The sequence below is a fragment of the Lissotriton vulgaris genome, chromosome 7 (genome assembly GCF_964263255.1).
Source record: "Lissotriton vulgaris chromosome 7, aLisVul1.2, whole genome shotgun sequence".
Lineage (NCBI taxonomy): Eukaryota > Metazoa > Chordata > Amphibia > Caudata > Salamandridae > Lissotriton > Lissotriton vulgaris.
In genome coordinates, this window is record NC_141695.1 from 1,691,277,417 (window position 1) to 1,691,421,595 (window position 144,179).

Genomic DNA, 144,179 nt, shown 5'->3' on the forward strand with positions numbered 1-144,179 from the left:
AAGTTTATAAAAATGTTGCCGGCGCAAGTAGGAGTGAATAGAGTTTCTGTCACGAGATCCCCAAATAAGGATGAAAGCCAGGGTGGGGCCTCGCAGGTAGTGTTCGACATTTGCAGCACTAAACGTTATGAAGTGCCTACACTTGCCTGTGTTGGCTAGAGTAGTAACCGGGGCAGAGGTATCCTTGCATTTGTTGCACTGTCGAATTGATATAGTGCTTCATATTTATGTGAATCCACAAAGCGTTGTTATTTGCATTTTATTCCAGGTGCTCTCTCATAGTGCATGATTGTAGGAGTGTGGGTTGAAGTTACACATATGTAAGTTTTACGTGAGGTGTACGCAGTGGCGGCAGTTCCTGATATATATATATATATATATATATATATATATATATATATATATATATATATATATATATACACACACACATACATACTAGCAGCCCGTCCCGACGTTGTCCAGGTATGAATTGCTGCCGGCCAGTAGTATATTGTTTTGTAGGATTTCGTTTTGATGGCATTTCTTATCTGTGACAGGCCTGTGAAACTCTCCGATTCACAGTGCACTGCTGATGCACTTAAGAGTGCGCGTTCAGTAGTGTGTGAACTCGAGTTTCCCTACTTTATTTTTCCCTGCAATATTATATAGCGCGAACTCGACAACATGGCATGAGCACAATTTACATTACAGAAGAAAACATTCATTTGTGATAGGCATGGGGAGACAAAGCGATTTGCCTGGAATCACAGGATGTTGAGCTGATGCCGAGATTCGAACGTAGCTCCCCAGCTCTAAAGTTCGCAATTCTAGAACTTGTGGCGGGAGGTGTGTCTAAAAGTGTATGTCGGTGCTGGCCATCAATGAGAGAGACCTGTGCATTTTTCAAATGGGTGGTGAAAAAATAAGAGTATGTTGCAGGAGATGTGGGCCGCCGTGCCACCAATGTACTTACCGGGGGATGGTAAACACCCATTATTCCGCAACTTTCTTTCCGCATACCATCACTCCGCATACTTTCATCACGAAAGTACCATGACTCCGCAATGCCATTATAAAGCATGGCATTACATTTTATATGCTTTTACCACGCATACATTTACAACGAAATTAGTTGTAAATGCATGAATGGTAAAAACATGTTTTTTAAAAATGTTTGGGTAAGGTAAGTATGGGTATAGGGGTATATGTTTTGGGGTACTGAGGTATATGTTTTGGGGTGTTTGGGTATTTTAAGGGTTCAGATAGAGTTTTGGGTTATGGGGTACAGGGGTAGTTTTAGAGTTTAGGGATAGGTATGGGTTTTGGGGTACAGGGGTATTTTTAGGGTTCAGTGCTAGGTTTGGGTTTTGGGGTATAGGGGTATTTTTAGGGTTCAGGGGTAGGTTTGGGTTTTGGGGTATTTTTAGGGTTCAGGGCTAGGTTTGGGTTTTGGGGTACAGGGGTATTTTTAGGGTTCAGGGCTAGGTTTGGGTTTTAGGGTACAGGGGTATTTTAGGGTTCAGGGGTAGGTTTGGGTTTTGGGGTACAGGGGTATTTTTAGGGTTCAGGGCTAGGTTTGGGTTTTGGGGTACAGGGGTATTTTTAGGGTTCAGGGGTAGATTTGGGTTTTGAGGTACAGGGGTATTTATAGGGTTCAGGGTGGGATTAGTTTTTTATGGTGTAAAGGGTAATACAATTAAATAATAAATAAAAATAATATAAATAATGCAATTTAAAAGAATAAATGTTTTAATTAAATTAAAAAAATGTGTGTATATATATATATATATGTCCATCCACTTTCCTCCAAAAAGAAAAGAAAGACCACAGCAGGGGAGACGTTGGAGACACCTTTATTCAGGAACAGATGGCCGAATGGAGTTCAAAACACCCGCTGTGGCAAATGCATTTCGGTGTTATGTGCCTTCTTCAGCTCCGTGGGTGTAGCGTTCAAGGAGCAGGTGAGTATTCCAGAGTTTATATGTCCTGCCCCATCCTGCTTTTGAAAAGACTGCTCCGCCCCCTAAGGTGAATACCACACGCCTTGACCTCCATGCAGACACCAGATGCACAGCGCCTACAGGTCCCAGCATGCACTTCATAATGCTGGTAGGAAATGCGTGGGGTGGAGCAGCGCCGCATGGAGCCCCAATGTCCAGCTGTCCCAAAGTCAGGTGCCCCCTCGAGTCCTCAACCGCATCACCCACCTTGCCGCAGGATTTCTTACAGCGGGGGCAAGACTACGATGTCACATGTATACAAACAGATATTTGATGCTTTAATAATGTACTTTTACAATGTATATGACTTTACCACACATGCATTTGCATTATAATGGCATGCGTGATAAAGTCATATGCGTTGTAAAAGTTTTAGAAATGATGTCTTTGCGGAGTAATAGTCCTGCGTTATAAAAATTGTGGAGTGATGGTATGCGGGATGTTGGTTTGCGGAATATCATAACATATTCCCGGGGGAGGGATAGTCCCTTTCTTGCTATTTCCGTGGAGGCGGGCCTTGTGTCCGGGTGTGCGTGGCCTTTGCGCAACAGAAGTGGAAAATCTCCAGTGTGCGCTTCAGGCATCACCGGAAGTTAAGGCGAGATTACATTTCCTGCACAATGGCCCCTGTTTGCGCTCCTTCCGGCCCTTGGGAATAGCGCCATGCCTGACCTCCATACAGTAAAGCAGGTGCACGTCGCTAGGAGCACGGGGCAAGCACACCCGGAGCTGGAATGTACATAACCTGGGAAGAAAAAACAATAAAATATTGGGCACAACGCTCGCTTTTGTTTTCCGTAATCCCACGCCCCACACACGCCCACGCGCCCAGCACACGCCCACAGCATATGATAGGAGACATGGCATGAAGGGCAGAACGTACCACACACCCCTAGCGTTTTTCACGCCCCCAGCACACGCCCACAGCACAACGCAGACACGCCCACAAGGGACTACTTTGCTGGCACGGTTCTTTTACCTTTTAAATGTATATGGTGGGCGTCTGCATAGCCTATGTCCTTCTGCTGCAACTGCCCTTTCCAACGCTGTATTGGGTGTTGTGATAGGTGCTGTGGTTCTTGAGATTACCCGCCTCAAAGGTTTGGGCTCTCTCTTTATTATATTAGTATATATATATATATATATATATATATATATATATTCTTCCACTCTCTTTTCCAAGAAGAAATACTTAGAAAGTGCCTGTGAGTGCGACTTCGTTTCTTCTTAGAAAAGAAGGTGGAAGAATATAGTACGGCTTGGCTCCGCCGTGGAGTTTGCACCGCAGGAAGAGGCGCCAAAGCTCCAACACCATTCTATTGAGGCTCGACTTGCCAGCAAAGTACAACGTGAACAAAAAGCTTCCAAGTGTCTCTTGCCACTCTTGCCAGACGCGTTTCGGGAACTTCGGTTCCCTTTCTCAATGGCTTTGAAACTGCATCAAGTTCGTAATGCTGCCTCGCACTGTTTTATCTTCACTGACCCTGCTCCAGTGGGCGTAGCCATGACAGCCTTCTGGGACCTGTAGTGCGAAGAAATTAAACTCCAGTGAGTGCTTCGAACTTTGCAGAAAAAATTAACACAGTCTTAAAACCCCAGTGGGTTGAAGTCAATGACACGTTAAATTACTCTGCCCTGCTTTGTAGTGGAGTCTCAGGACACTGTCTCCCATATGCGCCATCATCCTCTCGGCGATAGCACAGGTCCGCTTTTCAAGCAGCGGGCTTCCCTTCGCGGCCCGACAAAGCCGCTAAATTTCAACAACACAAAGGGTAGCCCCGATGAAAGGAAGCCTCAGGCAGTTGCATAAATCCATTTTATTGAGGCTCGACTTGCCAGCAAAGTACAACGTGAACAAAAAGCTTCCAAGTGCCTCTTGCCACTCTTGCCAGGCGCGTTTCGGGAACTTCGGTTCCCTTTCTCAATGGCTTTGAAACTGCATCAAGTTCGTAATGCTGCCTCGCACTGTTTTATCTTCACGGGCCCTGCTCCAGTGGGCGTAGCCATAACAGCCTTCTGGGACCTGTAGTGCGAAGAAATTAAACTCCAGTGAGTGCTTCGAACTTTGCAGAAAAAATTAACACAGTCTTAAAACCCCAGTGGGTTGAAGTCAATGACACGTTAAATTACTCTGCACTGCTTTGTAGTGGAGTCTCAGGACACTGTCTCCCATATGCGCCATCATCCTCTCGGCGATAGCACAGGTCCGCTTTTCAAGCAGCGGGCTTCCCTTTGCGGCCGGACAAAGCCGCTAAATTTCAACAACACAAAGGGTAGCCCCGATGAAAGGAAGCCTCAGGCAGTTGCATAAATCCATTTTATTGAGGCTCGACTTGCCAGCAAAGTACAACGTGAACAAAAAGCTTCCAAGTGTCTCTTGCCACTCTGGCCAGACGCGTTTCGGGAACTTCGGTTCCCTTTCTCAATGGCTTTGAAACTGCATCAAGTTCATAATGCTGCCTCGCGCTGTTTTATCTTCACGGGCCCTGCTCCAGTGGGCGTAGCCATAACAGCCTTCTGGGACCTGTAGTGCGAAGAAATTAAACTCCAGTGAGTGCTTCGAACTTTGCAGAAAAAATTAACACAGTCTTAAAACTCCAGTGGGTTGAAGTCAATGACACGTTAAATTACTCTGCCCTGCTTTGTAGTGGAGTCTCAGGACACTGTCTCCCATATGCGCCATCATCCTCTCGGCGATAGCACAGGTCCGCTTTTCAAGCAGCGGGCTTCCCTTCGCGGCCGGACAAAGCCGCTAAATTTCAACAACTCAAAGGGTAGCCCCGATGAAAGGAAGTCTCAGGCAGTTGCATAAATCCATTTTATTGAGGCTCGACTTGCCAGCAAAGTACAACGTGAACAAAAAGCTTCCAAGTGTCTCTTGCCACTCTTGCCAGACGCGTTTCGGGAGCTTCGGTTCCCTTTCTCAATGGCTTTGAAACTGCATCAAGTTTGTAATGCTGCCTCGCACTGTTTTATCTTCACGGGCCCTGCTCCAGTGGGCGTAGCCATAACAGCCTTCTGGGACCTGTAGTGCGAAGAAATTAAACTCCAGTGAGTGCTTCGAACTTTGCAGAAAAAATTAACACAGTCTTAAAACCCCAGTGGGTTGAAGTCAATGACACGTTAAATTACTCTGCCCTGCTTTGTAGTGGAGTCTCAGGACACTGTCTCCCATATGCGCCATCATCCTCTCGGCGATAGAACAGGTCCGCTTTTCAAGCAGCGGGCTTCCCTTCGCGGCCGGACAAAGCCGCTAAATTTCAACAACACAAAGGGTAGCCCCGATGAAAGGAAGCCTCAGGCAGTTGCATAAATCCATTTTATTGAGGCTCGACTTGCCAGCAAAGTACAACGTGAACAAAAATCTTCCAGGGTCCAAGGCGGGCTTCACTCAAGTAGTTCGCTACGGAACGGAGTAAAGACCAGCGCCATTGCAGGTGGTGCTGCCTTTGGCACGAATTTGCAGCTACAAAGCGCTCCCGAAAGGCTCCAAGCGCTGCCCTTCACCCCACTGGGGGAACAATTGTGGTTTTTTGAGGTCAAAGAAGCAGCCCCACTGTGGGAAGAGGGTTAGTACACTACAAGGCACAGAATGCAGTGCAAGATTGGCCACGCCCACTTGGCAGATGATTTGTATTTGAAGAGGTGTACGACCAGAGACTGTTTCTCAGAACCTTCGAACCTTGCCTCTGATGAAAGGACAATTCCTGAAACGCGTCAGGCTCATATGTAAGAAGGTGGTTCTCGGAGCAGCTTGGGATGCGAGCTGTGAAACGGATGCAAAATAAAGAAATGTGCCTATTTAACTCCTAGTGGATCTGCTTCAAATGGGCTACCTGTGATGACTTTGATATATGTATATATATATATATATATATATATATATATATATATATATATATATATATATATATATATATATATATATATATATATATATATATATATATATATATATATATATATATATATAGTTACAATCCCAAATGCAACTCCTCAAACAGTAGTGGGCACGGAGGACTCGAAAATATAGTCCTTTTTCAATCATTTAATATTCCAAACATGTTGTATGAAGCGTTTCGGCCACCTTAGGTGGCCTTGATCACATACGTAACGCCCTGCGATGTGAACAACCGTAAATAAACAAAGTAATACACCATGTGTTTGACATTGTAAACGGCCATGAAGACAGACTGCACAAATGGGTTCTATTGTGACCTGTCCCTGGTCTATACCCAGGCCGCACGGCTCCTCCTTGGTGTCCGTGTCTGTGACCTCTCCCTACTGCTGCCACTGCCGAGTGCTTGCCGCCAGTGTGCCCCGGGTATCTGTTTTTTTTCTTTTTGTCTCCTCTGTTCTAATTTCTGTTACTTCACAACTGTGCTTGCATCTTGTTTTGTTTAGGCAATCCCTTTCTGCGCCCCTGTTCTCTGTGCCCCCCTGCTCCCCACTTCCTGCCGCTGCTCCCCTGCGGCACGTCCCCTTTTGCCTCTGTGTCCCGTGCCCTCACCCATTGGCCGCCCTGCTCCCGCCTCCCAGCTGCTCCTCCCTCCCACTTCGCCTCTTATGGAGGACGTCGCGCGCAAAAGGCAAGCCCATCTGCACTCGTTCGCGCCCGCTCCTCCCGCAAGCACACCATCGAACTCTGGGACCTCCTTGATTCCACCGCACCCAACGTCGCCTTCCTGACAGAGACCTGGCTGAACGCCACCTCAGCACTGGACATCGCCATGGCCATCCCACAGGGCTACAAGATCTCCAGCAGAGACCATGCCAACGGAATTGGAGGGGGAATCGCCATTATTTACAAAGACACCCTCAGAGTCTCGACCAACACCGACGACACCCTCACCACCGCCAAACACATGCACTTCCAGATCCACACTGACCCCAACACGACCCTCAGAGGAACACTCGTCTACGGACCCCCCGGACCACGACCACAGTTCAACAGCACCATCGCCGACCTCATCAGCACCCTCACCTCCACAGACTACTTCCTCCTCAGAGACCTTAACTTCCACCTTGAAAACAACAACAACGCCAACTCCACCGCCCTCATCGACAACCTCGCCAACCTCGGACTCAATCAGCTCGTAACGACCCCCACCCACGCCGCCAGACACACGCTGGACTCCATCTTCTCCGCAAGCCCCCACGTCTCCTTCAACCACACCACCGAACCCCACTGGACCGACCACAGATGCATCCACTTCAGCTTCAGGAAACCCCCACACACCACCGCACCCAACAGCTGCCACGCCGCTGCTGGGGCAAGGTCATCAAGGACCAACTGACAACCACCCTCGCCCTGAGACCACCCGCTGACCCCATAGACCCCGACACCGCCACGGCCAACCACAAACAGTGGATCAGTGACTGCGCCAACACCCTCGCCCCTCTCAAGATCCCCACAACCAACCACACCAACAAAAAAGCCGCCTGGTTAACCGAAGACCTCCGGACATCCAAGCGCACCTACCGGAAGCTGGAGAAGAAATGGCTCCACGACTGAAGACCAGACAACCACACAGCCCACAAGAAAGCCATCCGCAGACACCACCAACTCATCAGGACCACCAGGAGGACCGCCTTCAAGGACCGCCTAGACAACAACGCACACAACACCAAAGAGCTCTTCAGCATCGTGAAAGAACTCTCCAACCCCAGCTCCAACACCAACAACATCCCACCATCGCAGGACCTGTGCGACTCCCTGGACACCTTCTTTCATCGCAAGATCACTGACATCCACAACAGCTTCAACTCCAACACCCCCGCACCCACCACCAAGACTACCCCCGCGACCTCCCCCCGCACCAGCTACCTGACCGCCCGGTCCGCCGTCAGTGACGAAGACACCTTCAAAACCATGAACTCCATCCACTCCGGATCCCCTTCTGACCCCTGCCCTCACCATGTCTTCAACATAGCCAGCACCACCATCGCGCCCCACCTCCGGAAAGCAATCAACATCTCCTTCGAAACAGCAACCTTCCCGGAAAGCTGGAAGCACGCAGAGATCAATGCCCTACTGAAGACACCCAAGGCGGACCCCAAGGACCTCAAGAACATCTGGCCCATCTCCCTGCTTCCGTTCCCGGCAAAAGTGACAGAGAAGATTGTCAACAAACAGCTAACCCGCTACCTCGAAGACAACAACATCATGGATCCTTACCAATCCGGTTTTTGCAGTAACCCCAGCACCGAGACCGCCCTCATCGCCGCCACCGACGACATCAGGAGCCTGATGGACAAGGGAGAAACAGCTGCCCTCATCCTCCTGGACCTATCAGCAGCCTTCGACACGGTCTGCCACCGCACCCTAACAGCACGCCTCCACGACGCCGGAATCCAAGAGAAGGCCTTGGCCTGGACCACATCCTTCCTCTTCAGCAGAACCCAGAGCGTCCGCCTCCCACCCTTCCGGTCGAAAACCACCAAGATCATCTGCGGCGTCCCTCAGGGATCCTCCTTCAGCCCGACGCTGTTCAATATCTACATGGCACCACTCGCCCACGTCGCACAACAACATAGCCTCAACATCATCTCTTACGCCGACGACGCCCAGCTGATTATCTCCCTCACCGAAGACCCCCACACCGCCAAAGCCAATCTCCACAGAGGAATGAAGGCTATCGCCGACTGGATGAGATACAGCAGACTGAAGCTGAATTCAGACAAAACGGGGGTCCTCATCCTCGGACCCACCCCATCAGCCTGGGACGACTCCTGGTGGCCTACATCGCTAGGCACTGCCCCGGAACCCACCGACCACGCATGCAATCTGGGGGTCATCCTCGACTCCGCCCTCCCCATGACCAAGCAAGTCAACGTCGTCTCAACGTCCTGCATCAACACCCTCCGAATGCTCCGCAGGATCTTCAAATGGATCCCCCCGACATGAGAAAAACCATCACCCAGGCCCTCGTCACCAGCAGACTCGACTACGGGAATGCCCTCTACTCAGGAACAACAACCAAGCTCCTGAGACAACTACAACAAATCCAGAACGCCTCGGCACGACTGATCCTAAACATCCCCCGACACAGTCACATACCACCCCATCTGAGAAGCCTACACTGGCTCCCCGTCAACAAGAGGATCACCTTCAAACTCCTTATCCATGCACACAAAGCACTATACAACACCGGACCTACATACCTCAACGACCGACTTAGCTTCCACACCCCCACCCGCAGCCTCCGCTCTGCCAGTCTTGCCCTCGCCTCTGTTCCTCGCATCCGTAAGACCACCGCCGGCGGCAGATCCTTCTCCCACCTCGCCGTCCAAAACCTGGAACTCTCTCCCTACCAACCTACGACAGACCCAGGACCTGCTGGCCTTCAGAAGACTTCTCAAGACCTGGCTCTTCGATCAGTAGCAGCCCCTCCCCCCCCCCCCCCCCCCCGCCCCCCAGCGCCTTGAGACCCTCACGGTTAAGTAGCGCACTTTAGAAATGCAGTGATTGATTGATTGTGTATTGGAAGACAGACTGTTCACATTCCCGTGTTCTGACTTAAGTTACAAATATATTGTTGTTATAATGCTACTTTCTTTCAGATTAGTTTTAAAGCTTAGTTTTAAAGCCAAATGGCAGACATTACAGGCATAAATTCTTTAGCTTCAGCTTCAAATATGTACTCCTTAAAAACTTTTTTAACTGAGATTAAGATTTCACTAATATTGTGGTTATGCTTGTAAATAACAAATATCAAAGCTGTCACAAAGTAATGTCCAATTGTTGGAAAGAGTGTTTTCAATTTTTAGTTCACGGACAACAGTCTGTAAATAGAACATAAATATTAAACAACTCTAGTACCCTTTAAAAAATTGCAGTATTTACCTAAAAATCAATGTATAGATATATCATTATAGCCTTTAAATGCCAAATATCCATTATTAAAGTGCTAGCCGTGAAAAATGCAAAGTGCTAAACAAAGTGCTAAGTGTAATACAGTACTAAACCATGGTAAATCTTTAAAGGAAGACTATTGGTAATTCTATATATTCCATAGAGTATATAAAAAAACATGTATTTATTGATATAGCCTTAGTCCTAAGAACATTTTTCATATTGGAGTCTAAAACATATTATTCCTTCATTGGTTTCAAAAAACGATTTTGTACTTACACCTGTTTATTCCTATCTGGTTAACATTCATTTATATATATATATATATATATATATATAATTACAAATTACCTAACGCTGCGTCCGCTCTGTCTTCCTCCTCTTTTTATCCTTGACTGGCACATTCTGTGCAGGCTCCCAGATGCCATTCCCATAGCTGCTCGCATGTTGGGAATGCTATTCCCAGCATGTGAGCAGTGCTATGATTTGTCCGAGCAGCCTGGTTTGCTGCTCAGACAGCACCTGGGAGCCTGTGGTGTTTCTCCACCCATCTGTACAACACAGCCGGGTGGAGAAATGCTAAGTGCGCATGTCGGTTATGACCTGCCTAAAATGGCTGCCCAAACCATCATGCGCCCTTAACAGTGTTCACAACTCCTCCTCTGGAAGATCAGGAGGTAGGCCCGACCCGCCCCCCGACTGGACTACCCAGCAGAGCCAACGGTGAAAAAGAAAATGATAATAACATTATTTTATTATAATTTTCTTTTTGACTGTTGCCAATGCTGGGTTGCAGCAGTGGGGCTACGCTCCTCCATCATAGGGGAGTAGCCGCCTCTGGGTGTGTGTTGTTCAGGAAGGTGTTTGGAACATTATGCCAGTAATCTTGTCGCTGTGCCCAGCATGATGCATTGCAGAGAATGCTGATAAAAGACGAAGTGCCTGATTTAGAGTTTGATGGATGTAATACTCCGTCATGTAATGTATATACAGTCCGTCGTTTTACAAATGCCATTGAATATAATACTTTTGTAATTAGGTGGATAGGATATTTGCCACTTTTGTGATGGAGTATCCCTTCCACTAAACTCTAATTTAAGCCCATAGTGCAGCAAGCGTAGTCACAGTGGGGGCATTGAGGTGCCAGCGGTATGCCACTTCCAACAGTTGCCTATTAGACAACCAAGGGCCATATTATAAAAGTGCCCTGGGCGAGCAACGGGTGTTTACGCCCATTTTGCATACCCCGGGGCATTTTGATATTACAGAAGGGGCCGCAGAGGCTTGTGCGACCCCTCCTATAATACCGATAGTGCTGGCGCACATAAAGGGCAGGGCTATCTTCAGAGGACGTTCCCTCATTTGCATGAATGCATGCCCCATGCAAATGAGGGAATCCCTTTGCCTCTACACCTGCGCCATATTACAGACGTGGGCGCAGAGACAAAGAAGCTCTCAGGAGGCGCACGTCCAGTGCGCCAAATAAAAGTTGATTCAGAAAAGGGGGTGATGGTGATGGACAGAGTATCTAAATTAAGCAGAACACTTATACCCAGTCAACAGTAGTTTGGTCTGCCCTGTTCCCATGATGCACTGGGCCAGGGACAGACTAATTTGCATGTAGCCAGGTTCTGAGCTGGGATGGTGCAGTGAGCTAAAAAACGGTGATGGATCAAGCCCTGATCTGTTGACGGGGTACGAGTAGTCTGCTTAATTCAGATGCTCTGTCCATCACCACCCCCTTTTCTGAATCGTTTTGTCCACCATAAGCGTGGAAGGGTATACTCAGATGTGAGTCCCTTGCTCACTGCACCATCAGGATTCAAGCAAGCCGGGCCGAAGACGGCTGTAATGCCAGAAACCGGTCCCCGGAAGCTTGTTTCCTTTCCAGTTAAAGAATTGGCTTGGTAGTTTGGTCTGCCCTGTTCCCATGATGCACTGGGCCAGGGACAGACTAATTTGCATGTAGCCAGGTTCTGAGCTGGGATGGTGCAGTGAGCTAAAAAACGGTGATGGATCAAGCCCTGATCTGTTGACGGGGTACAAGTAGACTGCTTAATTCAGATGCTCTGTCCATCACCACCCCCTTTTCTGAATCGTTTTGTCCACCATAAGCGTGGAAGGGTATACTCAGATGTGAGTCCCTTGCTCACTGCACCATCAGGATTCAAGCAAGCCGGGCCGAAGACGGCTGTAATGCCAGAAACCGGTCCCCGGAAGCTTGTTTCCTTTCCAGTTAAAGAATTGGCTTGGTAGTTTGGTCTGCCCTGTTCCCATGATGCACTGGGCCAGGGACAGACTAATTTGCATGTAGCCAGGTTCTGAGCTGGGATGGTGCAGTGAGCTAAAAAACGGTGATGGATCAAGCCCTGATCTGTTGACGGGGAACGAGTAGTCTGCTTAATTCAGATGCTCTGTCCATCACCACCCCCTTTTCTGAAACATAAAAGGTGATGGCAGATCTCTGGATGGGGGAAAGAAAGTAATGCCCTCCACAAAAGGCAAAACAAGCAGAGTTTGGCGTGTTCAATACTAATTTTAATAGAATCCAATACTAGCACACATGGTAAGTACTTCACCCAGGGGATAATTGCACATACCACTCATGATAAATATTATACTCTAAGTCTATTCTGTCGAAAGTTTATCAGAGGCAATGGTTGTTTGCTCTTGGCATAGAAACTCCCACAGAAATACAATTTCTCAAAGCCCACCTGGGAAATTTCCTTGAACATTTGATCTCATACACTCAGGGCCTGATTACGAGAGGCCCAGGACATTGGGATACGTGTGGTAACCTTTGTTACCACACATATGACACTTAGGAATTTGTTGGAAATCACTGACTCCAGCCATTTTCCCCAAGTTAAACAATAGCAGGTCAAACCTACCGATATTAAACGGGGGGGGGGGGGGGAGGGAGGGCTGGGAACTACCAGGACTTGTTAATTTTTCATGTGGTAAGCAGATGCTCCGCATATTATGCCACATGGGTGCAGCCTGTAATTCCAGTTCTTTTTCGCATCTGATAAATAACAAATCCCTCGGGTGATTCCATAAGTAGTGACTCAGGTCAGTGACACTCATAATCAGACACTTTGACTGTTCTTCCAGGCCCAGTAAGAAGTCAGTGACATTCACATTTTATGATGACACACACATTTCTCCAAGGCTAACGTGCTTTGCATTACATTATAAACTGCATCATGCCTCCTACCGGCAGACTCCTGTCACAACAGTTGCTTCAGGACCATGGAATGATTGACAAACATGAAGAATACATGCACTGTACATGTCACATATATATCCTTACACACACAATACCTTGGCTACCAAGATTAACTAAGAGGTTACATGCAAATCCACCTATGAACCTGCAATGTCATAACTCACAACTATTCAAAGCAATTTATTTAAAAATAGCCGAGGCTTTCAACATTTTTTGATAGCACTACCAGGAATCATCCATCACTCTGAGTTTTATTAGAAGCCGACCCATCTGCAGCAGATCACTGACAACCAATTAACACCGTTATGTTTCATGTTCATGAAGATGGATCCCTGCACTTTCCCTAAGCAAAGTATTATTTGAGGCAGAGAGCTTGCAGAGACCTTTTCAATAGAAAGACAGGCACACACAGCATTACTAAGAAGGAGAGAGGTGGGAGAAAAGAAGAGAGCGGAAAAGAAATAGAAACATACAGCCAGATTCGTGAAGGTAAAATCTGCTCGCAAAGGGCCTGATTCTGCGAATGTGGCCCTTTGCGAGCGCTTTTATTGCATTTGGGATTCATCATCCCAAATGCAATATTCGCAAAATCTGAAATCGCTAAATTGCAAAGAATTGCATTTAAGGAATCGCTATTTGAGATTCCTTATATGCAATTCATGAACCATTTTAGAATTGAGAATTCGCAATTTTTGGCTGCTATTTACCCCGAAGTCTGACTTCGTGGTAAATAGCGAAAACTTAGAAAAATGCACTTTAGTGCATTTTTCTAAGTTGGATGTTACACACACATGTCCTTTGGACATGTGTGTGCGCAACACCAGTGTAAATCACCATTTCAGGGGTGCTACAGGGTGTGCTTTGGACACTCTGCACCCTTGAAATCGCTACCTTATTTGCGATTCGCTAATTGCGAATCGCAAATAAGGATTGACTCCCCATTCATTCCTATGGGCCTTAGGCCCATAGGAATGAATGGGGAGTCATTCCTTATTTGCGTTTAGCAATTAGCGAATCGCAAATAAGGAAGATGTAGAAATCGCTATAAATTATGCGATTTCTACATGCATCCCGTTTTGCGAGTCTTTAATAGCGATTCCTTAATAATCGCTATTAAGGACTCGCAAAAGAGGAGCATGATGAACCTGGGGGATAGTGAAACAAAAAGAGAAAAAGACGGGATAGTCTGAAGCGTCTATAGAGTCCGACACACTGCAGCATTCCGTGCAGGCAAGCAGGGGTAGGGAGGGGGTTCGATGTTGACAGACTATGGGATAGGATTTATTTATTTTTACCCAGTCCGTCGTCTGTCGACTTCATATACCCCTGCCTCACCGCACTTACCTGTACGAAACGCCGCTGCCGACACCACCTGGCCTTGTCAGGCATCATGCAGAATCAACAATATATTAATTTATAGTGATTGCACTTTAACTCTGGCACCCATCCCTCCAATTTCATGCATTGGCAGAGGGACCGAAAACACTAAAAAAAGCTTCATTCTTGTCACTTACACATGACGCCGAAATGGCTCATAGCTGTGCCACCTTACAATTTATAAAATCTTTTAAGCATGCACTACCCCCTTTGCTACCCATTTATTAATTGCCTTTGGCACCTCATCAAGGGCTTTAAGCAATATGTAAATGCAAATGCAACACAACCCAATACAAAGATGGGGTTAGATCATAGAGGGGAAATGATAGAAGAAGAGAAAACGAATAAGAATGAAGGATCGAGATAAAAGGAAAACAAGAGTTAGAAAGTGCCAGAGACAGAGACTAAGGGACCCATTAGGATGTCAGGCGGATCGCCACTGCCATGCGGTCGGTGGCGATCCGCCCGCGATCTTTGCCCGCCCGCCACCCATTTCCCCTGCCATATTACTATGGCGGGGGGCCGCGGTGGACGGAAACACCGCCTGCCGCTTTTTTGCCCCGGTCGCAAGGTTTAATATGGTGGCGGTGTCTGATAGACATCTATATTAGTATGGGCTTTGGGAGATGCCTTTCCGTGGCAGCAATGCTGCCAAGGAAAGGCATGAACAATAACAATTCCCAACAGGTTTCAATTTGAGACAGTTAAGTAATGTATGCAGTCTGCATTACATAAACAAGAAACAAGGAGGCTCGTATGGTTTAAAAGCTTCTTATTCACCAAATCAGAGGAGGGTGTTTCACGCGGAAATACAGTTAAGCAGCACTGTACAGAGAGAATCATGTGACAACCCGAGGGCACTTGGTGAGTGAAGAATTTATACAATTAGTGAAAGGTGAAGACGCAAGTGCTGAAAGTGAACAGCGTGAAAGTAAGTAATACAGTGATGACAAGAAAGTAATACAGTGATGACAAGAAAGTAATACAGTGATGGCTCCGCAAGATTAAGTGAAAAGCACTTAAATCATGGAACAAACAGTTTTACAGGAGCACAAACGTAAAATGCGCCCTACAATTGCGCTGTGATTTTGACATCACAGCGCAATTCTAGGGCGCATTTTACGTTTTGTGCTCCTGTAAAACTGTTTGTTCCATGATTTAAGTGATTTTAACTTAATCTTGCGGAGCCATCACTGTATTACTTTCTTGTCACCTTACGCCATTCACGCTGTTCACTTTCAGCACTTGCGTCTTCACCTTTCACTAATTGTATAAATTCTTCACTCACCAAGTGCCCTCGGGTTGTCACATGATTCTCTCTATACAGTGCTGCTTAACTGTATTTCCATGTGAAACACCCTTCTCTGATTTGGTGAATAACAAGCTTTTAAACCATACGAGCCTCCTTGTTTCTTGTTTATGTAATGCAGACTGCATACATTACTTAACTGTCTCAAATTGAAACCTCTTGGGAATTGTTATTGTTCATACTCCACACCCATCCCGACGTGGTCTATGGGTTTACTCCTGTAGTTCTTACACACGCCAAGAAAAGGCAGGCGGTCTTCACTTTGGAGGCCCCCTGCGGGCCCCCATGGTGGGGGGGCACATGGGGGGGGGGTACCTGTGGTACCCCTCTGCATTTGCATACACAATGCGGCAGGCACCGCGTGGTGCCTGCCGCTTTGTGTATGCAAATGCATTACATGCCTTTTTAGCATTGTGGCGGGCGGTGCTGAGAACACCGCCCGCCACAATGTTAAAAATGCAGGATGCACCCGCCACTGTGGTGGGTGCATCCTAATACCCCCCACAGGACCCCGGCCCTTATGGCGGACAGTCCTTTAATCCGATAGGATGGCGGGCGGACTAAGTCCGCCCGACATCCTAATGACCCCCTGAGAGTGAGACGTAGATGGACAGAGAGATGAAGAGACAGAGAGGAAACTAGACAGAGACTAAAATAGACAGATGCATGAACCAAGCTCCATTGGTGTCCTACCATGCCAATAGCAACTGGCATCTGATGCCAAGCGCTAAGGATGAACTTCCCAATATTTACTACAGTTCCTAAGTCCCTTAGTTGAGGACCATGTGGACTAGGTCCTTATGACCATCTCCTCAAATGTCTTGCTCACAGTCATCTTTTTCAATTTAGAGTTGTCATTGAACACCGTTGTAGTGTCAAGCTTTCCATCCCCACAAAGAATGATATATCGCCATGTCAGATGAAGGCTGTACACAAACTTCTGTGCCTGAAGATATACCTAATTCTGGAGCCTTGGGTGAGAGGACTAAAAGATCAGATGACACTGGAGTGGCTAACCAGGATGGTATGCATGAATTCCACACTGTTAATGGGACTGCTGGGATCTAACAACTTTGCAAGGAAGAAAGCCTCAAGGCCAGACTAAGGATGGAGTGGAGGTAGGTACCACCAATCTTTCCTTAGAGAGAAGATTTACCTTGATGAAGGGACTCAACCCCAGGCAGGGTAAGGCATGATGAAGGACACAGGCAAAGAAGATGGTGCGGTTCCACATGGGGGAACAGTGAAGATTAGTAAAATTGATTCTGGTGCAGCTGTTTTATGATAGCTAGGTGGGGGATTAACAGAATTGTTGCTAGTTTATTTCTAGCTTATTCCTCTTTAACAAACATTGCATATCAACATGGACACACTATTTTTCCAAAATTAATTTGCAGGTTCCAACTGGTGTTATTGCCTTTCTAAAATGTACGCATATTTATGGAGACAAATTTACTTTCTTACTCCCACTGAGGATAACATCATTATGTGCTATTCTAGTCCTTGATCATGACTAATTGGAGAAGCTTTCTATTATTGAACCTGTAAGCAATTGGGATATTGGTTGTAAGGGGTGGTAGTCCCACTCAGGCCACATCCACAATCCTTGTGAGTGTGCATCACAAAAAGCCAATAAATGTACCCTGTGCTTAACCATCTGGCAGCTTGGCACAAAAGCAGTCAGGCTTAACTTAGAGGCAATATGTAAAATATTTATGCAGCATACAATCAGTATTCAATTGAAAACACCACACAACAAAAATCCTAAAACCAATTTAGAAAAATAGAGTTCATTTTAATAAATAAAATGATACTAGAACGACAAATATCCACTAAGTACAGAGATACTGAATTTCAAAATTTTAGGTAAAAATAGCATCAAAGGTGCAAAGCCCCAACTGTGGTTATCTGGTCACACTGGACCGGGACTAAGTCACAAGTTCAGGCTGACAGTCTGGAAGAAGGACAGAGTTTGGCCAGCTGAGAGTTGCACCTTATGTCCATGGTGCGAGGTCTGCGTGGCTTTGTTTTCCGAGGCTTTTCATTGAACTGCATTAGTCCTGATTAAGCTTTCAGCTTTGTGGTGAGGCTTTGCGGTACTGGGGTAACTCCATGTCAGTTCAGATGAAGATTTCAGCTGTGCGGCAAGGCTTTGTTGATGCTCAGCATCGGTTCCGATGAAGCCCTCAGCTGGTTAGCGAGGCTTTGAGGGGCTTTGTGTTGCTTCGCATCAGTTACAATGAAGCTGTCAGCTGTGCGGCAAAGCTTTGCAGGGCTTATCTACGCTTCATGCTGAATTTGATGGAACTTTCATCGCTCTGATGCCAGAATAGCTTCCAGTACCTGGGGGCACCTCATGGGAATCAGGACTCCTTCCAGCAGATACCAGCAGCAGGGGTCAGGCAGGTCCATTTGCAAGAGGTTAGCTGGGCAGTTGCAGAGAGGCTTTTGAAGTGTGTTATGTCCCAGTTGCTCATACTGGAGGTCAGTCAACTGAGCCTTGGAGTCACTCTGGGTAGCCTGAGATGAAAGTAGCAAGATCCATTCTTCCTTCTCAGATGGAAAGGCAGTCTGTCAAGCAGCAGGAGCGTCCTCTGGCAGCAGGGTAGTCCTTATTCTGTAACTTCAACTGGTCTAGAAGTGTTTGAGTGAGTGGCTCTGGAGGCCCAATATTTATATCTGGTGCTAGTCTTTGTGTGGAGGAGCTCCTTGTCCTACACCCACATCTGGTCTTGGATAGTTCTTCCCCTGTCAAGGCCCTAAACTGTCTGGGGGTGACAAAAGGCAGGGTAGGCCTGGTGTCAGGTTGTTTGAGCGTGCTGGAGGCACATTCCTTTTAAATGTAAACGGAACTGGGTACAGCCCCTCCCCAGTCATCCTGCCAGGATGGTCCATCCTGTCCACACCTAAGCCCCGTTTCTGTTACTGTCTGGAAGTAGTACACAAACCACAACAGCAGAGCCATTTACAGTCATGTGACCCAGACCACTGGCAGAAAGCACAGATGGGATAGACAAATGGCAACTTTCTGTACGTAGCATTTTTTGAATTATGACCTTAAATCCGACTTTACCATTAAAGAGTATTGTTAGAAATTGAGTGTCTGCTTGGCAGAAGTATACAGCCTGTCCAAACAGGAGCCACAAGCCTAGTCAGGGTAAGTCACAAACACACCTTAAATTAACCTGTTCTCACATTCTTGGTAGCTTGGCAGACAGCAGTCAGGCTTACTTTAGAGCCAATGTGTAAAGTATTTGTGCAACACTTCAAACAGTAAGAGTGAAAACATCACGCATAAAGATACCCCACCTGGTTAGACAAATAGAGCTTAATGGAACAAACAACACAAGACAAAAATGACAGAAATCCAAATAGTAAAACGGGAGTTATGGATTTTTAAGAATTAAACTGTAAAATGGGCTTAAACGCAAAATTGCCAACTGGGGATATCTGGTTGTGCCGCCCTAGGACAAAGTAAAAAGTTCAGGCCGACTGCAATAGAGCGCAGGTCAGATACGGGGACCATGCTTAGCCTGCTAAAAAGTATCTTGGTTGCATCAACATCAAAGACGAAATGCAGACTGCATGTGAGGCGATGTGTTATTGACAGTCCACACAGCGAAGGCGATGCATCGCTTCTAAGCAACACAACAACAATGAAGACTCCACAGTGGGGTCAATGCCACTGCTCCACTTGGGCGCACACGAAGCAGACTTAATTCCGCTGACGATTTTTTTTATCCTTTTCAGATTATCCCATTACAGTTTCACTACAGGCATGTAAGTGAACGCCAGAATCTTTTCTTGAGTTTTTTAAACCAATCACAATCCCCGACCCACTTCCCTTCATCACTAACATTAAAACTGCATGACACGCATGTGACAAATACATAGTAACTTTGGGTGCACCATTCATAAGAAAACTTGTTATTATGTCAACGATGTACATACATGTAAAATCGTCCATCCTAATGTTTATTTATATCATTATTCCCTAGTGTCAATTCCCTGATGAAGGGCATGCCACTTTAAATGCCCGAAATGCATTGGATACGCTTTGATATTGCCTGATTTATGAAATGTTGATAATCATGAAGTGATGTGATAAGAAATGACACAAACAAAAACGAAAATCATGAAATAAATGATGAACACAACGAGCATGGTATGAAAGTGTTTTTCTTCAACCAAGGAGACACAATACAAGTGTGTGCCGACAAGGGATGATACCAGATTTCTTCTGGTCTCACACATTAGTCAATGCCACAGTGTCATTCCTCATAATGATGGCAACGCATCAGCAGTGGTGGAGGTGTGCTGATTCCAAGCTCTGCGTCAACGGCGATGCGTAGATTCTGCTGGAGCAGCACTGTTCGGCCCACTTCCAAGGGTCCAGGACTGGGGTGGCAGACTCCAAGACCGAAGAGTGTTAATGCAGATGCAGGTGAGTTGGAAATCTTTTATGTCCCTGAAACCTAAGCTCAAAAGGGCAGCCTACTAGCCCTTGGAGTCACTTCAGGTTCTGGGTTGTAGAGATGCAGGTCCAGTCCTTCTCACTCCCAGACAAGAGGGCAGCAGGCAGAATGTCAGCACAGCAAAGGAGGAGTTCAGCAGAGTAGCAGTCCAGCAGAGTGGCGGCCCTTGTAGCAGAACAGCAGGCTTTCTTCCTTGAAGAGTATCCACAAGTTCAGAAGTGTACTGAGTTCTTGGTGCTAGAGGTCCGGTACTTTATCCCAGCTAGGCCTTTGAAGTGGGGGAGACGAAAAAGAAATGCCTCTGAAGTACATCTAGAAGCAACCACAACTTGCCCTGTATCCAGACTCACTACAGGGGATTATACTGCCCTTTGCGTGGATACAGGACACAGACTAATCAGGTGTAAGTGTGAGGCTGTATCTAGCTCATTCCTCCCATCCTGCCCAGGATGGCCATCAGGACACAGACGGTCCATCAAGTCAAATCTAAGCTACCTTTGTGTGTGGCAGTCTTGAGGGAATACACATAGCCCAGCTGTCACCCACCCCAGACATGCAGTCAGAGACAGGCAGTAGCCACCACATGGCTAAAGTAGCAGTTTCAGAATTGTAATTTAAAATCCGACTTCACCATAAATTGTGATATTAAATTGTGATTCCAGAGACACATACTCAAAGATTTTATCTCTTCCAGATTGTAAATTACACTTATAAAGTATAATAACGTAACTCCAATATTAATCTATGCAAGAGAAAGGCCTTGCAGTAGTGAAAAACAAATGCAAGAGGTTTTCACCACCAGTACATGTCCATCTTTTTAAATACAGTGCACCTTGCCCTTGAGCCTGCGTAAGGCCTGCCTTAAGGGTGAATTATCCATCTATACTAATATAATAAAGAGAGAGCCCAAACCTTTGAGGCGGGTAATCTCAGAAACCACAGCACCAATCTCAACACCCAATACAGCGTTGGAAAGGGCAGAGCCAGTAGAAGGACATAGGCTATGCAGACGCTCGCCATATACATTTAAAAGGTAAAAGAACCTTGCCAGCAAAGTAGTCCCTTTTGGGCGTGTCTGCGTTGTGCTGTGGGCGTGTGCTGGGGGCGTGACAAACGCTGGGGGTGTGTGGTATGTTCCACCCTTCATGCTATGTCTCATATCGTGTACTGTGGGCGTGTGCTCGGGGCGTGTGCGGGGCGCAGGATTACGGTAAAAAAAAGAGAGCGTTGTGCCCAATATTTCATTGTTTTTTCTTCCCAGGTTCTGTACATTCCAGCTCCGGGTGTGCTTGCCCCGCACTCCCAGTGACGTGCACCTGCTTTACTGTATGGAGGTCAGGCATGACGCTATTCCCAAGGGCCAGAAGGAGCGCAAACAGGGGCCATTGTGCAGGAAATGTAATCTCGCCTTAACTTCCTGTGATGCCTGAAGCGCACACTGGAGATTTTCCACTTCTGTTGCGCACAGGCCTCGTGCCACGCACATCCGGACACAAGGCCTGCCTCCACAGAAATAGCAAGAAAGGGACTATCCCTCCCCCGGGAATATGTGATGATATTCCGCAAACCTTCATCTATGGCGACGACACGCTGAAATGCCACGGGACGCTTTTTTACCAATTATGAAGTGAAGTTTACAACTTAAAAGTGACACATTTTGATATTGATACATCTTAGGACTGCTGGCCTTCACATTAGAGACTATCAGATCGAACAAGGGACTAAGGTCTACAGGAGAATTGAGATACCTGTTGCTGTACGACAATCCTCATGTTGTGGGAATACATCTATACTCATACAGTATAGAACTTGGTATGGTTTTAACTGCTTCCATGTTCATGACGGAGCCGCTCCATCATGAGCCTCGGTTGAGCTGTGCTGATGACGGAGCGGTTCCCTCATGGCCCGCTCGGCGCGCCTGCGCGGCGCGAATTCCGCGCCTGTGCTGGACGTTCCATTGAGTGGGCGGGGCCATGACAGAACCGCTCCATCATGAGCACAGCTCAACCGCGGCCCGTGACGGAGCGGCTCCGTCACGAGCATGCGAGCGCCGCTCGGCCCCCCTCTCCCCCCTAGCGCTGCTGCGGAATTGCCGCCGCAGTGAAGGGGTTAATGACATTGCGCGCCCTGGTGGAAGAGGATTAGTCATCAAGTGCAGTCATATCGCCCAGGCGTTCTGGCCGATTTCTGGGGCCCGGTATTGCGTTATCCCAATCACTTTTCATTGATACAGAATATATACAGAATTCCTGAGGAAGGCATTGCCGAAACGCGTTGAATGGAATTTTTTCTGTATATAATCATGGACAATAGTATTGTATCTTATGAATTTTTAATTTTGTATTATGAATGAGATTTAACAATTTGCACATAAATCAATTTATTTCTAAATATATGTTCAGAAGAAAGTGGTTTCACTTGCAATGAAGAAAAAAGTAACATATATGAAAAGAAGAAAAAAGTATTCAATAAAAATGAAAGTTTAATCAGAAGCAAAAGTGTCAGTTGAATTACATTAGACAAAAATAGGCGTCTATAGGATGTTTAAAAATATGCACAAAACCCGATGTTAATATTGCGATTTTCAAAAACGTTTTTTCTCGCCAGGGTTTATCCATTAAGGCAGGGGCACTCTAATTTTATCTAAAGCATGATATTCCGCAAACCAACATCCCGCATACCATCGCAATTTTTATAATGCAGGACTATTACGCCGCAAAGACATAATTTCTAAAACTTTTACAACGCATATGAATATCACGCATGCCATTATAACGCAAATGCATGTGTGGTAAAGTCATATACATTGTAAAAGTACATTATCAAAACATCAAATATATGTTTGTATATATGTGTATTTATTTTTATTTATTATTTTATTTTATTACCCTTTACACCCTAAAAACTAATCCCACCCTACTCCCTTTAAATACCCATTTAAATACTCCTGCACCCCATAATCATAACCCACACTTACTCCTTAAAATACCCCAACACCCTTAAACACTAACCCATCTTAACCGTATAAATATACCCTGTACCCCAAAACCCAAACCTATCCCTAAACACTAAAAATACCCCTGTACCCCAAAACCCAAACCTAGCCCTGAACCCTATAAATACCCCTGTACCTCAAAACCCAAACCTACCCCTGAACTCTAAAAATAGCCCTGTACCCCAAAACCCAAACCTAGACCTGAACTGTAAAAATACCACTGTACCCCAAAACCCAAACCTACCCTGAACCCTAAAATACCCCTATACCCCAAAACCCAAACCTAACCCATAACCCTTAAAATACCCCTGTACCCCAAAACCCAAACCTACCCCTCAACCCTAAAAATACCCCTGTACACCAAAACCCAAACCTAGCCCTGAACCCAAAAAATACCACTGTACCCCAAAACCCAAACCTACCCCTGAACTCTAAAATACCCCTGTACCCCAAAACCCAAACCTAGCCCTGAACCCTTAAAAAACCCATGTACCCCAAAACCCAAACCTACCCCTGAACCCTAAAAATACCCCTGTACACCAAAACCCAAACCTAGCCCTGAACCCTAAAAATAACCCTGTACCCCAAACCTACCCCTAAACCCTAAAACACCCTTGTACCCCAAAACCCAAACCTAGCCCTGAACCCTAAACATACCCATGTACCCCAAAACCCAAACCTACCCTGAACCCTTAAAATACCCCTGTACCCCAAAACCCAAACCTACCCCTGAACCCTAAAAATACCCCTATACCCCAAAACCCAAACCTAGCCCTGAACCCTCAAAATACCCCTGTACCCCAAAACCCAAACCCAGCCCTGAAACCTAAAAATACCCCTGTACACCAAAACCCAAACCTAGCCCTGAACCCAAAAAATACCACTGTACCCCAAAACCCAAACCTAGCCCTGAACCCTAAACATAACCATGTACCCCAAAACCCAAACCTACCCTGAACCCTTAAAATACCCCTGTACCCCAAAACCCAAAACTACCCCTGAACCCTAAAAATACCGCTATACCCCAAAACCCAAACCTAGCCCTGAACCCTAAAAATACCCCTGTACCCCAAAACCCATACCTATCCCTAAACTCTAGAACTACCACTGTACCCCATAACCCAAAACTATATCTGAACCCTTAAAATACCCAAACACCCCAAAACATATACCTCAGTACCCCAAAACATATACCCCTATACCCATACTTACCTTATCCAAACATTTAAAAAAAACATGCTTTTACCATTCATGCATTTACAACGAATTTCGTTGTAAATGTATACGTGGTAAAAGCATATAAAATGTAATGCCATGCGTTATAATGGCAATGCCGAGTCATGGTACTTTCGTAATGAAAGTATGCGGAGTGATGGTATGCGGAAAGAAAGTTGCGGAATAATGGGTGTTTACCCTCCCCGGTAAGTACATTGGTGGCACGGCGGCCCACATTTCCAGCAACATACTCATAATTTTTCACCACCCATGTGCAAAATGCACAGGTCTCTCTCATTGATGGCCAGCAGCGACATACACTTTTAGACACACTTCCCGCCACAAGTCCTAGAATTGCGAACTTTAGAGCTGGGGAGCTACGTTCGAATCTCGGCATCAGCTCTACATCCTGTGATTCCAGGCAAATCGCTTTGTCTCCCCCGTGCCTACCACAAATGAATGTGTTCTTCTGTAATGTAAATTGTGCTCACAAGATTACAGTCCTGAGCCCATGTTGGCTGTTCAATCACTGTTGACATTTGCACGGATTTAAGATCTAAACTAATAAATATATATTAGTTTAGATCTTAAATCCGGGCAAATGTCAACAGTGATTGAACCGCCCACATGGGCTCGGAACTGTAATCTTGTGATCTTGATGCTTTGAGCATCTTAGCACGTTTACTGCGACTATTATTTCAGCAGTTGTTTACACGGAGCCTTTAAATAATAACTTTATTAGGCACATGATGCATGAACAAAATGAGTTATATTTACGGTTGCCATCAGAAGCACCTGTAAGATTATGTTTTTCACTTACGCGGTCATGTATTTCTTTTCATTTTATTTGCCACATTTAAGACTCATGCATTTGGTTGAATATGTGTTTAAATAACACTTGAGAAAGGTGCATTTACGATTAGCTGAGTCTGTTCTTACTCACATTGATGTCACGTGTTGTATAAAAACGTATGCAACGTAGGATCAAACACTCGTGAACAAGGGAGTGATCCTGAAACGCGTCGAGTGTAATTCTTGTCAGAAGACCATTTGCTGAATAAATCCACGTCTGCTGCACATGACTCTGCTTTGTGTCCGTGACTGCTGCGCTTTTAGCAAGGTAAAGAAGTACGGCTGTGGTGTATTTTCGAAGAGGCTGCCTGCCTCGTGACGGACCGCCTTCACCAGAGTGGCTCGGAGAGGCGCTGCAAGCATTCACGCTTGCATTTGGGATTGGATATTTATATATATATATATATATATATATATATATAATATATATATATATATATATATATATATATATATATATATATATATATATATATATATATATATATATATATATATATATATATATATATATATCTATACTACTATTATAAAGGAAGAACTTTGAACCTTTGAGGCGAGTAAACTTGGGAACCACAGCGCCAATCCACACACCCGATACATCGTTGTAATTGTCAGGGTGTGCAGATGGACATAGGCTATATAAATAAAAAAAATATAAGTTATTTAAAAAAGTTACGAGAAAAAAAAAAGTAGTCCCATGGAAGTAGCGCCGGCCGCGACGTGCGTGCTGACATCAGGAGCACGGGGAGGAGCGGCGTCCAGGATCTATCTATCTATCTATCTATCTATCTATCTATCTATCTATCTATCTATCTATCTATCTATCTATCTATCTATCTATCTATCTATCTATCTATCTATCTATCTATCTATCTATCTATCTATCTATCTATCTATCTATCTATCTATCTATCTATCTATCCATCTATCCATCTATCTATCTATCACCCTCACTCTATCTATCTATCGTCCTCCCTCTATCTATCGCCCTCCCTCTATCTATCTATCGCACTCACTCTATCTATCTATCTATCACACCACCACAGAATCACTCAGGGGCCCCACAGCATCACTCGTCACCACCACAACTGGAAAGGGGCGACCACTCGGTCCCCCCGAACGTATGGTGGAGTACCCCGATCCCCCCGGGAGGCCATCTTGGGCGGGAGGCGAGTCTCGGCTGGTATGCCCGAAGCGGCGTAGCCGGGGCGTGCTTTTTCCCGCCCTGGAGTGGGTTGTCCTAGACACTGAAGCCGCCGGCCACGCCCCCGGAGGCGGGCGGAGGCGGGTTTACACCCGCCCGAAGACGGATAAAAGGAGCAACAAGCCAAGAAAGCATCCTCTTGTTCCTGTGCTCTGAAGCTGCACCTCCCCGCTGCACGTGAGCTCGAGACGGAACGAAGAGCCAATTTTGAGCGTTGTAATTTTGTTCTTGTTCTTTCAGATATCTTCGTTGGAGAATGCCGGGCAAGAAGGTCGGAAAGCGGGTCGGTACCGATCAGATGCTCCGCATGCTCGTAAAGGACATGGCCGAGATGAAAAAGCAGATGGCGGCAATGAACGGGGTTGGAGGCCCGAAGCGAGTCGTCGGACCAGTATTGCCGGGAGTAGTCCCCAGCGGGAGAGGCAAGAGGTCCAAGAGGGGGGCACCTGGGGGGGAGGCCCTGGTTCCCGATACTCCGATAGAGGAGCCAATCCCGGTTCCGAAGGAGGGGCAACCGATCCCCGTTGTAGTCACTCCCGTGTACGGGGAAGATATGCCTCCTGAGTTGGCTGCACAACTGGCAGCGTGGTTGGGAAAAGATAGTGAGGGCACCACGGCAGACGACGCCAGGGCAGTAATGAGGCAATTGCGGGAATCTAGAGAGGCTGCGAAGGCACCATCTTCTGTTCCCTCACAGGTTCCGGTGGCTGAGACCGCAGCGGGCACGAGTTCGGCAGCGATTACAGCTCCTAGTTCAGGTAAGCCGCTACTGCCGATTGCGGGGAAGGGGTCTGTACCCTCACGAAGGGAGAAAGTGGCCCAGCATGTTCCACTCGAAGTTAAGGAAAAGATTTGGGCTGATAAGTACGTGAACATGTTTTCTTTGCTTACCGACCATTACGAGATCGAACATGTGAAGGGCCAAAAAGAGCTTATGCATCCGAGTGTTTGGCGCGCCAAAATGGCCGCCTTTAAGGTTGATGAGAACATAGGTAACTGGGGCAGGGCGTTTGGCATATTCACCTCAATTATGGGGGAGCGAAGGCCTGAGTTGTTGCCCGAGTTGCCCATATATCAGACACGTATCATGGAGTATTCTCAATCATACGAGGGCAATCAGTGGTTTTGCTATGACAATGTTTTTAGGAAGGCCAAAGAGCACGACCCAGCTCTGACCTGGGATTGTTATGACTCCATTTCTTGGCAAAAAATGGAGAATTCAGGCATGTTAAAGGTACCATTGTCGGGGGGTAACGGGGGTGAGTCTTCCCGCCAATCCTCTGGGACACCCTTTCGGACGGGTGCAGGTAACGAGCATCACTCGAAGTCGAGTGGCAGCGCAGGTAAAAAGGGGATTTGTTGGAATTTTAACAGGGGAAAATGTACAAGGCCCCAGAGGTCATGCAAGTTTAGGCACGACTGTGGGGGGTGTGGAAAGTCCTCCCATCCCGAGACCATGTGCAGAGCCAAAACGGGTGATAACGGTGGTAGGGGAAGCGCCAAACAGGTCTGAAATAGTCCGAGGGGCGCCTTTACCTACCCCGGTTGATACCATGGCAATGATTCCTTGGCTCAATGAATACCCGGATCATGTCTCCGCTGGGGTGTTGCGAGACGGGTTTTCGTATGGTTTCCGCATTCCAGTGAGGGATTTTCAGGGTAATACAAGTTGTAAGAACCAACTGTCGGTCCTGCAGCATACGGCGGTGGTACAGGTAAAGATTGGGAAAGAGGTGACTCGAGGGCGGGTTGCCGGTCCATTCGATTTACCACCGGTTGCTAACTTTGTATGTTCCCCCCTAGGGGTGGTCCCTAAGAAGGACCCGGGTGAGTTTAGGCTAATACATAATTTGTCAGCCCCACAAGGTCTTTCCGTGAATGATGCGATAGACCCGGAAGTGTGTTCGGTGCGGTACGCATCTTTCGATGAGGCCGTCGCCATGTTGAATCGCCTGGGGCCCGGAGCGCTGATGGCAAAATCAGACATCGAGTCAGCGTTCCGGTTGCTCCCGGTACACCCAGACGATCAGCGTCTCCTTGGTTTCATGTTTCAGGGTCGCTTTTACATGGATAAATGTATGCCAATGGGATGCTCCATATCTTGTGCTTATTTTGAAAAATTCAGTTGTTTTCTGCAATGGGTATTCATGAGAAAGACGGGTTTTCAGCATGTTATGCATTATCTTGATGACTTTCTGTTCCTGGGGGCAGCCGGGGATCCAGAATGTGGACAGGCTTTAAAAGGCTTTTGTGACTTAATGAATCATTTTGGTGTGCCACTGGCACCAGGTAAGACTGTGGGTCCCTCGACTTCACTCGAGTTTCTTGGGATAGAGCTGGATTCGGAGGAAGGTTGCTTTCGGTTACCCAAAGAAAAGGTGGTAAAATTCAGGGCCTCCCTTGAAACATGTATTCGAGAGACTAAGGTAAACTTGCATCAATTGCAGCAAACGGTGGGCCAGTTGAATTTTGCCCTTAGAGTAATGCCAATGGCCCGCCCCTTTTCCCGCTCGATTGCACAAGCCATGGTCGGTCTTAAGGAGGGACTCCACCGCACGAGGCTCTCGGCAGAGATTCGCCAGGACATGCGCATTTGGTTGGCATTCCTGGCGGATTTCAATGGGCGAATTGTCTGGAGCAAGCCGGCGGTGTCCTCCGAGGAGCTGGGGCTGTGGACAGATTCGGCGGGGAGTATAGGTTTTGGCGCCATATTCGGTACGCAATGGTCGGCTCAAAAATGGCCGTCATGGTGGCACGAGTGCAAGCTGACGAGTAACATTGCTTTTCTCGAACTCTTCCCTATTTTGGTGGCCCTGAAAACATGGCCTGAGGGGTTTCGGGATCACTCTGTGGTGTTCTGGTCTGATAACATGACCGTGGTTGAGTGTATCAATAGTCAGGCAGCACGTTGCAAATGGATTCTGAGACTGCTCAAAGAAATTGTGTTATTGTGTATGCAGTTGAATGTGCTCTTTAGGGCAAGACATGTCCCGGGGGTACTGAACCAAGCGGCTGATGCGCTTTCTCGTTTCCTTATGCAGGCCTTCTGGGGTTTTCTGCCCACAGCGGACCCGGTGGCGGCACCCTTTCCCAAAGCTCTCTGGTCTCTCGGTGCCCCGAACTACAAAACCTCGTGGGAGAGAGTTTAGCACCCAGGACAAGGAAGGCATATGAAGGGGCGTTCCGTTCCTATTGGTCCTTTTTGGGTTCTGCTAGGGGGGAGCTTTGGGGCCAGGAAGAGCTTGTCGTAAAATTTTTGCTGTCTTTACATCAGGCAGGCAAATCAGTAGCTACGGCCCAAAGGCATCGGGCCGCCATTTCCTTTATGGCAAGGGCTCATGGGATCCAGGACCCGACAGCGTCTTTCGTTGTGCAGAAAGCGCTACGTGGGTGGCAACGCCTTGAGGGTCGCAGAGTAGATGAGAGGCACCCGATAGGTCTGGATAGGTTGGCCCTGTTATTATCCGTACTCCCTGCGACATGTTCATCCCAGTATGAGACAGTGCTATTCCGGGCCGCTTTTGCGTTAGCATTCCATGGGGCAATGCGGGTAAGCGAACTGGTGGCGAAGAACAAGCAGGATACGGTGGGGGGACTGTGCCGAGAGCACATTCAGGTTAAGGGGGAGACGATGACTGTCTCGTTTGTCAGGTCCAAGGCCGATCAGGGTGCGATTGGGGATTGCGTAGTCATACATCGGATTCCCGGATCTCCCATGTGCCCTGTTGTGTGCGTAGAGGAATATTTAGCGCAGAGGGCGGCATCATGGGGGGGGACCTTGTTGAGACACGCTGATGCCACCCCACTGACGAGGTTTCAGTTCCAGCGGGTGCTTACAATGGCTATTTCGGCCGCGGGCTTGAACCCCGGTGAGTTTGGGACCCATTCCTTTCGGATAGGGGCTGCTACTGAGGCTACAGCCAGGGGTCTGAGTGTAGAAAAAGTGAAACGTTTGGGGCGTTGGTCCCCGAATTATTACAAAAGGTATGTGCGGTTGCACATGTTGTGAAGCTGCTATCATGTACTCACGCTTCTTGTTTTTGTTTGGTTTTCAGTTTCGCAAGCTTACGAGGCGGGGCGGACTGTGCAGTCGACCCGACACCTGGGAACCAGTGGTCAAACATCACCGGCTGCGGAAAAAGTGGTGTGGGTCGTGGGCCACTCATACGTGAGGCGTGCCGCGGACGTATTCAAAGCAGGTGACATGATTCACATGGCTGGGGAATACGGGTACAGGGTGACCTTCTACGGAAGGGGCGGGCTCTGTATTGACCAGTTTCAATCCTTTTTCGAGGGTTTGTTAGGGCGGACAAGGTCACCGCCATCTATAATTATAGTCCATCTTGGGGGCAACGATTTGGTGACCACTGGTAGACGACTTCTTCTCGAAACGATACTTTCCACTGTAAGTTGGTTGGCGAGAAGGGTTCCAGGGTGCACAATTGCATGGTCCCATATGATTCCACGTAAGGTGTGGCGGGGGGCGAATTCGGTTTCTGCTATAAATCATTCGGTGAAGAAAGTAAATAACAAATTGGGTAGATTGTTTCGTTCAAGTGCACTGCATGCTATTCCTCATGGTTGTATCAAAGGGGACAGTATGTATTTGGGGGATGGGGTCCATTTGTCCCGGGTGGGGAATGAGTTACTCATAGGAGACCTCATAGCTTGGCTAAAGAGTTCAAGGCATGACCTTTAGGCAGGAGTTTTTGTGGGGGGTCCAGATAGCCGGTCAACTATCCGGCCTGTGGCGGTAAGGTCATGATCGGTGAGCAGTAATTGGAAGATCCCTATGGGGGGGGCGTCACCCATTACGGATGGGAGCGCCCGGGGGAGGTGGCCATTGGCCCCTCAACGGGGAGGCGGTCCCTTCTAAGGATGGGCCGCCGAAAGGAAAGGGAAGGCGGTCAAGGCCCCTTTCTGGATAGGAGGGGCTACGGGCCCCTCCTGGGAATTTCCCGGGGCCAGGACACCTGCGACGGCAGATGTGGTAAGTTGTGTGGGGTGGGGAGGGGGGTTTACGCTACCTTCTAGACACCTCACACGAGTCCTCGGACGACCATTAAATGGCGTCGAGTTCATTGGGGCCCCTGTCAAGTCAAGGGAAATTGGTAGATGCACATGAGGTACAGCCTCTGTGCGGTCGCCCCTCGCAAGTGGGGGGGGTAATTCTGGTTTAGGGATCTGACACCGGTTACGACCTTGCCGTTGGCCCTTAACGTTAGGATGTACAATTTCAAGTTAAAATGTTTTGTAGATGTTAGTTCGGCTAGGAGAACCTTTGTATTAGAAATATGTTAAGGTTAGCCAAACATCGTAATGTGGAAATGAAATTGTACATAATATGAAACTGTTATTTTAATGTTTTGATTTTGTTTCATATTTTAATAAATACGGCCGGGAGGGTCACTCCCTCCCGCCTTCCAAAAGTTCAGAACTGTTTCCGGTTCCCATCCTTGGGGATTGTGTCGAGAGGGGGTGGCGGGTATCTCAGCCATATGGAAAGGGGCGACCACTCGGTCCCCCCGAACGTATGGTGGAGTACCCCGATCCCCCCGGGAGGCCATCTTGGGCGGGAGGCGAGTCTCGGCTGGTATGCCCGAAGCGGCGTAGCCGGGGCGCGCTTTTTCCCGCCCTGGAGTGGGTTGTCCTAGACACTGAAGCCGCCGGCCACGCCCCCGGAGGCGGGCGGAGGCGGGTTTACGCCCGCCCGAAGACGGATAAAAGGAGCAACAAGCCAAGAAAGCATCCTCTTGTTCCTGTGCTCTGAAGCTGCACCTCCCCGCTGCACGTGAGCTCGAGACGGAACGAAGAGCCAATTTTGATCCACCCACCAGCCCCTGAAGACAGCAAATGGTTTTGAAATAAAGTTTTGATCTGGTAACTCTATTTCTTACAGGTTGTTATGATCGAAGTGTTATTTGAATATGCAATAAAGTGAATGATTCTTTACAGTATGTCTTTTCGAATAAAGTATTTTGCACTAGTGTTGATCAGTAATCATACCTGAAGTAGTTATGATTGTTTTTTCATTTAGTAATTATAGTTAATTGTCGTATTTATTTTGGTCGGGCGGTAAGGTCATGATCGGTGAGCAGTAATTGGAAGATCCCTATGGGGGGGGCGTCACCCATTACGGATGGGAGCGCCCGGGGGAGGTGGCCATTGGCCCCTCAACGGGGAGGCGGTCCCTTCTAAGGATGGGCCGCCGAAAGGAAAGGGAAGGCGGTCAAGGCCCCTTCCTGGATAGGAGGGGCTACGGGCCCCTCCTGGGAATTTCCCGGGGCCAGGACACCTGCGACGGCAGATGTGGTAAGTTGTGTGGGGTGGGGAGGGGGGTTTACGCTACCTTCTAGACACCTCACACGAGTCCTCGGACGACCATTAAATGGCGTCGAGTTCATTGGGGCCCCCGTCAAGTCAAGGGAAATTGGTAGATGTACATGAGGTACAGCCTCTGTGCGGTCGCCCCTCGCAAGTGGGGGGGGTAATTCTGGTTTAGGGATCTGACACCGGTTACGACCTTGCCGTTGGCCCTTAACGTTAGGATGTACAATTTCAAGTTAAAATGTTTTGTAGGATGTTAGTTCGGCTAGGAGAACCTTTGTATTAGAAATATGTTAAGGTTAACCAAACATCGTAATGTGGAAATGAAATTGTACATAATATGAAACTGTTATTTTAATGTTTTGATGTTGTTTCATATTTTAATAAATACGGCCGGGAGGGTCACTCCCTCCCGCCTTCCAAAAGTTCAGAACTGTTTCCGGTTCCCATCCTTGGGGATTGTGTCGAGAGGGGGTGGCGGGTATCTCAGCCATAATCACTCAGCGCCACCACAGCCTCAATCTGTGCAAACATTCAACAACAACTGGTTCAAATATGTTCTCTCAATGTTTCAAGCTTTATTACAAATGTCACAAAAAGATGTTAACATTTAACTTCTTTTCTTGGATTTTCATCACAATAAAATACACTAAACATAATCTTCGCAAACGTTAATTACAAAAGTTTAAGCTATTGCCATTATAAATCACAATAGCTTTTATTTAAGTATTAATTAATAAAAAAAATTAAAAGCCATTGTTATTTGTAATACCAATACATCTAAGTCACGTAAATACAAGGTGTCACATTTGCTAAAGTTAAAACTATTGGCATTGTGTAAATGACAAAGCTATTCATTTTGCTATTTTTAAAACCAACACATAAATAAAAATGTGTCATTTACAATACCAATAGCTCAAACTTTCCTAATGGGAGACCTATTGCATTGCAAATGCTTGTTTACTCTAAATCCTACCCCTCTCTAGAATATAGTCATCCTGCTTGCCCTTCTCTCTGAATTATTTAATTGCCAAATCTTGCGAGTTTTGTGAAATTTGCAAACATAAGACGTGGAAAATTCATTCAACAATCCAATGCCACTAAATTTAAGAATCCAATGGATTTAACTCACTTGCTACACAGCTACACCAAGGCCCCTACACAGACATTTTTACATATGGCTTTGGATAAAAGATCTCTGCCAAATAGCTCCCTAGAGGGTGTCTGTCGAGCATTGAAGCGCCGGCTCGACGAGGAGCAAGATGAAGCATGACACTTGCAAGAGTGTGTGAAGGCTCTTAACCCAATAAGGAACCACTCCTCTGGTTCCAGATTATCTGGCCTGTTAGAACACCTTTTCTCTCAACTGAATACCCATTTGCCTACAACAATATGTACAAGGCAACATTAGGCCAAAAAAGTGGCTTAGCGCTGCTTGGTAAATATGGAGCAGGCTCCTGTGCCACTGGAGTGTCACAGAACGTGACACGTTGGTGGCGCAAGGGGCTTATAAATAGGCCTCTAAGGTTCGGAAGTCAGAATTTGTTTCACCATATGAATAGGCTGCTATTCCAGGTTCACAGACTGCTGCGAAATAAGCATTTGCATTCCCTATGTCCGCCTTCCATATTCTGAGAACAATGTGATCTGGGCTGACTCAGTGTGGTGACATTCCACAGAAGCATTACTGATGTAAAGTGGCAGGACAAGAGGATATTCATCCAGAGAGCACTTAGCCACCTGTCCCACGTGAGGCTCTGTGGCAACAGAATCCATGCTCGCTGCTTTTATTAGCACTGCAAGGACAAATTGAGGTGACAGTCCGCAAGGACGAGGCCTAAAGTTAGCTCCTTCATGTTAGCTGCAGAGCAGTAAAGGAGTGATTGTATCATTTGAAATGTAAGTATTCATTATTTTTATTTATTCATCTGTGCAGTGGTGTACAAAGGTTGCCATGGGCCTAGACTGCCCTGGTTGGGTAGGAAAAGGCCCTCATAATTGGGTGGCAGTCCCCTTCCTGCGCATTTGTGTCTTGTGGCATTGCGCGACTGCAATAATGATAACAAGACCAGGTATTTGTGTAGTACCACTCTGGGTTAAGCCCTCCTTCGAGGAGGTTGCGGCATTTCACAACACACACAAAAATTAATTTCCAGTCCCTATTTAGACTACTTTTGTGAGAGTGTTACACATAAAAAATGATAACATTTTCAGAGACATGTGTTTTCCTGCTAATAGTACAGGGTGAGTTACTGATTTAGAAACTGAGTGCCTCATTTATGAAAAGCGACGCATCGCTGCGTGAAAACAGCGATGCGTCACTTTTCATTGCCCCCTCCTTGCAACATAGTGGAAGCGTCATATTTACAGAATGACGCATCATGTCGCAAGGAGTTACAGATACGTCAGTATTTCTGACGTATGTCTAGACGCAAAAATGACGCATTGCTGGAGTGTGTCACGAAAGTGACGCAACTCCATCAATTGGTCATTCCACATGGGCAAGTCCCATTTCAAAAGTGCCCGTGTCAGTCTTACGCCTGCTGTGAGGCAGGCGTAAGATATTGACGCATTTGCGTCCTGGAAGTGACGCAGTGAAATTTCTTAGATTTCACTGCGTCACTTCTACTCGGCTTCCTTGCGTCTGAACACCCACCCTGCATACATTATACCAGGCGCAGGTATAATGTGGAGCAGAGGTTTACAAAGTGACGCATCTACCTAGATGTGTCACTTTGTAAATATGACGCAACGTGGCACATTTTTTAACCTGCTGGTGCATCACAAAAAGTGACGCACGGGGCGCAAAAATGACGCAAGGGCTCATAAATAAACACCTAAGGATATTGACAAGTGCAGGTGGCACTTACCACCAAGGAAAGTCTGCACGGTGGCTGGATTTTCCACAGTTGTAAATACCAATTAGCAGCAGGCGTAGTAGGATTTTGGGTGCTCTGAGAGAAGTTCATAGTAGTGGCAGTAACTACATCTGTAAAGTTACACCTAAAAAGTGGTTAGATGCAACGGAGCAAACTATATGTATCGGTGGTTGGGTATGGCACAATTGTTGATCCTTTAGGACATCATCAGAAATGATATAACTAAAAGTTACATTTGGGGCTGTGAAAGCTACTGAAGAGAAAATGAAGGAGAGAGTATATGTGTATGCTGAAAACGCTATCAAAGCATAGAGACTTTGTAGAAATTCAAAAGGCACATGTGTCTGTTTTATTCCGTCTCTGAAAAAGAATTACACAGCTAGGATATTCTTAAATAAAATGCAATGTGCAAAAATTTAAATATATGCTCCACAAAGCCCATACACTCTACTACCAATTGCGCATCAAAAATGTATCTAATTCCACGAAATAACTCCTCTAATTTTCAGTAGCCTGGCACAGCCTCTGTTCTAAAATTGAAACTATATTTCATTCCTTCTCCCTCACCAGTCCTGCTGCCAAATTGCTCACACTTCCTAACCAAGAGTCAATGCATTTCATATCAATTTCCTGTTTCATTCCGGCCATTACAGAGCAGATCTGTCTAAAATCAATGATAGAAAATTGTGATCCCAATTGAGCCCCAGTCGTGTGAAAACTGTTGAAGATCTTGCTTTTCCCATCTGTCTCCTTCTTAGTTCTCGGTCGAAAGTCCCTAAAAAGCCTTTTAAACTTCTTCTTTTAAAAATTAAAAGGACTTCAGGGGACACAAAGGTCAATACTAAGCAGAAAATTACCAATTTACATATGATTATATAGTTGGCTAACTAGTATGCAAACAATCAAGCTCCTGGTGGTAATAACAATTACAACCCCTTTAAAAAGGGGGTCTCTCAGATAACCAAGGTGCAAATCACTACCTTAAAAGTTTAGCACAGAAGGGGAACTAACACCATGAACCTAGTCCTCTGACAGCATGTGCATGGTACCTAGTGACAAAGGGCCAGATGTACAACCATTCTGTTTTGCGGGTCGGTAATTGCGCTGTATTTCTTTTTTTTGACTCTCAATTTGCGACTTGCAAAATGGAATGTACTAATGGGTCTCAGACACATTTAGACACATTTAGCGATTCCCAGTGGGGTAGGAAATGACCTGCCTCATAAATGTTCATAAGGCCCATCACAATTTGAGGGCCCATTGGGAATTGGCTACAATCACAGGAATGGTGGCCTGCTGGGGACAGCAGACCACCATGTCTATGTTTGCTTTTTAAATAAAGCAAAAAAAAATTTCACCTGTCCAACCACGAGAAATATCTTTTGACAAGGTTTCGCTTCAACTCTTTCTTTCGTTTGGTTTCTTTTCCACAAACACAGAGCTGGTCGAATGCCATCACGAATTGCCCTTGTGATGGTGTTTCCCCCCAGTCAACAATCCACACTATCTTGTTTGGCAAATTCTATAAGTTACCACGAAAGTCCTGGATTCTACCACTCCTCCGATTAATTGGCCTAAGGTCGTGTCACCCAGCATTTATGTCTCTACAGCTCCTGGACTCAGAATGCTTTGCAAAGTGCATAGTAACTTTTTTAAAAGCTTGTATTACGAATCGGCGTGCTCTTGGTTAATCTTTTTACATGTCCACATATTTTATTCTTACGTATGCAACTGTTATCTTCCAGTTTTATATTTGTTCTTGTAGTATATTTTATTTTATCAATCTTAGTTTATTTTTTGATTCTGATTCCGTCAGTAATATCGTTTGATTTTTTATGTATTGTGAAAATTTTATTTTTTTGTTTTGAATTTTCTTTTTATTAATTCATTGTCATTTGTATGCACTTTTAATGGTTGCAAAACAAGTGGTAACCGAATAAAAGATTATGAAATGAAACTAATGGGTCTCAGACACATTTAGCGATTCCCAGTGGGGTAGCAAATGACCTGCCTCATAAATGTTCATTAGGCAGGTCACAATTTGCGGCCCATTGGGAATTTGCAACAATCACAGGGATGATGGCCTGCTGGGGACAGCAGACCACCATGTCTGTATTTGCTTTTTAAATAAAGTAAAATAAATATTCAAATGCAGCCCGTTTTGCTTCAAGGAAAACAGGATGCATTTAAAGGAAAAAAATGAAATGTTTTCTTTTCATTTTTTAAGGGCAGGTAGTGGTCCGTGGGACCACTGCCTGCTCTGAAAAAATGTTGGGGCTCCATTCACAAAGGGGATGGGGTCCTGAGGGGACTCCTTTCCATTTGCAAGTGGCTTACCACCAACTTGAAGTTGGGAGTAGGCATGGGCGGATTTTGCGGATTGGCAATCCGCGAATTTGCGGATTTGCGAATTTACGGATTGCGAAAATCCGCAAAATTCGCGAATCCTCGCTGATTTTTTTTTTTGTGTTCGCACGGGTTTCTGCAAGTTCGCGAGGGTTTTGTACAATTTCGCAAATTGCGAAATTGTACAAAATGCTCACGAACTTGCAGAAACCCGTGCGAACACAATGTGCCTACTCATGTATGTGCCTCTTGTGTGTATAAAAGGTCAGAGAAAGATCAGTTCAGCAGATGAAGAGAAAGAAGCTCCTGGTCACAGGAACAGCACGGGTATTGCACTTGTGAAAGTCAAGGATGCAAAGTCTATCCAGCATCACAGCTGATTTTCCACGGTAGATTTGGGAAGAAGGCACACCTGTCCAGCCTCGACGACGCTCACAATTGTTTTTGGGCTAATGAATGAGTCACTGAATTTGAGCATCAACTAGTTCGAGCGACCATGTGTGTGTTACTATGCAATCACCACGAAGGGCGCAGGGTTCCCTTGAGTGAGCTGTAACTATTTTACAATGGCGCCAGCAAGCTGCCAGCGCCGTTGTAAAATAGTTACAAAGTTAGCTTGCACAGGAAGCGCTTAGATAAAATAAAGCAGCACCTGCTTCGTTTTATCTAGTGGTTCCTGTGCAAGCTAACTTTGTAACTATTTTACAACGGCGCTGGCAGCTTGCTGGCGCCATTGTAAAATAGTTACATGAGTGGGGGTTCAATTTTTGAACCTGTTACGTCCGCGGATTTTTTTTTGCGGATTTTGCGGGAAATCCGCAAAATTTGCGTATTGCGGATTTCCCAAAAATCCGCAAAATCCGCGGGCGTAACGGATTTCCCGTTCACCCCTAGTTGGGAGTAACTGAAATTGTTTTGCGACCGCATTTGCGAGCGCAAAACAATCATACATCCCCCTGCAATTTGCTATTAGGAAGGGAACGCTCTTGGCACTCCCCTTCCTATTAGCGACTCACAAACCCTATTTTGCAAGTCGGTAATAGGTTACTGACCAGATAAATAAGGTTTGTACATGCTACAACCCTTTTTAGCAGTCGCAAAAGGCCCGATTTCTGGTTTGGGACTGCTAAAAGCGGTCGTACATATGGCCCAAATTCTGTTCCGTCAAACCTTTAAATGGAAAAACAAAATGTGCACAACTAGACGTATCAAAATAACATGAACTCTTCACAGTTAACACAGTTCGGCCCACATACTTTGTGGATGAAATCAAAACAAAAAGAAAGGTCTACTGCCTTTGACAATGCATTCAAATTTGTTAAGCTATACTTACAGGCTTCAATGCTATTGAAACATTAGCCTTAGTCCTCTGCTCAAACAGACCTAAAATAATCTCTCTCAGTTTACTTAATGCATTTAAACATGAATGAGTCCACAACAAATCGAACCGGAGCTGAGAAAATTAATGTTTCTATTATCAGTAGTTTCTCATAAGGAAACTCCTCCAGACTCAGTTCTAACTACAGGAGCCACATGTCCTTGGCAACTCCTGACTTTTATACTTAGGTTGCCCAGTAACCTTCAGAACCCTGTAACCTCTTTCAAATTCACCCATCCAAGGGTCTTTATCAAAGTTAGACCCTTGTAGGCAGCTTTGAATAGATACCCTCTGGATCCTTGCACCACTGTTCTCTTCCTGGTGATGGCGTCAGCCAATAACAACACTTTTCAGGGGCTTTCTGAGTCTCGGCAGACTTAGTTAATCTCAAATCTTTGTCATTCATGCACAGCTGTGGCCTTCTTGTTCCAGTAGGGGTCTACAAACAGGGCACACTTCAACACCCTCTCCCTAGGGCCCTCATTAGGTGGACCCTGCATCTTGCACCACACATTGTCCCTGCCAGCGCTGCCAACGGCAGTACCAACAGAATGACTAATCATCACACTCTTAAAAGTTTGACATTTCAGCCTACTCTAGGCCTCCAAAGCTGAGAAAGGCATGGACGGCAGTCAATAGTAATTTTCAACAGTGCCACCATGTGGCAGACTGGTACAAGCCCCGGTGTTGACAATTAAGTGCCGGAGTTAAACACCGGCATCCACTGGTTCAAATTAAGCACTGCTTCAAAGGAAGATTCTATTCAGCTACTTTACTTCTGTGAGCACACCCTGAGGTTGACGGGGAGTTCTTTTCGGATTAACACTTGTGTAGATGTGTAAAAGTGAGAATGTGTCAAAAGCCAAGCCAGTCCAACCTAAATGTGTGTAGTGGAACCAGGCAAATACTCTGCCCCTTCTTGGGGATTCGAAGGCTTAGGGACCACTATCACAGCCTACACAGGCCTTCTTTGAAAGATTATAGTAAATAGTGGTCAGTAATAGCAAATGTGTTCCATATGTACTGGGTGTTTGTCTCAACCATTCCAATGTATTAAAACAAATGTGATGCTTATTCTCAGTTCTATTCTGAAATGGTTACTATGGTGATACTCGGTGCATTTCGAATGTTCTGCTCTATCTCAGAGGGGGAAACACAGATATACAATTCAACTCCTGGTAGAAAACAAAGGAGGTTTATGCACAAAAACAGTAAAGTACAACATAACCCTTTCCAACATGCCCAAGAATCAAAACGAAGCCATACAAACAGAATTCCCCAGAGATACCGAGAGACAGTGGTCACTTTCAATCTGTAAATCAAACAACAAAAGCTGAAAAAAGAGGAGCTCAGAAAAGTCTTGTGAAGACACTGAAATGTGCAGTTAGCACTTGGAGCAAAAGCCACAGACCATATGAACATAACTATGAAACCGCCATGAAGCTACACCAAGCAAATCTCAGAGTAAGTACCAAGAGACAAAAGAAAACCACCAGTCAAATGATGCAATATATGAATTATGAAAACAAGGACAATGCAATACAATGGTAAACAGAGTGTGACCACTAGGTTAACCTCATAAGTGCTGCGCCTAGTCCAACGGCCGACGGCACCACTATCTCGGGAGTGCTGCCGTCGGCCGTTGGACGTTCGAACCTCACCTGTGCAATGGAACGTTCAGCACTGGAGCTGGACGTTCCATAGCTGCTAAGGTGTTAAGAAACACAAGCATGTGACTTTAAGGCCATTGCCGAAGGACTTACCAAGCCCGAAACAAAGATGAGACTCATGATTCATGTAAGAGGCTCCTGAGATACTGAGAAATGGTGGAAAGAAGATCTCATCTTCAGCACAATTTAGGACATAGCACACAGGGAGAAGGTCTAACATGAACATTTTCACCGCCCAGTGAAAGGTTGATGAATGAGGGAGGTTGCTCTCTGAGCCCAAATATTTGTGCTAAGATGGAAATTATAAACATAAGCTTTCTATTTCATGTTAGTCCTTTTTTTGTTGAGAATAAGTCTCATTGATATAACAATCCATACACAGATAGCAAGTTGCTGTGCTCTGTTTTGTTTCATCTTATTGATGCAAAATGGAGTGGACTTAGAGGAGGTCCTAAAGTCCTAGGCTTCCATCCTCCTTATTTAGTACACAATTACAATGAGAAAGAATAGGGCTACTCTACTCTGTGATCTCCAAGATGTTTGTCTCCTTGACACCATAGGCAGTCCTTGCTTCCACTGTTGTTGGTTGTAGCCCACTTGAATTTATGAGGTTGCAAGTGTGGGAATGCACATTGCTGAAGGATGCCACTTTAAATGGCTGAGGGCTTTGCAATTCCCAGCATATATCAGTGCCAAAATTGGGAACACAGGGTATCCTCAGTCTTTTTTGTTGTGGTTGTGTTTGATAATACACAGTTCCCTCAAATTTGTTGGAAGTTTAAATAACTTTGATCTTCAGAGGGTTTGGTGAAGATTCCCAACTTCGGACTAGAAGACGTTTTGTCCGACAAGTCCCTCTAACTATTAGTCGCAGCCGGAAGGGCAAGACCTTGGCTGGGGAGAATCGCTGCAATGGGTGCTGCTTAGAGCAGACCTAACCCCTATGCGGCAGGGTAAAACAGCTGTGCCCTACATCTGCAGATCGATTATACCCTGCCCCACAGCATCTACACATTGTTGGTTCTCTGACAGTTTTGGTCTTTGCAAAGCTGCCAAATGTTTTTACAAAAGTGTGGTGGACGCCTACATTTGTAACTGTGCACACACCTAAATAAGATGTGCCACAATAGAATGCAAGGTTGTGCACTTCAGATATTACACTCATTAACTTACAGTGCAAATGTTTTAGAATGTTATTTAAATTATCACAAGGGATCAGCTTCAATGGCACTGAATGGATATGAATCCCATATTTCGTTACACAGAAGCACCACCATGACAAAAGACATGTTTATTTTGTTCTCCTACTTTAATCAAACATGAGGAGAGGTGATTCTAATGAATTTGATATCTATGCTGCTATTTTAAAGTGTTTTAATGAAAGAGCCAAAGTAGATGTCTGGTTGTGGAATAATGTGTGTGTAAGGATCTTAACTTTCTCTCCATAGAGTAATTGGATAGTAATCATGGTGCTCTTCAACTATTAAATTTAGGAAGCAAGTGCTAGAGCTTATCTCCAAGGATTATGTTCTGTAATATTTAATAACATTAACAATAACAGTGGAGTGGTGTGGCTCACTGGTTAGAAGCGGCAGACCCGGAAGCAGAGAACGGCCCGGGACCAGGGTTCAATTCCCGATGCGGCAGGGTCGTGGACCAGGGTCAGCGGACTCGATAATTCTCGCCTCGGTGCCTACTCTAACCAAGGATCACACTCGGCAACTCTGGGCATTAGCTTGCCTCATCTCTACAACGGCCCCCCACATACGCCGGGGATGCCTGGTTTCACCTTGGAGATACCCAGCAGGGACCATCTCACAGAGATAGCCAGGACGGGTTCCCCAGCGGTCTACAGCGCCACGACGCCTCAGGGCAGCAGTGCGCTTTACAAGACACATACATTACATTACATTTTCATGGGTCCTTGCTCTCAGGCTCTAAATGCAAATGATAACCTAGGAGCAATTTTGCCCATGGAATGGAATGATTATTGATTGATACAACTTTATAATATTTGTAATCACATTTTGACAAGGACTTCATGGCGATCAACCTAGCATTAAAAAGCGTCTGTGAATGAGCCTGTCAGCACTAAAAAAGTGGCTGAAACACATAGGTTCAACATAGGCTCGACAATAGGTATCATTCAATACAACTGTTCTACACGTATTGGTTCATTCTAAACAAAAAATACTGTTGCTCTGAATTCATTAACCGAAATACAACAGAACATTAAAAAGGTTAATATTCTAGCCCACGTTTATTCAAATTATCACTTTAAGAAGTAGTTTAATATTTCTTGATAAAATCGATTATTAACTCCACCCACCACTGTGTAAATAATGGTGATTTTATGTCATGTCAGTATGGACGGATTATGAAAGGCTCACAGTTACACAACTAGAGAACATATAACATAACCTTCTGGACCCGTGACATAGGGAAAAAAGTTGTGTATTCCTAGTGTTTCTGATTTTAATACTGCCAATTTTCAGGAGGGTAATACAGACTTATATTATATTTAAAGGCTGATTCACAAAGGTATTGATGAGTATGGAAAGAAATACTATGAAAGTACTCTTTTAGATACTCTTACATGCTTTTGTGGACAGTCTCCCAAACATCCAACTCCCAACTATTAAAGAGGCCTAGTCCTATTTGTACTAATAGTATCTGATAATTCCCTTTTATATTCCCATTTTATTCTCTTTTCAGATGTTTTTGGGGCTAATTCATAAAGGCATGTAAGAGTTTGTAAAAGAATACTTCAGGAGAACCTCTTTAGGTACTCCACTATGCCTCTGTGAATAGGTCCCCCAGTATTCAATTATGTTTCATAGCAGAATGCGTTATGGTCTCAATATTTTCTGACAAAAGTATAGTGTCCTAAATATTCTTTACTAAAATATCACCTCATTGAAATTAATACCAGACAATATGCCCCCAAGCTGTAAGATGATTTTGTAAAAAATATTTCTATCAGACGATCTTCCTATTGTTCATTTTTCTTATTCCTCACAGAAAGAGAGAAAGGAGAGTTAGCATACAACTTTGGGTTTTCTGTAAGATTGAAGGACAAAAAATGAAAAGAGATCGTGAGGGAAGAGTGCTGAGTTAGTTCCCATGGTTGCAAGTGGTAGGCATCTGCATTTGAGATATCATCAGTGATGTCGCTGACCACTGATGCAATATGTGACGTCATAAGTAGTGTGTTGCGTGCGGGGGCATAAGTTATATTTAGCTCAGGTAACTATAACTGTATAATTTCTATGGATTTATAACCCAACCAGTAGGGTGCCAGGAGGCGCTTTTGCAGATTGGTGGAGAAAGGGGCATGGCCTCCGAAGACCTCTCAGGAATCCTGCTGTGTGGGACTTACTGGATGTAACAGAAGGGATAGTTGGCCTCTAGGACCTTCAAAAGCCAGGGGACTTCATCCCCCAACCAGTAGTGTGCCAGGAGGTGTGTGGCAGTGTGTTGGGAAGTGTGGCTCAATGGTTAGAGCAGCAGGCCCTGATGCAGCGGTCTAGCCTGGGACCAGGGTTCAATTCCCTGCCTCGGTGGGTCTTGGGCTCAAAATTCCACGGACCTGATAATTCTTGCCTCAGTGCCTATTCCAATCATGGAGTGCGACTCTGGGCAATAGCTTGCTTAATCTCCACAACGGCTAAGGATGCCTGGCCTCCACCTTGGGGGTGCACAGGAGTGGGCGCCTCACAGGGAAAGCCAGGATGGGTTCCACAGCGGTATTTGTACAAGCGCCTTGAGACCCTTGCGGGTGAGTAGTGCGCTATACAAGTATCACTTTACATTTTTGCAGAGTGGTGGAGAAAGGTGGCGTGGCCTTCAAAGTCCTCTCAGCAATCTCACTGATGGGACTTACTGGAGGTAACAGAAGGGGTGCCTGTCCCCCAAGGACCCTCAGCATCGAAGGGGATTCATCCCCAAACCAGTAGTGCACTAGGATGCACATTTGCAGCGTGATGGAGAAAGGGGGTGGCATCCGAACCCCTCTGAGTAATCCCCTTGTGTAGGACTTACTAGAGGCAACAGTAGGGGTTATTGGCCCCCCAAGGACCCTCTGCAGCCAAGGGGACTTCATCCCCCAAACAGTTGTGCACCGGGAGGCACGTTTGATGGTGTTGAAATGGGGCGGGCGTCTGGCGACTTACAGGTCTGGCATTTTTTTAAATGCTTATACTTTGTACTTTTGTTTCTAGATTTTAGGGAGGGGGGCAAGCGCCCCCACAGAGCCTGGTGTTGTATTCTGCTTTCATTATGTTTAGTCCTTTATCTGTGTTCTGTACTCTGCTGCTAAGCCATTGTGATTGATGTCACAGAGTGTTCTTGTGTGTATGGTTGAAGGAAAAGTCAGTTGCTGAATGTGGGTTGAGCAGCAGGGATGCTGCTCTTGGTGGGGCTGATACTACCACAAATATGTTATCATCTGATGTTCCTGTCCTGATTGAGCTGAAGAATAAATCTACTGTTTGGATACAACTTCATCTCAGCTTACTTCCTTTCCTGCATTTCACACCCGGCCTCTATTGTGGGTTTCCTGGTCCAACCCAGGGCTACTAATCAAACCTGGTGGGGACCGTGGGGGGAGACTCAGGCCCCCAGGGTTCCTGTCGGCTTCCCACCTCCTGCAGAAGCTGACATTGCTTTTACAGTGAAGGAGCTGCTGAACATGCAGCTCCCGCTCTGTGAAAGCAATTTTGCTCTGCTTCCAGCAAGCAAGACCTTATTTAAGGGTCTTTCTTGATGAAAGTGGAGCATTTGCTATGGCTTGGTGGGAATGGTAAAGCTCCCGCCAAGCCATAGCAAACAGCTATGTCCCAGGAGTGGACACCCTGGGACATAGCTGGAGCCGACCCTGGTGGGTGGCCGGTCCTCAGGGCAATCTATGGCCCCAGGAGGGGGACCGCATGGCACCCTCCTTTATTTGATTTTGTCCGGGGGAAGTGGTGGTGGTCCATGGGGCTGTCGGAGGGCCACGTGGCCATCCACATTCAATTTGAGAATAGCCGTGGAACTGCTGGGAGGTCTCTGTGCAGGCCGCACATTGTTTGAAAATAAAGCCCTGGCAAGGTGGTGGTCCCCAGAATTGGGGTGTCCAAGAGGCCCACTATTTAAAAACAAGTAAGCTCTAGGGAGGTCATGGTCCTGGGGCACTGGGGGAGGCTGTACAGTCTTTCCAGCATTTATTTGTAAAGAAGCCCTGGGGAGGCGGATTACTGTAACATTAATAAGCCCCAGGAGGGAAAGCTGGTGCACTTGTTCCTTTGTTGTGCAAATTCCTCACGGACCTGCTGTTTATGGCCAGGCAGTGTCCCTATGGAAGCCCCCCAAGAGTACTAGGGGGTCAGGGTACTTCTACCCTGCCACCTTTTCTTTTCAATATTTTTCTGGGACTCAGCTCAAACCAAGTCCCAAAATGGCTGCTAACACTTCCTGGTTTGAAATGTTGACAGCCAATCAAATCTCAGCGGATGTTTATGAATCGAATTTGCTGTGTCGAGATGTCGGAAAATGATACAGGTACACTCTAAGCTGTGGTGGGCGGTTCCACACCTTTAATGCTGTTTGGGCTTTACTCTAGCCAATACAGGCTCTCCGTTTGAGAAATCTTACTTTGCTGCACCACATTGAGACTCTTCATTGGAGGAATATCACTCTATAAAATTGTTTGCCAATATTGGACCACACTAAAGACTTTTTTTAGCACATACAGTGGGTGGTTCGTCTTCCTTCACTGCTTGTGCTGAAACTGAATGTGCATTTCCAGAGGAGATTCTCTACTTCTTGGATGCCCTGAAGAAGCCTGCTACGGGTGAAACGCGTTGGCTGTATTGGCTTTTTATCTCAAACATCAGAAATAAAGGATCAAAAATCTAAAGATTTCCTCTTGTCTCATGTGCACCTGTCTAGCTTTTGTGCCTCCAATAATTGAAAGTTTGTTTATGTTGCCTCTAAGAGCTTTTGTTTGATGTTTAAATGTATAGATATATATATATACATCCCAAGAAAGTTGCGGTTATGCTGGTGTGCTACCACATCGTTGGTGGTGCGAACCAACAACGCTACTACTAGCACCTTCAAACACTCCTCAAAAATCACAAACTCCCATAAGGAAGAGAGCTTGCACTCAAAGGCATGAGAAATTAGAACCGTTTTAATTGACCAGCCCTCACCAGACACAGACACAGGTAAACCAAAGAGAGCCGTGTTTCGGCTGTGCACCTGCCTTTCTCAATTTCTTAATTGCAGGTAAAGCTTCCCTTGGCTTAACCCTGCTTTATCCATCTGTTTCACATCTAGTTCCTAAATCCGTTAAAGAGTATTGCCCATTCTACATGTTCATTAAATGACAACAGGACTCTGGGACTATAAGACAAAGACAAGGATGCTGGGACACATAGAAGTGAAAAGAGACACTGTGACATGGATATGAGGGCAGAGGAAGAAGGAAAGGATGACTCAGATGCTGAAACATGGAGACACAAACACTTTGACAGGGAGGCACAAACGCTGGAAATGGAAGCAACAGTAATGTTTACTGAAACAAGAAAATGGAAGACAACGCTACTGTGAGAGGAAGAAATGGACAAAGGAGCAGGAAGTTGTGAACATAGGATCAAGATTACATGGACATGGGTCTAGGACTGTGAGACACAGGAACAGAAAGACATGACCACTGATGCAGGGACACCCAGCTCATCAACTTGACATAATCCAAGCAGATATCTACACATAAAAGCACTGTGCAGTACAAAAATAGAAAAGTCAAGTATAGTGAACAGCTAAGTTACTGTAAAAGGTATGACCTGTAATGCGTTTTACAAGGTATACTCACACAAAGTAGTTTTACTAGAGCATAAACCACATTACTCATTGATAGGTGTGTCTAGAAGTAAAGTGCAGAGACCCCCACTGTTATTTCACAAATGTATATATATATATATATCCAACACCATCCTTCCGAAAAAAGATCAGAGGCCACAAGGGGATTTCAGTGCAGGAAACCCTTTATTCCAAACATCCCAGCAGCGGCAGATGCATTTCAGCACACTCGCCTTCGTCAGTGCCCTGTGCTGTAATGATCCCAACCCAATAGTGTTCCTCCTGTGTAAAATACTTGCTGGCGACTGAGTCCCCTCCCCCTAATGCTGTCGTCACACCAACAGGAGTCCATATTCTGTCCAGTGAACTCCAATTCCCAGCAGGCACTGTCCCTGCGCTGCAGAGCTGGTGGCGTGGGAGAGTGGGAAAACTGTGGATTAGTGCCAGCTTCAGGTGAGTCGGGTCGGTCCTAGATCAATGGAAAGGCGGGAACCTCCCTGAATCCCCTATAATCGCAGCAGCCAGTCCCTTCAGGTAAGTTCGTGCATGGGGGCAGTCAAATACGAGACTGCACGCCCCCTCGAGATAAAATACCTCAGTCCACATACGACGGAATTACTGATTCCTCAGTCAAAAGAACGCTGCAAGCAGCAGTTTGCCAGTGTTTATTCCGTGTCTCTTTTCGCTGCGAGGCCATCCGTATTGCGCATCTGGCAAGCGCAATGAAATATCCAACACCATCCTTCCGAAAAAAGATCAGAGGCCACAAGGGGATTTCAGTGCAGGAAACCCTTTATTCCAAACATCCCAGCAGCGGCAGATGCATTTCGGCACACTCGCCTTCGTCAATGCCCTGTGCTGTAATGATCCCAACCCAATGGTATATATATACACACAATCCTAGATCGGCTGAGCCCAAGCCTCTTTCCATGCTGCAACAGTAAAAACCTTAAAGAAGTCCAGTTGTCTAAAGATACAGACAAGTACAAGATCACTAAACATGTCACATGCCTTACTGACCATGTGATTTATGCCCTCAGATGTCCTTGTCAGCTATACTATATCGGCAGTACCAAACACCCAGCCAAGAAAAGAGTACTTGAGCATATGCGGGCAATTACTCATGGGTACAAACAATACCCCATTGCCAGGCACTTTGCGGCACACCACAAAGGGAATGCTAATTAACTTTCCTTCTGTGTACTGGAAACTGTTCCCAGTAGGGAAAGAGGAGGAGACCGAATCAAGGAAATGAGAAGACTTGAGTCAAGACTCATAATAAAATACAGGACCACCCAACCGGGCGGCCATAATTTACACGAAGAACTTAAAGTGCATCTAGGCTAGCCTGTGAAGCTTTTAGTGGATTGGTGGGTTACCAAATGTCGTTTTTTAACAATGTTTTTTAAAACTTACTGAATTGCTGTCTAATTTTGCACTATAGTCACAAATTGATTGATGTCTCTTTGTTTACAGAATCTGGTGGTGACAGTATAAGGGAATATGTTCAGCACTTTTTGGGCACCTTCACGTGCGAAAGAACGGTATGATTGGAATATGCACGGCTCGGCGTTGGCAACTCTCAACGTATGGCCACTTGGGCTTGATTGAAACGTTCTTTGTCTATCTTGAAACTGTTTGGTTGGTAGCCTTTTAGATACACTTTAGCCCACTGGGGCTTTATTGCGAACTTCCATGAATTTGTGAATCTACTGTTTAACGGTCTACTGGGGGTGTGTTGTGGCCGACACCCATAGCGCAATGTATTTAAATAACTGTCACGTAATTTCATGTTCCGCAACTTGGAAATGACCTCTTGCGACAATCGTTTATTTTCATGAGATCAGCGATGCACACGCAACCTTATCAGCCAACTTCCGGATGTGCCATACGCTGCGCATTGTAAAGTACAAATTGAGGGATTATTTTCCTGTATATTTCCATCATGAAATACACGTCAATCATTTTGATTCCATCATGTTTTTCACCTTTGTAATATTGTTTACCAAGTCTGAACACAGCCCGTTTGTAAACCACCCAGTCTGTTTTCTATTGCCTTTGGTATGATGTGAATACCATGTGACATTGTATATAGTGCACGTCATTCAGTCAGTCTGTTCTCGTGAAAAAGCAGGTTTCACCTGCGAAACGCGTCGAGAAAAGCTGTTGTGAAATAAAACACGCTTTGCATACTGAAAGTGGCCCGGATTTCTTTTCTACACGAGGAGAGTATTTTGTTGGAATATTTGGGACTCGCTATCCCGTCCGAGGCCCGCCACTGCAAGCGGCAGGGATCCAAAAAGCGAATCGTTTTGGCTGGATATATATACATATATGCATATATAGAGAGAGGGGGCGCGGGGGAGAGAATTGCAGCATGACATATTATGCCATTCCATAACATATGGTACCATACCATTCCATACCATTCAGCAACGTAACATGACATACCTTAGCATAACATAGTATAACAGCATAGCATAACATACCATAACATGACATAACACATATTACATAACCTCCTTGTGAAAGTCAGATGAAAATAGAAATGAAGAACATATTTTATTCAATAACTACTCATTGAGACTACAACAGATGAATTTGAAACAGCAAATTAATAATTTGAAAATGATGCAAACTCTTTACAGGAGTGAGGAATGATATCAGAGATCTATTGAGGATTGTATTTTGTTTATTCTTCAGAAGCCGAACTATTAATGGGCTAATGAACCCCAATGGCTGGGAACCTCAGGCTGAAATTTAGATAAATGCAGGTATTTTGGTTTAGAAGATGTGAAAGTGCCAATCAAAGTATATTCTGTTAGTCAAAAACACTGCCTATTCAGTTAAAGGGGGAGTTCCAAGTGGAGAAGGAGGCGCTCAGCAAGACAAGAACTCGCTCTTACCGGAGAAGCTGCAGGGCTTTCAGGATGAAGGATGCTCCATGTTACATTACACTATTGCTAACTGAAAGAAGGCCAACATTTTGCCTGGCCTGAAGCCATCAATAAGCAGTGAGGAGTTGTTTGCAGAGACACAATGTCCAAAGCTAAAGGGAGAGATTTAACACCTGTCACTAAATACACTCTGGCAGGAAAGAAGAGAGAATTACAAAGCACACTGCGCAGCGACATCTTGAGAAATGACAATATCACTAATAGTGGCGGCTCCTCCGCTAAGGCGGAGGAACGTCGCCTCACTGCAATGCGAGCAGTTTGTTATCATTTTAGTTTTCCGTTTTTTCTTAGGTGTGGGGCAGGGCTGGGCTGACCAGAGCAGGGGCCAGGGAGAGGAGTGGTGAGCACTCTCTAAAGTGTGCATGACAGTTTTTTTTTTAAAAAAATTTTTGAAAACCTTTATTGTGCACAAAAAACAGTACAAATACGGGCCCACAACCGTCCGGCCGGCCACGAACTCTCATGTAGCACTAGTGCATATAATACGGCGACAAGGTAATGCAGCTTAGCAGTAGGTGCAATGCAAAATACAGATCGGGAAGCGCCGCGATACCTAGGCACAGGAGCAATACAGGTTAATTTTAAATTTTCTTGTGCGACTATTAAGATCAGGTCATAGTACTCCATACATAAACAATTAAAAGAAGAAGAACGAGGTCCGTGCAGGTGGGACTTGACAAATAACATCAGTACCAAGCAGTTCAAATCACAACATGTAAGTCCCGACCAGAGGAGGGCCACAAATTAGTCATATCACAAGAAAGCTGTCTCAACAACCCCCTAACATCTGCGCCGCCACCCATCCCCCAATATGCCTAACACGGGCCAAAGAAGAAGGAAAAATTATAAAAGAACAAAGAAAGGCACCATAGAAAAAAACTCGAACCAAAAGATAACCCCCCACCCTACACACATGCAGAGGCTGTGGCCTACCCCCCCCCCCCTAGCAGAGTGTCTGTCGCCCCATAAACCCGAAATATAGCAAGAGAAGAGAGAAGAGGAAGGGGAGAAAGAAAAGAGGAAAGTGAAAATAAAAAATAAAAAAATTCCAGTGATATAGGGAGTAGGAACAGAAATCCATCCCTGGACTCCCACAAGAGAAAATCCGGGAGGAGGACCAAGTATACATGCATGCGGACTCCGCCGGCCCAATAAGCATTTCCCGCCCCAATAGCAACATCAAGTAAAGCAACAATAATAGATCAATAAGGGAGAGTCAATGAACAGTCCGTAAAAATCAGGCCTAAGTCAAGGTCCACCTTGCCTCCACCCACCCGCCCGGCTATCAAACCAAAGAAAGTCTCCTAGCCCTGGCCCGATCTGGGACTCGGCCTCTCACCCCTCCTACGTGGTAGTCCAGTGCGATCCAGGAGGACGAGGGAAAATGGCCGCCCGGAGGAGGAGGGCGGTGCATAGACAAAGAAGGAATGGCGTCCGGTTCTAGAAAAGGATTTTTCCTCGGTCTAAGTCCTCTCTGGCGTGTTCAAGCCGCAAAAGTCACAAATCCGAGCAATCCGAGTCCGTGACAAGAATGCTAGTGAAGAAACAGGAGGGCAGGCCGCTGGTAGCCAATTCCTCATCGTCTCAGATAGTTGCACACAGTTAAGCTCGGAGCAAGGGGGAAACACTGTAGCGACGACTGAACTATTAAATGGCAACAATCCGCTACCCTCCACAGCGATGGTTACTGTAGCGTCCACTGTATCCCTTCGAGGCAATGTTGTAACAGTAGACTGTAGCTGCGCCATTCCGGAATTTTGTGGGAGACAATTCCCCTGCTCCTGGCTGAAAGCTTGGGCGCAAACATCGAGTCGTACCCCCAGCGCGTTATAGGTGCTTTTCATCGCCGATCTCAACTCACCCAGGGCTGCCAGCACGTCTACAAGGGTGAATTCAGGCTGTAGTGTCCCCGTTCTTGCACGCCCATGGGAAGAATGTGCTCCGGCCCCCTTTGAATCGATGTGCTCTCCGTTTCGTGGGGAGGATGCGTAGATTTACACACAGTGGCGAGCCACCGGCATCGCCATCTTGTCCTCTCCCCAACGAGGTGCTGTGGGGGGGGAAAGGGGGAATCCACGGGACGCGGTAATGCAGCAGGAGCAGTCCCCGGGCTAGCGATATTCCGCCCGATCTGGAGGAAAGCCTGTGGGTCAGTAGTTACGTGATGAGGCAAGCAGAGCCTGGCGGGGCTAGCCGTCATCGGCCAGAGGGACGAGGAGAACGGAGCAAAAGCATGGCGGCCGAGAACAAAGGACTCGCCGGGCAGACACCTCTTTCCCCCGTCACCGCTCAGCCCAGAGCGTGCACAACGTTCACAAGAGGCAGGTAGCGCTAAGTCCGTGCTCCTGCAAGGAAGCGCCGTCCAGTCGCACCACCCCCGCAGCGGACCGGCTGTGCAGTGGACGTGAGGTCCGCGGTGCTCTGCGGAGCAAGCTAGTTCCCGGGCCGGGGCAAATCGGTCCGTAACTTTCGAATCCGGGCGGGTGGAGAGGTCGGCGGAACACCGGTGGCATCAGCTCCGTTACCCGCACCTTTTGGGATGAAAACTGGTGAGCGGAGCAGTCAGGATTGTGGTGCGGGATTCCGGGGCCGGCGGAGCCGAAGGCTGCGCCTCTGCTCAGGTCGCCATCTTGGCTCCTCCCCCGTGCATGACAGTTTTGCCTGTCGTCTTGGGCCAGCCAAACCGTCATGCGCACTTTGCATGTATTCCACCGGCTGTAATGCACAGCATGGGTGGAGAACATGCACAGCCTCCCGGTGCCTCACTGAGCGCCAAACTACTGCATTCGGGCCAATCACAATGCTGCTGTGAGGCAGCTTTGTGATTTGTTAGGGGAGTCTGGGATCTTGTGTGCTTCCTGGTTCCTGCTTTCTGCTGTCACCAGAGGAACCGAAGAGGACGCTGAGAGGCGGCGGGAGGCCGGCCTGATGGTAAGTGTTTTTAAAAAAATATAAGAATAATTTACCCCCTCACCATAACCCTCGTCCGCCCCACCTCCCTCGTTAAGTAGTGGCTGCCACTGATCACTCATAACCTGACAAAGGCTTCAGGCACAAACTCGCTGATGTATCACCACACAACAAGCAAGTCATGCCTCTGACTACCTGACTCATGGCCAAGTATATCTCCCTACCCTCCAGAGACTTGTAAACACTTCCTATCTGAAACAACACAGAAAAGACACATTATTGCCACTAAAACCTTGATTGCCTCAATTCCACAGAAATCATGTACTGTGGCTTTGGAGATTGTTACTTTAATGTGCTCAGGGAGGACTTGTCCATGGGGACATGTTCCTTTATAGATCTGTTCCTCGAGCAGCCACTGGTCAATGCAGCCTCGAAGCTGACCCTAACTAGATCCTGTACCTTTGACAACAGAGAAGTCCCTTTCCTTCTGCAGTTTCTTAATATAGATTCGCCATCTTCCTCACAGTTCACCCACTCGACGCCTCCACATGGATCAGCTCAGCGAATAAGTAACTATCAACCATGCAGGGTACCAGATGATTCCAGCTGTTCTTTCATGAACAACAAACAGGAAATGCCTCATCGAGATCAACAGCATCACCCTGCGCATGGGCGGCGCGCTCTCCATGGTGCTGCTTCTGCCTGCTGCTCTCTATACATATATTGGGGTGAGCTGACTGCAAGGAAACATGCAGTCACCATTTTCTGCATTTTCTTTAACTTACTTACCCTGAGGGTCCTTCATTCTTGGGTGTACCAATAAAATGAGTGCATAGTTACTAAAGGATAGAGCAACACAGCGCAGCAACCAAAGATGCTCTGTTGTATTGCACAAGAGCGTGAAAGAAGCACAGAGCCATATTTTTCTTAATATAGCATGACACGACTCTCTTTCCCTGCACGGGTACACAATCAGGCTGCCTGGTGCCATGCACACACCCTTGCACCATAGTGCATTCAACGGTCGAGTTAAGTATTTGTTTGAGACTGCCTTATTGCACTGTTCTTGCTTTTAATTAGAGGGAAAGACAGTATCTTGAATAAAACGCCTGTTTCTTGTCTCTCCACTCTATTTTACTTCACCACCTTTTCATTTTTTGCACTGCACAGACTCCCATATGACTTTATCTTCCTCATGGTCAGCACAGTGTTTGTGGGCTTGGACTCATTGAATATCCAATGGATTGGGTGTTGAAAAGGTCTTGATGATCTAGAGATAGATCACCCCAATATCCTGGATGACCAAATGAGAAAATAAGATCATTATTTGACATTTGATGGCAATCCACTATTTACTTAGATATTTTTTGAGTCTTACTAACAATCACTTGTGTGTCTGATTATGGTTCACTTTTGTGTTCTTCGTAGAAAGGCTTTATAGGAATTCTGTATCCTCGACTGATTTGATAACAGTTGCGCCTGCTTTTATAGTTTAGTATATTTAGCATATGGGTTGTACTGGAAGTGCATCTAGTTTAAAATCAAAAGTATCAGCACGCTTTAGAGCATCTTACACATTGTCTATTTGCTGCACAGTGCTGCACATGTACAGTGTGTGACATTTTAGGAGAAATAAATAATTTTCTATTACTTAACGCCTGTCTTGGGGAGGCGTTATTTTTAATGCAAAGGCAGGTCTGATAATATTTGTAGATCTGCGTTTATGTCAAAATCAATGATCAGTAGTATGAGAACACCCCAGTACTACCTATGGAACTCCTGCATGACTCCAGGTAATGCAAAGCAGTGCAAGGAGTTATTTGTGCTGCTTTAAAGGCTGCTGTGTTAAGGGAAACAGTGTGTGAGCAGAGACCAAAGTCTTACCTGCTGTAATGTGAAGTGGAATTATGGGTAATGTCTGCTTTGTGGAGAAGGACTGGTACATGGCATAAATCTGATCTTTAAAAAGGTAGATAGTAACTTGCAAAGGCAGAGATGCACGGGGAAGCAAGTTGAGCACAGACTGGGTTAACACATTTTCTAACAGTTTTGCAAAACTTTGCAACTTCTAAGAAGGTGGGAGGCATATAACTGATAATGTGTCTTGCAAATCTCTGTCTCTTAGAATGCTCATTTTTCAGGCAGAGATTCCAAGGATTCAAACTGAGGAAAGTTTGGAAATCCTTAGTCAACATCCCAAAATCATCCAATGAAGTAATCCTACAAATGGACTGTGTCCTAATGCTTGAAATGTGGGTGCTATATTTAGAATAAGGTTTGGGGTCTGAATGGAGGAGGCTTGAGGAACCCCCACATCAATGTTACTTCTCAGAAAAATTGTGTTCATTCAATGGGTTTGTGGTCTGCAGTGCCCGAGGAACTTGCCACTCCAGCATTGACGGAAACAAAGCCTGGCCCGTGCCAACTTTCAGAAGTTAAAATCAAATCAACAACAGTGGTAAAGGAAGTTTCATTCTGAAGCAAAGAAGAGCTGCTTCCATCTTGTTTCTTTCTCACGCATTGCTCAAAACGCTGCCTGTAGAGATAGGCCAGTGTTAGGAACAATAATCATTTTGTATGGTATGGTATTAGAATATTGTGTCTTTAAATATTATGATTCCACAATATTGTAGCAAAAATATCAACAACCAAAACATCAAAGAGTTAAGCACAAGGTTAGTAAAGGTTTACTATATTTAGCTCCCAATAAATATACATTGACTATATATTCTCAAGGTATGTAGATAGGGAATTAAGAGTCAATCAATCATCATGATTTGTAGAGTGCAGCTATTCACCCGTGAGGGTATCCAGGTGATGAGGAACTTGCTGTGGAGGCCCAGTCAAACAACCAGGTCTTGAGCCCTTTCCTGAATTTCAGTAGTGAGTGTGAGATCCGAAGGTAAAGATTGAAGACATGCCAGGACTTGGACACAAGGTAGGAGAAGAAACAACAGTGTCTGCCGTTTGACATATGTGAGGTGTGTGAGTGAAGTGAAGGGCAGTGGAGTGAAGTTGTTTGGATGGTTGGAGGAAATTCAAGCAGTGGTTGATGTATGCTGGTCCTTTGTTGTGCGGGGCTTTGAATGTGCGGATCAGTATCTTGAAGTGGCATCTCTTCTGAATGGTGAACCAGTGGACCTTCCTAATGTGGTGAGTGATATGGGTCAGGCATGGTCTGTTGGCATGGGTGGGGTTCCTAGCTCAGAAGGCCCCAAGAACAACTCTTGGTTGCCTTCTGAGCTAGGACCCTCACCCACAGGGAGGCGCTGTTCCTGAAGATACTTCACTTTTTTGTGTTGAGTTTCAAGCTGTTGTCTTTCATAGAGTTTGCGATGATTGTCATAAACCTGTGGAAGTTGGCCCTTGCGGTGAAGGGCTCTTCTGATAGCAAAAGGATAAGCTGGATGTAGTCGGCGTAGAATATGATGTTTAATTTATGGGTTGTGAAAATGTCGGCAAGGGGGGTCATCTAGGTGTTGAATAGGGTGGTGCTGAGAGCTAAGCCTTGAGGGATTCTGTAGATTATGCTTTTGTGTTGGTAGGTGTGAGGAGGCAGTCACATTCTCTAGATTCTTTCAGTGAGAAAGGAGGGGGTCCATCTGAGGGCGTTTCTTTCGATTCCTATATGGTCAAGTCTCTTGGGATACGGTGTAAAATGCTGCTGAAAGGTCAAGGTGGATCAGGGCTGCTGTTTCTCCTCGGTCAAGGAGGGCTCTGATGTCATTGGTGGCAGCAACAAGGGCGGTTTTGGTGCTGTGGTTGGCACAGAATCCAGACAGGAATAGCAAACATATGCTTATTGCAATATATTTTCACCTTCTAGATATTTTACAATGGTATTATGTTAGCATGATATTAAAAACATGATTTTTTTACATACAATCATTTCCGAATAGCTCTCAATACCTTCTAAACCAGCTAATTCTGCTTCACTCCTATACGTGGGTCCAGATTAAAGTTGGAGCGGGTGATACCTTGTCTAGGAGAATACCAACTACTAAAGGGCTGAAGCAGGGCTGTGTCCTGGCCCCAACCCTGTTCAACCTTTTTGTCTCAGACCTCTCCACCGAGCTGGACAAGTGCAACCATCACGCCCCGAACTTGGGGGGGCCTAACCCTTTCGAACCTCTTGTACGCAGATGATCTGCTACTAATCAGCCGTACTGCAATCGGCCTCCAGCATTTGATAAACACCACAAGCATCTTTGCCGACAAGAATGAGCTGATCATAAACATAGAAAAATCTAAAGTAATGATATTAAACCAAAGAATAAACAAACGCCACCTACGATGGTCAATGGGGGATCGGCTGCTGGTGCCAACCGAAGAGTACAAGTATTTGAGAGTCATATTTGAAAGAAACCGCTCATTCATCAAACAGAAAGCAACCATCAAAGGCAGAGGGACCGCACTGGCAGTTGCATTAAAAGACATCAAGCAAAAAATAACCAGCCCTAGCCTTCTCCCATTATTAGAAGTGCTTCGAGCCCGACTATTACCCTCGATCACGTATGGAAGCGAATCAATAAGAGGGAGAGACAAGCTTACTTTGGACACAGTGGTCGCTAAGGCCATAAGAATAATATGTAATCTTCCGCAATGTACCTCTCCAGCCCAGATAAGACTAGAGTTCGGACTCCAAAAGCAGCAAATCGCATGGAAAGGGGCCTACGTTAAGTGCTGGTTTAAAGTAAAGGGAGCCAAGCAGGGTACATTGAACTCACACCTGTGGACGGAAATCATAAGGAAAAACGATAGTCCAGCTATGAGTTACCTTCAATCAGCAATCAGGCTGCTAGCTCTATAGGACTTATGGGACTCCTGCTCATCCCAAAAAAGTTTTAAGGACCTGGTAAACAAATCAGTAAAGATAGTATCTCTCGCAGAAGATAAAGCTGCCCTCAGTAGGAGGGCCCATGGCTGGTTTGTAATCCAGAGCTACAAGTCAACCAAGCCCCAATCATACTTAGGAACAGGTTTTTCAAGAATTACAAAAGAGTGGTTCCTACATCTGAGGCTGGGAATTCTACCAGCAAAGCGTTACCTCCTTTCGTGGAAACGTACAGACACCTCAAACTGCTGCAGATTGTGTGGAGACCAAAATGAACATGCAATACACCTACTATGCATCTGCATCGGCCTGGGAGTGGAAAGGAGACAGTTTTTAAAGCATCCCCTGATTGCAAGTCAGGTTCGATCATGCAGGGAGGCGGTATAGGCCTGTTTTGAAGGCAGCAACATTCGCCTTGCTTGCAGCCTTGTCCGGTTTATGAAGGATGCAAACACAAAGTTAAGCCAGGAAGGTCCACAAGTTTCCGGTCTTCAGCCCATGTCATCTGGTTCATGAGACAAGCACAACATCGCCGACCATTAGGACCTTGACCAGATCCACGCCTACTGCAATGTTCCCCATGCTGTCAGCAGCCAGCCTGGGTCGGCTCACAGTTCATCAACCTTAAAATGTTCTATAAACATTTTCTCACGGGGCGCAACTAACTACGAGACCAAGCGTTTTTGATGAACTGCCTCTCCTATCAGTTTTTATTCTTCCGCAATTTTTATAGGATCACCGCACATCCGTAATCTCTTTTAGCATTATTTAATGATGAAGCTGCTTTTTGTGAATATATGTTTTATCTGTTTGTGAAGATTTTTATTAATCATGCAATAAAGCGATTATTATTATTACTCTTAAAAATAGCTCTTAATACCTTTTTGATAACTTTTTCTATCACTCATAATGCAACAATAGACCAGTAGTAGTCAAGGATACTTTGGTCAAAATTCGCATTCTTAAATGAGGGATCACAAACCTGGTTATTACATGAGGGATACGCACACCCTCCAGGAGAGACTTGTCATGCAGTCATGGAAATAAAGCATGGAAAAAACAGTGTGGTCGGGTGTGGAATGTAGCTGAAAGAGCCGCACAATGGGGCTAATGCCAAAGAAGTGGAGTGGTTAGTTTCTGAAGCAATTGGCAGGTATGAGTCTTCAGTAGTGGCGCTCAGTTGTTTCATGTTCAAAATGTTGTCAGCAAAGAAAGTATTAGGCTGATCACGAAGAAGGATAAATATTTGATGCACAAAAAGGCATTGACTAAATATTCTTCTGGTTTGTTAAAAGCCTGATTGATTGGAGGCTGCATCAACAGGCTTAGCCCAACAGGATTGTATTTGTGACTAATGTCTGCATTGCATTTCTTCATCAGGTTTCTATTCAATTCTTTAGAGATTCTTTACTAAGGGATGCGTGAGCACCCATGCAGAGTGGTGACATTTTGCACTGTGTCTACAGGAGTTGATAATAGTAAGCATATTGATGCAATGCTTTTCACTGTTTTGCGCAGTGAGAAACCAGGACCTGTTTGCAGTGTCCCCGAATTTTGCTCCCATTTTGACTACTAAATGCTGGTTTTCTGACTCTGAATGTACCCTGGGCTCTGTTAACGAGACCCAGGGCCCGTGCTTTGATTAAAAGCACATGTTAATTAGGTATAATTACAAGTGGTACTGACAGTGTAAGTCCCTACTATATGGAAGGGCATGTAGGTTTAGAGGCCCAGTAGATTTAATGCATTTAAGTGTGCACTGCTGTGTTGCCTGCTGTAATTTGTTTAAAGGCAGCCCTGCTTTGCAGACTGCTTTTGAAAGTAATTTTTTTGCAAATTCAACTTTATAATTAAAGGCACTTCCACCCTTAAGGTCTCCCCTAGGCGCCCTAGGGGTAGGGTGCCTTATAGCAATAAGCAGGGACATTATCAAAAATGTTTTATATGCGCTGTTAATTTTGGTTTTCCCTATTGTGGCACAAAGGCTCCATAGGCTAACATAGGAATACTTTATTAAACTGTAACTATTGATATAATGGCGCTAAAATATATTTCAAAATATCAAAATGATAGAATACATCCAACAACTTACCACATGTGGATTTTTATATCTATCACAGAAAATAAGCTATATAACTTGCTTTTAGAAAATAAAGCCTTCCAGAAGCCCTTCTCTGATTGTCCATCCTCTGCCAGGCTGAGCCAAGCTGTCTTAATGTAGCCTGAGCTAAGATAAAGAAAGCCTCTGGTGGGGCGAGAACTGCAGCTGCTTTGCAAAAAGCAGGATGGGGTGGAGTAGACAAACTGGTCTTCAAAGAGGGATTGAAAGTTTGGACAGGACAGAGGCTCACCCCCACATCCCTCTCTCCCAACCAGGCTGGTAATTAGATTATCTGAGAGGTTGGAAGGGGAGTGTTAGGGAACCCTAGTCACACCAGTGGGATGGGCTCGCTAGATCTTAACCTCCAGGAGACAGTTTCTCCATTTTGGAAGAATGGTGCATTCTGGATCAAGAACATACCGAACTTTGGAGGAAGTGGTCATACCTGAAGGTGGCACCCTGCACCCCATTGGTCAAGGGTTACCCCTGCTTGTTACATAAGAACATGGGATAAGAATGGGTGAGCTGTCCAGCAACTCATATCCCTGCCTGAAATTACAAGGAGAAGATGGACTGCCTTGCTGGACCACTGGCCACCACCCCAAGGTATTGCACTCTGAATGACTGCACCTGCTGCATTCTTGGAACTAGAGCCCCAAAGACTATGGCTTGCTTCAAGAAGTGAAGGAGTGGACTCCCTGAAAGCAACAGGTTGAAAGAGCTCCACCTGCATCAGCTCCTCTTGACATGTAGCTGTTCATTTGCATTCCCAAGGGGAACCGTAGCACGTTGGCTCCAGCCTCTCAGGAGGTCTGGATCTAATGGGAGCCCCTTGAAATATGCCAGTTCTGACATGTTGATTTTCCTTGCCAGGGGGCTGACAACTTCAGGGAGGCAATACTGGAATCTTTTGAGGGGCCTCTCATGTCCCTTCCTGGGGTCTCTGCCAATCTTTGAGAGACAGGTGATTCATTCTGGGTCCAAGTTCAAGGAAGGCACACTTTGTCATGAATGATATACTTTGACCATTCAGTTTTGAGGATATTCCTGACTTCTTTCTCTAGTGGATTCCTGATCCACCTCTTAATGAACTTGCCCATATTTTCAAGTGGTCACCACTCAACACTTCTGGGAAGCGTAATATTGTGTGAAAAGAACATTTCTTCTCCTAGAGGGTTGTTGACTATGTTCTCAGGAGTCTCCTTCTCAGAAAAAAAGGTCATCACCATCGATATCTCCTTGATCAAGGTTGCGTATATATTATGGGTACACTGCCCCTCACCCTAGGGCTCCTCCTCCACAAACTCAACTTCTTGAGTGTCCAAGATATGTGTGCCCCTCGGGTCACCTGATTGCATTGTGCCACATTGGACTCATCTCACATTTGTGCGGCATAGGACACTGCTCCCCTTTGAGGTGCTTGGACCTCTCATCCGTTTTGAAGTGCTTTGAGCTTCCATCCTCTTTAAGTGCATGGGCCCTTTTTCAATGCGTTTGCACATATCCCAGTATCGGAGTCTCCCTCTGAAATAGACCAGTACTTAGTTATCGAGTTACACTACGCCGAACTCTGTTTAGTGACAAAAAACTTAGCGCAGTGCCGCAAATGGCAGAGTGCAGTGCGAACTGCAGTTCACGCAGATCTTCCTGCCGCTCAAGTAGAAATTTTACGAGAGCGACAGCCTGCACTCGCCAACTTACCATTCTCGAGCGGGGAAAAAACTCTGCTGCACTACAAAGAGCAGAGTTTTCTGCACTCAGTGAGCTCCGTGGAGTGCAGAAACCTCCGCAAACTCCTCAAATGGAACAGATTTCACCGCCCAGGCCAAATTTCATGCTGTATCTATATTTTGATAATTTCCTCTGCAAAATTCCTTTCTGGGACTTCAAGAGATTCCGTCTCCTTCTCAGTCAGGCATGATGTGAAGCTCATTGAATAATAGCAGGAGCTCTGAAAAGGCTCTCATGATAAATAAATTAAAAACTCTGGAAGGTGCTTTAAGATATTTTTTAAATCAATCGCTAAGTGCTAGTTGATGGAAATGAAGAGGGATGACAAATGCACCACCTGCTCGAGGGGATACTGCAACTGTCAACGTGAAGAGTTACATGATCTGCCAACAGCTGTTTAATATAATGGTACCCAAAGGGACTTAGCCCAATCAAAGGCAGCGGCATGCATTACTGCAAGTAGAGATGTGTGGCTCAATGATTAGAGCGGCAGACCCTGATGCAGTAGTCTGGCCGGGACCAGGGTTCAATTCCCGCCTCGGCGGGTCTCAGGCTCAATTTCCTCGGACCTGATAATTCTCACCTCGGTGCCTATTCTAATCATGAGTCCCACTCTGCACCTCTGGCAATAGCTTGCTTAATCTCTACAACAGCCCCAACAATGCTGAGGATACCTGACTTCACCTTGGGGGTGCCCAGGAGTGGGATTCCTCACAGGGAAAAGCCAGGAAGGGTTCCTCGGCGGTATTCGTACAAGCGCTGAGATGCCTACGGGTAGTCGTGCGCTATACAAGTGCATCATCATCATCATCATCATCATTCATTCATCATTGGGACGAATCACCATTGCCCAAACTTCTTTTCGGACGTGCCTATGGGTGGTACAGGCCACAAAGGGGATCCTACAGGTGGCATCAGACATGGCAGTCACCCACAGTGCACATGGAAGGTGGGCGCAGTGGCGGAAGAGATAGTGGATGAAAGCACCAATAGAGATCGGTGCTGTGGTTGAAAGAGGGGGCACAACGCAGGGCAATAGGTATGCGAAGAGAGTTGCAGTGGGAGGTGCAGTTCAGCAATATAAAGCAAGCAAAACAGGAAAATTATATAAAGCAAACAAAGCAGTTAAAATACATAGGCAAGCAACAATACCTGAAATAATATAAGGCAAGCACAAATAGATTGAAAAGCGAACCGAATAAAGGATCTAATGAAGCCAGTAACAGAAAAAAGAGAGTAAGAAATAGAAAGGTACTTATCTGCAAGGAGCAGCATTTAAAAGAGGAGGATATTTCAGTGCATGGACGTATTGTTCTGAATGTTCTATTCTAGTATGCTTTGGTTTTATGATGTAATGCTCTTTCAAGTGCTGTGTGGAGTAGCACTAAAGGAATAATGCATAATGGTAGCCTCCAGTCTTGTGATTAAATTACGAGAAGGCAAATGAGGCGAAACAGGGTCAGGGGCACTGAAAAACATAGAACAGCAGGCACAACATGGCATCTGATGCAGTAACCAAAATAAAGCAGCTGTACACAAATGAGTGTTGAGAGAAACAGAGTGTGGCAGAGGAAAGAGGAGGCACCCCACAGGATTGGACCAGGAAACAGAACTGAGGAATTATACAGTGCTGGATTCTCTCCATTGCTTTGTCACGGAACATAGGAAGTGGGGCACTTGGGAGCAGCAGTAGTGGGACGCAGATGGGTGGTCACAGAAAGGGCCAGCTTTAGCGCTGGCTGGGCATGGTCCTACAATCTCCTCCCCTCCCCCCATGACCTCCACCTCAAATCCTGTCATTACCACCCAGCAAAAGTGCCCCTCATCTCTCCGTTGCTCCTTTCTCACATACATTTAATTTGTGTTAAAGTGCTGATAAAGGCTGGCTTTGATCCAGTCAGCTATCCAAATAAAATATAGGGGCTAGATGTAGGTAGAATAGATTTACCGATTTTTAATTATCGAATTTTACAGATTCGGTAATTAAAAATCGGTAAATCTAAGGGGTGGGTATGTAGGTATTCCAGATGTGCTGGAATACCGAATCGGAAGAATTCGGTTTTTACCGATTCGGTAAATACCGAATCGGTAATGCCCATTCATTCCTATGGGCTTTGAAGCCCATCGGAATGAATGGGCATTACTGATTCGGTATTTACCGAATCGGTAAATACCGAATTTCACAAGGGTGCAGGGGGTGTCACTTTGACACCCTCTGGCACCCCAAAAATAGGCATGTGCGCCATGTGGCACACAGACATGCCCTAAGGGCATGTCTGTCTGTCACATGGCTAGGTGTGCATGCACACATGTGCATGCACACCTGAATTCGGTATTTTAACACCCAATTGGATTAGGTGGTAAAATACCGAATTTGTAGGGCCTTTGGGACTCAGAAGAGTCCCACCTACATCTGGGAATTACCGAATCGGTAAAAATACAAATTCGGTATTTTACAGATTCTGTAAATTTACCGATTCTGTAAATTTACAGAATCTGTCAAATCTGGCCCCCTACATCTCAAGATGCCAAATACCGGTCAGAAACGGCCGAATTCGTCCGTTTCCGACCAGTATTTGCCACCTACATCGGGCCCTAGATCTGCTCTTTGGAGCAGGCACATTAACCTTCTGCGCTACTTTATGGTGAGTCTAAACTGCCACTAGACAAATCACTGGACTCTCGCTTTAGTAGGAACATTAATCACAAAAGTTATCTGGACATTTTTAGTAAGTTATTGCTAAACACAGCCCCACTCCTGTGGTCAGTTCCCCCAATCCCGGGCATCGCCCAGTGCGGCTACACTGGTCACAATAAACGAAAGACAGCCCAGGCACATGGACTAGCACGAGCTTGCACTATGCAAGAGCAGCTAAACACAGGGCCATCCTGAGGTCTGTGCCCCCCCCCCCCCACTCTAGGTCAGAACTCAGTGTGGCCGCAAAGGTCGCACTAACATAAAGACAGCCCTGATCCCATGGGCTAACACACGTTTGCACTATGCAAGTGGAGCTTCCATGGGCTTAACCCTGACTTAACTCATTTGTTTCACATCCAGTTCCTAAATTGGTTACATATTTAAACAGTATTGTAGATTCTTAGGGCCATATGTATCAACAAACCCTTTTGCGATTCCTAAATAGCGATTTTTAAGGACTCGCTATTTAGGAATCGCAAAATTGTATGTATGAAGAAATTCGCTTTTTTTTAGCGATTCCTTAATCTTCCTTATTTGCGAATTCGCATTTTGCAAATTCGCAATTAAGGAATAATTACCAATGGATTCCTATGGGCCAGGAGGCCCATAGGAATGATTGCGAAATAATTCTCAAATTGCGAATTCGCAGTTTGCTAATCGCAATTTGAGAATTATTTCAAGGGTGCAGGGGTGTCTCAAGGACACCCTGCTGCACCCCTGTAAATTACATGTGTGTGTGCATATGGCGCACATACATGCCCAATGCGCATGTATGTGCGTCATATGCCACCCTCACAAATGCACAATTGTGCATATTTACAAGAAATCGCAAATTACCACCAACTACAAGTTGGTGGTAATTTGCGATTTCTAAACCTGAAATCGCAATTTGGAAAAGCTTCAAACATAGCATTTATGGAATCGCAAATTTGCGATTCCTTAAATGCTTAAGCAAAATAAGGAATCGCAATTTTTTGCGTTTCCTTATTTTGCTATTTTTTCATACATTAGAAAATCGGTAAAAAGGCAGTTTGCGATTCGCTAAGGTCGAAATTCAGCGAATTTCGGCCTTAACGTATCGCAAAAGGCTTGATACATATGGCCCTAAATGTGTATTAAATTACATGAGGTGCTTGGACCATAAACAAAGACAAGGACGCTGGGACATGTAGAAGTGAAAAGAGACACTGAGACATGGATATAAGGGTAGGTGCAAAAGGAGTGGATGACTCATGCTGAAACATGGTGGCCCAGACGATTTGACAGGGAGACACAAATGCTGAAAATGGAAGCGACAGTGATGTCTACTGAGAAAAGAGAATAGATGTCACAGTCTCTGCGAGAGGAAGAAATAGAAAACGAGCAGGAAGTTGTGAACATTTGATCAAGATTCCATGAACATGGGTCTAGGAGAGTGAGACACAGGACCAGAAAGACATGACCACTGATGCAATGACACCCAGCTTATCAACCTGACATAATCCACGCAGATAGCTGCATATAAAAGCACTGTGCTGTACAAAAATAGAAAAGTCAAGTATATTGAACAGCAAAGTTACTGTAAAAGGTATGATACGTGTAATGCATTCCACATGATCCACTCACTCAAAGTAGTTTTATTACTGCATAGAGCATATTGCTAATTTTTAGGTGTGTCTAGGAGTGAAGTGCAGTGACCCCAACTCTTTCTCTACATATTTAATACCCAGGTTCACATAGATATTTGGGTTGCTCTTATTCCTTGTATATATTCTACTGTTTATAGGTAAGACCATGTTTCCATACTAAAAGCGTTTTTTGACTTGCCTATATCTTTGGTGCTATTTACTGAATGCTCACAGAATGTTCCCATATAAGCATCATAGAGAGTGATTCTTGTTGTGCGTGGAAAGTATCGGGTGATCTGTAAAGATGGGGCAGAGAAAAAACAGTGTCCTAAAAAGTGCATTCTCCTATGTTGATTCCCAATAGAACATTTAGAGATGCATGCAGACCTAACCGCTGGACGAAATTACACCAAATTTGGCAGAAAGATTTGGTTGCGCAGATTATGCTTTTTGTTATTGGTGTAAATCTGTTCAGTAGTTGTTAAGAAATTTAAGAAAACACAGTTAGTGATATCTGGGGCCACAACAACTTCGCGAAAAGTAACCTTGTGCAGGGGATTGCAGACCTTTGATTTACTGCCAACACTTCAATCAGAAAGCGTTGGCAGCCATTCTGGGACTCAGCTGCAGGCCGCAGGAGGCGGGAGATCTGGCTGTGACTGGGAGGCCTTGAGGCTCCCCCCCCCCCATGGTCCTGGGGAAGAGCTTAAAGAGGAAAATTAAGGTCAGAAGCAAGCAGAAAGAGGCAGAATAAAGGTCAGTAAGAGGCAAGCTTAAGGTGAGTTTTGAGCAGAAGGAGGCAGAATAAAAGTCAGAAAGGAGCAGCAAGAGGCAGAATAAAACTGAGAAACATGCATAAAGAGGCAGAATAAAGGTCAGAAAGGAGCAGAAAGAGGCAGAATAGGGGTCAAAAACGAGGAGAGAAATGCAGAATAAAGATCAGAAACTAGCAGGAAGAGGCAAAATACAGGCCAGAAACGAGCAGCAAGAGGCAGAATAAAGGTCAGAAACTAGCAGAAGGAGGCAGAATAATGGTCAGAAAAGAGCAGAAAGAGGCAGAAATAGGTCAGACTGGAGAAGAAAAAACAGAATAAAGGTCAAAAAACAAGCAGAAAAAGACAAAATAGAGGTCAGAAACCAGCAGCAAGAGGAATAATAAAGGTGAGAAATAAGCAGAAAGAGGCTGCATTAAGTTTAACAATGAGCAGAAAGGGGCAAGATAAAGGTGAAAAAAGAGCGGAAAGAGGAAGAATAGAGGTAATAAACAAGCAGAAAGAAGTAAAATAAAGATGAGAAACAAGCAGAAAGAGGCCGAATAAAGGTCAGAGACGAGCAGAAAGAGGAGAAAACAGGCCAGAAACGAGCAGCAAGAGGCAAAATAAAGGTCAGAAATTAGCAGAAAGAGGCAGTTTAAAGGTCAGAACGAGCAGAAGAGGCAAAATAAAGGCCATGAAACAAGCATGTCGAGAATTACTTAGACCTTGTCTGAGGCCATGTCCCCTTTCTCAAGCATTGTGCACAGGGGCCTTCTGGAGCACTACTGATTTGGGGATGAATTTCCCTTGGCTACTGAGGATCGTTGGGAGCCAAGAACCCCTATTGGTGCCACAAGTAAGTCTCCCAGAGCCAGATTGCTGAGACATCTTCGGAGGCCCTGCCTCCTTTCTGAACCACTCTGCACAGGGGCCTCCTGGCATACAACTGGTTGGAGTATAAAATCCCCTTGGCTGCAGAGGGTCGTTGGAAGCCAAGCACCCCTATTGTTGTCACAAGTAAGTCCCCCACACTCAGATTGCTGAGTCGTGGTCAGAGACCCGCCCTTTTTCTCAACCACTTATCACAGAGGCCTCCGGACTCATTTCCAGTTGGAGGCTGAAGTCCCCTTCGATGCTGATGGTCGTTGGGGGACAAGAACCTTTCTTGTTGCCATAAGTGAAGTCCCCTACAGCGGGTATGCTGAGACATCATCAGAGGCCCTGCCCCCTTTCTCAACCACTCTGAAAAAGGCAAGGACCTCCTGGTATATTACAGATTGCAGCCACAGTCTCTTGCGCTGGATCGCGATCACCTATGGCACAAAAAATGTCTTCTCTATTAAAGAGTGCACACTTTATCAGAGACTCAAGCACACTCACAGACCCACTCAGACCCTTAAAGACTCACTCAAAGACCCACTCTGAGACTCACACAAGCACTCACAGACCCACTAGGACATTCGCGCGTCAGTCACCCAACCAGAGACTCACACACCTACTAACCTACCTATACAGCCACTCACATACCCACTCTCAAACATTAGAGGTTACAGTAGGAAATAAAACATTTTAAATCCTAAAATTCCCAGAAAACAACTAAGATTACAGGGATGTTATAGTTAGGAAATGGAATTTAAAAAAACATAGAGATTCACTAAAAAAACCAAAGGTTAAAGGGACGTCATAGTTAGGAAATAGAATTAAAAAACCTCAGAAACTCACTAAAATAACAAAGGTTATAGGGATGTCATTGTTAGGCTCACATTTCACTTATACAAAACTAGAGAAATTCAGCAAATATAGTTAACTGAGCCAACTATAACTTACCCCCTCGCAATGCAATGCTTATGACCTCACATATTACATCACTCATGAGATGGTCAGTAATATCACTGATGACATCACTAATGACATCTAAAATTATATCTGCAATGACATCACTGATGACATCATCCACACTACCACTCACACACCCATTCAACCCCTATACAACCTTTCACATACCCATTCACAGACCCACAAAACTACTCACATATCCATTTACAGACCCAGGCAAGTACTCATAAAACTACTCACTCAACCCTAGAGCCACTCAGACACACACTCACTCACTTATGGAGGCACTCAGACACACCCTCACTCACTTAAACAGCCACTCACACAACAACTCACTCACCCATACATCTTCTCATACAACCAGTCACTCACCTATACAGCCGCTCACACACCTACTAACTTACCCATACAGCCTCTCAACACAATCCCTCACTCACCCATGCAAGCACTCAGACACACTCACTCACACAACCACTAACATGCCCATTCACACATTCATATACGCACTCCCACATCCACTTACACTCCCATACAGCCATTCACAGAGAATACAGCCACTCCCACACCAACTCACTTAACTAAATCCCACTCAAACATCCACTCACTCACCCACACAGCCATTTATACACTCAATCACTCACTTGTATAGGCATTCAGACAACCACTCACCTCTACAGTCACTCACACACCCACTGACATATCCATACAGCCACTCACACAGTCACTCACTCAGCCACAAACCCACTGACATTCCCACTCACTCACCAATACAGCAACACAGACATCCACACAGCTACTTACACACCCACATATATACACACACAGCAACTCACACACCCAATCACACACCTGTACAGCCAGTCAGACACCCACTCACACATAGGATACACACAGTTACTCATGAAATATATGTTAGAAATAGTATCACTCATTAGCTATACACTGAGTATACTAATTTTACTTTTGTTGTAGCTTATTATATATCTTTAACAAACATAATCTCTTAGAAAAAAACTTACGCTCACTGTATGATGTCATCAGTGATGTCATTTGAGAATTCATCAGTGAGGGCACTGACCATATCATGAGTGATTTAATATGTGAGGTCATAAACAGTGCACTGTGGAGAATAAATTATAGTTAGCTCAGGTAACTATAACTGCGGAATTTCTCTGATTTTGTACGAGTGAAATGTGAGCCTAGCTATAACGTCTCTGTAACCTTTCATTTTTTTCAGAGAATACACAGCATGCCATAATATTGCATACCATTCTATACCTTTCCACAATATAATATACCTTAGCATAACATAGCATAACATAATCCCCGTTTTAAAGTCAGAGGAAAATAAGAATAAAGAAGAACATATTTTATTAAATAATTCATCAATTGTGTCTACCTCTGATGAATTTGAAACAGCAAATGATTAATTTGAAAATGATACAAAACTTTTACAGGAATGAGCTGCATTTACCTTTAACGATATCAGAGATCCTTTTCGGATAGTACATTGTTTATTCTTCAGGAGACGAGCTATAATGGGTAATAACCCTCAAACTGAAAGCTTCAAGAAATTTAGATTTATGCAGATATTTTGGTTTAGAAGATGAGAAAGTATCAATAAAAGTACATTCTATTAGTAAAACACTGTATAATCAGCTGAAGGGAAAGTTCCAAATAGAGAAGGAGGTGATCAGCAAGACAAGAAATCACTCTTACCGGAGAAGCTGCAAGCTGCAGGGCTTTCAGGATGAAGGATGCTCCATGTTACATTCCACTATTACCAACCGAGACAATGTCAACTTTTTTCCTGGCCTGAAGCCATCCATAAGCAGTAAGGATTGTTTGCAGAGACACAATGTCCCAAAGTAATGGGAGAAATGAAACATCTGGCACTAAATAAACTTTGGCAGAAAAGAAGAGGGCATGCCAAAACACACTGAGCAGCGACAACCAGAGAGATGACAAAAATCACGAATAACCTGACAAAGGCTTCAGGCACACACTCGCTGATCAATCACCACACAACAACGCAAGCTCCTCCTCTTGACTACTTTGGATTTCGAACAAAAAAAGTGATTGTTTTATTTTTCAGTTCCCTTGAAGAAGGGATTATATCCCGAAATGCATTGGGACCCATCACAGCGTTAAAGTCATTTATTTAATGTCATTGTACCATCAAGGTATGACATGTTTAAGTTAAATATCATGAGTTATATGTAAGAAATATGTGTGCATTGTGGAAAAATAAATGCAACAAATGTTTAATGTTCACAGTTGACTTTTTGAAATATTTTGGTTCAAATTGTATCTATTTGTATTGAGAAACATATAAAAAAAACTCTTTGGTTTAAAAAGAGCAAAACGAGAGGGTTTTGCAATCGCAGTGCAGGCAGGGTCAAGGGGCAGACAGTCACTTGTATCACAGTCTTTGATGTTGGTGGAGGGTAGCTACCTCCTTCCCTCCTAGCACGCCTGTTTTGAGTTTATAGCGTACAAGTGAGCTATAATTAAGAAGTAGAAAAAAGGTGTTCACAGTACAACCCATTATTCACACTAAATAAACTTTGGCAGGAAAAAAGAAGAGGGCATGCCAATACACACTGAGCAGCGACAATCAGATAGATGACAGAAATCACGAATAACCTGACAAAGGCTTCTGGCACACACTCGCTGATCAATCACCACACAACAACGCAAGCTCCTCCCCTTGACTACCTGACTCATGGGGCTTGTAAAGACTTCCTATTTGAAACAACACAGAAAAGACACCGTTCTGCCAATAAATCCTTGATTGCCTCAATTCCACAGAAAGCATGTATTGTGGCGTTGGAGAAGGCTACTTTAATGTGCTCAGGGAGGACTTGTCCATGATGACATTGGCCATGATTGAGCTGTTCCTCGAGCAGCCACTAGTCAATGGAGCCTTGAAGCTGACCCTAACTAGATCATGTACCTTTAACAACAGAGAACCCCTATCCTTCTGCAGTTTTCTTAATCAAGATTCACTATCTTCAGCACAGTTCACCCACACGACGCCTCCACATTGATCAGCTCAGCAAATACATGACTATTCGCCATGCAGGGTTCAGAGGATTCCAGCTGTTCTTTCATGAACAACAAACAGGAAATGCATCATCGAGAACAACAGCTTCACAATACGCATGAGCGGCAGGTTCTCCATAGTGCTGCTTCTGCCTGTTGCAGTCAAAAAAAAATTGGGATAGGCAGACTGCATGTAAACATGCAGTCAAGATTTTCCGAAGATGCTGTGCTGCATTGCACAAGAAGGCGGAAGAAGCACAGAGCCATATTTTCTTAATACAGCTTGACACTGCTCTCTTTCCCTACACGGGTATGCAAATAGGCTGCCTGGTGCCATGCACACATCCTTCCACCATAATGAAAAGTTTTGCAAGTGCTCAATTGCGTAACAAAACTTGAGGGGGCCTGTAGGAAAAGGAGTTATTAGTTGTGTGGCCTGCACAAGTGATGGGTCAGTGCTCACCCACCACTGGGAACCAAAAACCCCATTGTAGCACTTGACTGTTGTAGAGAAGAGTTGCAGAGCAGTCAAAGATTTAACCAAGGGAGATGGTGTTTGGTTCCCAGTGGTGGATGAGTGAGGACCCATTACTTGTGCAGGCCAGCGGTGCGATGGAGCTGAGACACCCAGAGCCCATGTGCCAAGGGACTCCTGGGTGACGCCATTTTGAGCTATCCCAGAAGGCTGTGCAGGAAGGTTGGAACAGGGTTGTAAGTATGATGTGGTGCATCAGGATAGGTCACGGGCACAGCCATGCTGGCACCCTCAGCCCCCACCTAATAGGTCTTGCACAAGGCCAATAGCTCGCTTGGTTGTGCTTTTCTGAGGGATACTGGATTTGCAGTCTGTCGCCGTGGACAGTTAGAAGGTGTAACCCCCTGACTGTCTGACTCATGGGGCTTGACTACCCCCTTGACTACCCGACTCGTGGGGCTTGTAAACACTTCCTTTTTGAAATAACACAGAAAAGACACATTTTTGCCAATAAATCCTTGATTACCACAATTCCACAGAAATCACTGTGACTCTGAATGACCCCAGGATGTGTGGGGCACTTCCCAGGACCAGGGAAGCTAGTTCCCTTACAACCCCTGAGGATCAGTTGAGGGAAAGACTGTGCTCTGCACAGTGAGAAAGAGGGCCAGTGAAAACAAAGCGAAAGACTGGTGCAGGGAGCCAATGAAACCAGCACCCTGCAAAGTGTGTCACCCTTGTGGGCCAGAAGGCCTGAAGAAAGTGCTCCAGGTGGCTAGGACTCACCATCAGGTGTAAAAAGAGATGAAAGGTTCAAAATCTTCCTTGCGGAGTCCTAGATATACCTTTTGGAAGTAGGTGAACTTTGTCAGAGTTGGCGACGAAGCACATGGGGCTCAGCCACCGCCCTTAGCTGTGCCCAGTGTGGGTCTGGACACGTGGGCTGTCCCAAGAAGAAAACAAGTCAAGGAGAGCAGTTGTGCCCTTGCAAAGCTACACAGGGGCCCAGGACCCCATCCATGACCCCCAAGAGGAAACTAATCAAGGGAGTGCTCTTGGGCCCCCTCGCGATGCGAGAAGGTTGCCCAGGACCCCATCAATGGGTCCAACCAAGAAGCCATGCCTGGGAACATTGTCACACTCCCTACAAAGATGTACAGGGGCCCAGGACCCTATCCCTGGGCCCCAACCAGAAAGCAAGCTGAAGCCGGGGAGTACCCTTGCATTCCCCAGGAAGATGTTGGACATTCCCTGGACCCCATCCATGTGCCCGGCAACTCAGAATGATGCGGGGAGCACCATTGCAACCCCTGCAAGATGGCCAGGGGGCCCAGGACCCCATCCCTGTGCCCGGCAACTCAGAAGGATGCGGGGAGCACCATTGCAACCCCTGCAAGATGGCCAGGGGGCCCAGGACCCCATCCCTGGGCCCCGGCGAAGAGAAGAGGATGGGGAGCGCCTGCACAACCCATGGGTCGTTGGCCCGGCTCGTTGGCCCTGCTCGCGGAAGCGGTCAGATCAAGAGAGAAGCGCCGGCTCCTGCTGCAACATGCAAGTGTGATGGTCGGGTGGGGGTGGTGGCAAGACCAACCAGGGGGGTTCTCCCTGAGATTTATTCCAACATACAAAAAGTACATGGGGGGCCCGGGTGGTACTGGGCTCTTCGAAAAAAAGAAGCTACAGTGCAAAGCTGCCTTAAAGGAAATACAAATACACAAAGGAAACTGACACGTCTCTCCCCAGGGCAGCGGTGTGCTGCTTTTCAAATAAGCACCCCTAAGCACAAGGATTGCCCCGTAATGTCCTGCTGGGCCTTGCCACATTTCACTGCAAAAATCACTTTTTTGGCTTTTAGGTGGCCCCAGGAGAGCGGCGTCACCACAAAAGGAATTCACAAGATGTTTGGGGGGCTGCAGGAGCAGCACAGCCCCCACCCCCCCCCCGCCTCCCCCCAAGCACATGTAAAAAGTACCCACCCTAAGTTTAGAGAGACATTACAAAGATAACCCCTCAAGGGTTTTACCTTGTTTTAGAATCTTCCATGCTAGAACTTTTGTTTGACCCCTGGGGATGATATGTTCTCTGAGGGGTAAACATTATGGCTGTAACTAATAGTGGACTGAAGGTGTTTAATATGAGTTTCATATTAAGAGACGTCCTCTAGGGGTGAGTGGAGGTAATTACACTCTGAGTATTTACAAAGGCAACAGCAAGTGCATAAATGTTGTGATTATTATTGTGTTGCCTTCAGTGGTATTTCGTGCTAAAAGTAATGGTGATGACACACATGACCTACACATGCATAGACACATTCTCTTGTGAATGCTTTAATGAAGTAATGACGCCGACAACCATGCACATATTAAGTGTGCGGTCATTCAAAGTGATATTCAATTATTGATCTGCCATGTGATGTGTTGATCTAGACCTCCCTTTGGGTTGGGTAAGAATGATTACGCAATGTCATCCAAACCATTTCCATCAGCCTGTGTATATTTGTAAATTGCTGCATAGTATTGAGTAGTGTGTGTAATTAATGTACTTTGTCCTTTTTCAAAAGAAAAACCACAGACTGGACAATCATTTATTCAGTGTTATTATATATCTGTGAATGGGGATTACTAGCCCACACCACCTCCTTTGAGTAAGTCTTGGATTGCTCTGCAATGCTACCCTATAGGAGCCAAGTGCTGCAATGGGGTGTTTGGTTCCAAGTGGTGGATAAGTGCTGACTCATTACTTGTGCAGGCCACACAGCTGATGACCCATTTTCCTAGAGGCCCCCCTGCAAAGGACATGGAGGGGTCCCCCAAGCTCCTGTCTCACTCAGAAGTACTCAAGCCGGGGGCAGGTCTCCTGTGCCCAGTGACAGGGGGGTCCCTCTGGAACTTGAGCCCCCCACGCCTTGGGGGCTTCAGGGGCTATTGTTACGCCACACCAAGTGCTGACTAGCATATGGGTTGTACTGGAAGTGCATCTAATTTAAAATCCAAAGTATCAACAAGCTTTAAAACATTTTACACATTGTATGTTTGCTGCACAGAGCAGCATATGTACAATGGGGCCGATTATGATCGCGGTTTTCGCGCATCTTCCGGGCCGGCGGAAGCCACCGCTGGCCCGGAGAATGCGGGAAAACCGCTGTGGAGCCTCCAAAGACCCACCGCCAAATTAGGATGGCTGGTGGGTCTCGAATTCCGTCCGCAGCTTTTCCGCCGCGGTCGCCTTCCGACCGTGGCGGAAAAGCGCTAACATGGCTGGCGGTGTCTATCAGACTCCGCCAGCTATATTAGGATGGAGGGAATCACATGCCTTTCCGCAGCGGGTTTTCCGCCGTGGAAAGGCATACGGATCTTGACTGCGGGGGCCCATTGCGGGCCCCCTAGGTGAAGGGGCGGTGCACATGGGGGGTACCTATGGTACCCCCCTGCATTTGTATGCAGAAAGCGGCAGGCACCGCGCGGTGCCTTCCACTTTCTACATACAAATGCAATGCGTGTATTTTTAACATTGCAGCGGGTGCAGCTTGAAGCCGCACCCGCCACAATATTAAAAATAGAGGATGTGACCGCCAGGGTGGCGGTCACATCCTAATTGCACAGGAGGGAACGCCGCAGCCCATGCGGACTTTCCCTCATCCTCGGTGATCGTAATCGGCCCCTATGTGTGAAATGTTAGGAGAAATAATATATTTCTATTACATAACGCCTGGCTTGATGGAGGCGTTATATTTTTACGCAGATCCACGTCTGACAATCTTTGTAGAAAATCCATTAGGACTAGTGTGAGAACACCCATGTACTACCTATAGAATGCCTTAATGACTCCACGTAAAGCAAAGCAGTGCAAAGAGGTATTTGTGCTGCTTTAATGGAGATGTTTTAAGGGAAGCCAAGGGTGAGCAGAGTCAAAGCCCTATCTGCTGTAATGCGAAGTGGAATTATGGGTAATGTCTGGTTTGTGGAGAAGGACTGGTATATGGCATAAATCTAGCCTTCAAAAAAGTAGATAGGGATAATACAAATGGAGAGATGCATGTAATATCAAGTTGAGCACAGACTGGGTTTACATTTCTCTAACAGCTTTGCAAACTTTGTGGCTTCTAAGAAGGTGAGCGGCATAGAACTGAGAATGAGTTTTGAAGACCTCAGCATCTAAGAATGCCCAGTTTACGTGCTGTGATGCAAAGGATTGTGGAAAGTTTAAAATACCTTAGTAAATACTGCAAAGTCATCAAATTAGGGCAATCTGCAACTGAACAATGTCCAAATGCTTGAAATGTGGGTGCTATATATAGAATAAAGTATGTTGTCAGAAAGGAGGATGCCAGAGGGACACAATTTAAAAAAATATATATTTTACAGAGTTTTATATAGAGCGAACTTGACCCAGTATCGGGTATCAGAGCGCTTAACATAGCACCAGTTGCATTACATGAGGACACATTCATATTTTTTTGTCGAGACCCGAACCCAGTTCCCCAGATTCAGGGTCGACCGCCCTAGCCGTAATGCCAACTCCTCTCCCCAATGTTATCTCTCACAAAAATGGTCTCAGTTTCTCTTTCTGGATACTACCTGAAAGAAGTAAGCCAGTAGATGATGATGTGGCTGGCTGACACACCATGGTCAATCAAGGATATTGTGGTCTGCAATGCCCAAGGCACTGGGCCGATCCAGCATAACCAGAAACAAAGGCTGCACTTCATCAACTTTCAGAAGAGCATCCTGCAGCAGATGCAAAAAAGAGCTATTTCCATTCTTGTGTCAACAACCAAAAACATTGAAAAGTTAAGCACATGTTTAGCTCCACATAAACTTATCTTGACTTTATATTCTCAAGGTATGTAGATATGGAATTAAGAATATCTCTACTTACTGCCATATATTTTCACCTTCTTGAAATTTTACTATGATATTATGTTAGAATGATATGAAAAAAATTGATCTTCTGACATGCAACCATTTGCATAGAGCTCTTACTACCTTTTTGCTGTATTTTTCTATCACTAATAGTGCAACAATAGACCAGTAGTAGTCTAGGACAATGGTTCTTAACCTTTTTGACTTCTGTAAACCCCCCACTTAATCATTCCTGGAATTCAGGGACCCGCAATTTATCATTATTGGGATCCAGGGACCCCCACTGAGCCATTATAGGAATCCGGGAACCCTGGCCTAAGTACTTATTGATGATTTGAACAGCATAACAATATAAAAAAAAAGATGGAAACAAGCAGTTATCAAACAAATGCATACATTATGAAATATTTTATTGAATTCACAGACAAATATAAAAAAATCTGAATTTTTATTTTAATAGGAAGGTTGGTGCTTTTCTTAATTTATTTAAGACCAGTTGAGTCCATACTATAACCTGCTTGATGCATTTGCACTGACCCCATGGGTCAACTGAGGATACCAACTTAATTTGTAGCGCCCTATTAGAAATTCTGTCATATTAACATAATATTTAAAATATCTTTTTTTTTGTGCTTATTTATTATTCATACACCTTAAACATCAGTTAATTTTATTTAACTTTCTAAGCATTCACGGACCACTTCAATAGCCGCCTCGGACCCATAGGGTTCCTTGAACTACAGGTTAGACCTGCTGGTCTACGATATTTGGGTCAAAATTCACATTCTTAAATGAAGGATCACCAAGATGTTTTTTACAGCAGGGAGACCACACCCTCCAAGAGTGGTTGATGATATGGTGATGGAATAAAGCATGATAACAAATCTGTGCATTCTAACGTTGGATGGAGCTGAAAAAGCAGAACGATGGGGCTAATGCGATGGTAGTCAAGGGGTCAGCTCCTAGCACAATTGGCAGGTATGGGCATTCAGCAGTCGCCCGCTGTTCTTGTTTTACATTCAAATTGATGTCAGTGCAGAAAGTATTAGGCTGATCATGAAGAAGGATTAACGTTTGAGGCACAAAAAGGGATTGACTAAATAATCCACTGGTTTGTTAAAAGCCCTATTGATCGGAAGCTGCATCAATAGGCTTACCCTAACAGGATTTTATCCCCGACCAATGTCAGCGTTGTATTTTTTCATTGGGTTTCTATTTAATTCTTTTGAGGGTATTCACTAAGGTATGCATGCACAGTTTTGCAATTTTGCACTGTGCTTACAGGAGTTTATGATGGTAAGTGAATCCATGCAATGCTTTGCGTTGTTTGGCGTCATTCAAACTTTTGTGCAAGGCCTTAATAAATTCCACTTAATTTACGCTCTGGAACTGCCTTCTTTCATGTTTACTGAGTTTGGTTGCCAGTAAGGCAGACGTTTGCTTTCACATACAAGAAAGTTTTGAAGGAGTAAGACATATCTTGGAGAAATGTGGCTCAATGGTTAGAGCGGCAGACCCTGATGCAGAGGTCTAGCCCGGGACCAGGGTTCAATTCCCAGCCTCGGCGGGTCTTGGGCTCAAAAATTCCACAGACCTGATAATTCGCGCCTCGGTGCCTATTCCAATCATGGAGTCCCACTCTGCAACTCTGGGCAATAGCTTGCTTAATCTCCACAACGGCCCCCACAACGCTAAGGATGCCTGGCCTCCACCTTGGGGGTGCCCAGGAGTGGACACCTCACAGGGAAAGCCAGGTTGGGTTCCACAGCGGTATTCGTACAAGCCCCTTGAGACCCTTGCGGGTGAGTAGTGCGCTATACAAGTATCAATTTACATTTACATCTTCACATCGTCTGCTTTCTTGCGGCAATTTGACTTGATTTTGCAATGCTTTAGGGGCAAGCCATGCTTAAGTGACTCAGGTGGGGGTTAAAAGACTAAGGACCATATGTATCAATGTTAGGTTTTGGGATTCTCAAATAGCGAATTTTTGAGAATCGCTATTTGAGAATCGCAAAACGCTACGTATGTAGGATTTGCCATACATTTTGCGAATCCTACAATTCGCAATTAAGGAATACCTCCTATTCATTCCTATGGGCCAATAATTAGAGAATCGCAAATTGAGAATGCAATTTCAAGTGTGCCAGGGTGTCAAAAGGACACCCTGTTGCACTCCTGAAATGAGCATGGGTGCACATGTGACGCACATACAATGCCCTAAGGGCATGTGTGTGCGCCACATGGCACAACCTGTAGTTGGTGTTAATGTGCGCTTCGTTATGCCATATTTGCACAAATTGGGTGCCGCATACATTCCATTTAAGGAATCGCAAATTGCGATTCCTTAAATGCATTTGCAAAATAAGGAATCGCAAATTTTGCGATTCTTTATTTTGCGAAGCAGTTTTTCTTTTATACATACCATTAAGCCTAATTGCGATCGCAAACCCCGAAATTCTGGCGTTTGCGATCACAATTTTTAATGATACATATGGACCTAAATAAGGCATGAGGCAATATTACCCCATAAGCTTCTTTGCTATCTGTCATGGGACTGCTCCACCAACTGTTACCTACCTAGACGGCCCCTCTTTTAATTAGTTTATCCTTGAAATCTGCTCCCACAATATGATCTCAACTTCATTGCATGGTTTAATTTTTTGCCTCACTTTTTAGTGCACCACACGGCTAGACTTAGATTTACAGGCTACATTACAGGATTTGGAACCCATAGACTTGGGCTTTTATTCAGGCTTTAGCACTTATTAAAAAAAATCATGTTATCTCCGGCAGATCACTCAGTGTGTCTCAAACTGGAAATATGTGTATTCTATTTTAAGTGGGTCAATTATTTTCACGAGCCCCGTGCAAAATAACACATTCACAGGCTTGGTCTGCACTACAGGGGGGCACATTAAGTGCATGGTGGCACTATTTTCTTGTGAATAGCTCTTTCTTTCCTCCCCACGGTAGTCATGCAACCATCCCTGATAGCATCTCCCTTTTCTTCTGTAATACAGCCATAAAATTGTACTGTTATTTTGTGGGGCTTTAGTTGAACCTGGATAACCCCAGGAGATGTTGGGGGGTCTGCATACGCAACACATAGCCTATTTCAGGAAAGTCCAAAACCCAAAGATGATGGGCAAACATTTACTACTTTCTGTGGAATGAAAGTGTTCAAAAATGCATTTTTATTTCGGGTTGGGGGTGGCTGAGACAACGTATCGGGAACCACACTTTTGGATCTTATCTACTACATTCGGTGGAGATGAACGGGCTTATCATGGGTCATTAATTTGACTTGTTTTGAAAACTAGGCAATTTGTTTTCCGCACCTGAGTGGTTCTGGATTACCTCACTGGGCACTCAGGGTTTCTTTTGTCCATTCCGCTAGTTACGCTTTTTCATGTGCAGCCTTGAAAAAGTCATCTAAAGTGAAACACTTGTTGGCTCTCTTCTAATGTACTAAGTACAAACTTTGGGGCCGATTAGGATGGCAGACGGATCCCCACTGCCATGCAGGTGGTGGCGATCTGTCCGCCATCCTTACCCGTCCGCCACCTATTTCCCCCTGCCATATTACAATGGCGGGGGGGACCGTGGCGGGCGGGAAGACCGTCCACCGCTTTTCCGCCGCGATCGGAAGGCGACCGCGGCGGAAAAGGTCTAATATAGTGGCAGTGTCTATCAGACACCGCGAGCCATATTAGGATGGGCTGAGGGAAATGCCTTTTTTGTGGAGGCAATGCTGCCACGAAAAGGCATACGGTCCTTGCTTTTGGCGGCCAATTGTGGGCCCCCAGGGTGAAGGGGGGGTACACCCTGCGTTTCACAGTACAACATGGCAGGCACCGTGCGGTGCCTGTCATGTTGTGCTGTGAAACGCACAACATGCATTTTTGACATTGCGGCGGACGGTTCAGCACCGTTGGCCACAATGTTAAAAATGTGAGATGCACTGTGGCGGGTGCATCCTAATTCGGGGCACGGTACCTCCGCCGTTTGGGTGGACGGTCCCTGCCCCAGACAGGATGGCGGACGGACTTTACTCTTCAATAAAATTGGACCTGATGTTGCAAGCAGACCTTCAAAGGACTTTGTAGTGCTCTGGGAGCATTTATATAAGATGAAAGTGGACCTGACAATTGTTATTGTCCGCATTGGCTCTATGTCATAATAATGAGGTCACTGAGCTTGACAAGCACATGCACCGTCTATACAAAATTGAGTACCAATATTCTGCCAAGGAAGGCATGTGTATGGGAGTATAGATTTGCTATTCTTAACTTCACATCAACTTATCATGGCGCTATGTGTGTAGTCGATATTGTATAGTCAATATAAGTGAATCTGACACTGTAGCTCTGATATTTCGACTCCAAACCTCTATCTCTTCCTTGGAATAGTTTGAACCATGGTGTATTCAATTGATTGGAAGGTAGCGATCGCCTCAAGCAAGAAGGCTCTCCTTATTAGTTGAGGTCAGTTTCATTCAATCCTCGGTTTTTCGCATTGTGAGAACTGAGACTGTATTGCATATGATTATATTATAATTTGTCAATACTGTTGCAAGGAATTGATATCTCACGGTACATGAAAAGACTCCTTTTTTAAGCATGTCTGTTAAATTCTACAATTCGGTAGGGAATGGTATGCCCTCAGGTGTATCGTACTCCAAGGTAAACTTGGCATTTGTTTTACTTGCTTCAAGAAGTAAAACAAGCTCAGCCACTTATTATAATTCAACCATGCTCATGTCTTCATCTGTGTGGTGTAATACCCGTATGCGCTGATTTAACTTCCTACCACATCCTGGTTTGGTAATCTGGGTAAAACCAAACTATGAACAAACTTTTTCTGTATGGAGTACATTATGTTTTTTAATGTTTCGTTTGCAATAAAAATGTTCTCTGCCAAGTGCCCCTCGGGTCTCTATAGAAAGGTGTGGGCTGCACTGAATACTTTCAATAAACACAGTTACTCATATTTGTCTCAGTAGGTTTCAACTTCATTCCAGTTTGATTGATTTTTTCAACTTAATTTTCGTCTTACTTCACCCTCTCCTGAGATGGCTCGGCTTCTCTTAAACAGGGCTGCCAAGTGTTTGCTTCTCCTGTATCGAAAGGGATTCTGCTGAGATGTATTAACACACAGCACACGGATAGCAGGTCTGGAGCAGGGGGATCAGCGAGGGTGGAAGGGCAACAAAAACACACTCAACCACCCACACCAGCTCTCGCAGACATGTGAAACAGGTGAGAGTACGTGCGGCAGCAGGGCATGCTTCCATCACATACACAGACCTCCTACATTATAGACAGCAGCAGTGCATGCTTCCATCACATACACAGACTTTCTAAAGCACAGACAATAGCAGTGCATGCTTCCATCACATACACAGACCTTCTGCAGCACAGACAGCAGCAGGGCATGCTTCCATCACATACACAGACCTTCTAAAGCACAGACAGCAGCAGTGCATGCTTCCATCACATACACAGACCTTCTGCAGCACAGACAGCAGCAGGGCATGCTTCCATCACATACACAGACCTTCTAAAGCACAGACAGCAGCAGTGCATGCTTCCATCACATACACAGACCTTCTAAAGCACAGACAGCAGCAGAGCATGCTTCCATCACATACACAGACCGTCTACAGAACAGACAGCAGCAGTACATGCTTCCATCACAAACACAGACCTCCTACATCATAGACAGCAGCAGTACATGCTTCCATCACATACACAGACCTTCTGCAGCACAGACAGCAGTAGGGCATGCTTCCATCACATACACAGACCTTCTAAAGCACAGACAGCAGCAGAGCATGCTTCCATCACATACACAGACCGTCTACAGAACAGACAGCAGCAGTACATGCTTCCATCACAAACACAGACCTCCTACATCATAGACAGCAGCAGTACATGCTTCCATCACATACACAGACCTTCTACAGCACAGACAGCAGTAGGGCATGCTTCCATCACATACACAGACCTCCTACATCATAGACAGCAGCAGTACATGCTTCCATCACATACACAGACCTTCTGCAGCACAGACAGCAGCAGGGCATGCTTCCATCACATACACAGACCTTCTAAAGCACAGACAGCAGCAGTGCATGCTTCCATCACATACACAGACCTTCTGTAGCACAGACAGCAGCAGGGCATGCTTCCATCACATACACAGACCTCCTACATCATAGACAGCAGCAGGGCATGCTTCCATCACATACACAGACCTTCTAAAGCACAGACAGCAGCAGAGCATGCTTCCATCACATACACAGACCGTCTACAGAACAGACAGCAGCAGTACATGCTTCCATCACAAACACAGACCTCCTACATCATAGACAGCAGCAGTACATGCTTCCATCACATACACAGACCTTCTACAGCACAGACAGCAGTAGGGCATGCTTCCATCACATACACAGACCTCCTACATCATAGACAGCAGCAGTACATGCTTCCATCACATACACAGACCTTCTAAAGCACAGACAATAGCTGGGCATGCTTCCATCACATACACAGACCGTCTACAGCACAGACACGAGCAGGACATGCTTCCATCACATACACAGACCTTCTGCAGCACAGACAGCAGCAGTGCATGCTTCCATCACATACACAGACCTCCTACATCATAGACAGCAGCAGTGCATGCTTCCATCACATACACAGACCTTCTAAAGCACAGAAAATAGCTGGGCATGCTTCCATCACATACACAGACCGTCTACAGAACAGACACGAGCAGGGCATGCTTCCATCACATACACAGACCTTCTGCAGCACAGACAGCAGCAGAGCATGCTTCCATCACATACACAGACCGTCTACAGAACAGACAGCAGCATTACATGCTTCCATCACAAACACAGACCTCCTACATCATAGACAGCAGCAGTACATGCTTCCATCACATACACAGACCTTCTACAGCACAGACAGCAGTAGGGCATGCTTCCATCACATACACAGACCTCCTACATCATAGACAGCAGCAGTGCATGCTTCCATCACATACACAGACCTTCTACAGCACAGACAGCAGTAGGGCATGCTTCCATCACATACACAGACCTCTTACATCATAGACAGCAGCAGTGCATGCTTCCATCACATACACAGACCTTCTACAGCACAGACAGCAGTAGGGCATGCTTCCATCACATACACAGACCTCCTACATCATAGACAGCAGCAGTACATGCTTCTATCTCATACACAGACCTTCTAAAGCACAGACAATAGCTGGGCATGCTTCCATCACAAACACAGACCTTCTACAGCACAGACAGCAGCAACGCATGCTTCCATCACATACACAGACCTTTTACAGCACAAATACCTTCTACAGCACAGACCGCAGCAGAGCATGCTTCCATCACAAACACAGACCTTCAACAGCACAGTCAGCAGCAGTCCATGCTTCCATCTGATTCACAGTCCTTTTACATATCAGACTGCAGCCGGGCATGCTTTAATCACATGTCCGTGCCTTCTACAGCACAGACCGCAGCAGAGCATGCTTCCATCACAAACACAGACCTTCTACAACACTGCCAGCAGCAGTCCATGCTTCCATCTCATTCACAGTCCTTTTACATATCAGACTGCAGCCGGGCATGCTTCCATCACATGCCCGTGCCTCCTACAGCACAGACTGCAGTAGAGCATGCTTCCATCACAAATACAGACCTTCTACAGCACAGACAGCAGTAGGGCATGCTTCCATCACATGCAGACCTTGTACAGCACAGACAGCAGCAGGGCATGCTTCTATCCCATACACAGACCTTCTACAGCACTGACAGCAGCAGTGGTTCACTGATAGAATATCGATGTAACAAACATTGATGTTCTAAATATCGAAAAACAACATATCGACTGCAAAAATATCGACTCCAATACAGGTAAGTACAAAAATATCAAATCAAAAATATCGAGGTAAAAAATATAGATGTAAAAAATATTGATTTAAAAATGTATATAAAATAAAATAGTATATAGTAAATATATTAAATATTAATATTATTTTTAACAACATGAATTAAATTTAATATGCAACTAAATATAACAAATAAACTTAATTTAAAAAATATAAATACACAAACAAACATTTATACATATACATATATTTACTTGAAAATAATGTATATAAAAATAATATATGTCTGTGTCAATAATTTAAAATAAAAATTTAAAAACATTCTATAATAAATAAATAAATTAAACTACTAAAACAAATTCAACTTACATTTCCCAATACAATAAGTGCAACAGTAGGCAAAGTGTTGGATAATGGAATAATTAAATGTACTATTTCAACTCCTCTGAGTGCAACAGGAGGGAAAGTGTTGGATAGCGGAGGGGAAAAATTACTATTCCCTCTCCAAAGAGTGCAACAGTAGGGAAGGCGTAGGATAGTGGAGGGGTAACAATTACTATTATCACTACAGTGAGTGCAACAGTAGGGTAAGTGTTGGATAGTGGAGGGGTAAAAATTACTATTCCCACTCCAGTGAGTGCAAACGTTGGGTAAGTGTTGGATAGCGGAGGAATAACATTTACTATTCCAACTCCAGTGAGTGCAACAGTAGGGGAAATGTTGAATAGCGGAGGGGTGAAAACTATTATTTCCACTCCAAAGAGTGCAACAATAGGGAAAGTGCTGAATAGCAGAGAGGTAAAAATTACTGTTCCCACTCCAGTGATTACAGCATTAGGGAAAGTTGACATAGTGGACTGGCGCTACCTGGAAGAGGTCTGCAGCTGGTGGGTATTGAGCAGCAGTTCCGGCGCTTTGTCCGGGTCCTCTACTCCAATCCCACCACCAAGGTTTTGACCAACGAGAACCCTCTCCAGAGCGTACCCAATCCAAAAGGGCACAAGACAGGGGTGTCCCCTTTCACCGCTTTTGTTCGCGCTGGCAATGGGGCCCTTAGCCTGCCTTATTCAATCTGACCACTGGATCCAGGGATGGAATTGGGGTGCCTATCACACCGACAAAATCTCCCTCTACGCGGACAATGTCCTTGCTCTATCTGGCGGACCCGGCCAACTCCGGCTCTAGATGTCTTGAAGTTTTGCAGGCCTTTGAGAGGATTTAGGGCCTCCGACTCAACCCGGCAAAGTCAACACAGGTGCCCCTCCACCTTACCAGGGACTGCTTCGACTGGCAGTCCATCATCCCCATCAGGAGGCAGTCATTAAGTATGGGCGAATTTTGCGGATCTGCGGTCCGCGAATTTGCTCGAAATCTCAAAAATTAGCAGATTTTCCCGCAAACTCGCTGATTTTTTTGCGATTTCCATCTACTCAACTGGAGTACTTTCTACTGGCTAATCAGTAAGTGCTACCTCATTGGGTAAATGCATAGTGCTTTTCCTACACTGCAGCTGCGTAAAGGGCCAGAAGATTTGTCTCCACTGACCATGTGTGCCTGTAACTTTGCCACCGCGCCAAAAGGCGCCGAGGTCCCTTGAGTGAGCTGTCCATCATAGTTGGGAAAGGGCGGGAAGATGTTTGATACCGCTAGTGTGTGGTGCGGGGCTTCTATACGTATCAACATGGCTCTTGTGTATGGGTCAGAGAACGAGCAGTGCAGCAGGTGAGGAGAAAGCAGCCTCCTGGTCACAGGAACTACACGGGGATTGTGCTCGAGAAACTCATGGATTCAAAGACCTCCCTCGAGTATTACAGCTAATTTTCGACGGCAGATATGGGGTTAAAGCACACTTGCCCAGCCTCGACCGTGCTCACTAATGTTTTGGGCTGATTAAAACGTTACTGAATTTGAGCTTCAACTCTGGCACCTGCTTTATTTATATCTGTAAGTGCTTCCTGTTGAGGTTTACTTTTTGGCCCACAGGAAGCACTTACAGAGTTAAGGCAGGTGCCCGAGTTGAAGCTAACTTTGTAACCATTTTAGAATGGCGCCAACAAGCTGCCAGAATTGAAGTTGCAACTTACAAGTAGGCAACTTCAACTCTGGCAGCTTGCCGGCGCCATTCTAAAATGGTTACAAAGTTAGCTTCAACTCGAGCACTCGCGCTCTCGAATTTGCAATTTGTTTGGCAATTTCCCGAGATTTGCAGATCGCGAAATTGCCGAAAATTCACAAATTTCGCGAGTGGAGAGGATTTTGCGCCCATACTTAGCAGTCATTCAAATATTTAGGAGTCTGGGTCCTCTCCTTCCTGAGCTGGAATGGGCAATGAACATCACCCTGCTGGTCCATAAAACCAAAGCTGATCTCAAGCACTGGCAAACCTTGCGGATTAACCCGCTCGGAAGGATAGCGTTGTCCAAAATGATGATCGTCCACAATTCTGGTACATCATTCATAACACTACCTTTCAATTCCCACATAGCTGGTTTTAAGAATTGGACAGAATGATCCAGAGGCTTCTATGGGTGGGCAAGGCCCCAAATTGCTCTTGCCTGTTGCAGAATCCCACCCTTTGATGGCGGTATGGGCATGACCAACCTCCACCTATACTACTTAGCCACCGACTCCTTCTCATCCGCGACTGGTTCATGGGGGGATGGTCCAACCTGGCCTACATGATGGAGCTTTGAGATATGGATATCCCCCAAGTGCAGGCGTACCTATATGGATGCCCCATACCTAAAGTGATCCGCCAATAACTAGGGCAGCCTTGTGGTGTGGCACACAGCCCTGAGGCACACACATAATGGGACAACCGTCTGAGCCAACACACACCTCTCTGGAAGGGCACATGGCTGGGTGAGGTGGGGGCGCTCTCGTGGTTCAAGCAGTGGGACCTCATGGGGATCTCTCTCCTGGGTGACGTCTGGACGGTCGACCACATTGGGACGTTCCAAGACTTACAGGGGCGATACACTCTCCACGCTTCACAGTTCTATAAATATTTACAATTTTGTCATGCCCTTAACATACACATCTCAACAGGCACAGCCCTTCAAGAATTCAGCCCACTAGAGGTTTAAGTCATGATGGGGGATATGGGGAGGGAGGGGTCTCTAGGATATATCGTATCCTTGTTAATAATGGACCAGCAACTCTTGATCCACTCCGGACCCGTTGGGAGGGGTGGGTGGGTCCGCTCACCCCTCTGAAGGGAAATACATCAAATGACAATGGGCAATGTTGGACCATACATTACAAAAGCATTATTACTTGTGTTTGGTGGGTTGATTAACCGTGTGATATAGGCTGTGTAGAATTGGGGAATGCTAAGAAGCTAGCGGTAAAGGAAAGAATAAAAGGATAGAGAAGAGCCAAGTAGCAAGTGATTTGCTGTGGCGAATAAATAGGGCAAAAAATGGGGTAAGGGTTTAAAGGCTGTGCATGTTACCGCATGTGATACTAGAGTGAAGGGCCGCACACGAACTGCTGGTGTATGATTTCCATTGAGGGAATCTGCGGAGTCAAACACTTAATAAGGATTGGCCCGTATCCAGGCCCGGACTGGCCGTTGCTGGCACCGGGCAATCCCCCGGTGGGCCGCACGGGTGGGGGCCGGTTTGGGTCCCCTGGGGGCCGTTTTTGTTACAGGGCCGTTTTTGCAGCATAACGCAGCAAAAACGGCCCTGTAACAAAATCGGCCGAAAACCGGCCCTGGCAAAGAGCGCGGCCGGCCCCCCCTCCCCTCGGGTGGAGGGGAGGGGGGCCGGCCGAGCACTTTGCCAGGGCCGGTTTTGGTTCCCAGTCCGGCCCTGCCCGTATCTAAGCACCGTAATGGTATATACAATAACCGGCCGTAATATGCATACCAGGGAGTGCTATGCAGCAATGGCAGACAGGGGCACATCACAATTGTGGACCCGTGAAGTGGCGTGTCTATTAGGGCGGGAGTAATTGCGTGCGCAGAGTAAAGCACAATCAGCAATATGCGCAAAGTAACTTACTGAGGGTTATCTCGGCCTGTGTCCGTACAGCATGGTTCCGGCGAGTAGTTGCTTGAGGCAGTGCTCAGATTACAGTTAGACAGCGCAGCGTGAACGATTGAAGTTATATGAGAGGTGGTCATGTGATGTGCGTCATGTGTCCGGCCTAGAAAGTGTAATCTCATGGGTGAAGCACGGCGGCCATCTTAAGGTGATGCAGACGGAGTGAGACTAATTGTGAAGCACTCGTGAAGGGAGTTTAAAACCGTGGAAAATAGATAAAGTTAAAAACATGGAGAAAAATTAAATTAAAACCAAACAGTACATTGGTAATCAGACATTTCCATTTCTAAAGCAAGGGCAGATGAATTTCAATAAGAGACCAGCATAGGTTATAATAAAGAGGTCCAATCCTCGAGGCGGTTTAAACCATTGCGGCTATTGTTAGTCTTTAGTATCCATTTCAGTTCTTCCTTATTCAACAACTAATGGATATCAGCCCCTCTCAGGGAAGTTTAATCGCAGTAATGATTGTCCATTTAAAGTCCTTTTCAGTATGCCCGAATGCGATGAAATGATCCACCAATGGTGCGTTGGTGGTCCTGCAACATATCCTACTCCGGTGTTGGCAGATCCGAATACGGGCTTTCTGTGTGGTCTGACCCACGTATATTTTCTTACATGGCCAGAAAATCACATAAATGTAGTGCTGAACGTATCAAGTGGTCTTTAATATTCTTCGCCTTTCTAAAGGCAAAGATGGGGCGTTCAAGGTTTAATATACCTGCATTGATTACTTTAAAGTGTTTCATAACACTTTTCCTTATGGCATGTGATAGGTGAAAAAGTGGTGACACCGACCTGCCGATTCTGTTTTTTTTTAGTCTTACTTTCCAGAAGTACATCTCTTGGACAATACCAAGCCCTTTTTAAGGAACGGGAACAAGTTTGCGTGGTTAGCCTCTGGTACAGAGCTTGACACTTAGAGTTTGTGCTTCAAGGAAATAGTCTTCTTTTCAATAGCTATTCCTTCTTATACGGAGGAACTGCGAGTAGGGGAGTGAATCACGAGAGCACGGGGTGGTGGCTATCATAGCTAAGTAGTGTATTCCATTCAGTTGGTTTCCTGTATAGGCAAGTTATCAGCTGCCCCTCTTGGTTTTGGATTTTTAAGTCAAGAAATGGGATGATTTGTTTGTTTTCAGAAAAGGTGAATTTAAGTCAGCTGCAATTATTGTTAAGCCAGTGGAGCAATTGCATCAATGATTCATGTGATTCTCACCATATCATGAATATGTCATCTATATACCGCTTCCACATGGCAATGCCACTGTGAAAGGGGTTAGTGGGATTGAGGATACGTCTCGTCTCAAGGTCATCCATGTACAGGATCACCAATTTGAGAGCAAAAACTGCTCCCATAGATGTACCTCTGACTTGTCCGTAGTATTGTTCATTAAAGAGAAAGACATTTTGGTCAAACATATCTCTAAAGGCTGTAGTATGAAAAGTGTGGGGACGGCATGTGGGCTTGGGCGTTTGTTCAATACCCGTTCAATGATGAGCATATAGTCAATTTGGGGAATATTGGTGTAAAGTGACTCTACATCCAACGTACACATTGTATTGGATGCAGGGTCAAATGGGTATTCCTCAATTAGATCTATCATGGCCATACTGTTGTGTATGTAGAATTCAGTATCTGGCACAAAGTCTTTAATGAAATGATCGGTGTATTGACCCAATGGTTCCAAAATGGAACCACAGCCTGATATATGGGGTGGCCCAGCAGTGTTTCTGAGTTTTAATGAATTTTAGGCAGGGTGTATATCACAGGTATTCTGGGTGATTTAGTGTTCAAGAACAGGTGTTCTTTTTTGCTCAGGAATCCTGCTTCTAGGCCATCATTAGTGACCTGGACAATCATTTTTTGTATTTCTTTAGTGGGATTGCTCGGAAGTCTGCAAAAGTGGTCAGTGTTGCTTAATTGTCTTAAGATTTCATTTTTGTACTTTACTTTATCTTCAATGACAATCTCACCGCCCTTGTCAGCAGGCTTGATGACAAGAGAACTGTTCGATTTTAGCGCAGATAGAGATTTATTCTCATCAAGCGAGATGTTATAAGGTATGAAAGCTCTCTGACGTTCCAATTGTGTTACGTGATTGAGGACCAATTTCTCAAAGGTCAGGGTTTCTTCTGGGACCATACCGGAATACAGTGAGAAAGTAGAGGGTGGTCTAAAGGGAGTATTAGTATTGTCAAAAGGTGTAGGATTAAGAAGGAAATAGCTGTGCAGTCTTATTTTCCTGAAAAACCTGAGAAGTTCAGTTTGAACGTCAAGAAAATTTGGTCTGACTGTGGGTACAAACGAAAGGCCTTTATTCAATGGATTGCTCACATACCGAGAGAAGGTGATTGGTCAAGTTAAAAATAGGGAGTATGAAGTTGGAGAAAGATCTTCATTAGGAGTTATTATAGGTATTGCAGGATTCTGTAAGAGTTCAGTTACCATTGGTAGTGTTGGCGACGTGTGTAGCGTTCGCCCGGAGGGTTGGGCCTTCGTTGTGGTTGTTTTCCTTTCCCTTTGTTTTGGGGTTCTGGTTGGCCTCAGCCTAAAAAAGGTTTCCTATTGGAGGTACTAGAGCCGTCTCCCTGGTCTGAGTCATCAGAGGATTCAACCAATGTATCTGAGAATGCAACTAACTTTTGGAGTCTATTAAAGCGACCCCACTACCTTTGATTCTGTGGGGCACTATATGACCTATTTGTATAGTAGTCTTTGGCAAATTAGGGGTATTCTCGTTTCTGGGTAAAAGCTTTATTATCTTTCCTCACTTTGTTAGATTTTTTGTTTTGTTGCAATCTATGGAATTCATCTACAGTTTTTTGTACCTCTTCTAGAAGTTGTTTGCCCTCACTGGTAGGACTATTGTCTTTAATCTGTTTCTGCAATTCCATTATTTCAATGTTGAGTTTTTGGAGTTCTTCGGTGGCTATGTCAATACCTAGCACCATCCAGTGTCTGGAGCATGTGGTACTGATATAGCTGAACCCTGTGGTGTACTTAGGATTGTCTGTGAATACTCCCGGAATATTACAGACTTGTAATCCTACTGGGATTATGTTGGCCTTTAAATATTCGGTCAATAAGCGTATCATTGATTGAAGTCTCACATATTTTTTTTGGCTTCTCTCCAATTGTTCACCTAAGGAAGTGCTCTGATCCCCAGGTGTATCCGTGGATTCAGAGAGCAAGGATTGGCCCTCTAGAATCTTCTTAATGTAGTCGGCGGAGTAAAGGGGTGTGTGGTCTGACATGCCCAATAGAAAAGGGGAAGTGTGCTAAAGGAGTAGGGGTGACAAGGGGTAGGTAAGGCGGAGGGAGTACTCACTTGCAAGGAAGGGGTGGGGGTACGAATTACCCTTTTAATCATATGATTGCGCTACATACTATTTCAAAGGACAAGGGAACCCAATAGGCAATTGGTCAGGGACCTTGAGTGCGTATATAATTTCTAAAGACTGGGGTCCCTAGACAATTAAGAGATACTCAGGGTACTAAATACAGGCTAAACAGACTCTATATTCTTTGTTCAGCCGGACAGAGTTTAATATACAATAAGTGCATGGAAAGAATTTCATACAAAATTCAAGTGGGACACAGCCTGCGTCCTACTAACACAAATAGGCAAACAACAATTAGGGAAGGGTTCAGGCAAGGGGAGCGAGTCTGCATAACATAGAATATAGCAGACTTGAATAACGTGGAAAAACCATTGCACAATAGAGTCCACAATATATTGCATGCATATGGTGTACACAACAGCGTTTCGATCCCTAGGGCAAGGTAGGGGGATCATCTTCAGGACATTTTGACATTCATGCCTGTGTACAAGTAGCTCCAGACATTACAATATTCATGTCCATGTACATTAAGCAGTTGTTAATACATATGGTGTAAATCATGGAAATAAGTTTAGAGGGAAAGAAGGGAAATACTTAAAATTACTATGGGCAATATCGGACCATACATTATAAAAGCATTATTACTTGTGTGGTGACAACAGCTGAAGGTTCAGTGGGTTGATTAACCGTGTGATAAAGGCTGTGTAGAATTGAGGAATGCTAAGAAGCTAGCGGTAAAGAAAAGAATAAAAGGATAGAGAAGAGCCAAGTAGCAAGTGATTTGCTGTGGCGAATAAATAGGGCAAAAAATAGGGTAAGGGTTTAAAGGTTGTGCATGTTACCGCATGTGATACTAGAGTGAAGGGCTGCACATGAACTGCAGGCTGTATTATGTCAACCGGTTATTGCAGAATATATGGGCAACAAATGACATGAGTGAAATCTATACCATGACCAAATGTGGAAAAATGTTGTGTGGAATTATTAGCTGTAAAATGCATCTTAATCAGATATTAGGAGGAGATTGTCCAGTAGGAATTGTATACAGTATGAGATGTCATTCTAAAAATTGAAAATGGAAATTAAGTTCATGATGTTAAGCATATTCCAATAGGATAGTAGCATCTTCCTATATGGAATATGTAGGACATGATATTGAATTGTTTAATACTAAACAAATGTAAAGTAGGAGACAATGAATAGCTTTTAATATGTTTCAATGTGGTTTTTAAGATTGTATATAAGCATGTATTTGTTTTATATCAGGAATATATTTTTTGAACCATTTTTTAACATTCGGTAATACTAGAGAAAAGAAATATATACTGTATGTATTGATTAGGTAAATTATACATAGACAGGGAGACATGGGATCTATTATTCAGTGCTATGATGCCCACAGGTGAATATGCACTTTAGAAATACACATCTTATGTTATTACTTCAATTTAAGAGTCAAAGGGAATTCTAGAGCCAGGCTTTGCATCGCCTGAGTGTGACTTGACTGAATGATAATACAGGTTCAAAATACTATAAAACACAAAATAAAATTATAGGTAGCCGTCATTTTGTAATTAGTCATTATACACACATTTCCTCATTAAAATCCAAATACCTTTAACAAGCAGACCTCTTTTTAAGTCCCATTCTTCTTAGTTTTCATTTTAGGAAATGCCATATAATAGAACTTTTGTCCAGTGCTGAGTTACAAGAGCAAGGGTGTAACTACTGGTGTTTTCCGCACAGTGCCTATGCCTAATGAATGTGTGCATCCACATAATTGAGTTTTTATGAATCCTATTTTCAAGAAATTAAAGTGCTTTCTACTGTTAAACAGGGAACATAAAAATTACCCAATTGCTTAATCAGCCTGTGCTCAATCTCCATTTTAGACGGTCCTACATAATATGAATAGTGATGTAATACATTTACTACTCGTGGGAATTTTATTACTAGGGATAGCTCAGCAGTATTCACAGTGAGAGAATGGCTTTGGTAACAAGACATATTTTTCCTTATGAATGGACGGTATTTTATTGTTACCACTGTTAATAAAAGGACCACAATTTTACTAATGAGACCCATATGTCTCATCCAAATCAAAGTCCATGAACCATTAACCACATTACTAACTGCCCTTCCAAGATCAACAACGAGACTTCAGCTAAACTGTTGTCCATCTGACTATACTGTATTGCAGTAGTAGATTTCTGCAAACATTATATAATGACTTTGAAATTTTCAAAATTCGTCATACATGAAATTTGTGTAACTGTGAATTTCACAGCTACCAAATTTCTCAAATTTTTGCACAAATCCTTTTCAAAGGAGACTAGTTTTACCAGACTTTTTTGTTGTAGACAATTTCTCCTCCACCCAGTCCGCTTAATTGACTTTTGAATCCAAAGTATGTGCATGTGTTCAATATTCATTCGAGACCATAAATTTGAATTTTGCGAACTTTTGTTTAATATCTTGAAATTTCACAAAGCAAAATGATGCAGTTTTGCAAAGGCTTTTTCAGTACCTGGTCCACACATACCTTCATTTTACAATACTGACAGTGTTATCAACAACATACTTCTGTAACACTCTACCTATAACAGACTTAATTCAAGGATGCCTGAAGGATCCTTGACTGATAATTAAAGGGAACAAAGACAGAAAAGTCATATTACAAATGAATACAAACATCTTTATTTATAACCTGTATTTAGTGTCAAGACAAGCACAAGCAATTTGCAGGCTCTTTAAACAATACATGGCATTTTCTTTTGGCAAATTGAAGCCATTTTAGCCTGCTGTGGACGTTGTGCGCCTGCTGTGTCATTTTAAAAGAAATGTGGTCTCCTTTCTGAGAAGAGGAGGGGGTTAAATTCCTAAGGCTGAAATGATTCAGCTGCAGTGGGAGGCAAGGAGTCTCCTCTGCTATGAAACTAAACACGAAGGAATCCTTCACTTTCGGTTTTAGCAAAGGAGACTCCTTGCCTCCTACTGCAGCTAAAGCATTAGGAATTAACAAGTTCATTGGAAAAGAGATTGTTGGGGCAGTAAGAGCAAGTGCTCTGTTCTGGTTCTGAAAGGTTATTTATCCTTCTGTGACTTTGGTTGTTTTATCGGAATCAAGCTTTGCTAGTCTAAATAATACGATATGGAAGATGATTAGACTGCTCTAAGACGTTCCTGGAATTAAAAAAAGAATGAGTATGTCGTGGCCCATCGATTTCCCCTCCCTCCTTCCCCCTCCCTCCAACCCTCCATTACTGCCAAAGCCTCGGCCAATTCTAGGTCTTGTGTAAAATAAAGCATCCTAGTAAAAACAATTTGTGCACATTTTATCTTGGAAAATTGTTTTTGAGCTTTGTAAAAAGCCTCTCTGTAGTGTTGGCTTTCTAGTTGTTTCACATATGTCATCATTTGGAATGTTATCACAGATTGGAATGTTATGTTCTGATGCTAGTGTCAGTTAGGAGCTGAGGATTGAGCTAACTGGTGACAGCTCCTGGTGGGGATTTACTAGGGAATTTACCTCAAGATTATTCTTACTATCTTATCTGATATATGAACTTCCACCTCATGTCAACTTGATTAATAAATGCATCTTTCTACAAGAACCTACGTAACCTGATCTTCATTTAACATCACTACAATTGGCGACGTTTTGGACCTTTTTCTTCATATTTACAAGCAACTGTAACATGAACTTTCTTCAATCAAGGTAACCAATTAAGTTTCCCCTTCTTCAAGCAACTTCTTAGCAAACTGGCATGTTATTAATCCCCACCAGTGACCATTCCACTCTTTTGGTCGTCCTCCAACTAATCTGCCAGTCCCTGCTTTCTAAAATCTTAAGTTATCTACTGCTGCACCAAATTTATAAGTTGCTCCACCTGATTTAAAAAACTGGTTCACCTGTTTGAAAAGGGACTGCACCTGATTTAATAACGTTGGCCCCTAATTTTTGAGCCTGCTTATGTGTAAGCCTAAGGCTATGATTTTAATTTGTCAACTGCTACACCTGAAAATAAGCCTGGGTTGCTTTTCTAAATTACTGTTGATGAGTGAAGACTGCTTCTTGAGATATTATTAAGACACTTTTTCACTACCTATTAATTTTTCTGGCAACTTTTCCTCAGTGTTATATGCGAGTAGCTCTGTTTTATGTTTATTATGCCAGTTTCTAACCGTTTTTACAGGTTTCATTCAGAATTTATTATTCTTGCTGGCAACCATTCTTCTGTTCATGCTCTTGTTAGATGTTAATGTTCACCTTTCTTCCTATGATTCTGGGATTTCGAATTGTTTTTATGTAAGAGCATTTTTTATTTTTAACTTTCTCATATTTGTGCTTTACTTGGTTCTACCTTTCACTACTCGGTTCATTGTTTCACAATTTCGCCAGTCTGGCCAATTGGTGTGTTTGCTGATTCCGTGAATTTTGTGTTCGGTGTCCATATTCTTATTATCTCCTTTAGGGAGAAGATGTGTTGTCTTTTGTATTTCCATTCTTTTTTTCCATTTCTTTCTTGGTTTCTGTTCATTCTTCTTAGTTCTAATCTTGTTTGATTTTCTCTGTTGATTCTTCTTGCATCTAATCTTGCTCGATTTTTCTTTGTTGATTCTTCTTAGTTTTGATCTTGCTTGATTTTTCACCTCTTAGATGTTACTGTAATTTTTCTTTTCTTATAATTCACCTTCTCTTTTTCTTCATTGTTACTTAATTATCTTCTTCTCCTATTTCTACGTACCTCCTTTCTGTATCCTATTGTTATGTGTAATTGCTCTTTAACATCTTAGTTTTTGGTTGCAATTGTTAAATGTGTAAAAGGGGAAGATGTGTAGTGTTCGCTTTCTAGTTGTTTCACATATGTCATCATTTGGAATGTTATCACAGATAGGAATGTTAGGTTAAGATGCCAGTGTCAGTTAGGAGCTGAGGATTGAGCTGACTGGTGACAGCTCCTGGTGGGGATTTACTGGGGAATTTACCTCAAGATTATTCTTACTATCTTATCTTATATATGAACTTTCACCTCATGTCAACTTGATTAATAAATACATCTTTCTACAAGAACCTACGTGACCTGATCTTCATTTAACATCACTACACTCTGTCATTTAACCACACCCACTCAACAACCCGCAGTTTACTAGACACTCTTATTGTGTTGAACATTGTTTGTCAGATATGACGTAGGATATGCGGGTGGCGGTCCAATATGTAGTGTGCCAGATTCCAGAAATTTCAGTCAGGTGGTAGGGGGCCCGACATCTAAAAAAATCAGATAGGGGGCTCAACCTACTAAAGTTTGAAGACCTCTACCCTACACTATTCTCAGTGAGGTTCCTGGCTGAGTAGCCTAACTTCTTTACCAAAGGTGTCACCACGTGTAGACTTCCTAAGAAGTACTCATGTCAAATGGGTCAATATACTTAAGGCTATGGAGCTCGCTCTTAAGATGCTCCTAATACTCCGAAAATGTAGAAGTCTGTTTTTTTCAGTCCCTGCGCCCCATACAAAAAGACCAAAATTCAGCCCCCTCCTTAATGTATCACATGAGGAATTATTTCACTTGCAATATTGCCCAGTAGATTTCCATGGACTCCTTTAATTAAGTTTTTCTTGTCTTCTAGTGGCCTTGAGTTTCAGATAGGCCAGGCACAGAAGGTAGCCTCCCTTCCCGCTTCTCAAATCCTTCAAAGACATTCCGGTTATCTCCTTAAACTAAGAATAACAAGGTCGAATTCTTGTACCAGCAGTGAGATGACAGCATACTGTTCTGGCGCACACAAGTGATACATTTAATTGTTTCTTTTTAGTAACCCAGGTTTTAGAAACTGTCAACAACTTATAGCTCTGGGCCTACAGTGCAGGCAACTTAAACACACAATTAAATGTATATGAATATAATGTCATCCTGCACATTATACACACAAGAATGATAATGTCTCTAATACATGTGAACTTTAATTAACGGTGCACATTACAATTCTAAACTTAAATGTTGAATAAATGCATTTATTAAACATAATACCCTATACATAATAAAAATATATATGAGTGTGTTTGAACCATGAGTCTAATGCACCCATACAAATAGAAAAACATAGGACAACAGAGCATTAAAGTAGAAACAGTGAGAGTACCGCAATACATATCAATCAACCAATTAGGTACTGGGGAAGGGGATAGATAGTTGTGACAATAATAGCAACTCCTGGAACCCCTCCGCTAAACAGCCCTTGCCATTGTCTAGCACTGGACTGTGTTATTATGTGTTATTTTTGCAAGAGCAGAACTGTGAATCATATGAACGTGTTTACAGGGTAAAATAAAAGGCTTCTGGTACATTATGCTCACGGTGGCACTGGGCAGATGAGCTGAGGGAGGTCTTGAAAGTTGGATAATATTTTGTTTTTTATGGGGTTTGCTAGCTATAACCAACCACTCCCTAGAGTTTGTCTGTTTGAAGGGTGCTTCACTGGGTGTTAGCCCCAGATCAAACGGTTAGAATGAAGCCGGTGCGTTTGTACCGGGATGGGAGGTGGTAACTGTACCACCGAGTGCTATACCCAAGATGGAAGAAGATAGTGTCTTCATTGTACTGTTCACATGTAGAGATGTTTCTTAGCAAGGGTCTTTACTCTTGTGGTGGATTTTACTTTATACGGCCCAAATACGTGTTAGTGATCTTATGGCATTAGCGCCTCCTGACTTAAGATGATAAGAGATGGATGCTGAACTTTTTTTGTTTGCATGTGAGATTTCTCAAGATGAAAAACTAACTGTATTGATAGCCCCTCTCTGAAGATCTTAACAAATGGTAGGACTTTTCAAACATAAAATAGTTTATTTAGAAGGCTTGGAAATAGTAAAAAAAAAATGTTACTCAAGAAACGTGCTATAAAAGCGTAATACCATGGAGGCCTATACAAAAGGAGAACCAGAAGTAGATCACCCTCTCTTTGATGTCAGTCTGCTTCCCCCTGACTATCCCTAACTGACGTCAATGGGCCATCTTGGGTTTGCCCCTATTCCGCTGAGCGGAGCGTGCTCTGAGCCGGGATTCCTTTAAAATTGTGTTATTGTGCGTCCCTCATCACTGTGGATTCATTTGTAAGATAATGTGTCAGCATCCAACATTTTGATCAGAATTCCACGGTCCTGCTGAAAGTTGGACTTACTGAACAGCAGGTTTGCTAGTCTTCTTGATTGCACCTCATGCCTCTTTCATTCACCACCCTACAATTCATCTCTCTTTATCTCATTGTTTTAGATTTATTTTCATCCCTGCGGTCTCCCTTTGTCGCTGTTTTGCGTCATTCTCTTCCTAATATTTTGCCCCTTTTCTGCCTTTATTTATCTCTCTTCTTCTGGGTCAGAGTCTACTGATGGAAAATAAGTTCTATCCCTCCCCTCCCACCAAAAACAGAGTGCCTGGTGGGCCGGCAACCACGGGCACAAATTAAGCACTGCTCATCACTAATAACGACTCTGACGGAGCACTCATTAAGACCCACTTAATGAGTCCCATAATTCATTGCTATCATGCTGCCTGCAGATGGTCCAGACTGGCGGGCCATGGCTTCCACTAATGATCCTTGAGTCTGAACGGGGTGTCCTGAAGAAATTTCTACTGCACCCGGAAAGCTGCCACAGCTAACTCCGACGGGCTGGCTAAGCGCCGGGATCATGGCTGAATTTTGCACTGTGATTGGCAGGCGGATAGAAATAACCTGTTATCTGCTGCAGCCAGGCGTGCTGCCCACCGACAGCCTATATGCCAGCCATTGATTGCGGTCTACTCTCTGCAGGAGCAGAAATCCAAGGCACTGCAGACTGTAGGTTCGTGTGACTAATGGCCGACATTATCTCATGACACTGGGCCAGTTGAAGAGTCTTGTTCCTGTTTTTTTCTTATCTTGTAGGAACAAGAAGAGGCCAAAACCTCCTGAGGCTTGTTAGGCACCTTAATTAATGTATTTATTTTATAGGAATGAAATGTGAAATGGTCGTTTTAAGGTCTGACCATGATTCTTTTTGCACATATTTGGGATTTGCACAGGTTGATGGCTATTTTGAGGGATGGGCACAATCATATGCAGTTGCACAGTCTGTTCCAATGCCCTGGGGTGCAGTAGGTAGAGTGGCACCAGGTCAGGGTAGGGAGGGGCTCACTACGTCCCCAAATGGCTGTCTTTTACTAGTCAGCTGGTTTTCCTTGCATGTGCTAGGCAAACTTCATACACCACTGTAGGCCTGTCACTAAATTATCCCGTGCTTAACCCTCTGATAGCTTAGCACAAAAGCAGTCAAGTTTAACTTCAACTTAGAGACACTGTGTAAAGTATTTACGCTGCACTCAAACAGAAATAAAGTAAAATCACAGCACATGAAAAATCCTACATCAATTTAGAAAAATAGACCAAATTAAATAAATAATTTGAGACCAAAACAACCAATGTTGAATCAATAGAACCGAAGGTATTCTATTTCAAAGTTTTGAGTAAGTATAGTGCACAAAAAACACAAAGCATAACTCATGGTCATCTGGTTGTACTAGCCCAGGGGGAAAGTCATATGTATAGGTCAACCGTGATAAACTGCGGGCCAGAAGCAGGTATCAGGTTAGTCCTGCTGAACAAGTTAATTTCTCAGAGTTCGGCATTAAGTGTTGAGGTTGCATTGGAGGAGGCTGCGAGGACCAAGGAGAGCATCGTGGCTGGTTGTCGCTGTAGTGGGAAGAGCAGGTTGGCTGCGAGTCGTGTGGTATGTGGGCTCTCACCTCTGCTGTGGACAGTGAATGCACTCTGACACCATTGATGCTAGATTCTGCTCACTGGGACTGCCCAGCTGACCTGCTGCAACTACCGTGCCTAGACCTGAAACTGGACCTGTCTGGATTTGAAGCTGGACCTGCCTGAGCCCTGCTGGCATCTGCTGGAGTAAGTTCTTGATCCCTAAGAGGTGCCTCCTCAGGTCCTGGACCCTTGAAATCAGTTGAGCTCCTCTTATGAAATGCTGAAGTATTTAACTCTTTGTGCCAGACTTTGAGAAGGTAATTGTATCTGGTCCACTCCTCATCGCGGTCAACCTGAATTTGTGACTTTGCCCTGGTCTAGCGCAACCAGATATCCAGAGTTAGCGCTTGCTGCTTCTTGGTGCAAATTTTATATAAATCTTTAAAATTGCTATCTCCAGTTCTACTGATTGGATTTTTATCATTTTGGTCTCATTCTATTTATTAAATGTTATTCTATTTTTAAATTGGTGTGGGATATCTCTTGTATTTTGTTTTCACGTTATTACCATTTTTGTGCTGCATAAATACAAAGGGCCTCTACGTTAATCCTGACAGCTCTGTGGCAAGCTACTAGAGGGTTAAGAACAGGTTAATTTAATTACTTTTGTAGTTTACTGAAAAGGATTTTGGTAATTGCCTGAGTCGGGTTTCCACCCCATCAATCAATAAACAAAGTTTCTCACAGGGTCGAATACTCAAAGGGCAACTGCCAACTGCACCCAGTCATATGAAACAGAAAGCAGACTGGAGGCACCAATTGATTTGGACAGGAAATGCCAACTTCTAAATGTGGCATTTTCAGAATTGTGACTTAAAATGAGACTTTTCCATTAAAGAGAGTTTTAAATGACAATTAATTTTAGCGTAAGAATGACATATGTACCTGCTGTCAATAAAAGGTTATAACTTATTAAGTGTAATAAGGTAACCCAATGTTAACCAGTGGAAGAGATAGGCCTTTCAGGAGTAAAAAAAAGAATTTAGGAGTTTTTCATTCCCAGAACATGTAAAACCTAAACGTACATGGCCAACCTTTTAAATACACTGCACCCTTCCCTATAGGCTGTTTAAGGCCTACCCTAGGGTGACATATGCCTTAAAATGTAAGGTTCAGAATTGGAAAAACAGTTATTTTGTAAAGTCGAACTAGCAGCTTAAAGCTGCACACAGGCTGCAATGGCAGGCCTGAGTAATGTTTTAAAGGGGTACTAAAGTGGGTGCCACAGTATGTGCTGCACGCCCACTAGTAGCATTTAATTTACTGGCCCTGGGTGCATTTTGTACCTATGTTACAATGTTTTAAGGAGGATAGCCAAGCACTTTAACACAGGTTAGCAGTGGTAAAGTGCACAGAGTCCTACTGCTAGCAAAATTGACTTTCGGCATATAGGAGAAGTGAAGGCAATTGCCCTACTTTCTTGTCCATTGTGGGTTGTTAAAATAGAATAGAAAACAGGCGTGCATACACTGTCATAGTGAAGGATCTCTGTATTAGATGTTCTTCTATTACTATGTTCAAAAGAAATAAAATAGAAACTAATCTGATGGCACCGCTGTTCAGAGCAGGACCACAATAGTGCAGGCATTGGCAAATAGTCTTGACCCCATGAAATAAGTGCTGGTTTTGCCCATCGGCAACAACTGGCACAAATTACTCACTGATTGTACACTTGCCTGAGGCTTCCAACTTGGGACAGTTTGCTCTTAGAAGTGTTTTACTTAACCCTATTCAGTAAAGATTTTGGGGGGGAACATACTGTTCACAAACACACACCTTGGGGTAGGAAGTGTTACAAAACTTTGTTGTAGAATGAAATACACTTTCATGTCTGACATTTGTTTTTAGGTTTTAGGGGAATGCAGGATGACAGAAGATAAAGTAGAGGCAATGTAGGCACAGTCTAATAACTTAAAATCAGGGAAGGACAGGCTTGGAGAATATGGAAGACTGGCTGCTGGAGGTAAGTTCATTTGAAAGAATTAGACTTACAGGAAATTGCTTCCTTGTTCAAAGGTAGGACCTCATGGGCAAAGTTATAAACAGCAGCATGAACCCTCCTCATGAACTACTTTAGTTGCCTGGCAACATTCCTTGTTGTACCAGCTACTTTGCTGCTGCTTGGCTCACCCCTGTTCATTTACTGTCTTTCCTTTTTTAGTTCCCTGTACCTTCTTATTTTGACCTCAATTGACCTTGGTTACCCTCTCCTGGGGCTTGGCTCTGTTTCCCAGTAGGACATGAAACTCAGCAGTGCTTATCCACACTGCTAAATAAGGATAGGTTTATTATTGAACTAAATAGAGAGCCTGTTTTGTCTCTGCTGTGTTCTTTTTCATAGAGTACTGAGGGGTGGCTCAGTGAAGGTCCTTAGCTGATATCCAGTGCCTGTCTTTAACTACTGTCCCCGGCGCCTCTCCCTTCACCCATTTCCCCCCTGGTTCTTCATTGAGATATTATTCTCATAACATATCTCAGTTGAAACAGCTGACTAGTGTGATCCTCCATGGGCCCATGTCCTCAATTCCTGACATATTTGTTGTTGATCACATAAATATTTATGCCTCAAGGATTCAAGGATAAAGTACTCAGAGGGAGCTCAGGCCTTTCCTCTTTATGTTCGGGCAGTGATGTCAGGCTCTAAGGGTCTAAGCTCCTCTACATTCCAGGGATGTTCCGAAGAGCGCGTGAAGTGCCCCCTTTGCACACATCGCCAAGCGTTGAACCTGTAGTTCAGAAGGTTTGCTGGGTGAGATCGCCAAATGCTCAGCTCCATCCCATAATTTAATATTTTCGGGGTAAGTGCTTACCGCAAAGTGGAAGCCATGAGCCTTTGGACCAGTTGCGATGAGAGACCTCAGGTTTCCCTTGCCCTGGATTTATTAGTTATGTGAAGTTGCAGTTGTTAAGATATCATTGGTATTCTGTAAAACTTTGTCTAAGCATGCATTGAATGTCACTCACCTCAGGTAGAAAACACATTCCAGAATGGAGAGTCTAAAGTTGTTTTTCAGCCTGAAGGGCAAGTTAACATTAAAAAAGCTTGGGTTTTTTGACAGAGCTCTGACAGACAGGGGCCCCCTGAGCTTCCATTACATCTATTAAGCTCATTCGGCGCAAGCGTAGCCGCCATTTTGGATGGATTCTGCTTTGCAAAGTTTCTTTCCTTCCTCGAACAGAATCAAAGGCCTTTGCTGTGGGATGTCTGTGGAGAAGTTTGAAGTATGTTCTTACAGAATCTGCTTTATCAGCTGCATGAATTTAAAATTCAAAATTGAAATACCAACTCCTTAAACATACCTCAGAGGACAATGTCTTAGGTTCATTGCAATCTGGCTTCTGTCCATACCCTGACCCAGTGATTCCCTCCTGCTCTGACCCACATTGTTTGTATTCTTCACGATGGTGGGACGTCTCTTGGCTCTTCTCAGATGCACACCCTTTCTGCTCAAATAGCTGTCAGCAGGTTGGTTAGGCGCATTCCTTCTCAGATACACTTCAACTCATGAATATTCAGCCTTCTGCATCTCTCTTCACTTGCCACGTAGGGTGCCCCAGAAGTCAGTTCTCCTTGTTTGCCTTCTTCAAGGACTCTAACGTCAGTGTTATACTTCACCAAAGGTACTCTCACCCTCCGTAGGAAAAGCTTGGGACTTTGTTATTCCTGCTTCTTGTTGTTTTCACAGTGCTGCCCCTAAGGAATGCAATACATGCAGGGCCTGATTTATAAAAAGTGACGCATCACTGCGTGAAAACAGTGATGCATCACTTTTCATTGCCCCCTCCTTGCAACAGGCTGGATGCATCATATTTACAGTATAACGCATCATGTTGCAAGGAGTTACAGATACATCAATATTTCTGACGCACTTGTAGGCGCAAAAATGACGCATTGCTCGTGCGTGTCATGAAAGTGACGCAACTCCATAAATGGGTCATTTCACATGGGCATCCCATACAAATGTGCCTGCATTAGTCTTACGCCTGCTGTGAGGCAGGCGTAAGATATTGATGCATTTGCGTCCTAGAAGTGACGCAGTGAAATCTAACAGATTTCACTGTGTCACTTCTATGAGCCTTAATTGCATCAGAATGCCCACCCTGCATACATTATACCTTTCGCAGGTGTAATGTGGCGCAGGGGTTCACAAAGTGACACATCTACCTAGATGCGTCACTTTATAAATATGATGCAACATGGCACATTTTTTACCCTGCTGGTGCGTCACAAAAAGTGACTCACCGGCAGCGCAAAAGAGCTGCAAGGGCTTATAAATAGGCCCCACAATATTTTATGTGTGTCTTGCTCTCCCTCTGCTCTTTCTATACTGTTCTCTCTTTCTTCTGTCTGTGGCACAACACATAGGGCACCTTAATGTCTCCAATTTGTTCATAAAAAAGCACAGCACCGCCTACTAGGACATTTGAATGAACTTGGATTTCTGTTCTTTTACTCCTTGATTTCTGCCTCTCTATTGATTACGTTCAGTTGGTACATCTTAAGATCACAAAACTAGACAGGCCAATCCCAAAGCGCCGGAATCAGCACCAATTGGTAAGATGTTCATCTAAGGCAGATCCTAGGTATATCAGACAGGACTTCCAGTGCTACCCCTTTACTCAGCATGACTCCAAAGCATTTTCTACTACCATTGGGCCAGTTTTTTTTTAACAGCAGATTTTATTGATTTTCCATAGTACCAGATGGGCGAAGCCCAGCAAGCAAAGTGCATTTGATATACATACTGCAAGGTCTCTAGATACTGTACATTACCCACCCGAAGGTCTGTGGAACATCAGACCAAAGAAAACGCCCCACACACTGCCCCCCAAGTGCACACCACACATACTTTAGAAACATTACATGCACATATCGTAGAGATTCCTGTCTACGTCTTTGTAGCACTAACACTTTAAACTGGTACATCGCTCACCACCAGCTGTTCTATAGGGTCCCGCGTGGCCCTGTACTTGGCCCTACTAGCCCAGATCTTCCCATGCTTCTTCGGGCAACCCCTTGCCTGGAACACAGCAACCTCCGTCGACATGCACCTATCCATTACCGTTTTCCAGGTAGTTATACTGGGCGGGGACGTATCTTTACAGTGTTGTGCTATGTCCCTCTTAGCTAATGTGAGACAGAGAAACAGTAAGTGTCTTTTATACCTGTTGCCCCCGATGTCTTCGGTGCTGTGTAAAAGCGTCAGTCTGGGGTCCGTCAGGATGTCCCATGCCAGAACGCGCCCCATGCAAGATAGCACACCAGACCGGAAGAGCTGCAATGGCCCACAACTCCACACCGAGTGAAGGAACAACCCCTCGCCCATGCCACAACAGAGACAGATGGGGGACTTAATGGCCCCCATCTTCCAGAGGCCGAGACGCGTCTAATATATCCTATGGAGATATTTAAAGTGAATTAATCTGTGTCTGGTAGAGACTACAGTGCCCCTGGAGCTAGCCAGTGACTCAGCCCAGTCATCGTCTGTCAGGTCTGCCTCCCACACCGCCCTGGTGTGGTGAATAGTTGTCTTGGAGTGTGTAGTGAGAGTATGATTAATTTGCCGGATTTTGTGGGCCCCCAGATCCCCCATCAACAGACGACCTTCCAGCGGGTGGAACTCGGGTAATGACTCAAGATGCCGTATCAGTGGGGTCAATGCTTGACGGAGCTGCAGATAGCGATGAAACTGTGATTTGTGAAGGTCAAAGTCTGCCTGCAGCCTTTGAAAGGATTTAAGAGTGGTCCCCTGCATAAGGTCTCCAAGAGTGGAGATCCCGATATCATCCCATCTGCAAAGCCCCACCAATGCCATGATGGGCCGGAGGTGTGTTCCCTGCCAGAGAGGAGTGGTGCCAGTCAGCGTACCCCACCAACCCATGGACCAAACCACCCTCCTCCAGATCTGAATAACAGTCCGGCAGGCCGGGGAAGCGCCTCCAGGGATGAGCAACAATATAGAAGATGAAGCAACGGGGTACCAGCCATGGCGAGCTGCTCCACGGTGTAGGCCGGGTCTGTCTGGGAACCATACCACCATTCGTTGATCACCAAAACATGCCAAGCCCAGTAGTACATGCGGATGTCGGCCGCCGCTATACCACCGCAATACGTGGACTGAATGCATGCTGCGAGTGCCATGCAAATCGCACCCCCTTGCCAGAGGAACCTATTCAGTAGTGCATTTATTTGGAGAAACCACAACAGGGATAGGGTACGGATAGTTCGGGAGCCTGTAGAGCAGGCACGGCAGAGACACCATTTTGATCATTGCTCACCTGCCGTAGAGCGATAGCTGTAATTGGGACCAGATCATCGTTTCATCCCAGACCACGGGGAGCAGCAGGGTTATATTGTGCATCCAAGCGGCGATGGGACACCACGTTATATACACCACCAAGTACTTTACTTAAGGCCAGTGTCTGCAATGATCAGTTGTGAGGCCCAAGCCTGACTCATTTGCTCACCATGGATGGGGAACAGGATAGATTTGGACGGGTTGGCACATATTCCAGAAGTCTCCCCGAATATTCGAAGAATTTGGAGGACATGGGGCCCAGAGGCCTAGGGGTCAGACATAAAAAACAGAGCATCGTCGGTGTAGAGCGTAATCCTGTCCGAGTGCCCCAGCAACCAGTCCAGCTCCCAGAGAACTGGGTCCTGGTGCACCCACGCAGCCAAAGACTCGATCGCAAGGGGGAATAGAAGTGGGGATAGGGGGCACCCCTGCCTTGTGCCTGTGTGGATCGGGAAGGGAGCAGAGCGGCAACCCGGCTGCATGAACCAAGGCTGTGAGATCCGTATATAAGAGTTTCACATACGCCCGAAACCTCAGTCCCAAGTTAACAGCCTTAAGGAGTTTAAAAAGGTAGGTCCAGCTCAGCGAATCAAACGCCTTGTCAATGTCCACCAGCATGATCGCTGCAGGGCAGCCCAGGCGAGGGGCATCTGCGACAGCGTTGATGACCTGCCTGATATTGTGTCTGGTGGATCGCTGTGGCATGAAGCCTGACTGATCTGCATGTACCAAATACTGACTGCAGGCGCGGAGGCGGTTGGCCAGAACCTTCCCCAGGAGTTTAGGCTCAAAAGTCAACAAGGAAATGGGGGCGATACGAGCCCGGATCTTCTGTCGGGCGAACAGGTTTGAGGAATACCACGATTTCGGCGTGCCGCTAATCTGAAAGCAATATTCGCTGCTCCAAGGCTTCGTGAAGTGCCCCAAACAGATGAGACCCCAAGGTCCCCATATGGGGTTGCAGAAAGTCATAGGGGAACCCGTTCGGACCAGGTGCATGGCCCAGGCGGGTACCGGACAGCGCTGCCCGTAGTTCATCTAAGGAGATGGGTTTATCAAGTTCCTCACGTAGCTCATCAGATAAATGACGAGGATGGATATCAGAGAAGAAGTCATCAATAAGGGACCTGGTGATTACCTTGCGCTCCTCATACAGGGCAAATGCCTGGACTAGGGCTTTCGGGAGAGGTGCACACAACGCCGTCTGGGGACCTCAGAAGGGGAACCTGCGTCGGAGACGCACAGGCCTGACAAAGCTGATGGAGCATCTGACTGTACTTGTCACCACATTGATAAATCCTGTATTGGGTTGCCAGTCACGCCTCTTTGGCGTTGTCAGTGTGTAACTGATGGAGCTGCTGGAATCGCAGCTCGCCACCAATTGGGACTGCAACTAGACCTGGCGATCCTCTAGTTCCCTCACCTGCGCCAAGCGCTACGTTTTTCCCCAGAGGGTTAACTTATATCAGCGCCCCTAATCATGGGCTTGAGAGCCTCCCAGAGGGTAGCTTGGGATGGGGATGTATCTACGTTGAAACTGAGATAATCGGCGATCGCCCGAGTTGTCATTCCCTACCAATGGCCCAGTTTAACTCCAAAGCTGTCACCTTGCAGGGACGGGCACAGTCGTCTTCTCGAGCACTTAGGTCCTTACACAAGTGAAGGAAAGGGCACCGTCTGCTGTTCTCTGCACTGCAGCTTGTTCTATCACTCTGACCTCCATGTGCAGTATCCTATGAGGTGCAGTCTCATTCTTGTGTAGAGAGGTATGCATGAAGAGTCCGCCAGAAAACCTGTGTGTGTGACCACCTCGCGAGCAGACATTGTTTGGTGCATGTTGTGGGCGAAAACTACAGGCGAGTCTGCAAAATGTAAACGTAATATTAGACAAGGGTGTCCCCAGCAGCTGACAGCACAGGAGTTCCCCCACACAGGGCGAATCACTGACTTATGACAACGTTGGCAACTTCCAGAATAAGGCCCTTGACTGCAAACTAAATGACTCAAGGAGGCAGGTGGCTGAATGAGCTCGCGTGAAACTGAGAGGAGGTGCCCTATAAGTGCACCTGAGCATGGAGTTGGCTTTTCAAAGCAGAGCACACACAGCCATTTTGAAATTCCACATCTCACCTGCCAAATACTAACTAACCCCACCCTGTCAGCGAGGCAGGGGATTCTGGTTGGTTAATTGACAGGGCCAAGAAGATGGCTGCCAAAGGTGGTGCAATGAGGCTTTGCTCGAAGGTGTGATCTTACGCTGCATCTGATCACATCGATGGAGATGTGTCTGATTAATGACAGGTGCTTCCCATGTTTGCATTATTTGTGCTGCATCTTTTTGCATTGTGAGTGTTGTACTTTGGTAGGTTGTTTGATTGCTGTCATAAAGGAGGAAGACGGGTAGTGGGGCTGTTTAGTTGCCTTGGAACCCACTGTCTCAAAGGGCCACATAATCCATAGTACACAATGTATTATTCTGTCAGGAAAGATACAGCTTTCTCTGGAATATGCCGAAGCCGTGCGTGTTGTTATAGTGGAAGACGGCTATTCGCGCCTGGCCTTCAGGGACGTCCAATCTCAGCAAAGCATTTGATGTCAAGTAGGAACTTCTTTTTCACCAATTCAATTCTCTTGGAGTTCTTTCCTGCATGTGGGCTTTCCACCATCAGGAAAGGCAAAGCAGAGAGGGAATTGTGAGATATAGTGCTTTAAATGCTTCAGGGGCAAATCCGCCCTACTGAAGACAGGAAAAGTCTCAGGAGCCATGGCTGCTGGTCTTCCATGACTGCATTGAGCCGGGTGCACCATCGGCCAGGCCGCCACCTGACTGAGATCCTACCATATCCCCCACCACAATCCCTGCAGACAATATACATTTCTAAGAGACACAGGAGGCCAGTAATGCTTGGAATTGAAACTTCCTGTTCACTTCATTCAAGGTTAGTGGGATGGGAAGCTGAGCAAGGGCCCCACTTCAAATGTTTGACCCAGGCACCACAAAATATTCAGATTCTTTGGTTTTGGGCCTGTTAACTCTGTTGGGACAGCATCTGTTTGCATGATAACAGCTGCACCTTTTGCTTTGTTTTCAATCCACTTGTTTACATTGTTGACAGCTCCCTGTCCACACTAAGAGAATCTGACTAGCTAACTGTGGTTCCAACCTTGCCTAAGGGCAGACATCAGGACTTTCATGTAGTGAGAAAATGTGCTCCTTCCAATCTTTTCCAAAATAACTTTGGTTTCCATGCCAACCTGCCCGTGGAATAAGTTACTTTTGATAAAGGCAATAAAGGCAAATTCCCAAGGCCACATTGTTCACATCCACCGCAAAAGAAGTTCATTTCTCATCCGTGACAAAGAAGGTGGTTCAAGATATGCTTTTATTGTAATTTTTGTTTATTTACCTTTTAAATACATCCTCCTTAATTACCCTATAGTTTGAGTGCCCACTGGTAGGGGTGGGCGGAAAATCCGTTCCGCTCGCGGATTTTGCGGATTTTCGGGAAATCCGCAATCCGCGAGATTTGCGAATTTCCTGAAAAATCCGCAAATCCGCGAGCAGCGGATTTTGCTCGCACTGCTCGCACTGTTCGCGTGAGTTCGCGCCCCGCGAATAAGTGCGAAATTGCAGAAATACGATTTTAGCAAAACTGAAAGTAACTACTTACCAGGTTCAAAAGTTCAGGCTCATCATTAGTAGCCATTTCCTGTAGTGCTTCCTGAGGGGCCCCTCCAGAGTTCAGTTGCCAGTTGCAACTATTATGTGACCCTGCTCTGAACCTCAGAATAGTTACACATATGCCACAAAGGTCCTGAATTACAGCTAAGGGAGACAAGCAGGAGCCAGGCTGGAAGTTAAAATCCATTAATCAGCCCCTAATTCATTATTGTCAGTTGGGGCAGGGCAGGTGTTGTAACTAATTTTGCAACAATGAAAGCACTTAGCAAGTGCAAAAGATCACTAATCAGGGCGCACTAAGGAAGCAGGTGCCAGCTAAAAAAATATTCTGTGACACATTAATCAGCCCCAAATTAATTCAGGTCACTTGAGGCAGGGAAGGTGTGCTTTGCTTTGCCAAAAATAATGTACACTGGACAACCAGAGGGTGTGGTGATGAAACAGAGGGTGGCATGGGTGGGCCAGAGGGTGGCATGAGTAGTCAGAGAGTGGCAGTGGTGACAGAGAGTGGCAGTGATGAAGAAGAGTGTCCCAAACAGGTTGGACACGTAGAAACAACAAGTTCGCAAAACTTGCGACCCGACAGGTAAGTTCGCAAATTGCGAAATTGTAAAAACCCCTCGCGAACTGGCAGAAACACGGGCGAACACAAAAAAAAAAAAAATCCGCAAATTCGCGGGAATTCGCGGATTTTGCGGATTGCGAGTTTGCAAATCCGCAAATTCGCGGATTGCCAATCCGCAAAATCCGCTCATGCTTAGTGCCCAGTTAAGCGGTGATTTATTTTGTCTCCTCTCTTTTAAACTTGGGATATTAAATAATTTGGGTGACATTTGAACAGCGTGACTACCTGCCGTCCGGATGCTTGATTGGTTAGGTGGGAATTGTTTCTTGTCTCCTTTACAAGTAATAAACAAGCATTTACAATGCAACGGTTTCGCCTTCGGAAAAGTTAGAGCTATTGGCATTGTAAATGACAAACTTTTTATTTATGTGTTGGTTTTGAAAACAGATAATAAATGGCATTGTCATTTACAATGCCAATAGCTTACTCTGTCGCAAATGCGAGACGTATTGCATTTGCACACACACACCCACACAAGAGCCCCATACACACACAAGAGCCCCCCACACACACACGAGGCCCACACAAACACCACACAAGAGCTGATGAATTATACAGCAAGAAAGAAGAAACAATGGCAGTGCTATGGCAGTGCTTCCGGGTGGGGGTAAGTGGGGTGGCAAAGTAAACAAACTTGGACGACAAAAAAAAAATAAACCCCGCCCACGGCCGCATATGGGAGGAGAGTGGGCGCGGCTTCTCTCCCACACTCTACTACAGCAGTCTTGCAGAGTGAGCAGTGCATGCGCGCTGCCGCTAGGCTCAAACTAAAAATTACCTACACGAACGAAGGAAAAATATCCTTTACCTGCGCATTACAGAAAATCTAACTGAATGAGCACACAGGATAGGAATGACATGCATGCAAGAATTCCTTATGCAGAAATAATCAGCACCTCAACAAGGTAAGAAATTACCTGCACCGCAGATGGAAATGAACTTCATCATTAAATTTGGTAGAAAAGGATTTGCACCAGCATTTAAGGAAGCATGATTACATTCACCATCATGCTGGGATAAAATGATCTGCACTCTCCTTAAGAGAAGGAATGGCATACAGCGGTATGCCTTTTAAACTCCTACACTGATAGGCAAGTCTCTAATACATGGTGGCATGAATTAAAAAAAATACAGGAGGAGAACGGAAGTAGAGTTGCGCAAGCAATACATTTTTTAGGCAGTTGTACTAAATTCACTGGAACATACTTAGTGCCTGTAATTCAAACCACAAAGTCAGGAAATAAACTTTAAGGGATTCCATTAATTCTTACCCCCATGATCGTGTGTGAAAATGAGCATTAAATACAAAGCTGGTAAAGTTGCAGTCTCCTTGCTTGTGACCTTTGCGGAGTGGTGATAGACAATACGCTCTTATGACTAGATTCACAAATATCTTTTCATAGGTTTGACTTTCTGTTTACTTGTCTGTGACCTCAGAATTTCTGAATATAAATCACACCTACTCAAGGAGAGACTTGTGAATCAACCCCAATATGTAGCTTTGTTTTTTTAATTTTTGGTTCTGAGCTTAAAATGGCTGTGGTTGGGGCATTTTTAACACCGGTGATCTATAAGCATAGGCCATTGGAGCTCTCTGTTTAAGTTTATGCATAAAGTGATACACATAGTACAGGGTGTTCTTTTCAGCTCTGTGGATAGGGTTCATGCAGGCAGCTTGGTCCGCTTTGCCAGAATTAACCTTTTGTGCATATTCCATTAGACATATTCAGAGGTGGCTTTTTTAAGATGACCCCCCCATCATGCTCTCGGAGCCATGGTACTTTGTGTTGGTCGTATAACATCCAATGTATCCCAAAGACTGTTACAAACTACTAGCAAGGAGAGGAAAGTAGGTATCAAGGAAAGGGAATGAAGAAGCAGCCTCGTGAATAGTAAGATTTCACGCTGAACCACAACCGCTGACATACCCGTTCCACATTTCAGCTTGGCAATCTGAGGCATCTGTGTGGTCATGCACCCCCTTACTACTTCAGTGAAGGGACAAAGAAACGTATAAACTATACCAACAGGAATTTAGAGCAGTGCTTTGCAATCACTAACGTCTCTGAAGTTAGAGCAGTGGAAAAACAAAACAATTTTTTTCATTGCTACTATGTACGAATTTAGAGAAAAAATGCAAATGGCTTTCTTTGGAGGCATACGAACTGGGCCAGCTTTAGCGCTGGTGGCGCCCTGTGCGACAATGTCTGTTAGCCCCCCCACCCCCCAATGACCACCTCTGCCACGAATACCCCCACTAGTACCCTTTAACAGTGCCCCTCAAGTCTTCATAACCACTGTCTCACAGATTCATTTAGTTTTATAGCACCACTCATACCAGCGGAAGGTGTCGCAGAACGTTACATCACACACACATTGCATAGAGACAATGTGTGTAAGTCAGTGTCTAATAAATGTTACATCGATACCGGTAGGCAATATAGTTTAAGAGTCCTTATTTTGGAAAACCACATATTCTGAATTTGAAATGTAACATAATTGTTAGGGGTTCCCGTTCATAGTAAGAATTGTTTTCAACCCAAATTTCACCCTTTTCACAAGATTAGGAAGATAAAAGACTGGGCAAAAATACATGTAGCTCTAATATATACCTTGCAGTTTACACAGAGCTCTTTGCTGTCAGTTAATAACTTAATGTTTTATATTAGGATTTTGACTTATAAATGGCAAGTTACAAAAGGAACTCCCTTAGAGAAGCAGTAATACACTGATCTATTTACATTATATGCGCTTTATCTGCATAATATACGTTCTTAGCAGCAAGCATTTTAACCCTCTGCGCTACCTTGCTACCTTCGTATAAAGACAAACCTCCGGTCTCTTTCCAGAAAGACGGTTAATCACCAGAGTTAGCTTGACATTTTAATTGATGCCTGATAATTGCTTAAGGCCAGGAAAGGGGCAGCAGGTGCTTTTGAAATGAGAAACTACTTGCAAAACGGACGCCCCCGCCCCAAGTCCACGTCCAGTGCGGTGGCGCAGATGGTGTGGTGGCGCAGATCGCATCGCCCTAGAGCGTACGAATTTTGAGAAAAAATACAAATGGCTTTTTTTGGAGGCGATACCCAAGGTGGTCGGTCTTCTCATGTATTAGCAAAGGTAACACTGACGGAATGTCGTCTCCAGGGTGTATGTCCCCCGATTTAAATGTTTATGCTGTAGTAACAGTACCACATTTTTGGGAAATTTCTAAATCTGTGGCTAGACTCTACCACCAGAGCAATGAATCTCTATTTTCGCCATGGTTGGAGTCTCTCATCAGAAGCTAGATTGATTTGCTGATAGGAATTCGGTCAGAGGTCTGAGTATTTCTATGCCCCCTCCACATCAGTCTTACACCTGTAAATTCCAAGTATTTTGAGCCGACTTTCCAGGCGGTTCGGAGCTTTCCAACACAATCCAGAGCGTTGTTTAGTTTATGCAGATATTTGATCAGCGGGCCAATACTAATAAATCTTATTAGGGGAATATGTCAGCCTTAAGGAACTGAAAGTTGAATGGATGATATAGATGCTGTTCCAGGTCACTTACAAGGTTACTCTGTCAAGACTTATGCCGGAGGGCACTAGATGTGCTTAGTGAAACCTGTCTACGCAGCAGGGCTGTGTTAGGTGTGTGTATTGTTCTGTCTCCTAGGAAGCACCTGAACTGAAATAGTGTAAGAATTGAAAAGACTCGTGTCTTACTTATCCAATTGATTTTTAAAGTGGGTGTTTCTCTGAAGCTGTGTATAGACTAGAGGCTGCAGTAAAGTGGCGTGATGTGATGGGTAATCTTCTTGAGCTTTCTGTTATTGGTAGATCCCATTAGCGAGAAGTGGGAGGAAGAAGAAGGGGGATTCAATTATGCCATTGACCTTGTGAAGCATATCCTCTGCCATTCTAATAGTGTGGAACATTATCCTAGCACGCCCGTGCACAGAAGCCCCTTACACATTTCTGAACATTATCCTAGTAAGGTCCAATGCTCACACTGCAAAATATTCTCCAAGCGTGAACTGATACTCACATTGTAGCCTGGCCTGATATTCACAATGAAGACGCGGACAGCGGGAGGGGGGACGGGCTTGTTATGTATGCCTTTTATCTTGTACTATAGAGATCACGGACAGCGGGAGGGGGGGCGGGCACACGGACAGCGGGAGGGGGGCGGGAAGGCAAGGAAAAACAAGCACTCACCTGGGCTTCCTCCGGCGGCGGTCGGCCGCGGAATGGCCAAAACAAACCTGGCCGACAAAAAAAAATAAACCCCGCCCACGGCCGCATGACGTTGCGGAGGGAAGAAATCACGGGAACGCCCACGAATCTGGTCCGGCCATGACGGACAGATCTCTGTTCCAATGGCTAGCCTCCATTTATGGAGCTAGCCAATGGAACAGAGGGCGGATTCCCAAGCCACATAGTTATTCTCATTAGGTTTTCGCCTGCGTGAAAAGCTGCGCAGTGCGCAGCTTTCACTTAGGCAAAACCTAAAAATAACAATAGGGTGCACGGCAAAACTGGAAGTCTTGTTATTAAAAAAAACTAAATCAAAAACAATACCTTGTAAACAACCAAATATGTCTGTTGTTTCTTGAAAGCATATGGTGGTCATGCTTGTGTATATGTGTAACTTTGTATGCATATATACATGTATTAACGTATGTATTAGATTTAGATATGTTTACACGTGTTTGCAATAAAAAAAGATTATACCCATCGCACCAGCTTACCAAATCACAGACCTACTGGCTTTGCCAAGGCCTGTTTTAGTTGCATGCTTTGTTGAGATACGCACACACTCTTGTGGTTAGTTCTGGTATAAGTCTCCCAGAAGGAAAGTCATCATGGCATCTACCCTGCTTATGACAGTTTCAATCATTTCTCACATGACCACCTTACTCCAATTTTAACTTATTTTGAGAAGATCAGAATGAAATTCTTAAGTTTGCCCCCTGCTTTCTTTGTGCATTTGAACATCTTACGCCACAGTCGCTACCCACTCTCTTAATAGGGCCTTCGCTGACAGGTTCTTGTTCCTTGCTGCCTTAACTTCTGAGGAATGCAAAAAATTCATATAAGTTTGTGGTCATCTCTCAAAGGAAATATGATCATTCATTGGAATTGATTTAAAGTTCTCCACACCAACTTTGGCATGTTTACTCTTCCTGCATTACCAATTTCCTTTTAATTTTGTGTATAAGGCAGCCTTGTCTTGCTTGGTGTACAGGTTTCCTCAATCTCCATCTGCTCTGCCATCTTCCCAGGCTCCATACTTCAGCCTGATGTAGCAGGAGCACTCACATGTTGTAGACATCTTCTCTCCACCCCTTTGGTAGTTTAGAATGTGTGTCTTTCTGTAATAAAGCACATTAGGCTCTGCCAATTTCTGTCCTCCATGAAGTCCAGGCTACGTCTGATGGCAGTGTTAGTGTTGGTTCTCATTGAGATGCATAGATAGGGGTTTGGAGCACCTGACCTTTGGATCCATGCTGCTACCACTTCCTTTCCATCACCAAATGTCCTGAAAATGCTCAATTGGTCAGTTATCGAGGCAAAAGTCTTAAGAAGGGCTGATCTTCCTAAATTGAGTCGCATATCCCTTGACTTTAAGCCCCGGATTGGTAAGGAGCCTCACTGGGATCAACTCACTGTATCCAGTGATAGGAAGTTGTATTTCCAATTTAGAGAGGGTACCCTGCCGCGAGAATCTTTACAAAGAGTTGGTCTGGTGGGGCTACTGATACATGTCTTTTAATGTTCTTCCACACTTGAGAGTGTTGCACACGTCTTCATTGTATGCCCTGCTTATGGTCGCCCCACAGGTTTTGGTTAGCTCCCACCTGCAGGTGTTTTTGCCAGTGCAGCCACTTAGCGGCACTTCGGGCCCGATTCACAGAACTAACTTAAGACAAAATCCTAAACGTACTACTTTTGGTATTCACAGAAGTTAGGATTTTGTCTTAAGTTTGTCTTAAGTTTGTCTTAAGACAGACTTAAGACAGATTTAAGACAGAATCCTAACTTAAGTCTGTCTTAAGTTTGTCTTAAGACAAAATCCTAACTTCTGTGAATACCAAAAGTAGTAAGTTTAGGATTTTGTCTTAAGTTAGTTCTGTGAATCGGGCCCTTCATATTCTGAGGTCGGATTGTAGCAGTAGCAGTTGCTTAGTTCCTTGGGGTCATGTGGACGTTGCGCAATAAGCATATACCTTACTGTCTAACTTTCTAAAGTCACTCATTCTACCATGTTTGCATTTAGACCTATTGTATCAATTCTTAACATCTACTTTTACATGTTGATTTTTTTGAGATTATATTTTACACTTTTATCATCAACTGGAGTAATTATGTGACATACTGCATCGTATTTGAATGGTTTTTATTTTCTTATATACTGATTATTTATTCCTGTATTGCATTTGTACTTTTATGGCCCTGGTAGCTGAAATAAAGTTATTTGAATGGAGTAGTTTGTCTTTTCCACAGCTTCATCTCGAATTCTGCAAACACTTGTTTCTGAGACCTACTATTCACCCGATAGGCTGAGATCCCTCCTATTGTGGACTCAGTTGCTTTTTTCAGGAAGATGACAGAATTGAGGCCAAGGGTTCTAGAAAACATCCTGATACTTTGCAGCTAATTGAGCATTCCTCTGCACTTTTTCTGTTTGGGGTGCCTATGAACCTTTTATCACCAATCAGTTTCTCCAAGTATGTTTATTTTGTCAAATACATGTTATTGATTTTAGTACATAGTGCCAATTTCCTCTGCTCAGTTCCTATAAACATAGAGATAGACAGGTATTTTAAATGCAATACAGGCGAATCACATGTTCTCAGCATCAGAATTCTGCAAATTGCAAATCATCAAATAAGAAATATGTTTCACATTATCCATCCTGACCAGTGGCGGCTCGCACAGGTAACTCTGTGGGTCGGTGAGACGGGGCGGGGGCAGGTCAAGGAGGGGGGGGGGGGGGGCTAGTGGTGTTTGCCTAGTCAGCGATGCGGCGAGCGCAAGAGAAGTGGTTATATTTATTTACTTTAATCTTTCCCGTCGTATTTCGAACTCCACTACCCCCCCACGCCGCCCTGCCCCCGCCCTGCCTCACCGCCCTACAGTGTTACCTGTGCAAGCCGCCACTGATCCTGACATGAACAGGTGAGTATGATATTAAGATGAGATTAATAATAGTTACAGCTGAGCTTCATTTGTGATACGATTGAGGCAGCTGTCCATATAACGACCCAAAAACAAAACCCTAAAAGCAAAATTAAACCTCCTTCCTGCCCTCCCCTTGCTCTCGTGCTTAGTGCCTGCCGTTGATACTAAATAATTCCATAATAAGTCATGTGTGGGCATCCGTGGTGTAACCCTCTGTCATCTAGGGTGCTTCTAGTACACTTTCAACAATGTTGGCGTATATGCATGTGGGCCCATCTCCGGGGGTGGGGGACCCTGTTTCTCCCTCAAACTGGATAGCATGGCTGCCCAGGCTTTCAGGTCTCTCAAAGTATGGTTATTTTGGGAAAGACTACACTTCTTTGCTGTCAAACCAAAGTCAATTATAAGGACAAAAACACAATGTCACGAAAATTAATAGAATTGGTTCTAGGAGCCAAAAGTTGCAAAGAAAACAAAAAATGCTTTATGGAAAAGCTTTAGAAGAAGATGTTCAATATTATCACATGGAAAATGCAGAAATATGGAGAAAAAAATGCCAATACGTCCTCCATGCACTCGACCATGTCTTAGACATCCTTTGTTGCTGGCCCATGAGTGAGCACGGTTGTGTTGGTGATGGTGGGTGGTCCCACGGAAAGACTTTAATTTTATACCCAATCTTTACTCAACAAGGGCAGTATTTATGTGCTTACTAATCACTTCTCCTATTCTTGCAACACTTCATGTGGAGGCAATCCAGCTATGAGACTCGTAACCAACAAATACAGGGGACGACACCCCTTTTCCCTCAAATAGGAACTGCCCCAGTACCATCCAGAGAGCCGAGTCACATATATCATATATGCACATTTCCTATTGGACACAAGCAGCCCATATTTACAGTCCTAGTAAAGTTCGCATCTCACTGGAAAGAATGTATTGTACCACCATGGTATCACTTTTTCAAAATAAGAATTAGCTTAGCCAATGTGTGTGAGCATAAGTTGTCTGTGTACTATGTGTTCATCTACCAAATGATAGAGCAGGCTTAACATCCCTGCCTGGGATTGCTGGCTTGGTAACCAGCTGTGCATGATGATTGAGAAAAGACCACTCCTAGATGAGGACTAGTGTAGCCCAAACTGTGGCATTGCACCATGCACTGCTCAGGACTTCAGAAGCTTCAGGTTCCTTTCGACTCTTCTGCAGCCCCTTGAACTTGCTAAAGTCCAGACCTGCCCTGAGAAATTGTCCAACAAGTGTTTCAAACCACTAATGATGCCGTGTACAGCCCTTGAACGCCTCGGGTTCCCGCCTCGTCCCCTGGTGGCCTATCCAAAGCCCACATCCTTTGGTAGAGATCAGGCTTCCCCATCGACTCATTGCTAGGGAGGGGACAGTCTCAGGAACCTTTCCCACTGGTAATTTTCAAAGTCCACTTTCCCACATCTGTCCTGCATGGGTGTTCCTCAGAGTCATATATTCTGCCTTGATTCCATGGAGTCACTAGGTATACAACCAATCTGCTCCCTCCAGGTGCATCCACTTATACAGTCTTAGCCAAAGCATGCTGCATACATCCTGGAGTAACTGTAATATCGCACACAATTATGAGAGACATGGACTTCACACTTACATATTCACACCAGGAGGGTGGAGGTCCTTAACCCCTTCGGTGCTCATGATGAGCTCAGCTCGTCATGAGGCGATACAAAAGGGGATGATGGACGGAGCGTTTGAGCAAATCAAACACTCTCCCCCAGTCAGCTAATCTGGGTTTAATCCATCATCATTCTTTAGCTCACTCAGCCACCCCAGTTCAGACATGGCCATATGCAAATCAGTCTGACCCTGTGCCTCATGGGAACAGTCCAGCCCAAACTGCCAAGCCATGTCTTCCCTGGACCGGAAACAAGCATCCTGGGACCGGTTTCGGATTCATAATCCTCATCAGCCAGGCTATCTTGAATCCAGTGGCCAAGTGAGCAAGGGACTCACGTCTGAGCATACCCTTCCAATTTAGGTCGAACAAAGCGATACAAAAGCGGATGATGGACAGAGCGTTTGAGCAAATCAAACACTCTCCCCCAGTCAACTGGTCTGGGTTTAATCCATCACCAGCTCGTCATGAGGCACAGTGCTCGTGTGGTCATGACGAGCTCAGCTCGTCATGACCACACCCGTTTCTATTATGGTCCAGCACAGCAGGGAAATATCTCAAGCAGCAAAGGTGTTAATAATATTGCTTTTTCTACAGCATATACCAAGTTAGGAATAAACAGAGCAGTTCATTGCAATGGCTGACACATGCAAAAGGTCTTGGGGGGGCAGGAAATGATTCAAGATGGCGTACATTAGTAGGGGTGGGAAGCTGAGGTCTCCATTGATCGGCAACTGATTGAGCAATGGAGAGACTGCGCTCCAAATTAGTTATTTGGATCCTTTCTGGATTACAGGAAAGAAAATGTCAGTTTCATGTTATTCCAGATTCTCTGTGCTTGAGGGAAAAGTTGATCATCTTTTTAATTCATTGGAAAACTTGGAAATTTGAATTTCTGTAAATTCTCCTGGCATTGATTTCGCCCTATTAATATATGATAGTCATTATTACTTTAAGCTATTTTATGCCTGTTTTGTTTGCCTGCAGAAAAATTGAAAAGTCATTCATCTGTTCAAAAATTAAATATTTCACATAAAATTACTTTGTATACAAGCACAAAAGATCAAGGGGCAGATTTATGATGCCCTTGCGCCTCTTTGCGCCACAATTGCGTCACTTTATTTGACGCAACGGCGGCGCAAACAATGCGCCCTATTTACAACGTGACGCATCTAGGAGATGCGTCACGTTGTAAAGCCCTGTGCCATAAGGAGGCGTTCCTGCTCAGGGGGGGCGGCGTTCCTGCGCAGGAACGCCTCCTGAAAGTGGCTGAGTGAAATCTATGAGATTTCACTCAGTCACTTTCAGGCCAATGCTGCGTCAAAACCCTGCGCCTGCTTGAAGCAGGCGTAGGTCTTGACGCAGCATTGTGAAGATGGGGCACCCCCGAGCCTTGCTGGAGCTGCGTCGTGCTTGCGACGCAACTTCACCAATGCCCCACCTTTCCGGCACAGATGCGTCACGCATCTGTGCCATTTTTGCACCATGGTGCGCCGCATTATAAATGCGGAGCACCATGGGTGGCGGAGCTGTGGCGCACTGTGCCACACATTAACTGGCGCATCCCTGGGGATGCGCCAGTTAACATAAATCTGCCCCAAAATTTTGGGGAAGTTTGCAATCATGTTACTTGCAGAGCTGCCATTTTGAAATGCATGGTAGGAACTTCTAGATAAACGCCTAATCATTGGGTGGAACAAGAGGAGGTTGAGCATATTCACCTCATCACTTACAAGGGCTGCCTTAAATCCTTTTTTTTCAGCGAATGTTTTTTTCTTAGTTGTGGGAGGCAGACTGCATACCGTTAGAGCCTGATTGCATTCATCGAATACTTAAAAGGTGCATGGCAGGTGTCCATGGTGCTGGGAATTTGTTCTCTCTCCAGCTGTGCCCAGTGCTCTCTGTCGAAGGGACTGCAAGAGGGAGCATTACAGATGCACAAGTCTTCCTTGATTTATATGGTTTCAGACTCACCAAGGAAGAGTATTAACACATACGGAAATAGAGATTTCTCTGAAATGTTTGTAGCTCTGAGAAATGGACACCCCCATGTGTCCACACAGTACAGTATCCAAGGAGAAACAGGATGGTGGCTTTTTATATCTCTGGGTCTAAAAAGGTCTCCCTTAAAGGGGCAATGCCATGAAGGCCCACTTGCCTCAAAAATGGGCACAGATGCCTCTCTGGAAAGGCACTAGGAGGTGGAAGAAGGTAAAAGCAGAAGCCACCGCCGGCCCGGAGGATGCGGATTATCCGCTGCGGACTGGAAAAAGACCCCCCACCAGATTAGGATGGCTGGTAGATCTATTTTCCGTCCGCCGCTTTTCTGCCGCGGTCGCCTTCCGACCACGGTGGAAAAGCTCTAACATGGCTGGCGGTGTCTATCAGACACCGCCAGCCATATTAGGATAGATGCTGTCATATGCCTTTCCATGGCAACATTTCCACCGTGGAAAGGCATACGGTGTTGTCTTCGGGGGCCCGTTGTGGGCCCCCAGAGGTGAAGGTGGGTGGGAGGTGCACATGGGAGGTACCTATGGTACCCCCCTGCCTTTGCGTGCACGAAGCGGCAGGCACCACGCGGTGCCTGCAGCTTCGTTCATGCAAAGGTAAACATGGTTTATTTAACATTGCTGCGTGTGCTGCTTCAAGCAGCACCCGCCGCAATGTTAAAAATACAGGATGTGACCGCCAGGGTGACGGTTCCATCCTAATTAGCACAGAGGGACCGCCGCTGCCACTGCGGACGGTCCCTCCTCCTCTGGGGTGGCGGACGGACGCAGGTCCGTCCGCCATCCTAATCGGCCCCTATGTTTGGATTACTTTAATACCTACAACTGAAAATCAAAGGTGCACATTTTGTGAATGTTGGTCTGGAGAGTGGGTTTCGTGATGAAGTGATCAGGAGACAAGACGAGATTTGGAAAGTCCAATTTCTGGTTGCAAATTTTGTGTAGTCATTGAAACGCATCATCCTTTTGGTATACTGAGCCTGGGCAGAACTCTATAGTGAAAAGGGGTTTTGAAATATAACTGGAGCCACCCCAGCTGATGCAGAGTGGGGGACTTTATGGACTTCAGGATCTGGAAGTGCGGATGACTATGGTAAACCTCACCAACAGGAGGGCTTCCATGAGATTGTGGTGCCATTAAGTAAAGATAGTTTTATTGCCACAATTTACCATCTGCAATAGTATTATTAGTTTCATTAGGCAGGATCTACAAGATGCGCTAAACCAACATGGGCATGCGTTGAGATAGAGTAGCCCCATGGCGATGTTTGAGCCATCAGTTTCCATGACAGAAAGCAACTCTTGTTTTGGGGTGATAGAGAAAGTGAGCCACCATGAAAGTCTTTTTTAGACCCTGAAAGACCTGTTTGACCTTACTAATTGTTGACAAGCCTTTGGTTTTCTGGACAGGAACCTGACAGGTGTCACCATTCAGGAAATATTCCTGGACAAAATACCAAAATCCAGGAAGTTTTGGACCTCTTTGACAGTGGAGAGAACCACTCCAGGATCACTGCCACTTTCTTGCGATCCATGTGTCTCCTCAGCAGGAGGCAGGAGACAGCATAGAATTTAACCATGGTGACATGGAATGGAAAGATCAACAATTCTAGATAGGGGTTGAGCTTTTGCCAACATGCACCACATGATGAAAATGCTGAATGTGCAGTTCCAGGCTGTGCAAGTAAATCAAGATGTCATCTACAGAACCAATAGCAAATACATCCACACAATCCTACTCATGCTTAGGAAGTACAGAAAGGCATCTCGTGAGTTGCTTTGCCTGAAGGGTAACACAAGGCACTCATGCAAAGCATACCTGTTCTTAAGGGTTATCTTCCACGCATCTTCCCCTCAGATGCTTATCAGGTTGTGCTTCACCACACACAGCTTCAGCTTAGTATAGATGGCTGTTGCTTTAACCTGGACCACCAAAATAGTTGATTGGCTGTGAATAACAGCTTATTAATGGTCATGCAATTGAGGGCACAGTAGTCTATACTCATCTTGTGTTCACCATCTTTATTTGGCACAAAAACAAAGGGATATTGCTGAGCACATAGAAGGAGGGATTAAATAAGTAGCTAGGTATTGTCAAATATACTCTATCATATGTTATTTGTTAGGTTCCAGGACAGGATATATCTGACAACTCGACTGACCTAGACCAACAACCAAATCGTTGATAAGGTAGTGAGGTTTCAGGTTTGTTTTCAAAAACATGCTTGAATACTACGATAGAGGCAGGAAACTGAACAATATTATCCTGAGTGTTTACCATACTCTGAACCAATTTAGGAGGAAGACAACTTAGGGGCCACCTACAATGTCATGCGGAGAGTCTCCAACCAACAGTCGGATTTCCCTAGACCGAGTCGGAACCCATCCACCCGACTCGGTCAGATTCCAATCTGCACGACGAATTACGATGTTCACGGTCGGATGGCAAATCGTTTGGTCATTCCGAATCAGTTCCGACCAGCTCTCGGAGTATCCGTGCCGGTTGGAGCCGAATTGTACAGCTCTACAGACAGCATTTTCAACCGAGTGATTATGATGTCATATTCCAACAGCCTTTCTGAGATGGTCTGCCCAACACTAAAAGGTTGTCAGAAACTGAAGGCCCCCCTTCATCCTGAGGCCTCCGGTTTGGGGCCATGGGACTACAAAAGGGACTCCCCCTGTAACACCATGCACTGTGTGGCAGGCACTATGGGGTGCCCATGACAGGGTGCAAGGTTTTCCGCAAACACCCCTTTTCCCCATAGGAGCCAGTGCTGTCGGTCGAAACACAGGCTCCCATAGAATTCAATAGGAGTCTGACTGAACAGTGTTTAGAAACATCTTGATCGTTCGTGCGGAACCGCCGATCATAAGTCAGGGATGACTCCATGTTCTTCACAGGTCTGTATGGGATTAATAGTCAGCTTGAAAAATTCTGCTCCGTAAGGGATTCCGATATGGGCGGTCGGGCTTTCGGCCCACCTGCACACCGCCTGCCATCAAAATCTTGGGGGCGGAAAAGCTGCTTAGGATGGTGGGGAGACTGCCACCAACAGCCGGTCAGTGACAGTCTCCCCGCCATCCTAATTATCTTCCTAATTTTTAAATATATCTTTAATTAATTTAAGTATTCAAAAAAAACATTTCTCTTGAGTTTAAATAAAAAAGTAAATTCCCACTTAAAGGAAAAAAATATATTTTTATTATGCATTAATAATTATGAAAAGTGGTGTATAAAATTAATTAATGGTATTGTTATTATAATTTATTAAAAAAACAAATGCTACCTAAACATTTAAAATGAAAAGTGTTATTAAAATGTTATACATTAATAACAAATAGATACTAGTTAAAGATTGTTTTTAACATTATGTTATAATAATTAATATGTTGTAATATTTTAAATAATTTAATTTAACATTACTTCATATGGGGTTTTATATCATGTCCCTAACTCAAAATTTTCAGTATCAGCGGTTCAGCATGTATGGTGCTGGACTTATTACAGTTTTCTTATAGCATTAGTAACTTACACTCCTAAATTTGTCTCTACTCTATTTTTCTGGGTGTGGAGATGTGCAAGTATACACTTTTGAGTAACTTTCCACTCAGAATTTCTGACCTGCCCATACTAATAGACCTTCAACCCATATAGGCCAAAGCACTGCACTGTCCTAACATCAACACTATTATTGATTCAATGGGAATCTGGACCTTGCACTACCTTTGACCGACTGAGACACAGTGTGCGACGCTGCCATCTAGGGCAGAGCTCATAATCATTGACTGACTTGGTGGAAACCTTGACCCCAAGAGAGGCAGAGTGTCACACTACCCTCTAGCCAGTAGAAGACAGAATGCTTCATTACCCATGACGCACTAGAAAGCAGTACCCGCATTACCCTTGGCTTGCTAGTAGGCATTTCATTTCTCAATGCCTGACCAATTCTAATGTAGTGCTCTGAACAGTACTCACCCCACTAACAGGCATCATGCCACAGAACACTGTGTTCCTTTTAGGCACACAATTGATGGGTGGAATGCAGAACAAATCTAAAAAATAGCATAGAAATCTAAGAGGCTTCATTTTTGTATCCCTCTCTACAGGAATTTATATACACAGAGATACAACAAAACGACTGTCCATAAAATCTATTTTTCTAAAAAGGTCCTAATAGTGTCAACGTAGACACAGGTGATATAATTAACTCCTCTACCTATCTGTAGATGACACATACATGTCATGCATGCTACCACATACCAGGTGTCACCTAATCTGCTTTTTTTATGCTTTTTTTTATTCTTTTGGGAAGCATAAGGCTTTACTAAACTACCCTCTTTCACAACTCGCCTTTTCAGCTTGGGAAATAAGGTATTAAACTATTCAGTTTACCTACCACATCCGACTCATTTCTAACTTTGACTAAGTCACGGGTTAGCCCATAGCATAAAACAGTTCAATTAAATCTTGTAAACATTAATCTGAATTCAGGATGCTCATAATTTAATCATGGTATATATGTTCCTATTGCAGATAATGAAAACCCCTTGGTTTTAACTGTATGTATGCACCTGTCTGTAGTCCATTCACATGTTGGCCCTGATGAAGGTGAAGCAAATTAATTACATCACCGAAACGTACGTAGGCCGTACACATCAGACATCCTCAGATTAAATCAGAAATCAAAATCTGGAGAAGGAAAGGAAATGAATACTAAAAACTGCTAACCCTTAAAACAAAAAGGAAGAAAAAAGATAACGGGTACTAGCCATATTCTGAGGAGTCTATCGGAGGACACGATACATGTCATTCACTTTTTTTCACTGTTTTGTGTTATTGTTAGTAATGTTAGAATAATTGGTATGAAAGTCTGAATTCGTATGAATGATGGTATGAGTGAAAGTCATTTTATTTGTACTGTTTAGGGGTTTCTGTTTAGATATGATTCAACCATGCATTTTTTAATTATATATACATATGTTACCATGTCACTGTTTTGTAACTTTGATAAAACGATCATTAGAAAATGAAAAAAATAATCTGTTGTGCAAAAGATATAAAATAAATGAAAGAAATCAAATATACATTCCATGTCTTAATGAATTACTTTTTGTCTTATGTAGCATCGTAATTGTAATTTTGTAGAGACTTTAATGCTGAGACATAAAGGAATATAGGTCAGTATAGAGGTTCCCCTCATTGTTTGCTGTAGACTGTTACTCCCTCCTCTAGACCTTAAAGTACCACAGGGAGTCCCCGTTCACTTTTGTCATCTGCCCATACTAATAGACCTTCAACCCATATAGGCCAAAGCACTGCACTGTCCTAACATCAACACTATTATTTACTCAATGGGAATCTGGACCTTGCACTACCTTTAACCGACTGAGACACAGTGTGCGACGCTGCCATCTAGGGCAGAGCTCATAATCATTGACTGACTTGGTGGAAACCTTGACCCCAAGAAGGGCAGAGTGTCACACTACCCTCTAGCCAGTAGAAGACAGAATGCTTCATTACCCATGACGCACTAGAAAGCAGTTCCCGCATTACCCTCGGCTTGCTGGTAGGCATTTCATTTCTCAACGCCTGACCAATTCTGATGTAGTGCTCTGAACAGTACTCACCCCACTAACAGGCATCATGCCACAGAACACTGTGTTCCTTTTAGGCACACAATTGATGGACGGAATGCAGAACAAATCAAAACATTCACTCCCAGGATGCTTGTTTCCGGTCCAGAGAAGACATGGCTTGGCAGTTCGGGCTGGACTGTTCCCATGAGGCACAGGGTCAGACTGATTTGCATATGGCCATGTCTGAACTGGGGTGGCAGAGTGAGCTAAAGAATGATGATGGATTAAACCCAGATCAGCTGCCTGGGGGTGAGTGCTTGCAATGTTCAACACTCCGTCCATCCTCCCCTTTGGTGTTGCACTATCTTCCTTTTAGGCAGTTCATGGTGTTGCGCTCAACCTCTTAGGAAAGAGTGCATCATACTAATCACGACCTACTGGGGGACAATGTGTTGCATTAAGGTTGACCATCACACTACACTCAGCTCGCTAGGAGGTGGCGCTACTCTCTGATCTTGACCCAGTACTAGGCATTTCAGTGCAGAATTCTCGACTGACAGGAAGACAGCATTGCAGACTATAGCTCAATGTGTTAAATCTTTGCTGCTTGAACAAAGGAGTGAGTGGTATGCCACGAGTTGGAAATCGAGCAAAGCCGACTCAGACTTCCATACTGCTAAAGGAATACCATTAATGGGAAGTAGTAACAGAGGTTAATTTGTAAACAATGAAGTGCTGGGGCTCTCTCAGGAGGCAGCTTGCCCCAGCCCATTTCCCCTGTTAGAGCCATCTAAAACAGAACCAACTGCTAACCATGAAAGTGGGGAGAGGATGTGGTGTAATGGCCAGAGCTGCTGACTTTAGAGCTCAGGAACCAGACTTGAGTATCTGCATTGTCTCAACATCCTGTGATTCTGGACAAATCACGTAATCTCCCCATGCAATGATTGTGACCTTAACTGGTGCTCATGAAAAGCGCCGGTGTTGATGATTAAGTGCTGGTGCTGAGCACCGGAAACCACCAGCTCAAATTAAACTCTGTAGTAACAACTGTTATTTACAGCACTCATAAATGGCACAAGAGTAGAATGAAGCACTATATAAAGTATAATTTATTGTTATTGTTAAAATCTCTACTCACTGAGAGGCTGAAGCCAGCACTTCCCGCGCCCCACTCATTGACAGCACGTTGCACTAAATTCAACTCCCTGCAGGGCAGAGCTCCACACTATCCGTGACGGCCTGGAGGCAGTGATGCTGGTCCACTCGAAGGCGGTGTGATGCACTAACCTCAACACGGTGGGGCAAAGAGTGTCCTCTACAATTGACCCACTAGGAAGCGGCGCATGCTACTATCTGTGAACCATTGGTAGACATTGCAGTGCACCATCTTCGTGCCACTAGATCGAAGGATCTCACAGAGCCCTCACGCCAACCAAAGGCAGTGGACCCTACCCTCAACATGCTGTGGGTGTACTGCATGAAGCTGCCCTTGACCTACAGTGAGTCAGAGCACAGTACAGTCCTCATTCTACAGGACAGCAGCACGCCACACATCCATGAAGTTCAGCACACTACCTTCAATGCACTGGGAGACAGCACAGAGGGCTATCCTCTACATTCTGGAGGGTACCGGTACTGCACCAGGCTTCCCTTGCCACACAGGGAGGCAGGGCACCACACAACCCTCCGTCTGCTTGCAAGCAGCACGTCACACATCCCTGAAGGAGCGCCACCCTACCCTCAATGCAGTAATAGGCGGTACCATGTTATCCTCGACCCAAAGGAAGGCATTGCACCAGGCTACCCTCAATTGATGAGTGGGTGTAGCACTGTGCTACCTTTCACCCCCTATTGGGTATCGCAAAACGTTACCCTCAAGCCACTGAAGGCATTGCACCAGGCTAGTGATAACTTACTGTGAGGTGGGCACTACACCATTCATAAATTCGACATACTGTGAACATTACACCCGGGTACCCTCAAGGCACTGGACATACTGCACCGGATGTATGACGTTACAACGCATACTTTTACCACGCATACCTTTACAACGCGGTTTTTACAACGCATGCCTTTACAACGCATAGCGCTTTGGGGTGCTGGATAGTGAAAAGTTTAATTTACTATTCCAACTCCAGTCCCCGTGGACACTAGGGAAGGTGTTGGATAGTAAATTAAACTTATTCCCTATCCTAGAGCGCCCCCCAGCGCAATGCGTTTTAATGGCTTGCGTTGTAATGACTGCGTTGTAATGGTAGTGCGTGGTAAAAGTTTCGTTGTAAAGGTTGTATACCGTTATCCCGGAAATTGCTAAGTTTTGACACGGAGTAGGAGCAGCAAGCGCGGGAGCCTCATGTGTCTGGAAAGAAAAGTGTTAGAAAAACAGAGAGACACCAAACAACCTTGAATGAAACAAAGCATCCGGATCGAGGTTTCCCCCGGTTCAGTCCACCCATGGTTTCCTCTGAATGGCAGACGAGACGCAGAGCACAAGAACAACCTCCTCTCTGCAGCCCCCGAACAGGAAGCAATTCAACCCACACACAGCCGGCCGTGGAAAGCTGTGTTTACATCTCTCTATCAATACAGAGACCTTGCCTATTGGAACATCTATTCATCAACGAAACAACAGCAACCACAAAAGGTAAACAGAAGTGTGTATTATTTATTTGTTTTCACTTGCCTTCGCAGGGAATAACATGACGTCTACTGCTCAAACAATATGAGGTTTTGTATTGAAACTGCATGGATTGCGTCACGCCATTTGTACCCCTCAGAAATGGTAACTCTCCGCAAGGCCTTACCCGTCTCACAAGGATGAACAAAGGTAAAATGTCTCTGAACTGTGTGCACCCTGAACTCTGAATGTAACCAGAAGCCTCTGCGCAGGGCCTGCAGCGCATCTCACCCAGAACTCCCGCTGTTTGTCACTTCAACAGTGACAATTACATTTCTATATTCTGAAGTGAGCTGTTTGGGTATTGCGTACGTCTATGAACGTCCACGCACATTTTGCCTCTTGAAATGGTGTTTGCTTTTAGATTGAAGTTCTAATCTAAGTTTTCACGGAAATTGGATAAAGGAAATAAGTTCATCCGTTTGGTTGCCGGGGATGGTGTGATATTTAGGGTGTTTCAGAGGGTAGAGGTAGGGTAAGTGAGTCCAACTTTAGTTCCCGAGAGACAGTTTAGTAATAGAATTTCAAGGTAGGCACTGATTATATAAAGCAATCATGTTGCCCTGTATAGAGATGATGACAATCTGCCAATGTTCCTACCATCAGGTACCAGCGCTGCACGCCCCTGAGCCAGGGCCTTCCAGATTCTACACCGTCACTACTCATTTATTTCCATCTATATTCGCTTTCTTGAACCAAGATTTATTTTTCTTCATTTTTGTGACAATGATTGTTGGTGGCAGCCGGGAAACTTCGGGTACATTTGTATCGTATTGGTGAGTGGTGTGTTGTATATAGAACGATTTTGCTTTCAAGACCTCTCTGAAATACACCAACCAACAAGAACACTACATTTTTAATCACAGTGCATACTGACTTGTAACTCATCTGAATTGGCAAGAGGGTGGTAAACCGAGTCACATTATCAGGATAATGACCATGCACGATTCAGGAAGGCTCTTAACATTCAGCCATTCTGCTGAGCATACGGGTAGCCCAGCGAAGGCACTTTGAATCAACACATCTTTTGAAAATATATTTTTTTAAATGAGGTCATGGATAAAAAACAATAATGTAAAAATACAGATAAATCAATTAAAAGGCAAAGATTGAAGGGTATAACATAACTAAGGATGCAACTGGTTGCATCACATAGGATAAAACATGGAGCCGAGAGAAAAAATAAAGGAAGAATGCACAGACTATGGAGATGGGGGGAAATTACCAGACTATAATCGCAAAAGATATCCCCTAAATGGCTCCAAGATCTTCTGGAGCCGAATACGTTGCTCATCATTATAAATAATCAGGCACTCAAAGGGACCCGTATTGATAAATTCATGCCACCAAATCATAGGCTGGGGGCCTGGGCCAACAACCAATGTTGGGACAAAATTAGGGGAGCTAAGGCACTAGCACAGAAGTAGATCCTACTTAAGTAGCCGGATATAAAAGGTGTGTGGCTTAATAAGATCTAGAATCCCACCTCAAGGTGATCGGACAGAGCAAACTAAGCTTTTCCGAAAACAGTCTGCCAATAGTAAGATATAAAAGAACAAATGGCTTAGATGTGAAACTCTATCTCTTTCTTCAAATCTTTTTTTACCTTAGATCTGGCAGTTACCAAAAAGTCTACAACTTAACATCCAGAGAGCTCACAGATTGGGTCGCCCTCCTTCGACTGCTTCACCTCCTAAAAGACATAGAGGTGTCATTCTACAATTTTTGTAGTATGAAGATTTAAGGCAAGATATACCTGCTGCTCCTCACCTTAGAAGAATTTCCTGGTCAGGGCATGCTTAATATTTCTCTCGGGACTCTGCCATGGCTACATCAGACAGGAGAAGAGACTTTCTGAGTATGAGACTTGCCCATCGTTCCACAGGAGCCCAGTTTGGACATTTCCATCCCTGCTTTTTCAAATTCACTCATATTAATAAAACAAAAACCTATGAAGATCCATCTTGTTTGAGGGATTTTCTTATATTTTGCAAAGCAGATGTCATGGATGTTGTTCCCTCAACTTCTACAAAGTGACTGCCTTTTGTTGCTAAATTTGCTTATTACTTTTGCTGTTTCAAGACTATACTATGCTATTCTTGTTTATGAGCTTTATTGTTCTAGTGTAATAATTTAGAGTTTGTTTTTCAATTTAACATCATATATTGTTCTCTCTTACCTTATAGGTGTTTTTTTATGCTATTGTTGTCTTCGTTCCCCATTACTTGTTGCACTGCCCCTGCCACGCCATGACACCCCCTCTGGATAGGACATAAGGTATTCTTTGTGTAGTCCCTCCTCTACCTTCATTATGTTTTTGTTAGGTATGGTATTCTTTCTGGCTGTTTGTTTGCCCTGTATATGCTCTATTAATGTTCAATTTCTTTTTTTCTCTCCTTGGGTTTCTTTTTGTTCTTTTATTTTTTCTCCTTCTTTCTTTCTTTGCTTTTCTTTCTTACTATAAATGATTTACCTTGTCTTATTTCTTGCAGAATATTGCTTCTTCTATGACTTCTGTGGCGTTGCTGTATTCTCTCTCAATTAATATCTGATTGTTTTGTTAATTCTGTTTGTTTACAATGGTGTTGACAATGGTAACCTGAAATTTTAGGGGTCAATATTCTCCAATTAAAAGACAACGTGTTCTCACTCACCTTTTTTGCAGGAATCTCATCTCTCGGATCAGAATCTATGAAATCGAGGAGTGGATTTGTGGGTGAAGTCTTCTTTTTGCCTGCTATGGGAAGAAAACACAGTTGTAATATTGTTTTATAAGTCTTTAAAAGTTCACTTGGTTTCTCAGGAAAAAATTGAGGAGGGAGATGGCTACTACTTAAAGTTTACTGTGATAATATTCCAATAGTTCTGTTCAACATACATTGGCCTAATGCACCTTATGGCCAATTTAGGTCTCTAATTTCACAGAAGCTTTTGCAGTATCCTGATGACAATCTAGTTCTGGCTGGTGATTGCAACTTACCTGTTGATCATTTTTTAGTTAGACTCCTCATCTTATTACTTTCCAAACAAATCACAAAATACTTTTACACAAGCTTTTCAAAGCTGCAACCTTACTGGTGCTTGGCTATTATGTAATCCAACTTTAAGGGAGTGCACATTTCTTTCCCCAGTGCATCATACACAATCTCGAATCGACTATGTTTTTGTTTCACATCACCCAACCCAATCCTTACATTCAGCAGATATTGGTCCCATTTTGATCTCCGATCATGCCCAGGTATCTGTACATTATGACATAATGCCCAAATCTACTCTTCATACAAGATGGAGATTTAATAATTCCCTATTATTGCACTCCTTTTACTGCTTTTGACACAGATTTTTTCTTTTTTAATCAGATAGAAGATTTTACCTTTCATACTGTATGGGATGCATTTAAAGCCTCAGCTCGAGATTTTATAATTCATTTTGTTTCTAAAAAGAGACGACTATCTCAATTGCAGCCTGAACTAATTCTTAATGAAATTACATTTTATGGGCATTTTTACTATACGTCCCAAGCTCAACAAGTTCTAAATCAAATAATCAAAGCCAAACTTAATTTTAATAAAGTATCCACTGATGACACTGCTTCTTACCTTCTCAAATCTAGCGCTAGGTATTAATAAAGTATAAAAATCTGAAAGGTTGCTAGCTAATTATCTTAAAATTAAACAAAATAAATTATTAATTGAATCAATTACTGACGATAGTGGTTCTTCTCACCACTGAGACCAGGATATTCGTGCTCAATTCCAACAATTTTACACAACTCTATACAAGCCAGTTTGTCTACTCTCAGATCCTATAATTTTAAGCTATTTTTCCTCTATTTCAAAGCCGGCTTATTCTTAAGATGATTTCTCTTCCCTGGAGATGGACATTACTCAAACAGAACTTCAGCTTGCAATGCTTTCCTTAAAAAAGACAGGGCTCCAGGGCACATTGGTTTTGCAGCTGAGTTTTATACACACTTTTCTAAATTGCTTCTTCCCAAACGTTTGTCTGTTAATTCATTATGTTATTAATTTGGCTGCCTCTACTGGCTCGTTCCTTGATCCCTTCAGTTGTCTACTTCCGAAAGTGGGTAAAGATCTACACTAATATAAAAATTATTGACCCATTTATTTAGTTATCTTGGATTATAAAATACATTTCTATAAAGCACAAGTTTTTCGTCTAGAATCCTTCTTCGTGATCTCTCCGGAAAAGAACAAATCAGTTTTGCCAAGGGCAGATATCTTTCGTACTATAGCCGTTTGTTTTTCGATATTATTTCTAGGGCTGCAAGCTTGCCCGATTCTTTAGCGGCCATTTCCTTGGATGCCGAAAAGGCTTTTTATTGTGTTATTTGGTCTTTTATTTATTTCAAACCTTAGCATGGTTTGGTTTTGGACCGAAATGTATGGCTTTCATTTCTCTCCTCTACACTCCCTAAGGCAGCCATTTGTGTTAATGACCTGACATATTCTTATTTTATCCTACATAGAGGGGTTTACCAAGGTTGTCCCCTTGCCTCCTACCTTTTTAACTTAGCATTAGAACCATTTTTATCTCGGATCCGCCAGAATGTTAATATTCATGGTTTCATCCATGATTCACAACAGGTTAAATTGGCTGCGTATGCTGATGACATTTTACTATTCATACCCTAACCTCATTCTTCACTCCCTGCTTAAACGTCAGAAGTTGCGTCTTATTCATCTGTCACGGGTTATAAGCTGAATACTGACAAATGCAAAATGTTTCCCCTTCATAAATTCACTTTCAGTTGTAATTTTTCGTCTTCCCATTTTACATGGCAATCTAAACAATTTAAATATCATGGTTTCCAATTTTCTTCCTCCCTCACCTCCTCTTTTTCGATTAATATGTACAATTGCACTCAGACAATCTCTTCTCTAACTAATAAATGGCATACCTGTCTTGGTTGGGCCGTCTTGACACCATTAAGAATATACAGGTTCCTCTTATTATTTTTACTCTTTCTAATATTGCCTTACCTGTCCCTCTCATGCATTACCAGAAACGAAATTCAATAATATCTGCATTCCTTTGGAATAATAAAAAGCCGCATAACTCTTTAGCTAGGCTTAAACGGCCTAAAGTAGAAGGCGTAGTACACTTTCCTGATTTCCCCAAATACCATATGTGTTTCCTTTTGCAACAATCTTCTCACTGGATTGCACCCTCCTCACTATATACTCTGTTATGGGTTGATTTGGAACAAGCTTTTTTATCTCCTTATTCTTTTTCGGAATTCCTGACCTTCATGCGAAAACCTCGAAAAATGTCTACTCCTATTATGAATAACAGCAGCAAATTATAATCTTCTGTAATTCCCTATGCTCCCATGTATCTGTGCTCATTTCTTAATTCTACTTTATGGAATAACCAATTTATTCAGGTGAAGAAACTTCCTATTTACTGGCATTCCAGGGGAACTAAAGGGTTGATTTGGGTTCATCAATTATTTGATCAGGATTCATTCCTTACTTTTCCTCAAGTTCAGGATCTCTTTAGCCTTCCGTCTACTTTCCAAGCCAAATGTCTTCTTTTACATAGGGCTATAGTTCAAGCATATCATTATTTCAAATCTATACCGTCCCATGGTCCTTCATCACCCACACAATTGGCTGGTTTTTTACCTATGAGTCCTAAGGCTTCCCATATTCATTCCCATTTACTTAAAGCTCCCACTTTGAGATCCAAGTCTAAGACTGAAATTACATGGGAGGAAGATCTCTCCGTAACTTTACCTTTACCCACCTACAAACAAATCTTGATTAAAATTAGAAAGTCCTCCCATGCAGCTAGTACAATACAAACACTTTTTTCATTTATAATAGACTTTTTAATGACATCAGTCACACTTCATAGGATTAATCAAGATATTGCAGATACTTGTTGGACTTGTTCTGCACCACAAGCTGACTTGAAACACTTATTTTGTACTTGTCCACTAGTCTATACATTCTGGTTACAAGTTTGGTGTCAAAAATAATCTTCTTTTCCAGAGTATTGTTCCTTTCTCTATCTCCAATGTATTTTTGGGTAGTGTGTCCAAGGTTTGGTTCAATGCTTCTTTTAACATGCAGATACTAGACCTGTTATTAGCACTTGCTTTTCAATAAATAACCCGTAATTGTAAAGATTTTACACAATTATCTTTAAAAGTGTGGTGGTTAGGCCTGGGCGGTGAACTTTGCTCCGCTAGTTAAGTTTGTAGAGTTTTCCAAACTCCGCATTAGAGCAGCAGAGCAGAGATTTTTGTCTTCACTCGCGTTCACCAACGTCAAGATGGCGAGCGCGAGCGAGGAAAATCAACTTCCCGGAGAGATTTTTCCTCGTTTGCGATCGTCAACATCAACTCGGCAAGCCCGAGCATGGAAAATAAACCTCCCGGCGAGATATCTCAACCTGGGGGGGGGGTCAGGTTTCTCATAGCGAACGCTCGCGTATGCTCACGACTGCTCGCATTGAGAAACTGCCGGTATGCGTTGAGAAAGCTGCTGCTCAAGGAAAAATCGACTCGAGCGGCAGAAAAGGAAAACCTGTGCTGTGTATGGTGTTGTTCCCTATGATCGCACAGTGCGAACAAGCATCAAGCACTGTGCAATCACTGCGAAAGCATTTTCCCATCAAACTCCACTGCTTGCAGAGATCTGCGTAGTGCGGCTGAGTTTTTTTACCACTCGCAGAGTTTTGCGAAGTGCAACTCTGCTAACTCCACCCAGGGTTAGTGGTGGTATGCAGCCTGTCACAATCACCGATTGGAAACTGCATATATGCACCCTTTAACTCTTGTTTTAAAATGAAAGGACCTTTAGACACCTGCTACTCAAATTCTTGAATATTCTGCCATCACAACATTTGCCCCCTCACCTCAACTCCAGGAAGTTCTACAGCATCCTTGACGTCCCTTTCATGATTTTATGATTCATTTATATGAAGTATTCCCTTATATTTTCTCTAATATGTATAGTTGATAAATAATCAGACTCTTTATTTTTTTATGCATTGTATGCCTCTTCGGTTTTTTTTCTTCTATATTTCTTGTTTGATTTATTTGCATTATTCTACTGTATCTTAACTTAAGGTGAACAAATATACTTGCTAACACTTAAAAGCTATTTTTGCATTGATGAGCAAATGTTTTACTCATTAAATGCAAAGAAATTCATATGAATGACCCTCACTTTACGAGGGCCCCACGGTAAACGTATGTAAAATAACTGAAAAATGTGTAACACCATTGGAACAACTTTTAATGTTAATTGCCTACTCCTTGTAGGTACTGTTCTATTCTTCTAAACTGAATTGAACTAACACGTTTTAAATGCAAATTGTCTCTAATTAGTATTGGATTGAATTTCCATTGACCCTGAAGTGATCTCTGTGATAAAGCAGCAATTTAAGAACGAAATCTGTAGTCAATTTGAATTGTGAAATTCAATTTGTATTGACTCGCAAAGTCAGGCACACAACTTTCACACACATATGCTGTGTTGCATTGTATTTTCAGTGATCAGAACTTGACACACAGTTTGTGTGTACCGTAACCTGGGTGATGTTAAGGGAACAAAAAGTACTTTTAAGTTTAAGAATCAGACATCTATCCTTTTTAGTTAACTATGGAACTAACAGCACCATGGAGTGTAAACCCTCCTCTTCTATCAAAGCTGACAATTCTAACCATTAATTTGAAGGAGGGCCAACAATTTATTAGAACTACAATATGCTGAATATGTTATTGTCATTCTTGTGCAAAACCGGGGCACTTTAAAACATTTGTGGTCTGATCATCACCCATTTAATCAGTGGCGATGAATAAAAGAAAGCTTTTTCCTTTTCTGTGCACATATTGACAAAATAATGCACATTTAGTCCATTTGGCAGGATAGCATGCATGTTGTGTGCATAATAGTCGCGGCATGCCTATTTTCCCTCCCGTACAAATGCTGCTCTGATGAAGGGCAGGACAGATTCCAGTGCCTACTGCATTTCTCCTTCCCCATCTTGAACAAGTGGTGAGTTACTACAGGGGAAGTTGCAATGCAGTCCATGGACATAAATGTCTTCAGGTTTGTGCTTCCCATGATATGTAGGAGGGAGACAGTTGAGCTCAGCAAGCCCTGTGACCATGTCAACAAGATTGTACTACTGATTATCGAGGCTACGAATATCATGGTATAAGAATATCATGGGCAAAATATAGAAGACTGAAATATATAAAGGTAAGTTCATATAGAGGAATTATAAATGTACTATTCCTAGCTTCACAACTTCGTAACTTGAGGCTATATATATTGCCAAGGAGCATGTACGTGGGGTTGGATATAGAACATAGGGGCATATTATCAAGGGGGTTTATCTCCGCTTTTTTGGCTTTAAAAGCCAAGAAAGCGGAGATAAAATTATCTCCCTATTACCTAGCTGTGGCTAACACCAGTTAGCGACAGCTAGTAGGAGATAGCGACCTTCTTGGGCCCCACTTTGCATGTCAGTGATATTTATCACTAATGACATGCAAAGTGGGCGTGCCAAGATGTTAGCAACTGGAAACAGTCGCTAACATCGCTATCTCCTATTACCACCTTTTGGAGATATTCGCGCTAAGCGCGAATATCTCCAAAAGCTAACACCTGCCTTGAGCAGTTCTTAGCCATGTTATCCAATGGGAGGTGGATAACATGGCTAAGAGCATTAGCTCGGTAATGCATTAATATCGCTGACTTTTCAGCGATATTCATGCATTGCGGCCGATTTTTATCGCATTTGCGATAAACCTTGGTAATACCAAGGTTTATTTGCGATAAAAATCGCCGCAGCTCTGCGTTAAATCTTTGTCTCTAACCAAGCAATAGCGATAATTATCGCTATTGCTTGGTAATATGCCCCATATATCTTTCAATATTTTAGTTTTGATATTTTATCCTTGATATTTCTCTACCACAAAATTCTACCTTCGATATTCAGTGGCCACACCTGTCCACATGGTTCATGGGAGCCAATGCATAACAGATCAGTGGACCCACTCATATGTTATGCAAGGAGGGATGAACTGTCCCTCTCACAGGCTTTTGATCCTGTCTGTAAACACCATATATGACAAAAGAAAATTTGAACACACATTTTCAAGGGGCAGAATATTATCCACAAACAAAATGTCCCTCACAAATGTGGGGCTAATCTTTGTGAATTTGGCCCACAAAATGTAAATTTGAAATGTTATTCTAAGGTTCGTTTTCAATCCTTAGAAAACCATCTGATATTGTTTACACTTCAGTGGTGATTTGTAGTCTAGTCCTGGTAGGAAAATTTATTCAAACGTTAATATTCCTTGTATCAGTCCAGCTGAGGTGTACCGTGTCTCAAGAGTTATTGAAAAGGCAGTACTTCTTGATAGGAAATCTTTAGTGTTGACATCCAAAACATGCACTCTTCTTCATGTCTCATTATGCATTGTTTTGCATAATCAATTGGTTCCTGATTTAAAGAGGAGGAACCTTGCTTGCTGTTGCACCCAGCGAAACATCCATTTTGTGCATCAAGTGATGACTCCACCAACAAAACATGAATAATTTAAAAGTCTGATGAAAACGTCAATTTCAGGCATGAACTAATGACTAGATCTGCTACTTTCAATAAACTCCTACGACGTGATGAGAAATATGTGATTCACATTATCAGCGACGAACTGAAACTCCTACGAAATGTCCTGCACGACATCTGTAGCACAGTTAGGAGTAAAGTACAATACGACTGGCTTCTTTTATATCTCTGAGTTTGGCCATTCGACGGCTTCGTGGTATGTAAAGTTCTTGGGCAGACCGCAGTCTGTGATGGTAGGTTTGGCTGATGTGCCTCAATGGTTAGAGCGGCAGACCCTGATGCAGAGGTCTAGCCCGGGACCAGGGTTCAATTCCTGCCTCGGCGGGTCTTGGGCTCAAAATTCCACGTTCTCGTCTCTGTGCCTATTCTAATAATAGAGTCCCACTCTGCAACTCTGGGCAATAGCTTGCTTAAGCTCCACAACGGCCCCCACAACGCTAAGGATGCCTGGCCTTCACCCTGGGGGTGCCCAGGAGTGGACGCCTCACAGGGAAAGCCAGGACGGGTTCCACAGCGGTATTCGTACAAGCGCCTTGAGACCCTTGCGGGTAAGTAGTGTGCTATACAAGTATCAATTTACATTTACATTACATTATATGGGAACCTCTGTGGGTCAAATACTTTGCAGGGTGAATGTTTTCTTTTCTTTGTGGTTGTCCTCTAGAGGTTAGGGTGATGGCGGAGGCAGGCAGTGTTGCAAAAAACTATTTGCAAAGCAGGGGTGCTGCCATCAATATTACCTCAGTGAAGTCATAGAGATGGTGAAAAATCCAAGTGTAGAAAATGAGCCTAGTAATGTGTGTCCAGTTGTGCATTTGAAACACACAGTCCCAAATGTATACAATACAATCGCGTTTTTAGAGCGCAGACATACCTCCAAAGAGGCATCCTGGCACTAGCAGTAAGGATCCCCAGAGGAAGGGAGCAGAAAGAGGCTAACGGCTGCCTTACCTTGACTCAAAAAGAAAAGTTTTAAACAACTTTCTGAAAGCAACTTTAGACATGATACTGCTAAGTTTAAGAGGGAGAGCAAATATATAACTAAAGTATGATGGGCTAGGGTACTGCCATTTACAGAGACCAACATCTTCCATTGAAAGGACCTTGAAATGTTCACTAAATTAACATCAGACATGCAGCTTTTCTGCTGAACCTACATGGTGCACAAAAGATGACCTATGAAAATCAGATTTCTAAGTATGTTTATTTGCGCATCACACAAGCAAAATGTGTTGGTTTGTTTCCTTCCTATTAAAATCTTTACCGCCATCACACTCCAGAATTACAAAAAAGCAAAATAGGTCGTTTTTACTTACTTTGCTGCTGATATATTTGGAAATATATTTGGCTAATTTCAATGTGTTTATTGTTATTTGTGTGTTAGAAAATATTTGATTCTGCAGCCTTCCCTTTCACACTTCCTGCACACTAGCGAGATTGGCCTTTGGGTCAGAATATACAATTTCAAACACAATTCAATGAAAGGGAAATGAAACACATTTATTGTAGAATTGACAGCATTTTGTCAGAAGACATTCCATGGCTCTTGTCCATTTACTATTAGTTCAAAAGCAACAATTTAAGGGGCTATTTGTTGGTAATTCAGCTTCTGAACAACTGCAAGTTTCTTTTGGGGGTCCTGCAGAACCTCCAGTATCCCTACTTCTAGTGCCCTTGGATAGAGATGGTGAGCATTGGGCCCATCTAGTGACTTTCCAGCATATATCATTGCAATGTGGGCTGTGTCAGTGATTAGCCTTTTATTGGTGCTCTGGGAGTGGGGTGAATGTTATAGCCCTGTACCTACTTCCTGCATGCTTTGGCAGTGAATGTGGGAAATTAAGGCGGCTCGCCTGATTGCTGGAAAGGAAAATAATTGTGTGCTCTTATGTCAGTGTAAAAAGAACAATTGAAGGATAGAATGCTGAACAATGTGAAACATTCATCCCAGTACAGAGATCTGGGCATAAGTCCATTGTTTTGTTTGCTCCCCATGCCATTCCTGGCTGATGAGGGGCGTGCCCCGAAACCGGTCCCAGGATGCAGGTTTCCGGTCCAGGGTTAACCTGTCTTGGCAGTTCGGGCTGGAATGTTCCCATGTGAAGCAGGGTCAAGACTGAATTGCACATGGCTGGGTCTAAACTGGGGTGGTATGGTGAGCAAAATAACAATGGATTAAACCCAGATCCTTGTGACTGGGGGGGTGAATGTTTGCACTGTTCAGCATTCTGTCCATCAACTGTTTCTTTTGCTTTCTTGCCTGACGTTTGCCAGGTCTGGTGGTTCAGTGGTCTAATGCGTCAATTGCAGGGACCTGTCTTTGACCTCATGGTCACAGGTTGAAATCCCGGCGGGTCCACTCAGCCTTTGATCCATCTGAGGTCGATAAAATGAGTACCATTGAGTTGGGTAACAACAAACATCTGTTATTCAGCGCCATGATACCCGTAGTGGTGAACGTATGCTTTACAAATACACATGGTATGTTATGTTTATGCCCAGACGTGGGTCCCGTGGTCACTGCACCACTGGATTCAATCTGATGCCCGAAACAGGTCCCAGGATGCTTGTTTCCAGTCCAGGGAGAACCTGGCTTGGCCGTTTGGAATGGACTGTTCTCATGAGGAACAGGGTCAAGACTGATTTGAATATGGTTGGGTACAAACTGGGGTGGAGTGGTGAGCAAAAGAACAATGGATTAACCCCAGATCCTTGTGAATGAGGGTGAATGTTTGCATTGTTCAGCATTCTGTCCATCATTTTGCTTATGTCAGTGCATATCAAAGAAAGCTGATTTAAGTACTTGGTTCAGCTACATCTCCCTACTGGAGTGGTTCTATGCAACCGACTCGTGTATAGATATGAGAAGAACATTCCCAGAATTAAAGAAACAAAAATTACTTTCCTAAGAGGTGTGGAGGAAGAGGGAGCATATAGCAGGCGGGGCTGTGAAAGAATCGTTAGGGATCACCATTTAGCATATGTAATTGTAACATA